General features: G+C 44.0%; 1 protein-coding gene across 4 annotated transcripts; it reads left to right on the top strand.

Annotated features, from left to right (window-relative positions):
- Nucleotides 1-30489: 30489 nt before the first annotated feature.
- Nucleotides 30490-108574, top strand: itgb6 (integrin subunit beta 6). 4 transcript variants are annotated; one of them, XM_033024139.1, is made up of 17 exons: nucleotides 30547-30680; nucleotides 32800-32883; nucleotides 33097-33176; nucleotides 36185-36389; nucleotides 37733-37979; nucleotides 47869-48034; nucleotides 50495-50656; nucleotides 66143-66238; nucleotides 71323-71412; nucleotides 77274-77408; nucleotides 79939-80353; nucleotides 85418-85640; nucleotides 87189-87286; nucleotides 92863-92982; nucleotides 97958-98124; nucleotides 98487-98596; nucleotides 108166-108574. In XM_033024139.1, exons 4-16 carry the CDS (start codon nucleotides 36353-36355, stop codon nucleotides 98580-98582), a joined length of 2052 nt encoding a protein of 683 aa, XP_032880030.1. In that variant the 5' UTR covers nucleotides 30547-30680; nucleotides 32800-32883; nucleotides 33097-33176; nucleotides 36185-36352; the 3' UTR covers nucleotides 98583-98596; nucleotides 108166-108574. The 4 variants fall into 4 exon arrangements, with proteins under 4 accessions (XP_032880027.1, XP_032880029.1, XP_032880028.1 ...); XM_033024136.1 differs by lacking the exon at nucleotides 32800-32883 and having other exon boundaries at nucleotides 30490-30680; XM_033024138.1 differs by lacking the exons at nucleotides 32800-32883; nucleotides 108166-108574 and adding an exon at nucleotides 106952-107724 and having other exon boundaries at nucleotides 30490-30680.
- Nucleotides 108575-120842: the final 12268 nt, after the last annotated feature.

Below are 120842 nucleotides of genomic sequence, written 5' to 3'. Positions count from 1 at the left end.
GTCTTTTTGTTTGTTAATGTCTACTTCATTAGAAGTGGATAGATGTCATCAGGATTTTATTTTTCTTCAAATTGCAATCTGCCTTAAATCTCTTGTTTCATTAGATGTTTTGAAGTGTTTTAAAGATATAATGATTTAGTCATAGAAAGTAGCTCAACAATGTCTTGCATTGTTAGATTTTTTGTAGCATTAAAATTTGATTCGTTGTGGATCACACCTTTTTTTATTGTAGATGATTTTAATTGTTTTTTTCTTAACTAAGTAGAAATGATAGGAAGAAAGGAGTGTTTTTTCTGAATTTAATGAAATTTTAAGGTGGTTGGGTTATAATATAGATGAGCTGAGAATTCTGCTATATAGAAAAAATAAAACCAATCCTTTGACTTTTCAGGTTAAATCGATGTTCTATTAGAGTAGACAGAGGGGTAAAAGTCGGTGGGCTTATCATGACAATTTTTATACTCCGCTTTAGCAAGTTTTGAGACTGCTAAAGCTTAAATGATTTATGATTTCTCACAAGGTAGTAGTGAGGTAGCAAATGATTTATTATTACAGCAAATAAAAAAGCTAAAGTAGAAAATAAATTGAGAGATGAGCAAAACTTTGGGTACTAGCTCTCTGATAATTTTTTTTGTTTTTAACTTGGCACTTTTAACATTACCAAAGAATTTTGAGCTAGCAACTCGACAAATGGAGAGGAAAAAAAATTCTCTCAGCTTAGAATTTCTTCAATTCTCTTTTTATGTTATTTTGTGCCGGACCAGTTCGATGTGCCTTTTTACATGCATTTACATTTAATTCTGTGTAAATGTAGGGACACAAAAAAAAGCATGAAGGAACGTTTTCATCCAAGCAGTGCCACACTTTATATATTTTTTATTTCCATTGTTGTCACTACATGTGCTAGATATAATAAGAATGATTTTGAAGCTATGAAATCTAAGAACTTATTGCAGCTTTATCTGGTTAGACTCTGTTTCATTAGACATTGTATCAAGTAAAGTTTGCCTTATTCACAACATGTATTTTAAAGCTAAACAGGTCATCCTCCAGTGACTGTGCATTTGGTCAGCTCTTGATCAGTTATCTACCTCAGGTTTTGTTTTTTGTTGTGCTTGGCCAAATCATTGGCCTGCCTGTCTCAATAGACCAAATCACTCTAGCTCAGGAGTTAGCAGTGAATGTTTTATGCTCATGTGTTTATTTTTCAGAATTATTGTAATATATTAAGTTCTCATCAGTGTATTTCATAGTTTCAAAATATTTGTTGCTTTCGAGATTTTTTTAAATTAGTTTTTAGATTCTCAACACATGTAATCTTTTTTTTAAAAAGCAAGATAATTGTGGTATTACCTGTAGAAACAAAGAACTGCAGATGCTTGTTAACACACAAAAGGACACAGAGTGCTGGAGTAACTCAGCGGGTCAGGCAGCATCTCTGGAGAACATGGATGGGTGACATTTTGGGTCGGGACCCTTCTTCAGGCTGACTGGGGGGGGGGGGGGAAGCTGGAAGAGAGGTGGGGGCAGAACAAAGTCTGGCAAGTGATAGGTCTGAAGAAGGGTTCTGACCCAAAACGTCACCTATCCATGTTCTCCAGAGATACTGCCTGACACACTGAATTACTCCAGCACTTTGTGCCCTTTGGTGGTGTTACCTGATTAGTGCTCCTTAAAGACTTTCTCTGGTGTGTACAAGTCTCAGCATATTGCAGCATTCCTGCCTACTTGGATGATAGCCAGAATCAGAGTTACAGATAATTGCCGGATTACTATGAATTGTTTAATTCCGAAATCTGAGAGGTCTATAACTGCGTGGAATTGGCTGCTTTTGGTATCTGACAAGTGCCAAACTTATTATCTGGATATGATTTGGAAAAAAAAACCTCTGTACATAAAGAAATAATCAGTTACTAAAGGCTCGCCTAGTAGACAACCATTAAATTATAAAGAAATTTAATTTATGAAGACCTTTTGTACAGATTGTTTGAAATTTTTCATAGAGATGTCTATATGATCAAGAGAGTTAATTTTTTATTTTTGTTTTACTCATGCCACAAACTTGCCAGTGGTTACTTATTTGTCCGGTTCCAAAAGACTCGTTCTGTAGCTTTGTTTCCTAAGTTGTTTAAGCCAAGAAAACATATTTGAACTGTAAATTAATTTTAGATGGTTCCTTAGTATTTCTGTGCATTTTCTTTTGGAAAACTTTTGAATAAAAAAAGACCAATTTAAAATAATTAATCTTACAGTTGTTTTAATCTGATTGCTTCACATTTTTCTTTATTGCGGGTTTGCCGTGGCATTTTGACTCAGCAGACAAACTTGGATGCAAGCTGAAACATTGTCTGACAAAGGAAATCTAAAATAATCGTGATGTCTTCATATCAAATCACGTTCATCTCTGGATCTCCTGTCACATGTTGACAAGATGTTTCAACAATGATAAATATCAATGTATAGATGGTCATTTACTCAACAAAAATCTTCCAGATGGATCATCTTCACAAATGGAATGAAAAGTCCAACATGATAAATGATTACCCGATACTTGTTAATCACCTGGGGTGGCAACACAATGGCGCAGCGGGTAGAGCAGCTGCCTCACAACGCCAGAGATCCATCCAGGTTCAATCCTGATCTCGGGTGCTGTCTGTGTGTAGAGTTTGCATGTTTCCCCTGCGACCAAGTGGGTTTCCTCCATGTGCTCCGGATTCCTATCACATCCAAAAGATGTGTGGGTTGTAGGTTTAATTGGCCCTCTTTAAAAAGCCCCAAGTGTGCAGGAAGTGGATGAGAAAGTGGGATAACATGAATGGATGAATGAACGAATGAGTTTATTGGCCAAGTGTGTACACATACAAGGAATTTGCCATGGTGCTCTGCTCGCAAGTAACAACACGACATACAATAAACAATTAAGAATAAAACATAAAACGTTAAAACATTAAGAATAAAAATTTCAGTGACTGGTGTACAAGGACGCCCAGGTCTCGCTGCACCTCCTCCTTACCTAGCCTAACCCCATTGAGATAATAATCTGCACCCTTGTTTTTGCCGCCAAAGTGGATAACCTCACATTTATCTATATTATACTGCATCTGCCACGCATCTGTCCACTCACTCAACCTGTCCAGGTCATCCTACAACCTCCTAACATCCTCTTCACAGTTCACACTGCCACCCAGCTTTGTGTCATCTGCAAACTTTCTAGTGTTGCTCCTAATTCCCTCTTCCAAAACATTAATATATATGGTAAACAGTTGCGGCCCCAACACCGAGCCTTGCGGTACTGCACTCGCCACTGCCTGCCATTCTGAAAAGGACCCGTTCACTCCTACTCTTTGCTTCCTGTCTGCCAACCAATTTTCCATCCATGTCAACACCCAACCCCCAATACCATGTGCTCTAATTTTAGTCACCAGTCTCCCGTGCGGGACCTTATCAAATGCTTTCTGAAAGTCTAGATACACTACATCCACTGGCACCCCTTCGTCCATTTTACTTGTCACATCCTCAAAAAATTCCAGAAGATTAGTCAAGCATGATTTGCCTTTCATAAATCCATGTTGACTTGGACTAATCCTTTTACTGCTATCCAAATGCCCCATTATTACCTCTTTAATAATTGACTCCAGCATTGACTTCCCACCACCGAAGTCAGGCTAACTGGTCTCAATTCCTTGTTTACTCTCTCGCTCCTTTCTTGAAAAGTGGGATAACATTAGCTATCCTCCAATCCACAGGAACTGATCCTGAATCTATTGAACATTGGAAAATGATCATCAAAGCGTCCACTATTTCTGGAGCCACCTCCCTGAGGACCCTGGGATGCAGACCATCAGGCCCAGGGGATTTATCATCCTTCAGTTCCATTAGCCTACCCAATACTATTTCTCGCCTAATGAAAATTTCTTTCAGTTCCTCTACCCCCTTAGATCCTCCGTCCTCCAGTACATCTGGGAGATTGTTTGTGTCTTCCTTAGTGAAGACAGATCCGAAGTACCTGTTCAACTCTTCTGCCATTTCCTTGTTACCCATAATAATTTCACCTGTGTCTGCCTTCAAGGGACCCACATTTGACTTTGCTACTCTTTTTCCTTTAACATATCTAAAGAAGCTTTTACTGTCCTTCTTTATATTCCTGGCCAGCTTCCCCTCGTACTTCATCTTTTCAGCCTGTATTGCCCGTTTTGTTTCCTTCTGTTGTCCTATGAAAGCTTCCCAATCCTCTGGCTTCCGGCTACTCTTTGCTGTGTTATACATCTTTTCTTTTAGTTTTATTCTATCCCTAACTTTTCCTGTCAGGCACGGAAATCGCTATCAAAATATGGACAGTAGGAACACAATTTTTTGGCGGCCGCGTGCGCATGCGCATGCGCACACTCAAAGTCAAAGTCAAAGTAGCCTTTATTGTCATTCAGACCTTGCGGTCTGAACGAAATTTCGTTGCCTTGCAGTCTTACATATAGTAAAAAATGACAAAAACACACAAAAAACACAAATTTACATCCACCACAGTGAGTTGAATACTCCTCACTGTGATGGAAGGCAAAAGTCTTAAGTGTCTCTTCCCTTCTTATTCTCCCTCTGCGCCGAGGCGATCCAGGCTTCGGATGTTGTGACCTCGCCGGGTGATGGTAAGTAATGTCAGTCCCGCGGCTGAATCCAAGCTCCGCGAACGGGCCGGTTCAACCTCGCGGCCCGGGGTGGTCGAAGCCGCCGAAGCTGCGGCCCTCCAGTCCAGAGGACACAGCTGTTGTCGCGGGAGCTCCGGAGAACAGGTCACCAACCTGGCAGCTCCCGACGATGTCGTCCACCGGGCCCGCGGCCGATCCTCCAAGGTCGGATCGCTGTTGCCGCTGCCTCTGCCCGCTCTGAGGTCTGGTGGCTGCTGCTGCTGCTGCTGCCCGCTCTGAGGTCTAGTGGCTGCTGCTGCTGCCGCTGCCCGCTCTGAGGTCGGGTCGCCACTGCTGCTGCCCGCTCCGAGGTCTGGTCGCTGCTGCCGCTGCCCGCTCTGAGGTCGGGTCGCCGCTGCTGCTGCCCGCTCCGAGGTCGGGTCGCCGCTGCTGCTGCCCGCTCCGAGGTCTGGTCGCTGCCCGCTCCGAGGTCGGGTCGCCGCTGCCGCAGCCGCTGCCCGCTCCGAGTTCGGGTCGCCACTGCCGCTGCCCGCTCCGGGATCGGGTCGCCGCTGCCCCAGCTCCGAGGCCGCCAGCTCTGCTATTAGGCCTCGGCGCAGGCGTAGACGGAGACGGGGGATACGACAAGAGAAGTCGCATCCCCCCGAAATAAGAAACCAAAAACATGCTTTCTCCCCCCCACCCACACACATACACAATAAACCAAAAATGAACTAAAACAACAAAAGAACAACACAAAAAAGAAAAGAAACAGACGGACTGCAGGCGAGCCGCAGCTGCTAAGGCAGCACCGCCATCTTGAATCACACACACGCGCACACTCACACGCTAAATGCAGCTCAACTCTGCCTGTCTCGCCGGGTTAACCTACAGCCCTGCCTGGACTGACGGGACACCAGCGCTGCTTCTCCGCGCTGGCCATATTTCCCGCAAGCCCAGGCAGATTAATCTGGCGGGACAGGCAGAGTTGAGCTGGGTTGAGCGCTGCTTCTCTGCGCTCACTGTGGGCCTGGGGGTACAGCTCCCGTCTGACTCCCGACCTCTCTGGTCACCCGTGGGGGGGGACACTCGGGTGTGGACGGGACAGCGCCGGAGACCCGGCTGGGATCGATCCTGGCTGCGGATGAGGCGCAGGTCTGTGCCGAGAGTGTTTTGGCACGTCTCCCTCCTCCAATCATCGCACTCTTTCCTCAGTACCCCCCCCCCCCACTCCTCCCTCCTCCAATGATCGCACTGAATCATGTCCCGCCTCCATTGCCTGCTGACCGACGTCTCTCGTCCAATCGGCGCCCTCGATCAGCGGTCCCATCTACAATGTCTCGTGGAAAGCGGAGATTTCACCGGGTTTTTAAATCCGGATGACAAAAACTTGGGTGGGATGTCCCCCACCTCTCAAAACAGAGGGGGGACGTGTCCCCCCTGGCCCCCCCGGATTTTCCACTCCTGGCCACGGTTGCCTCCTACTCCCCTTAGAACCTTTCTTCCTTTTTGGAATGAAATGATCCTGCATCTTCCGGATTATGCCCGGAAATTCCAGCCATTGCTGTTCCACCGTCACTCCTGCTAGGATCCATTTCCAGTCTACTTTGGCCAGCTCCTCTCTCATGCCTTCATTGTCCCCTTTGTTCAAGAAGATTCATGGCAACAAGTATGTTCACACCCTCTGACTGCAGGACCTTACTTGTTTTGTTCACTCTTTCAAGAATGTCATTCCAAAGAATTGTGGGAAAGATCGTTTCCAAGTTCTCCATATTCTCGCTCAATCCATCCGCCTCTCGCCTTGTGTTCACTTCCTGTTCAGTGTCAAGTGAGTTGAAGTGACGTTAACATATACGCTTTTACGTTATGTAGCGCGTGAAATACTTACACACACATGCACGTGTGGTTGCAGAGGTGACCGTGATACTAAATCAGAGGCGAATGCCAATGTCCACTTGTTATCATAAAAATTAACATTATCTTTAGTAAAACACATGCTAAATATGCATTTTCCAATAACAAATATTTATAGTTTAGTATAGTATAGTATTTATTTATTGACTGCAAGTCACAACATACATAGATTAGCATGGGGCCCCTATGCTCGTGGGGCCCCGGGCAACTGCCCAGCGTTCCCATGTGTTAAGACGGCCTTGATGACACACTGGTCATCCTGCGGAGTACCTTCAGCAACAGACTGGTTCCACCAAAATGCAGTACAGAAGCCACAGGAGATCCTTCTTCCCTGTGGCTATCAAACTCTACAACTGCCCCCCCTTCTGTCGTGGGGTCGACTGATTCCCCCCCCCCCCCCCCCCCCCCCCCACCAATCTTTGCACATCCCCAATCCTTTCCACTTGTCACTTTGATTTCATGTATCTTGGGTTTTATGACTGTTGGCAAACCAATTTCCTACCTGGGATAAATACAGTTCTATCCTATTGTATTGTATCCGCTTGCTCACCCGGCTGTTGTAGGGCCTCCCGCAGCTGTCAATGCCAACACCACCATCCGTGACCACCACAAACGTGTTGTCCGTCGCCTCCAGTTGCCACCCCTCAGCTTCCGTGCGCCGAGGTCACCGTGACCTGCTTTCCCAGACTGACTACAGAAATCTAGGGCGCTTTCCAAGGGCTTGGGAGACAAACTCACAGACGGTTCTCAGCCACCAACTTTCCCCGTTCACCTTCTTACAGAGGTGTACAAGATTCTGAGGGGAATTGATAAAATGCACAGAGTCTTTAACCCAGAGTAGGGGAATCAAGAACCAGAGGACATAGGTTTAAGGTGAGGTGGGAAAGATATAATAAGAACCCTCATGGGTAACTTAGGGATCGAGCTGCCGGAGGAGGGGCCATCAGGAACAGCACGGTACCGCAGCGGTAGAGTTGCTGCCTTACAGCACCGGAGACCTGGGTTCGATCCTGGCTATGTGTGCTGTCTGTACGGAGTTTGTACGTTCTCCCTGTGACCACGTGGGTTTTCGCCAGGTGCTCTGGTTTCCTCCCACACTCCAAAGAGGTGCGAGTTTGTAGGTTAATTGGCTTCTGTAAATTGTCCCTAGTGTGAAAGATAGTGCTAATGTACGGGGTGATCGCTGGTTGGCATGCAATATCTCTAAAGTCTAAAGGAGGTAGTTGAGGCATGTACTGTAACAACATTTAAAAGACATTTGGACAGGTACATGAACAGGAAAGGTTTAGAGGAATGTGGACCACACACAGGCAGGTGGGACTAGTATAGATGGGGGCATATTGGTCAGCATGGACAAGTTGGGCCGACGAGCCCGTTTCCACTCTGTATGACATTCAGGGAAATTATCAAGTGACTGATCAAAAAACGGAAAGATTTTACAGAGCAACATAAGGAAGGAGAGGCAGAAAAGGTTTGGAAGAGCTTTCCAGAACTTTGGACACAGACTTCTGAAAGTATACCCCCCATTGTACGGAATAATTACACCTGGAGAAGGTGCTGGAATTGGAGGAACACCAAGATCTTAAGAAGTTCTTGCTGGTGAAGATCAGTGCCGCCAAGCCAACGGGCTTTTAAGGCCAGGGTAAGACTGCACTCGAAAGAACTTTGAAACTATGTGGGTGCCAGAAACGTGGCGACTGTGTACTATCTCGGTGAAGGTTACTATTACACTACAACCGTTGCACTGTTGTACTTATTTATGAATGTGCTTATCTGCAGCATGATTCCACTGGATTATATGCAAAACAAAGAATGTTGCTTTACCTAGATACATGTGACAATAAAGTATCATCATTATCAAGGAGGCTGGGGAAGGTTGCACAAGGAACGAGGTTTGAGAGCAGTGGTGGGGTGATCAGGTGATATGAAAATGCCAGTGTCTATATTGGCATTAATTCACAAGCTTTATGGTTTTGCTGTAAATGCTCATTTTTGGCAGAAAGGGAAAGAAATTGTGAAGTCTCCATAATTCTTTACCCAAACCTAATTTTCCTTTATTTTAATAATTTCCTAATTTTATTCACCAAACTTGAAGGTGGCACAGTGGCAGTAGAGCCACTGCCTCACAGCGCCAGAAACCCGGGTATGATCCTGACCTCAGGTACCATCTCTGTGGAGTTTGCACATTTTCTTTCGGGTGCTCCGGTTTCCTCCAACATTCCAACGACATGCAGGTTTGTAGGTTAATTGGCCTCCGTAAATTGCCCCTAGTGTGTAGGGATAGTGGGATAACATAGAGCTAGTGTGAACGGGTGATCAATATTCGGCGTGGATATGATGGGTTGAAGGGCCTGTTTCCATACTGTACCTGAAAACTAAAGTTGACAATTAGTTAATGACTAGGTTTTACTATTTTAGTTTTGTTTATTACTGTCATGTGCACCAAGATACTGTGAAAAGCGTTTTGTTGTAACTTGTATTTTTTACTCCTAAGTTATGTTCATAAGTCATAGGTTCAGAATTAGGCCATTCGGCCCATTGAGCCTACTCCACCATTCAACCTTGGCTGTTCTATCTTTCCTTCTCAAACCCATTCTCCTGCCTTCTCCCCGTAACTCCTGACACCCCGGCAATGGAGCGGAGGTTGGTTTGTGTGATGGTCTGTGCTGCATCCACAACTCCCTGCTGTCTTGGGTAGAGCTGTTCCCAAACCATTCTGTGATGCATCCCTATAAAATGTTTTTTACAGCACATCTGCAGAGGTTAATGAGAGTTTTTGGGGACATGCTGAACTTCCTAAGCCATCCTAAGCCTTCTGAGGAAGTAGAGGTGTTGGTGTGCTTTCTTGCCCATTGCTTCGATGTGGACAAATTAATAGGAAACCAAGGGACAACCTTTTCACAAGAGATTGGTGGGTATATGGAACAAGCTGCCAGAGGAGGTAGTTGCGGCAGGTACTACAAGAGCATTTAAAAGACATAAATAGGAAACATTTAGAGGGATTTAGGTCAAACACGCACAGGTGGGACTTGTGTAGTTGAGGCATCTTGGTCAGCGTGGGCAAGTTGAACAAAAGGGCATGTTTCTGTGCAATATGACTCTAATGACTATCAAAAGACGAAGACTGTTTCCTCCCTCACATTTGGATTCCGTTTTTTCGGTATGGCATAACAAAGGTATACAATGTTTTCTTGATCTGTTTTCAGATGGTATTTTTAACAGCTTTACCAATTTAACATCATTGTATGGATTACCAGCAAATCATTTTTTTAGGTACTTCCAAGTTAGACACTTTGTTTCTAAATGTTTTTCTAATTTTCCCTCTTCACCTCCACGACAAATATGGGATAGTTTGTTTACTTTCAAGACACAACAAAGAGGAACTGCTTCAGAGATGTATAGCCGCATTCTGGATCTTTGCGATCAGTCCAACTCTAAAACAAGGGCTGCTTGTGAGGAAGAGCTGGGACTTCAACTTACTGAGGAGTGGGTGGGATAATGTTGTGGGTGGGCTATGTACTGTTACGTCTTGCGCTCGTCTTGCACTCATTCAGTTTAAGGTTGTACACAGGGTCCATTTTTCTAAATCAAGACTGTCTGGGATTTATCCAGAGGTGGAGGATAAATGTGATAGATGTTCGGACCCACACCCCCATCTGAGCCATATGTTTTTCCTTTGTCTGGCTACTTCAATATAATGTCTACCGTAATGGGAATACCTCTACAGTCCTGTCCATTGATTGCCATCTTTGGGCCCCCGGATGAGTCAGGTCAATTAAACCCTAAATTAATAATAAATTATTAATTTTACATCTTTAATAGCCAGACGTCGCCTACTCCTACAGTGGAAATCCCCTAACCCACCCTCTGTGTCACATGGCTCAAAGATGTCGCGTTTTTTCTTAAACTTGAGACAATTAAGTATACATTGAGGGGGTGTACTGATAATATTTTTCACAAATGGCAACCTTTTTTATCATACTTTACAGACTTGCAGGTTCTGCCAGACTAAGGGCTGGTTTGTTAAATTTTGTCATGTGTAGGTGCACTCTTCATTCTTAATTAGCCTGGGTGGGATGGGTGAGGTGTGTGACTGATGGTATGGTTGCATTATATATACATTTTTTTTAATATAATTTTTTTTAAATTATTTCTATTTATTTTATGTTTCTGTATATTTTTGTTTTTTTCTTTTGTGTATTATTTGAGTGTTTCTTATTAACATGTCTTTTTTCATTTTTGTGTTGATTTATTTAAAATTAAAATTAAAAAAAAATAAATAAAACGAAAAACAATAATAAAATTTTTGTTTAAAAAAAAAAAGACAAAGACTTCCTTGTTCCCTGAACTTTATCCATACATCATGTGCCAGTTTGCTTCCAAAACACATTCTTGGAACCTGCTAACGTTAAGATTTATTGAGTGGCATTGGGATCGATTTGGAGAAGATGAAAATCAGAGCAAAAATGAACAAGAAAACTGGGTTTCATGCATATTAGATGGAAATGATTACCCTGCATTGCCAACTTGTATCATATGTGATATAGTTATGAAAACCCACTTTTATATAATGAGGATATGCTTCCCACCACCAGAAACAATCAAGATTAGTCAAGCCCTTCTGGAGAAAGCCTGTGAAAAACTTGCAAAGTAAGTGTTCTAACTTTTTGATTTACCCCTGGCTAGTTTGGAGGTACTGTCAGTGGTTTCTGAGTTCATAAATTAATAAGTTATAGGAACAAAATTAGGCCATTTAGTCCATCAAGTTTACTCCACCATTCAATCGTGGCTGATCTATTTTTCCCTCTCGACCTCATTCTATTGCCTTCTCCCCATAACCCCTAACACCCATGCTAATCAAGAATCTGTTATTCCCCACTTTAAAAATATCCATTGATTGTCTCCACAGCCGCCTGTGCAATGGATTCCACAGATTCACCACCCTCTGATGAAATAAATTCTTCCTCGTCTTTCTAAAATTACATCTTTTATTCTGAGGTTATGGCCTCTGGTCCTAGACTCTCCCATTAGTGGAAACATCCTCTCCACATCCATATCTATGTTGGAACTTATTTCACTTCCACAAAGCAAACATCTTTTTGTAGGTAAGATAGACACAAAGTGCAGGAGTCACTCAGCGGGAGTCACTCCAGCACTTTGTGTCCACCTTTGGTATCAACCAGCACCTGCAGTTCTTTGTTTCTACTCATCTTTTTGTTGGTGTATGTAATAATTTCATAACTTAGCTGATCACGTGTTTTCTTGGCAAGCACGGGACACTGCACATCCAACACAAGCACTAATCTGAGCAATTGAGGAGGTGGTGATGGGTGGTATGCTATCCTCCCTAAAGTAGAAAAAACATGGAATGAGAAAAATGTTTCAATCACTGCGTTCTATTCTCTTGAATCAATCATTGACAATGTAAAGTCTAAGTGCATGGACATTGTGAATGCAACTAAGGAAACAACTTGTGGACAGTTAATTTCCATTATAGAGTCATAGACCTGATGTGGCACATAGTGGGTGGCACAGTGGCGCGGAGGTAGAGTTGCTGCCTTACGGCGCCAGAGACCCGGGTTCAATCCTGACTACGGGTGCTGTCTGTACAGAGTTTGTACGTCTCCCTGCGACTGTGTGGGTTTTCTCAAGGGTCTCCAGTTCATCCCACACTACAAAGACGTGCAGGTTTGAAGGTTAATTGGCTTCTGTCAATTGTCCCTAATGTGTCAGATAGAACTAGTGTATGGGTATTGCTGGTCGGTGCAGACTCTGGGCTGAAGGGCCTGTTTCCACGCTATACCTCTTAAGCTGAAACTAAAAGTCATAGAACATGGAAACAGGCCATTCAGCCCTACTTGTCCATGCCGACCAAGATGTCCCATCAAAGCTAGTCCCATTACAACTTACACAAATCTTTAAATTGATTTTCAATGTTGCAAATCAACGGCAAGATATTTACATGTGCCTGTATACATGCCATGTCCACTGATTCTACTTTGAAGATTACACTAGACCAAGTTCAGACCCGTTGGATGGTCTGCTCTGACAACGCAATATTCCACCACTCACCCATTCCCCCAACTCAACCTGTTCCCCCAACGCAATATTCCACCACTCACGCATAGCCCCCAACTGCACAGGCGTGGCTCATTTCCCCTCATACCCCAGCACGTCATCCTCTTCACCCTCCCTCTTCAATCCCTAGAGAGGGAGGGGGGATAGATTGGGAGGTAGGGAGGGGGTGGTAGAGAAGGAGGGAGGTAGAGAGGGGTGGGGTAGAGGGAGGGGGGTAGAGAGGGATGGGGAGGGGGTTGAGAGGGAGAGAGAGGGGGTAGAAATGGAGGGGGAGGGGGTAGAGAGGGAGAGGGAGGGGGAGGGGCTAGAGAGGGAGGGGAGGGGAGTAGAAAGGGAGGGTAGAGGGAGGGGGGGGGGTTGAGAGGGAGAGGGGCAGAGAGGGAGGGGGTAGAAAGGAAGGGGGATAGAGGGAGAGGGAGGGGGGTAGAGTGGGGGGAGGGTAGAGAGGGGGAGGGTAGAGAGGGAGAGGGAGGGGGTAGAAAGGGAGGGAGTGAGGGTAGATAGGGAGGGGGTAGAGAGGAGGTATAGAGGGAGGGGGCTGGAGAGGAAGTGTAGATGTGGCAACTACCCTCCCTACCCCCTCCTCTCCCTTAAACCCCCCACTCTCCCTCCTCACCTCCCCAGTGGCCCCATCGTCACGAGGCCTCACCGCTGCGGTCTCGATGTCTCGATAAAACGTTGTTTTAGCTATTTTTATAACGCTATAACGTGAAATATAGCATGACATGTGAAGGGAAGCAGCTTATTTTGTCGACAAGGTTTATGTGATTAATAATCTGTCAAAATGTAAGTGCTAGCGTGTAGCGTTTGGAGGAAGATACAATGAATACAGACAGACAGGCACACTCACACAAGATCAGACTTTTATAGGTGTAGAGATTCAGGGAACTTTGCAAAGAAGATATTGATTGAATACTAGACTAAGTGGAACCCGTTGTGTCCCAGCATCACACGGGAGGGCTGGTCCCCCAACGCAATATTCCACCTCTCCACGAATTCCAATATTGGTGGGCAGTGGGGTGGGGGCTTTCTGGAGCGCTAGTATGGGTGTTGTGGGCTGAAGGGACTGGTTTCCAGAGGGCTAGTATGGGCATTGTGGGCCAAATGGATTCTTGGGCTGGCAGCTCAGTTACTCAAGCCTGTTGTGCTGGCAGCTCACTCACTCACGGCTGGTGGGCTGGCAGTTGACTCACGGCTATTCCTTGAAATTCCATTTCAAGCAGGGTGCAAGGCCACCAAATTCAAGTGCAGTTTCATACCATTTCAAGCAGGGTGCAAGGCCACTAAAGACAGTGAGTCGTGATCTCTCCCTCCTCCATCTTGCAGAGACTGAGCTACGCCCACACGTGAGTTTTATAGTCTCCCCCTCCCATCAGAAGGGGCGTGGCCTTCATGGCGTGATTGACAGGAGAGAGAATCTCAACATTTTTTAAACACTAATAACTCTTTTATTTTTCATCGATGGGAAAACTCCTCAGCATCTGATGAGTGGAGGGGGACTCTGAGCAAGATGGCCAGAAATCACAGCCGTACGTGGTAGTGTTTTTTTTGTTTTTTTTAATTTTTATGAGAAGTAAGTACAATAATATGGTACCATAGGTACCTAGTATATATTGGCATGTTACAATTCATGTACAGCTTCTTATTATTTTTATTTTAACGATAAAAAGGGGACAGAGAAAGAATAGAAAAGAAATAGAAACGTGTGTGATATCAGAAAGTGAGAAAAGGAAAATGAGAAAAGAAAGAAAATGAAAAGAAAAGTAGCAGAGGTAGAAAGCAGAAGAATAAAGGAGAGATAGCTATTTGTTATTCTTGACCACCATTCACCCAGTCCTGAAACAGATCGTTTCTACGTTTGTATTGCACCGTATGCTTCCAAGAAATCGACAAATGGAGACCAAGTCCTTTGGAATTGGTCTACTTTGTCTGTTAGGAGGAATCGTATTTCTTCAAGATGTAGGGTTTCCAACATGTTTGAAATCCACATCTTAAGCGTTGGTATCGATGTATTTTTCCAAAATGTCAGTATACGTTTTTTTGCCATTATTAAACCATAATTAAACCATAATTGTTTTTTCTAAAAGAGACAGCTCCTCCCAACTATAACTTTTTTGATGTATGTAGATCTGGAAAAAGAGGTGGAGGGGTTGCTGCTATATTTTAAAATGTATTTCAGAGGAAACAGATGTCACTTGGTGATTTTCCATCATTCGAATACCTTTGTGCTGTATTGAAATGTTCCCCCAGAGTTCTCCTATTAATTATTTACAGGCCTCCTAAATATTATGCTAATTTTTTTGATGACTTTACAGAATTATTGTCTAGCATCTCCACTGACTTTGACTGTCTAGTTATAACTGGTGATTTTAATTTTCATACTGATGATTTGAATGACAAGGGTGCAAAAGAATGTTTTACTATTTTAGACACATTTGAACTGTCTCAACATGTGAAAGAGGCTACTCATAGTAAGGGGCACACCCTGGACTTGATTATCACAAAGGGTCTCATTGTTTCTGATATTTTCGTGACTGATCCTTCATTGTCTGACCACTTCTGTGTTTTCTTTAATATATCTTTTATTCCCGACATACAGACAAAATCAAATACTGTCAAAAAACGGTATATAAATGAACATTCTAATGTACTCTTTAAAAATGCCATCTCCTTCTTACCACCTCTAAACCCATGTTCTGCTGATGATCTTGTAGATAACTTTAACTCCAAAATTGTGAAAGTTATAGATGTCATTGCACCTGTTACGGTTAAAACGATTTCTGGTAAGCAAAAGGCACCCTGGAGAAAAGCTGCTTTTGTAACAGCCCAGAAAAGAGAATGCCGGAAAGCTGAGCGCATCTGGCGGAAAACAAAACTTCATATTCACCATGACATCTATAAAGAGAGCCTCCGTGTCTACAATTTAGACTTAAAAAGTGCTAGAGAAACATTTTTCTCCAATATCATTCACAACAACACTAATAAGGCAAAAACCCTATTTGCAACTGTTGACAGACTGACCAACCCCCCAACACAATTACCACCTGAACTCCATTCCACGCAGAAATGCAATGAGTTTGCATTATTTTATACAGATAAAATTGAAGGCATCAGACGTGCCATCAATATCACCGCTTCAAACACAAATGTTGGATCACCACCCTGTTTAGGCAAAGGTAACGTGGCAATGATGACATGCTTTAATGTCATAGACTCTAAAACTCTTGTGGAAACGGTGACACAACTAAGGCCATCCACCTGCTGCCTTGATGCTTTACCTACCAACTTCTTTAAGAATGTTTTTGACTGCCTAGCAATAGACATACTGCAAATAGTTAACAGCTCTCTTCAATCAGGCAATTTCCCAAAAGCCTTGAAAACTGCAGTTATTAAACCTCTTTTAAAAAAGCGGAGCCTAGATGCCTCTATTATTAACAACTATAGACCAATATCAAACCTATCTTTCATAAGTAAAATCATTGAGAAAGTTGTCCTCCAGCAACTTAATCACTTCCTGGCTTCAACTGGCTGCTACGACAACTTCCAGTCAGGATTTCGACCTCTTCATAGCACCGAGACCGCCCTTATTAAAGTTGTAAACGACATCCGTCTTAACACAGACTCTGGCAAAGTTTCAATATTAATGCTATTAGACCTCAGTGCTGCATTCGACACTGTTGATCACTCAATACTTTTGGACAGGTTGGGAAAATGGGTGGGGCTCTCAGGCACAGTCTTAAGTTGGTTCAGGTCATATCTACAAGATAGGAACTATTTTGTTTCCATTGGCGACTTTGTATCAGAACCAACCAACGTGTGAAGTCCCGCAAGGTTCGATCTTAGGGCCCTCTATTCAACATCTACATGCTCCCACTAGGGCAAATCATGCGAAATAATAATATTGACCACCACTGCTATGCCGATGACACTCAAATCTATGTAGCGCTATCACCAAATGACTATCGCCCCATAGATCTGCTGTGCCAGTGCATTGAGCAAGTCAAAGACTGGATGTGCCAAAATTTTCTCCAACTAAATAAGGACAAAACGGAGATAATTGTTTTTGGTGCTAAAAAAGAAAGGCTTAAAGTAACCCAACACCTTCACTCTCTGTTTCTGAAAACTTCAAACAAAGCCAGAAATCTTGGGGTCATTATGGATTCAGATTTAAATTTCGACAGTCACATCAAATCAGTAACAAAATCGGCCTACTATCACCTCAAAAACGTAGCAAGATTAAGAGGACTCATGTCAGCTCAAGACTTAGAAAAACTTGTACATGTCTTTATTATTAGTAGGCTAGATTATTGTAACGGTCTCCTTGCAGGTCTTCCGAAAAAAACTGTCAGGCAGCTACAGCTTGTTCAGCTTGTTTCTCTAGCACTTGTTGCTAGAGTTCTAACAAAGACCAAAAAATTTGAACACATTACACCAATTCTTAAATCCTTACATTGGCTCCCTGTATGTCAGAGAATTGATTTTAAAATCCTGCTGCTCACCTATAAATCACTACATGGTTTAGGGCCAAAGTATATCACTGACATGCTTCCACTATATAAGCCTTCTAGACCGCTAAGATCTTCTGAAACCAATCTGCTAGTGATTCCCAGAGTAAATACAAAACATGGGAAAGCAGGATTTAGTTACTATGCAACAAATAGCTGGAATAAACTTCCTGAAGATTTAAGACTTGCCTCAACTTTGACCACTTTTAAAACAAGACTGAAAACTTTTATGTTTACTTTAGCTTTCAGCTAAATCTTAACTACATTGCACTTTTAACTTTTGCACTTTTTATAATGCATTTTTAATTTTGCTTTTCTTTTCTTTTAGTTCTTCTATTTTATTTCATTTTATTGTTTCATTTTATTGTATGACATGTTTTTATGTGAAGCACTTTGAGTCTGCCTCGTGTATGAAATGTGCTATATAAATAAAGTTGCCTTGCCTTGCCTTGCCTAAAATCAATATAAAGCACAAACAGGAAGTGGTCAAGATTAGACTTTTAATTATATAGAAGGCAAAGCAACTTTAATTAGGCAAGGCAACTTTAATTAGGCAAGGCAATGTTGATTAGGCAAGGCAACTTTAATTAGACAAGGCAACTTTAATTAGGCAACACAGCTTTAGCATTTCCAAACCAAAGGCAACACAGCTTTAGCATTTCCAAACCAAAGGCAACACAGCTTTAGCATTTCCAAACCAAAGGCAACACAGCTTTAGCATTTCCAAACCATATTTTCAAACCACATTAAGGGCGCTGACAGGTCAGTAAAACCACTCACAGTTTAGGAGACATGTGTTCAGTGTTATTCACAGCTCAGACTGAGAGACGTGATCCTCTCGCTCCCCCATCTTGCAGAGACTGACTGAGGCACTCAACACTTCCGGGTTTTATAGTCCCTCCGGAAGGGGCGTGGCCTTCGGGAGAGAGAATCTCAACATTTTTAAAACACGAATAACTTTTATTTTTCATCAATGGGAAAAATCCTCCTGTCCTGCGCAGCGGAGGGGGACTCTGAGTAAGATGGCCAAAAATCACAGCAGTAAGTGGCAGCATTTTTTCTAAAATCAATATACAGAACAACAGGAAGTGGTCAAGATCAGACCTTTAGTAATATAAGATATAGAGTCAGCATGGAAACAGGCCCTTCAATCCAGCGGGTCATGCAGCATCTCTGGCGAACATGGATAGGTGACGTTTCAGGTCAGAACCATTCTTTTCATAGACACATAGAAAATAGGTGCAGGAGGAGGCCATTCGGCGATTTGAGCCAGCACCGCCATTCATTGTGATCATGGCTGATCGTCCCCAATCAATAACCCGTGCCTGCCTTCTCCCCATATCCCTTGATTCCACTAGCCCCTACTTTAGACTGGACTAAGTAGCCTTTAGACTGGACTACGTAGTTGAGACAAGTACAATAACAACATTTAAGAGACATTTGGACATGGATGGGAAGGTTTTAGAAGATTTTTAGATGGTCTATGGAATTGGATTATTTCTCATTGAAAATGTTTGCTTTCCCGACTTTAAACTTCTAAAATGTGTCCTAATTACTTTTTGCTCCTTGAGCATGAGTTTACAGTGTACACAAATTCAACGGGTCAATGATGCTTTTATTGTCACATGTATGAAGTGCAAATGCACAGTGACATTCTTTTTGTATAAACAATCCAATAGAGTTTCCCACACCTATGCACATCCCCGATTAGAAAATTGTACCAAAATATTCTATTCTGCTCGCATGCAAGAGGCGGCATGTTTTGGCGCCATTTTCAAAGTCCAGTCCGTGCTCTAGGTATTGTGAGCGGTGCCTGTTCCAGGCAAGCACCAGGTTGCTGCGGGCCTCCATCGCCTTCCCTTGGACAAGTGGGGCAACCGGTGAATGGATGACCCTCTCCTCATCTGTCCACCATTGTTACCCGGGTTGCCTCCCGCAGCCGACCTCGAGGATGCGGTGGACCAGACCCTGGTTCCCTCTCCTCTCCTATGGGCCTCGCTCCTCGCTGGTCACATCCGTCGTTGTCGCCGACTCCATCGTCTGGTCTTCGGGGCACGATCAGAGGCTGCGGTCTGTTGGGTTCTAGAATGGCACAGAATATGGCTGAGAGCCAGATAAACGAGGTACCAGTTTATGCTTTTTGTTGCCGTGTTATCGTGGTGTCTCTGCTCACTCAACAGTGGTCTGAGGTTAGTGAAGCAAAGGAAGTAGAGGCTTGGGGGGTGGACCTTCCATTGCGCGGAGTCATCGCTTCCCCAATCTTAAATGGAAGTTGAGGTGAAGTGCGTTCTCTTAAAGGAAGAAACTGAGAAGAGATGTACTGCAAGTGGACTTCAAGGGATAGAAAGTACTCAGGGAGTACTCAAAGACATGCAGGGTTGTAGGTTAATTGGCTTCTGTAAAATTTTCCTAATGTGTAGGATGCAAAAGTGGGATAACATAGAACTAGTGTACTGGTAATCGATGGTCAGTGTGGACTCAGTGGACCGAAGGGTCTATTTCCACGCTGTATTTCTGTATTAATGTATCTCCATCAAAAATAATGGACTCAGAGCTGAATGCAGCTGAAATCTGGGATTGATTAAACTGTGCTAATTCCACACAAGTGGAGGAAGCAGATACAACAGCGATGTTTAAAGAGCATTTGGAGAGGCAGGGAATGGAGGGATATGGATCATGTGCAGGCAGATGGGATTAGTTTAGTTTGACATCAGGTTCAGCACAGATGATGTGAGTTGAAGGGCCTGCACCAGTGCTGTACTGTCCTATGTTCTATACGAATAGGAATACTTTACTTTACTGTCACATGTAAGTAAGTAAGTAAGTTTTATTTATATAGCACGTTTTAAGTCAATTCGCATTGACACCAAAGTGCTTTACATAAATTAAATAATAAGTTTCCATACAAACCATAGAAAAAGGTTTAAAAAATGAATAAAATGGACACAACACATTATAGAGTTCAACACGAACGTCCCCCCACAGCAGAATCAAAAATTTCCACTGTGGGGAAAGGCACCAGAAAGTTAAGTCCTCTTCCTCTGTGAAACACCCGACTGTGGCTGTGACTGGGCACAGTGAGATTCTTTGCTTGCATACACAATGTATACAAATAGTGGCCACCTACGGCACTGACAAAGTTACAAAGCACGCCGGCTCCTCCATTTGTTGCCCACCCCCTACCTCCCACAACGGTCCCCCATTGTTCTTCACCTCACGGCGATCCTCCCACGCTCTCATTGACTGTCGACCGCCGAGGCCCCTTCGTCTCGGGGCTTCACCATTGCCATCGCTTCACCGCCGTCGAGGCATCACCGCTGTCGACGCCCCACTTCACGCCTCCGTGATGCCGACCCGGGCCCCGTCAGCCGCTCCGCTGACTCAGACTCCGACCCGCGTGAACTAGGTCCCTCACACTAGTATTAAACTCCATTCATGATCTGAGTTTGACCTCTTTGATCCCTCCAGGACATGGGAGCCAAGTTTAAAATATCTCATGGTGTAACCTGTAGAACCAGTAGCTACGGGCAGCACATTCCTTTCCAGTTTTGTAAGAATTGTGCACTAATTAGATTGAATTAAACTTAAGAACAAATTCTTCAAAGCAGCAGGAGTTTTATTACTCACTGCAGCAGCCATTTCTTATTACCTTTTTACATCAAATTGTTAATTTTAGTTGAAGTAACAACTTTAGTTCATAGTAAGCTGAACAACATAATATTTTTGGACAACTTCTCACTTTTATGTTGATAAAAGGCACCTGATCAGATTTCCAAGCAAATAACACTGATAAAAGTCAAACAAATTAAAAATTCATAAAGATAATTTGTATTTTTTACTTCATGTTCATGTCATAGATTCAGAATTAGGTCTTTCGGCCCATTGAGCCTACTCTGCCATTCCATCTTGGCTGATCTATCTTTCCTTCTCAAACCCTTCTCCTGCCTTCTCCGCATAACCCCTGACCCCTACTCATCAAAGGTGCATCCTTTTATTCTGAGGCGTAGCCCTCTGGTCCTCGACTCTCCCACTAGTAGAAACATCCTTTCCACATCCACTCTATCCAGGCCTTTCACTATTCGGTAATTTTCAATGAGGTCCCCTTATCTTTCTGAACTCTAGCGAGTACAGATCCAGAACTGTTAAAGGCTCATAATATGTTAACCCAGTCATCCCATGAATCATTCTCGTAAACCTCCTCTGGGCTCTTCCATGCATTTAGATTTTGTTTACTGCATTTGCTGCTCCCAAATACCTGGCAACTCTTATCTTGAACTATCTCAATAATTGCACGCAGTTGGCCGGGTCGAGGCTTGTCTAGGATATTTTCAGTGCAGAATGTGGTCATCAACTCTGGTTTAGGAATTCCACAACTCTAAATCTTCATGTTAGAAACATTTTACATGTAATCCTGTGTCTCTGATCTATTTGCCTATGTAATTAATCACTGCTCCTGTCTACCCTGTTTCATATTTTGTACAGTGGCATAGCGAGTATAGCTGCTGCCTCACAGCACCAGAGACTCGAGTTCGAATCTGACCTCAGCTGCTGTCTGTGTGGAGTTTGCATATTCACCCTGTGACCATATGGGTTTCCTCTGTATGCTCCGGTTTCCTTCCACATCCCTAAGAAATGCAGGTATGTAGGTTAATTGGCCCTTTGTAAATTGTCCCGAGTGTGGATTAGAAAGTGGGATAACATAGAACTAGTGTGAATGGGTGATCGATGGTTGGCATGGGCCAAAGGGCCTGTTTTCATGCTGTATCGCAAAACTAAACTAAAAGAAATATGCCCAGTGATAATAAGTGAACCACCCACTGCTCTGGTCGTGAGCATGTTGGTCTCTGACATCGTGTATTCGTAATCACTTTTGAAGCTACAATTCGCTGCCTTGGTTATTTTTAGCTATTATCTCTGGACGCACAGATCAGCTGCTCGTAACTTGTAGGTTTTATATCTGAATCTCCACGAAGGAGAACAGAACTGTAAAAAGAAGTGAAAGGGGAACATTTCAGTACTGTGGCAATCTGCTTACTTTAATCTCTAGCCTTTACTTCCAAATACTAAATAACTTCCTGTTTCAACTTTTAAGTTACCTTGCTGCATGGAGAAGGAACATAAAACAGGTTTACAGATTGTTATTTCAAGAAAGCTGGTGCAACCACAATCTGCACCTTTCACTGGTTCTCTGTGTTTCTCGAAGGTAAGAATCTAAGGTGGAAGATGTATGGAACATGGTGCCAGAGAAGGTTGTTGAAGCAGGTACTAAAACATAATTGAAAAGATGTTTGGACGTCTTTATGAAAAGGAAACGTTTCGGGTGATATGGGCCAAATGTGGGCAGGAGGGACAAGTGTTGATGGGGCATCTTGGTCTGCATGGGCAAGTTGTGCTGAAGGGCTTGTTTACGTGATACTCTCTGACTCTCTGAATATCTTTCCACTGAGAATTAAACTTTCCTTTGGGCGGTCGGTAGGTATTCAACGGTTTGCTACTATATAAGTGGCAGTAGAAATGGTCTCTGGATTTGGTCAAGGAGCCACAGAGAGAAGCTTGTCTCACAACTTCCTAACCTGGTTTCACTCATTGTGTTTTCAATCATTTCTGCTGCTCTCTTTTGTCCTTTTTACAATGCGGATAATGTTGTTGTGTTTAAGATAAAACCCAGACTATAGACATGATTGAATTTGGAGCCCATTATACCAACTGGGGAATCCTAGATCAAAGTATTAAGTAACTCTGGACTGAAATACATTCATCAGTGACCATGAAAAGACTAAATAGTCACCAAAACCCATTTGCCCTATCAAAGGAAACCCGCCATCTTTGTCCCATCTTACCCGAATGGATCTCCAGACACACCACGGAGGTTGGCTCTTAGATTTTGAGCTGTACAGTATGGAAACGGGTCCTACGTCCCACCTTAGCCATCCGACCAAGTTGGCAAACTGGGCTGGTGGCATTTGCCTGGAATTGGCCAATCGCTCTCTAATCTTTTCCTATCCTTATATCTGGCCAACAATCTATTAAAAGTCGTAATTGTATCCGCTTCAATAGCTTCCTCTGGGAGCGTGTTATAGATACGGACTAAACACTGACTGAAAAAGTTGCCCCCGAGGTCCTTTATGACTCGCTCCTCTCTAACCCAAAACCATAATATTAGACTTAAATTTTCTGTTCATCAATTAGAGATAGACAAGCAAAGGGCAAGATACAGAGTGCAGAATATAGTTCTCAGTGTTGTAGCGCACCAGTTCCATAGACAAAGTCCAATGTCCTCAATGGGGTAGAGGTGAATGGGACAGTACCCTGGCTGGTGTGTAGAAGCTACAATGGCAAGTTTACATTTAAATTCAAATATATATTACCAGAAAAGATAAGTTAGTTTAAATTTTAATTAAATATCTTCAGCAAACTCACAGAGACTAAAATAACAATTATTTTTATTTTTGGGATACAGTATAGAAACAGGCCCTTTGGCCCACTGTGTCCACACCAACCATCAATCACCTGTCCACACTAGTTCCATGTTATCCCACTTTCACATCCACTGCCTGCACACTAGGGGCAATTTACAGAGGGCCAATTAACCCACAAACCCACGCGCCTGTGGGATGTGGGAGGATACCGGAGCACCCAGAGGAAACCCACTTGGCCACAGGGGGAACGTGCATACTCCACACAGATAACACCTGAGATTAGGATCGTGAACCTTGGAGAAGTCACAATGTTTTTATTACTTTGGAGCCACTGAAAGGGATCAATGGTCTTATGGAAATCAGTCACAAAAGCTTCACAAACTGTGAGTTTGAAACAGAAATGGAAAATGGGCCAGATGCACGCAACACGTTGGGAACACGATGTGAGTGGAACAAGAAACAGAGCTGACCAACAAAAAGTGATGGATACACTGATGAAGGATATGCAGTCTGACTCCTACAACATGATCCTACAGTTGTGAAAAGTTTGGATGTTGGCATGTTGTGAGAGCACAGAAATAGGAGATGTCAGAGTCAGGAGAAGTGTCACAGTGCTGGTGGACAGGTGAGTGAGATCATTTAATGGGAGATTAAAGGAAGGAACAGTATTTGATATGCTGGAGTAAGGCAAAGAATGCAATTTGGGCAATTTCTTGTCTGCAGTTTCACATTGGTGCCAACACAATAACCTGGCTCACTGCAAAACCAAGGAACTGATTGTGGACTTTGGAAGGGGTAGAATGGGGACCTATTTATATCAACAGGTCGATGGTGGAAAGGGTCAATAGCTTCAAATTCCTGGGCGTGCATATTTCCAAAGATCTCTCCTGGTCCCAGAACACTGATGCAATCATAAAGAAAGCACATCAGCGCCTCTACTTCCTGAGAAGATTACGGAGAGTCGGTTTGTCAAGGAGGACTCTCTCGAACTTCTACAGGTGCACAGTAGAGAGCATGCTGACTGGTTGCATCATGGCTTGGTACGGCAACCTGAGCGTCCAGGCTGCAAAAAGCTGTAACCACTGCCCAGTCCATCATCGGCTCTGACCTCGCTACCATCGAGGGGATCTATTGCAGGCGCTGCCTCATAAAGGCTGCCAGCATCATCAAGGACCCACACCAGGGCCAGCTTTAGGAGGTGCGGGGCCCAATTGAGAACACTTTTGGTGAGCCCCAGGTTCCCAGCCAAGTTCTGTAGATTCATAGAAATATAATTAAAGTCTATTATAGACTTTATATCTCTATGGTAGAATGGAAAGTAATCAAAATGTGCGCTTAAAAAGTGCCTGCGACTTAATGGACCAAACTACATTTTAATATAAAATTGCATACATGTAAGCCTACAAGTAACAAACAAAATGTGTAGATCACCTCTGAAAAGTACATAGTTACAATACCACTTGTTTTAGTGACTGAAATAAAAAAAAAAGTAATTTAATTAAATAGATCCTGGAAAACCAATAACTATTGGTGAAAAACCAGTCCAGGCATTAAATTTTGGGCTTCAGCCCCATCCTACCCTTTGGGCTTCTACCCCATCCTAACTTAGTTGTGTGTGTTAGTTGGCTGTGCGTGATGTGTGTGTGTGTTAGTTGCCTGTGCGTTAGTGTTGGGGGGGAGGGGAGAGAAGGGAGGAGAAGGAGAGGAAGGGGGAGGGAGAAGGGAGAGGGTAGGAGGGAGAGAGAGAAGGGGGGGAATGGAGGGAGAGGAAGGAGAGAAGGAGAGAAGGAGGGGAAGGAGAGAGAGAAGGAGGGAAGGAGGGAAGGGAAAGAAGGATGGAGGGAGAGAGAAGGGAAGAAAAAGGAAGGAGGGGGGAAGGAGAAGAAGGGAGGGAAGAGCGGCGGCGGGAGCGAGATGCGGATCCGTGCGGCGGGTGTGAGCTGAGGCCGAGTTTGTAAACGTTGCTCCAACCCCGGCCCGGCCCTCCGGTTTGTTCACCGGTCTCCCTGGGGAGAGAGAGGGTGGAGCCGGGGCTGTGTGCGTGAAGCACGGCGACTGGAGCGGCGGGAGGCTGCCGGAGCGGGAACGACCCCCCTCTCCCCCTCCCCTTTCCATTCCCTCACACCCCCCTCCCAGTCTACCCCTTTCTTCTCCTTCCACCCCTCTACTCTCTCTCTGCCCCTCTCTTCCCCCTCCACCCGGGGTAGATCTACCCGAGCCGAGAGTACATTACTCTGGCACAGGGCCCCCTTACTCATGGGGCCCAATTAGGAGCAATCGGTCCAATCGGCTTAAGGCCGGCCCTGACCCACACCATCCTGGCCACACACTCATCTCTCCGCTGCCATCAGGTAGAAGGTACAGAAGCCTGAAATCTGCAACATCCAGGTTCAGGAACAGCTACTTCCCCACAGCCATCAGACTATTAAACACAACCTCAAACAAACTATGAACTATAACAGCCTATTGCACTTTATCTGTGTATTTATGTGTGTGTATATATATTCTCTGGTATATGGTCACACTGATCTGATCAGTATTTATGCCTAAAATATTCTGTTGTGCTGCAGCAAGCAAGAATTTAATTGTCCTATCTGGGACACATGACAATAAACTCTCTTGACTTGACGTTGGTGAAATAGAGTCATATAGCACTGAAATAGGTCCTCCGGCCCAACTTACCCATGCCGACAAAGATACCCCATCTACACTAGTCCCACCTGCGTGGATTAGATCCATATCCCTCTAAACCTTTCCTGTCCATGTACCTGTCCAAATATTTTACATGTAGAGTGTGAATGAATGTACAGAATGACACAATATTCTGGAGTAACTCAGCATACCAGGAGATTGATAGTGGCAGTCCGAAGAAGGGTTCCGGCCCAAAACATCACGTGTTCCTTTTCTCCAGAGATGCTGCCTGACCCGCTGAGTTACTTCAACATTTTGTGTCTATCTTCTGTATAAACCAGCATCTGCAGTTCCTTTCTACACATCCCTGGAGAACATTTCAGGGTCGGAACTCTTCTTCAGACATTTAAATGTTTAGATTTTTTTAGTTTGGAGATACAGCGAGGAAACAGGCCCTTCGGCCCATCAGGTCCGCGCCGATCAGCAATCCCCGCATATTAACACTCTCCTATATCCATTAGGGACAATTTTTTTTTTCATTTACCAAGCCAAATAACCTACATACCTGTACGTCTTTGGGGTGTGGGAGGAAACCGAAGATCTCGGAGAAAACTCATTCCAGTCACGGGGAGAAAGTACAAACTCCGCACAGACAACACCCACAGTCAGGATCGGACCCGAGTTTCTCTTAACTCTTTCCCCGTTCCCCTAAAACCTATGCCCTCTGGTTCTGGATTCCCCAAGGAATCTCTGTTCTTTGTCTCGTGTTTCCTCAACTGTGTCAGTGCTCCGCATGGACAAGTCTCCACTTGTGGCCACCGCCTGTCTCAACCTCCATGGAATGCCACCCAGAGGGGCGATTCCAGAGTGTTCTGAAGGCACAGGACGTCTCTCTCTCTGACGGTCTACATTCTGTACATTCATTCACACTCTACATGTAAACAGTCAGAGAGAGACGTCATGTGCCCTCAGTGCTCGCTGCACCCAGTAATAATGCCTTGCACGCGACAGACACACTTGGTTGGAATGGTGCTGCAAAGTTGAAACAAACTGATCAAGAATCAAGAGTGTTTTATTGTCATATGTCCCAAACAGAACAAGGAAATTCTTACTTGCAGCAGCGCAACAGAATATGTAAACATCATACTCGTAAGCAATATAATAAACAATATATAAATATATTAATGTATATATGTATATATATATGTGTGTGTGTGTGAGTATATATATATATATCCCACACACACACACACACATATATAAATACACCCACACACACATATATATATATATATATATATATATATATAATGTTTTCCGTATACATAGGTATACTGAACTTTTATGTATAGGTGTGTGTGTTTGAGTGTATATATATATATAAATAATCAGGCAGCATCTCTGGAGAAAAGGAACAGGTGATGTTTTGGATCGGAACCCTTCTTCGGTCTGCCGCTATCATTCTCTTGGTACGCTGAGTTATTTTTTGTGTCATGCTGAGTTATGTACAGTTACATACAGGCATTTTGTGTCTTTTCAACATTTAAAATATATTTGGACAGGTACATGGACAGGAAACGTTTAGAGCGATATGGGCCTCATGCACGCAGGTGTATACATATACATATATACCTACATGTGTATACACATACACACACATATATACACATGCATATACAATAGATGCAGGAGTAGGCCATTCGGCCCTTCGAGTCAGCACCGCCATTCACTATCATGGCTGATATAGATACACTAGGCATGTTACAAAACTTACCTTCAGCAGCGTGTGCGTGACTTTGGCGCCTTTGAGGGGGGGGGGCGGGGTTAAAATGCGTTTTTTCTCCTACCTGTCCTGGATATATTTTCTCGGAGTGCAAGCTTTTGCTGAAGAATTGTTCTAGGTATGTTGCAAAACTTACCTTCAGCGGCGCTGCAGTTCTGCCGCTGCCCGTGTGCGCGACTTTGGCGCCTTTGAGAGGGGGCGGGTTTAAAACGCGATTTTCTCTAGGCTGTTGAAATCGATGTTGTTCAGCTTACTTAGTTGCTGACAAAAAATCGCTGCGAAATTCGTTCGCTGCAGGTATTTTTAAACTAAATTGGGTTATTTAATTGTTAGAATAGATTAAAAATCATCCTCTAAAGCCGCGAACCCCGACAACGGGACGGATCTCATGTAGGGGACAACGCAAGGTAGGTTGTTTATTTTTACATTAAAAAGGGCTTCTTAAGATCCCTTTATACAAAATTGTATGTTGCGAGTAGCTGACTTGGGGGCCCATTCAACCCCGCACTGTTTTTCATGCCATATGGGCTTCTAATTCACTGCAATGGCAGCGTTCCAAACCACGCGTTCCACTTGCAAGCTGATTTAAATGGCCATTAATTTACAACAATTGAACACTAAATCCCTTCCATTTGGCCTATAAATTAATGTCAATGAGATTTAAAAATCATGTTTTATTGTGAATTCTTGTGTGAATGTTCTTTGGACACTTAGGCTATTTAAAAATGTTAATCTTTCCTTAAGAAATGGATAGATGTTTAGATCTAGTAATTGAATTTTGGCATTAGCTACAATTGGGTAACTGACTAATTATATGCTTTAATTTCAGGTCATCCAAGTAAGATTGTTTAATATTTGTTTCAGAATGCTTCAATCTATAATAACTGAAATTTTCTTTCAGTTCCCTTAATTTTTAATAAAGTTATGGCCATTTCACTGTCCTTGATCACAGCTTTTGTGTTAAGTCAATGGAAAATCAATAGGGAACAAGATGCTAATTTCCGAGTATGGAAATGGCCATAGCTTTTTTAATACTGAAGATATGAAAGTGAATTAGGTGTCAAATTAAACTTCTTTTTATGCTTTATCTGATGGGATAAATTGCAGACTTGATTTTTTAAATCTCAAAATTTTGTAACATTGCTAATTGTTCCGACGGCCGTTCTGTGAATTTTTTTTTTTAAATCGCCCGACAATTTCAGCATTGGAGTAATTTAAAAATCAGCTTCTAAAGCCGCTAACGCCGACAACGGGGACGGATTTCACGTACGGGACAGGTAAAGGAAAGCCGTTTATTTTACATATAAGCGTGCTTTTTAGGATGCCTTTAATCCACATTTTACGTTGCGAAACGGTGATTTAGGAACCATATGAACCGGCAGTATTTTTCCTGCCGATATGGGGTTTAAATTCACCGCAAACCGCAACGTTCCAAACGAGTGCGTTCCTCAAAAACCCACTCGCAAGATGATTTAAATGGCCATTAATTTATGGGAATTGAACACTAAATTCCTTCCATTTGGCCTATAAATTCATGACAATGAGATTTAAAAATCATGTTATATTGTGAATTCTTGTGTGAATGTTATTTGGACACTTAGGCTATTTTAAAATGTTAATCTTTTCTTAAGAAATGGATAGATGTTTAGATCTAGTAATTGAATTTTGTAATTAGCTACAATTGGGTAACTAACTAATTATATGCTTTAATTTCAGGTCATCCAAGTAAGATTGTTTCATATTTGTTTCAGAATGCTTCATTCTATAATAACAGAAAATTTCTTTCGGTTCTCTTAATTTTTAAGAAAGTTATGGGCTTTTGACTGTCATTGATCACAGCTTTTGTGTTAAGTCAATGGAAAAGCAATAGGGAACAAGATGCTAATTTCCAAGTATGAAAATGGCCATAACTTTTTTAATACTGAAGATATGAAAGTGAATTAAGTGTCAAATTAAACTTCTTTTTATGCTTTATCTGATGGGATAAATTGCAGACTTGTTTTTTAAAATCTTAAAATGTTGTAACATTGCTACATACACACACACATATATTTTTTATATATAGTAGATATATATATTTTTATATATACTGATTATTTCTGTTTTTCTTTCATACACATGCACTTTTTTTTCCACCCATACACATAAAACAATCAAACAAACAAACAATAATAGTGCAAAAAGACAAAACCACTGCCCCACGTCTATATATTTCCGAGCCTATTTGTAGTGTTTAACAGCTGTAGGTTAAGAGCTGCTCCTGAGCCTCAGCACGGTTTAAGGTGCCAGGGTCCCGCTTCCCATGTTATTGATACCAAGTGAGTTCCCCTGTCTATTGCAGGATGTGGGCGCCGACAACCCTTCTCTTCCCTTCTTTCCCCACGTCCAGATCTTTGTCCTCTCTCCACACCTGTCCTTACCATAAAAGGAGTCAGGAAGTGGTGTGGAGAGAGGAGAGGCTGTTGCACGCTGGCGGTGACTGTGGTGTCAGTCCCTCAGTCCCTCCCCCCCCCCAACCTTCACACAGGTAACTATACGCCTCCTCACTCGCACACACACACACTCTGGGAACACCTTTCCTACTCCTTGCTCTTGCTTGGAATTCTTTCTGTTTTCTTGTTTGTTTTCTGTGCCTCTTTATTATTTTATTTTCGATTCACACTCAAAGACATGACGGCGAGGCTGTTGACAATTCTCCTGCTTCTGCCCAATTCGCCGAGTCGCGCGGCAGGTGAGTTCAAGGCCATTGAAATCCTTCACTTGTTCCTTGGTCTCATGTTTACGCAGATTGAGAGCGAAGGCCAAACACGTTTAGTTTGACAATCTCAGGTATTTCTGCAAACGTGCCCTCAAACTCACTGCACTGCTGCAGGTGAAATCAAACCCTTTGGGTGTTGATAACGAAGCAAATCGCGCCATTCAATCCCATGCAGATAGTGTATCCCCACCTGTGCACTGTAGCTGGTTTAATGTCAGTGTTTTATTTGTGAATGTATTGTTATAATTAATCAAGTCTGAAGAAATGTCCCAACACAAAACGTCGCCTACCCACGTTCTCCAGGGATACTGCCTGACCCACGGAGTTACTAAAGTATTTGTGACTTTTTTTCTGTAAAACAAAAGTCAGAACCTTTTTGTTTTCCTTAGGGTGGAAATGTCAAATACTAGTGTGCGTAGCTTTTAAGCGTGGGGCTAAAGGGCCTGTCCCACTTACGTGTCCTTGGCACGCAAATTACGCGACCTCGTGGTCACGTTGAGGCGCACGGGCATCGTATGGCCGTGCGGGGCCGGTCCCATTGAGGAGCGCGGAGGGGTATGTAGTTGTGTGCGACATCGCGCGGGGCTCTGACATTTTTGTAGTGAACGAAATCTTCGCGCGCCAACGGCCTGTCGCGGAACTGGCAGCCAAAGTGGGACAGGCCCAAGACCCTGGCGTGACGCAACGTCTCACCTTCAGCAGAAGTAGGGGAACAACCGCCGAGCTCGGCCTGGGACCCACGGCCGTTGTGGTCCGGATCCGCCCCCACTTCTACTCCCAGAGCGGGGCCAAGAAAACTGAAGATAGACACAAAATGCTGGAGTAACTCAGCGGGACTGGCAGCATCTGTGGAGAGAAGGAATGAGTGACATTTCGGGTCAAGACCCTTTTCAGACTGAAGAAGAGTCTCGACATGAAACGTCACCATTGCTTCCCTCCAGAGATGCTGCCGGTCCCGCTGAGTTACTCCAGCTTTGTGTCCATCTTCAAATGACGTCACGTGCTCCAGATGGCTGTGCGTACGCATGTAATCGTGCCCGACCTTTGCGGGACCGTCTCGGCTCAACGCGACCATGAGGTAGCGTAATTTGCATGCCAAGGAATCGTAAGTGGGACAGGCCCTTAAGTTTAAAGAAGATGGACGGGCAAGTTTTTTTTACACAGAGGGTGGTGAGTGCCTGGAACGCACTGCCAGGGTTGGTGGTGAAGGCAGATACCTTAGTGGTTTTTAAGACACTTTTGGATAGGCACATGGATATGAATTATGCACAGGTAAATAAGCGGTGGTCTTGGCAGCATGTTCAACACCAACATTGTGGCTGAAGGGCTTGTTCTGTTCTATCATTTATGTAAACCAGCATCCGCAGTTCCTTGTCTCTTGGTTATAATTAATGTTCCTGATTTCCACATATGCATTTGATGGTAATTGCTGTAGAGGGAGAATAATTAGTAAAAGTAGTTGGTGTACAGAAGAAGATAAAAACTACAAAAATCTTCCTCTGTAAACAAACTACTTTAAAAAAAAATCTCTCTCTGTGCACCGACCACTTTTAAAATCATCTTCTTCTGGAAACTAACTCTCATATCCCTCCAACTCACCCCAGTCACTCCCTCTTCTCCTCTCTCTCCCCCTCTCCCCCATCAGGCAAGAGGTACAGAAGTGTGAAAATGCACACCTTCAGATTCAGAGACAGTTTCTTCCCAGCTGTTATCAGGCAAAGGAACCATCCTTTTACCAATTAGAGAGCAGTCGTGAGCTACTATCTACCTCATTGGAGACCTTCAAACTATCTTTAATTGGACTTGTTGCACTAATCATTATTCCCTTTTTCCTGTAACTGCACGCTGTGGACGGCTTGATTGTAAACATGTTTCGACTTTTCACTGACTGGATAGCACGCAACAAAAAAAGTTTTTCACTGTACCTCTGAACACATGACAATAAACAAAACTAAACTAAACTAAAAAAAATCTCCCTCTGTTCACCAACTCCTTTCAAAAAAATTATCTCCCTTTGTACACAAACGCCTTTAAAAAGTCATCTTTTTCTGCACACCAACTACTTAAAAAAGAATCATCTCCCACTTTACAGCTGCTATGAAGTGCTCTTGCAACAACCCGTCAGGCTATTGAATACTACAAACCAAACTGACTTGATGGCACAAGGAACTTTCAGGTTTGTTTCGTTTTTGCACAATATTGTTCTTGTTTTTAATTTATTTAACTGTTTTTATGTTTGCTTATTATATTGAGTACTGTGTTTACAAACCTGAATTCCATTGTAATGATGTTACTTTGCGGTACATATGGCAATAAAACACTCGTGACTCTCTTGATTCTTGAATAATGCAGACTGGGGTCAGTAATGCCAGCATTATTTTCTACACAGGTCCCTGTTCTTCTGGGAATGCAATCACTTGTGAAGAATGTCTGAGGCTTGGCCCACAGTGTGCTTGGTGTTTTCAAAAGGTAGGACAAATGTTTTTATAAAAACATTGCCACAGCCTTCAAAGGATTTTCTGGTTGCTGTAACAAAAGGTTTTGGGGCAATACATTGCGCGCTCCCCTTTCATGCTGGTGGTGAGGCAATCACAAGATTAATATTTAATCTAACACAACATTCACCTTCTTCTCGAAACTTGAGTGCTGTGATACAGTAATTGCTGCCAAATATTCTGCAATAAAAGTAAATGAATAATCTGCAGAGTAGTTGGAATCGAGAACCAGAGGGCACCGGGTTAAGGTGAGGGGGAGAAAGATTTTATGGCAATCTGAGGGGTTATTTTTTCACGCAAATTATGCTGGGTGTATGGAACGCGTTGCCAGAGGAGGTAGTTGAGTCGGGGACTAGCACAACGTTTAAAAAGCATTCAGATACATGGATAGGACAAGTTTAGAGGGATATGGGTCAAACGCAAGCAAGTGGGACGTATAGATGGAACATGTTGGTCAGCGTGGGAAGGTTGGGCTGTGTCCACGTTGTATGATTCTATGACTCTAATCCATATTACACGTGATGTAGATACACGGGATATGACAAAGCACTTGCTCATAACATGAGTCCCACAGCCAAGTTTAGTTTCGTTTAGAGATACAACATAGAAACAGGCCCTTCAGCCCACCGAGTCCGCATTGACCAACGATCATCCCATTCACTAGTTCCAACCTACACACTAAGGATTATTTACAGAAGCTAATTAACCTACAAACCTGCAAGCCTTTGGTTAAGAAGGAACTGCAGATGCTGGAAAGTCCACCTTTGTCTACCTGCAGGCCTTGGGGATGTGGGAGGAAACCTGAGCACCCGAGGAGAACCCACATGGTCACAGGGAGAAGGTCCAAACTCCTTACAGATTGCTCCTGAGGTCAGCATCAAACCCAGGTCTCTGGTGCAGTAATGCAGCAACTCTACCCCTGTACCACCTTGTAGAGTGTTTCATACAAACACCAGGGCAAGAACAACTAATCCACACTAAAATAAAGCTATACTTGTGTTTCAGTACATTAAAATACACTGACTCGAAATGTAATTTTAGGTCTAGTTTATTTTTTTAAATATTTATAAAACAGTTCTGATTTTACAAATTGGGAATGAAATGCACACTAGACATCTCAACAATATTGATTACAATTGGTGTTTCATTCAAAGCATTTACAGCGAATAATATTCAAGTTTATGTGTACAGATAGAATTAGTGGTAAAACTAATTTGAGGAAAAATGGCTAATAATTAAAAATGAAACGCATTGGAATAATATTGTATTCCTCATCAGGAGAATGTGGAGCAATGTTTTATAATACTAAACGTTTTTGTGAAGCAATATTGTGTTCCTAATCAGAATAAAGTCCAGCCATGTTTTAAAATATTAAGAGTATTTAGAAGTAATATCTTTCTAATCATTAGAAAGATTCCAAACATTGCCTTGAGGTGGCACAGTGGTACAGCTGGTAGAGCTGCTGAATCAGAGTGCCAGAGACATGGGGTCAATCCTGACTACGAGTGCCGTCAATATGTGGAGTTTGCACGTTCTCCATGTGACCGCGTGGGTTTCCTCCGGGTGCTCCGGTTTCCTCCCACATCCAAAGACGTACGGGTTCGTAGGTTAATTGGCTTCTGTAAGTTGCCGCTAGTGTGTAGACAATAGGTGCAGGAGTAGGCCATTCGGCCCTTCGAGCCAGCACCGCCATTCAATGTGATCATGGCTGGTCATCCACAATCAGTACCCTGTTCCTGCCTTCTCCCCATATCCCTTGACTCTGCTATCTTTAAGAGCTTTATCTGACTCTCTCTTGAAAGTATCCAGAGAACCGGCCTCCATCGCCCTCTGAGGCAGAGAATTCCACAGACTCACAACCCACTGTGTGAAAACGTTTTTCCTCATCTCTGTTCTAAATGGCTTACTCCTTATTCTTAAACTATGGCCCCTGGTTCTGGACTCCCCCAACATCAGGAACATGTTTCCTGGCTCTAGCGTGTCCAAACCCTTAATGATCTTATATGTTTCAATAAGATATCCTCTTATCCTTCTAAATTCCAGAGTATACAAGCCCAGCCGCTCCATTCTATCAACGTGACAGTCCCGCCATCCCGGGAATTAACCTTGTGAAACTACGCTGCAGTCCCTCAATAGCAAGAATATCCTTCCTCAAATCTGGAGACCGAAACTGCACACTATACTCCAGGTGTGGTCTCACTAGGGCCCTGTACAACTGCAGATGGACTTCTTTGCTCCTATAATCAACTCCTCTTGTTATGAAGGCCAACATGCCATTCGCTTTCTTCACTGCCTGCTGTACCTGTGTGCTTACTTTCAGTGACTGAAAGTAAGCATGCAGGTACAGGATATGACTGTGGGACAACATAGAAATAGGGTGAAGGGGTGATCATTGGTCGGCGTGGACTTGGTGGCCCGAAGGGCCAATTTCTATGCTGCATCTTTAAACTAAATATTAGAGACCATATTAGAAAATATTATTAGTATTGTGTTCCTAATCAAGACAATATACAATGATGATTAAAAAATCCTAAGAGCAGTAGAAAACAATATTGTGTTCCTAAATAAGTTAATGCATAGCCATGTTTAAAAATACTAATAGTATTTGAAAAGTAAATGCGATGATTTGGATTTTGAAATATATCTTTCTCCAGGTGACATTGTCATGGCCTATGGTGGTTTGGGGAATGGTATCTAGTTTAGTTTAGTTTATTGTCATGTGTACTGTGGTACAGTGAAAATATTTTTTTGTTGCGTGCTATACAGTCAGCGAAAAGACCATACATGATTACAATCGAGCTGTCCACAGTGTACATATACAGGATAAAGGGAATAAATGCTGCTGTTTGTGTAGAGGTTTAAAAGAGGGGAGCGAATGCAATGAGTGATTGCAGATCCACTTCTGGGACCAAGACACAGAAAGTCGTCTGGGTTGGGCACCATCTTACAATGCAGCCATGAAATGACGACTATTTATTTTAGGACTTCAGTGTGGATTTAAATTCTGGAGGAAGGTGCGACGTTGCCAGCGACCTCTTTCATCGAGGATGTTCCCTGGAATTTATCGAGTTCTCCATCAGCCACGTTCGTGTGATAAGGAACGAGACTTTAAGCTGGAGCAGGGAGACGGGGGACGAGGGAAGGGTCCAAATGTCTCCACAGAAACTTGTTCTGAATCTGCGTCCAGGTAAACTGTGTGAAGGGGAGCGTCGAGAATGAACAGTGGGCAGAACTTTAAATGGCAATATTGAAAGCACACTCCCCTGCCCCATTGTACCTTGCACCTTAACGGAACGAAACCTGAACGGAAACCTCTGGACTTGACTTGACTTATGACACAGAAGCCTCAATGTTGGGTTATAGGGCTTTAAAATACCACAAAATGTGTCAGAGCATCCTATTAAACAGATAGATCACACCACCACTCTACCCAAGCCGGGACTATCTCGTTAATACAGGCCGGGGCTCTGGAACTCTGGCCCGGCCAGAGCCAGCAGATCCGTTCCCATAGCCAACTTCCAGGGCCGACTTTACGGGCTGGTATCTCGGCTCCTCAGCAACCTAGGCGGAATGTTCCGGTACCATTGAACTCCTCTTGGAGGCCGTGTTTATTGTTGGTCCGGCTAAATGGATAATCCAGCAAGGCTCTGGAAACAAGGGTGATGGAAAGTCAGTGGTGGACTTGTATAACAAATAATTGGATGTAAATTGTCCCATAACCACTGGACTTGTGGGAAGAGGGAGAACTATTATGGGCCTATTTCACTAGGATAGTAAAACATAAATCAAATAGTTCTGGTTTTAATATATGAAAATATAATTGTCGGCCAGGTAATAGAGTTGTCGGTATATTGACCAATTCAGACTTGCCACAGTTGGTCTTTCGGATATGAACATTAAATACATCAACCATAATATTTACTTCCGGTTTTAATAGATGAAAATAGAATTGTCAGACGGGTAATAAAGCTATTAGTATATTGACCAATCAAACGTCCAACACCTGGTCTTTCCATAAGACATAGGAACAGAATGAGGCCATTCAGCCCATCGAGGCTGCTCCGCCATTCGATCATGGTTAATCTGTTTTCCCTCAAAACCCCATTCTCTGCCTTCTCTCTGTAACCTTATGCCCCTGTCCTACTTAGGAAACCTGAATGGAAACCTCTGGAGACTTTGTGCCCCACCCAAGGTTTCCGTGCGGTTCCCGGAGGTTGCAGGTGGTTGCCGGAGGTTGCAGGTAGTGAAAGCAGGCAGGGAGACTGACAAAAACCTCCGGGAACCGCACGGAAACCTTGGGTGAGGCGCAAAGTCTCCAGAGGTTTCCGTTCAGGTTTCCTAAGTGGGACAGGGGTTAGACACCCATACTAATCAAAAACCTATCACCCGTCGATTTAAAAACACCCAATGTCTTGGCCTCCACAGCCGTCTGTGGCAATGAATTCCACAGATATACCATCCTTTTGGATATCAAAGTTTAATATATCAACCATTATGTTTATTATGTGAAAATATAATTTTTTTTGTCAGGTAATCCAGTGACGTTTGCAGTGGATGTGCGCCAGGCTGAAGATTATCCCGTTGATCTTTACTACCTCATGGACCTTTCTGCCTCTATGATCGATGACTTGGCCAGAATTAAATTGCTGGGCTCCTCTCTGTCCAGAGAGATGGCCAAATTAACCAGCAACTTTAAACTTGGCTTTGGAGCGTTCGTAGACAAGCCCGTATCTCCTTTTATGAAAACAAATCCCGTTGACATAAACAACCCCTGCCGGTAAGCAATTGATTTTGTTATTAATGTCTGTGTAGAATCCCTGTCTGTAGCTGGAGATATTAAAATGTCAAGTGACGTTGCAAAGAATGCTGCATGATTAAGGTCAGCTGGTTCTCCTGTTCCCAAATAGTCCCGTTTTTACAGATCTGCATTTAAATCTGAAACAAACCCTACTGTTGATAGGGTGTTACAGTGGCGCAGCATTAGAGCTACTGTCTTACAGCGCCCAAGACCCGAGTTTGATCCTGACTATAGGTGCTGTCTGTACGGAGTTTATGCATTCTCCTTGTGTCTGCATGGGTTTTCTCTGGATGCACTGGTTTCCTCCCACGCTCCAAAGACGTGCAGATTAGCAGATTAATTGGCTTCTGTAAATTGTCCCAAGGGTGTAGGATAGGAATCGTTTGTGGGTGATCATTGGTCGGCACAGACTCAGTGGGCCAAAGAACTTGTTTCTATGCTGTATCTCTAAACTAAACAATGTTAAGCTACAGTAACTAACAAAGCGACTGTTGGAAAAAGTATCTCGTTTAACCTTACAATCACTGCTGAAACAATAGACACAAAGTGCCGGAGTAATTCAGTGGGTCAGGCAGCATCTCTGGAGAACAAGGATAGGTGACATTTCGGGTCGGGGCCCTTCATCAGCCTGGAATCATTAAAGTCACTGCTGTTAGTTTGAACATTCACAGGGAATAAGGGTCCCCTGTTTAGTTTAGTTTAGAAATACAGTGTGGCAACAGGCCCTTTGGCCCACCGAGTTTGAACTGACCATTGACCACCCTGTATACTAGCACTATCCTACACACTGGGGACAATTTACAGAAATTAATTTACCTACAAACCTGTATGTCTTTGGGATGTGGGAGAAACCCCAGGGGGCAGGAATTTAGATTTCTAGATCACTGGAATCTCTTCTGGGGCAGGGGTGACCTGTATAAAAGGGACGGGTTGCACATTAATTGGAGGGGAACCAACATTCTGGGAGGCAGGTTTGCTAGTGCTGCACAGGTGGGTTTAAACTGAACAGTGGGGGGGTGGTGTCAACAAGTATGCGTGCAGTTAACGGGAAAGAGAGTGCAGGAGAGGTCACGTTTAAACTAACAGGGCAGGGGGATGGGAACCAATGCAAGGATACAGTGGGCCATAAAAGGAGGACAGAACCAAAAGGTAGAAGAGAGATAAGAAAAACAAATCTGAAAGTTTTGCGCCTCAATGCGAGGAGCATTTCGTAATAAGGTGGATGAATTGAATGTGCAGTTATTAGTTAAGGAATGGGGTGGGAGATTGCATTTTTCACATGGTCCATTCTGTTTCGGGTAGACAGCAGGGCTCAGCGCTGCCCCTCCCCCCCCCCCCCCCATCTCCCTCGACCACCCCATTTCCCTCCTCCCTATTCCCCTCATCCTCCTCCCCTCACTCCCATTCCCTGCCCCAGCACCTACCCAGGTCGTAGAGCAGCGCCAGGGCCTGGAACTCGTAATCAACGAATGTAATCAACCTGGCGTGCACAAACAGAAGATCAAACAGAACAAGCTGTCTTACAACCTTAGGCTGTACACGACATACGCAAGAAGAAGAAGAAGTTAAGGAATATGATTTAGTTGGAATTACAGTGACGGGGCTCCAAGGTGACCAAGGCTGGGAGCTAAACATGCAGGGGCATTCAATACTAGACTAACCCTGTCACATGGGAGGCCTGGTCCCCCAACGCAACCCGTTCCCCCAACACAATATTCCACCACTCACACCTATCCCCCTCCCATCAAATCCACCCCTCCCTGTCCCCCTCTCCCTCTACTTCCCCCCATCTATCCCACGTTGCCTATCCCCCTGCACTCCAGCACCCCTCTACCCACTCCCTCCCTCTATTTCCTCCCTCATCACTCTATATCTCCCCCCCCTCCCTTCCTCATCGCTCTCCCTCCCTCATCCCCCTCTACCCTCTCTCCCTCCCTCTCTCCCTCCGTTTTCTCTCCCCACCCCTGTGCTGTGGGCCGGGCTGCGTTAGGGCCGCTCCTGATGTATGCGCCCGCGGGCAGGAGTCACTGGAGTGCTGCTACCAGCGGGTAGACAGCAGGGCTCAGCGCTGCCCCTTCCCCCCCCCCCCATCTCCCTCGACCACCCCATCTCCCTCCTCCCTATTTCCCTCATCCTCCTCCCCTCACTCCCATTCCCTGCCCCAGCACCTACCCAGGTCGTAGAGCAGCGCCAGGGCCTGGAACTCGGCCTGGTTCTCGTACTCGGCCCGGCCCTGGCTGTAGGCGGCCGAAGCACTCGCGGACCTGGGCCTCGACGGAGCCAGGCTCACTGGGGCGGGGTGAGGGTGGCGTGTGGCCGAGCTAGAGCTGCCCGCAGAGCAGGAAGCGGAGGCTGTGCTGCAAGTTGGCGGTGGCCGGGCGGCCCCTGAAGCGCTGGTACACCTTGATCCAGGCCCCGGGCTTGGGCACGACTCCAGCCCTCAGCTCGGCCACTGCCTGGGATCCAGTCCCAGACTCCAGGCCCGTCCTTGGTTCCAGCCCAGTCCCCAGGCTCGGCCCGCGGCTTCACCTTCCCCATCAGGTACTGCGCGGCCGCAGCTCTTCGGGCGGCGGCGCCACTCCTTCACCATGGTGACCTCTAGCCGATTGACAGCAGACGCGACCAATCAGTGTGGTGGTGGTGCCAGGATGGGGCGTTGCCGTCCAGATTGGTCTGCGTGGTGGTGACTGACAGCAATCTGTGCAAGCACGGTTTTTACGATTTTTAAACTTTAATAACTTTTACAATAGACTATCGATCAGAATGAAACTTGTTGCACTCACAGCACAGGAGAACGGTGAGTAAATTGGCGAAAATCATAGCGCTATCGGGTACTGTTTTTGCGCAAATAGAAAATCCACGCAAACCGGAAGAGCACAAGATCAGAATTTTAGTTTTATGTATAGATGTATTGATAGATAGTCATGTGACCGGCTGGTTGTGGTCAGGGTCTACGAAGTAGATAGATAGATAGATAGATAGATAGATAGATAGATAGATAGATAGATAGATAGATAGATAGATAGATTCAGGAAGGATAGACATAAATGGAGAGGAGGTGGGGTGGCATTGCTGGTTAAAGAGAATAATGCAACAGCAAGGAAAGACATTAGCTTGGATGCTGTAGAATCGATATGGGTAGAATTGCAAAATAGCCAAGGGCAGAAAACACTTGTTGGAGTTGAACAGACCGCCAAACAGCAGTAGGGAGGTTGGGGATAGCATCAAACTGGTAATTATGGATGCGTGTAGCAAAGGTACAGCAGTTATCATGGGTGACTTTAATCTACATATAGACTGGGCCAACCAAATTGGCAGCAGTGCTGAGGAGAAGGATTTCTTGGAATGTATACGGGATGGGTTTTTAAATCAATATGTAGAACAACCGACTAGAGGGCAGGTCGTCTTAGACTGGGTATTGTGTAATGAGGAAGGATTAGTTAGCGATCTTGTTGTGTAGAGCCCCTTGGGCAACAGTGATCATAATATGGTGGAATTCTGCATTAGGATGGAAAGTGACAGTTAATTCAGAGACTAGGGTCCTGAACTTAAAGAAAGGAGACTTTGAAGGTATGAGATGGGAAGTGGCTAGGATAGACTGGCAAATCTATATAACTAAAAGTCTCATCCTGATCACTTCCTGTCTGCGCTGTATATTGATTTTAGAAAAAAACGCTACCTTATATCGCTATGGTTTATGGCCATCTTACTCACAGTCCTCCTCCGCTGAGGAAGCCCCAAGGATTTTTCCAATAAAATAAACAAGTTATGAGTGTTTAAAAAATCTTGAGATCAGCTGATTGGTCCTCTCGCCTGTCAATCACCATGATGGAGGTAACGCCCCTTCCGGGGGGGGGGGGGGTGGCAGGACTATTAAACCCCGGATGCCTGGACGTGAGTCAGTCTGGAAGATCGCGAGGGAGAGTCCACAACTGTGATTCTAGCTGTGTATCAACTGAACTGTGAGTCTGCAATGTACTTGCAATAAATGATTTGTTAGCCCTTAATGACAATGCAATGAGTTGTTCAGCAATTTGGTGGCCTGCACACTGCTTGAAATTGAATTTTAAGCAATAGCTGTGAGTGAACTGCCAGCCCACCAGCCCTGAGTGACTGCCAGCCCACCAGCCCTGAGTGACTGCCAGCCCACCAGCCCTGAGTGACTGCCAGCCCACCAGCCCTGAGTGACTGCCAGCCCACCAGCCCTGAGTGACTGCCAGCCCACCAGCCCTGAATGACTGCCAGCCCACCAGCCTTGAGTGACTGCCAGCCCACCAGCCTTAAGTGACTGCCAGCCCACCAGCCCTGAGTGACTGAGCTACCAGTCCTGAGTGACTGGGCTGCCAGCCCACCAGGCCTGAGTGACTGGACTGCCAGCCCACCAGGCCGGAGTGACTGAGCTGCCAGCCCGCCAGGCCCGAGTGACTGGGCTGCCAGCCAGCCAGGCCCGAGTGACTGGGCTGCCAGCCCGCCAGGCCCGAGTGACTGGGCTGCCAGCCCGCCAGGCCCGAGTGACTGGGCTGCCAGCCCGCCAGGCCCAAGTGACTGGGCTGCCAGCCCGCCAGGCCCGAGTGACTGGGCTGCCAGCCCGCCAGGCCCGAGTGACTGAGCTGCCAGCCCGCCAGGCCCGAGTGACTGGGCTGCCAGCCCGCCAGGCCCGAGTGACTGAGCTGCCAGCGCACCAGGCCTGAGTGACTGAGCTGCCAGCCCAAGAATCCATTCGGCTCACAATGTCCATACTAGCCCTCTCGAAACCAGTCCCTTCGGCCCACAACACCCATACTAGCGATCCAGAAAGTCCCCCCACTGGCCACCAATATTGGAATTGGTGGAGAGATGGAATATTGCGTTGGGGGACTAGCCCTCCCATGTGAACATGGGACCCAACAGGTCCCACTTAGTCTAGTTATACTTAAAGGGCTGATGGTGGAGATGCAATGGCAAATATTTAAAGATCGCATGGATGAACTCCAAAAATTGTTCATCCCTGTCTGGCGAAAAAATAAAACGGGTGTGGCCGGTTCAACCGCGGCTAACAAGGGAAATCAAAGATAGTGTTAAATTCAAGGAAGAGGCATATAAATTGGCCAGAGAAAGCAAACCGGAGGGCTGGGAGAAATCTAGAACTCATCAGAGGAGGACAAAGGGGTTAATTAAGAGGGTGATAAAAGCTTGTGGGGAACATAAAAACTGGCTCTAAAAGCTTCTTTAGATATGTAAAAAGATTAGTGAAGACAAATGTAGGTTCCTTACAATCAGAGACAGGTGAACAGTTAAACGAGTACTTTGGTTCTGTCTTCATTAAGGAAGACAAACATTCTTACAGAGAGAGGAACTGAAGGGAATCCACATTAGTTAGGAAATGTTGTTAGGCAAACTGTTGCGACTAAATCCCCAGGGCCTGATGGTCTGCATCCCAGAGTACTCAAGGAGGTGGCCCGAGAAATTGTGGATGCATTGGTGATCATTTTCCTATGTTCTATTGACTCTGGATCAGTTCCTGTGGACTGGAGGGTAGTCAATGTAACTCCACTTTTTAAGAGAGGAGGGAGAGAGAAAACGGGGAATTATAGACCAGTTAGCCTCACATCGGTAGTGGGGAAGAGTTTAAGAAGGAACTGCAGATGCTGGAAAATCGAAGGTACACAAAAATGCTGGAGAAACTCAGCGGTTGCAGCAGCATCTAAGGAGCGAAGGAAATGGGACACGTTTCGGGCCGAAACCCTTCTTCAGATGCTGGAGTCGATTATTAAAGATGTTTTAGCAATGTATTTGGAAAGCAGTGACAGGATCAGTCAAAGTCAGCATGGATTTATGAAGGGGAATTCATGCTTGACTAATCTTTTGGAATTTTTTGAGGATGTAACAAGTAGAATGGATAAGGGAGAGCCAGTAGATGTGGTGTATCTGGACTTTCAAAAGGCCTTTGACAATATCCCACACAAGAGATTAGTATACAAAATAATGGTTTGGGGGTAGGGTATTGACATGGATAGAGAAGTGGTTGGCAGACAGGAAGCAAAGAGTAGGAAGTAACGGGGTCATTTTCAGAATGGCAGGCAGTGACTAGTGGGGTGCCGCAAGGCTTGGTGCTGGGACCCCAGTTATTTACAATATATATTAACGATTTAGATGAGGGAATTAAATGTGACATCTCCAAGTTTGCGGATAACACAAAGCTGGGTGGCAGTGTGAGCTGCGATGAGGATGCTATGAGGCTGCAGGGTGACTTGGATAGGTTGGGTGAGTGGGCAGATGCATGGCAGATGCAGTATAATGTGGATAAATGTGAGGTTATCCACTTTGATGGCAGAACAGGAAGGCAGATTATTATCTGAATGGTGTCAGATTAGGAAAAGGGGAGGTGCAACGAGACCTGGGTGTGCTTGTACATCAGTCACTGAAAGTAAGCATGCAGGTAAAGCAGGCAGTGAAGAAAGCTAATGGCATGTTGGCCTTCATTGCAAGAGGATTTGAGTTTTGGAGCAAGGAGGTCCTACTGCAGTTGTACAGGGCCCTGGTGAGACTGCACCTGGAGTATTGTGTGCCATTTTGGTCTCCTAATTTGAGGAAGGACATTATTGCTATTGAGGGATTGACATATAATGAAAGAATGGGTCGCCTGGGCTTGTATTCACTGGAATTTAGAAGGATGAGAGTGGATCTTATCGAAATGTATATAATTCTTAAAGGATTAGACAGGCTAGATGCAGGAAAAATGTTGCCAATTTTGATGGAGTCCAGAACCAGGGGTCACAGTTTAAGAATAAGGGTAGGCCATTTAGGACTGAGATGATAAAAAACATTTTCACCCAGAGTTGTGAATCTGTGGAATTCTCTGCCACAGAAGGCAGTGGAGGTCAATTCACTGAATGTTTTCAAGAGAGAGTTAGATTTAGCTCTTGGAGCTAACGAGATTAAGGGATATGGGGGGAAAAGCAGGAACAGGGTGCTGATTTTAGATGATCAGCCATGATCATATTGAATGGCTGTGCTGGCTCGAAGGGCTGAATGGCCTACTCCTGCACCTATTTTTCTATGTTTCTATGAAACCAGAGCTCCGGGAGAAAACCCACGCGGTCACAGGGAGAACGAGCAAACTCTGTACAGAGAGCACCCATAGTCAGGATTGAACCCGAGTCTCTGGCGCCGTGAAGAAGCAACTCTACTGCCGCGTTACAGTGCCGCCCAAAAAACAGGCCTGTTGTGATGCTGTAGCTCTAAACTAATCTAAATTTAATAGTACATCACGACCATGACACAAAACCTCCCGTTATTGTATAAATCCTGGGAATCTGCGCTTGATTTTCGGCAAATAACGTGGGGCATCCGATACGGAGCTTTTCACACTATTAGGAACTATCTATAATCTCTCTATATCTATAGAATAGGTTTAAAATTACACTTAGAAAATCCCTTGTATGTTCTGAATTCTGACTATATCTGATGAAAATGCCTAAATTAGTTAATTAATTAGTTTAGTTTTAGTTTTGTTTATTATTGTCACTTGTACCGAGGTACTGCAACAAGCTTTCTGCACTCCGTAAGTTGAAACAGACTGGCCGCCAACTTGAACGACTCACAAATAAATCATCTCTCATAGTCCACCATGAAGCCTACAAACTCCACCTCACTGCCTACAAAGACGCCCTCATTGCTGCAAAGTCTGCCTACCTCTCCACCATCTTCACCGACCCCTGCCAAAACCCCAGAACCCTCTTCTCCACAGTGGGCAACCTCCTCAAGCCTCGGACCAACACTCTCCCTACCTCTACTCCGGATCTCTGCAACTCATTTCTCCACTTTTTCGCTGATAAAATTAACATCATTTATCAATCTTTATCCCCTGTATCTGACCCCCCATCATCTACTCCAGCACCTGCCAAGGCCCCTCTTCTCCCCATCTCTACTGACCTCCCGACCCCTCCTCCACACTGCCTTCTCTCCGAGTTTGACCCGGTCACCCCTCCTGAAATCTCCAAACTCATCAGCTCTTCCAAACCCACTACCTGCTCCCTTGACCCCCTCCCCACTCCCCTGCTGAAGTCCTGCCTCCCCGTCCTCTGCCCCTACCTCACTAACCTCTTCAACTCCTCATTGTCCCATGGAATTGTCCCCTCCGCCTTCAAAACTGCTGCTGTCACCCCAATTTTAAAGAAACCTGGTCTGGATCCCTCCTCTCTCAACAACTACCGCCCAATCTCAAACCTCTCCTTTCTTTCAAAAACCCTGGAGCTTATCGTCACCTCACAACTTCAATCCCATCTCCATGCCAATAACCTATTCGAACCCCTCCAATCTGGTTTTCGCCCCCTCCACAGCACAGAAACTGCTCTCCTCAAAGTCCTCAATGACCTCCTCACCTCTGCTGACACCGGTTCCCTCAACATCCTCATCCTCCTCGACCTGAGTGCAGCCTTCGATACCGTGAGCCATAACATTCTGCTCACCAGACTCAAAGACCTCGGTATCGAAGGTACTGCACTCAGCTGGCTCCATTCCTACCTTTCCAACAGATCCCACTTCATCTCTCTCCATAACCACACCTCTGCTACAGCCACAGTCACTCAAGGCGTTCCCCAAGGCTCCGTACTCGGCCCCCTCCTCTTCATCATCTACATCCTCCCCCTTGGTCAGATACTCCGCCACTTCAACCTGGACTTCCACTGTTACGCCAATGACACTCAGATCTACCTCAGCACCAAATCCCCCCACAACCCCCCCCCCCCCCCCCCCCTCCAATATCAACTCCTGTTTGTCAGCTATAAAAACCTGGATGCAACATAACTTCCTCAAACTCAACAGCGATAAAACAGAATTCCTCCTCATAGGCTCCAAATCCACACTCAGCAAAATCAATAATCCCACTCTCACCATCGACGGCACCATTGTCTCCCCATCTCCCCAGGCCCGCAACCTTGGCGTGATCTTTGATTCCACCCTCTCCCTTGAGCCTCACATCTGCCATGTCATTAAAACCTCCTTCTTTCACCTCCGCAACATCGCCAAACTCAGACCCTCTCTCACACCCCCCGCTGCTGAAAGACTCATCCATGCCTTCATCTCCATTTTTTGGTTTGTTTTGTTTTTGTTTTTGTTTTTGTTTTTTGCCTTGCCTTGTAAAGCGACTTTGAGTCCCTGAAAAGCGCTATATAAATTCAATTTATTATTATTATTATTATGCCATCCATGCAAAAGGAAAGATTACAACCACTACTACAACTACTAGCTTACGACCCAGTGGTATGAACGTTGAATTCTCTAATTTTTGGTGACTTATCCAAAAACTCCACACCTCCCTCCTCTCTCTACTCCGCCCCCCCCCCCCCCCCCCCCTTTCCTCCATTAAAAATTAGTTAACGAGCTCCACAGTTTGCAACAATGTATCCTTCTTGGGATCACACCGTCCCTAGACAACAATCGACCATTCAAGGAACCACTCTGCCTGAGGTCGCCTATTGCCAGCCCTAATTTGACTTTTTTATCGCCCCTGCGTCCATTACCCCCCACACCCCTTCCACAATTTATCTGAAGAAGGATTCCAACCTGATAACCATCCCAATCCATGTTCTCCAGAGATTCTTTCCAGCCCGTTGAGATCCTGCAGCACTTTGTGTCTTCTTTTGTAAACCAGAAGGGTTTCGGCCCGAAACGTTGCCTATTTCCTTCGCTCCATAGATGCTGCTGCTCCCGCTGAGTTCCTCCAGCATTTTTGTGTACCTTCTGCAGTTCCTTGTTCCCAAATTATATCACTTGTCTCCAATATGCTCTTCTAACGTTAATGACATTCATATTGTTTCCCAACCGCTGTCACCGAGTTCAATTATGCTAGAAGACAATTATATGTACTGTGACTCTTTTAAAACAGGGATGCCGATGAGTACTGTTTACCTACATTCAGCTATAAACACATGCTGTCACTGACTGAAGACACCACAAAGTTTAACGAAGTTGTTAGAAATCAACAAATTTCAGCAAACCTGGATACTCCGGAAGGAGGATTTGACGCAATCTTGCAAGCATCTGTATGCAAGGTAAATTAGTTTTACAGTTGTACATGTGGTGCATAAAAGGAAAATTAATTTATGGAGATTCAAGCTTGTTTAATTGTCACATGTCCTGAAACTTAACGGGGGGAGGGGTTGACAAATTGGGAGTATAATGGAGTTGAAGGGGAAGTTCGGGGCCAATTGCGAGCGGTGCGAGGGGGGGCAAAGTGAATACAGAGGTCAAAGTGTTGTATATGAAAGTGCAAAGTATAAGAAATAAAGAGGACGAGCTTGAGGCTCAGTTAGAAATGGGCAAGTATGATATTGTGGGAATTACAGAGACATGGCTGCAAGAGGGCCAGGGCTGGGAACTGAATGTTCAAGGGTATACCTTCCATCGAAAAGACAGACAGATGGTCAGAGGGGGTGGGGTAGCTCTGTTGGTGAGGAATGGAATTCAGTCCCTTGCAAGGGGTGACATAGATAACAGGAGATGTGGAGTCAGTATGGATAGAACTAAGGAATTGTAAGGGTAAAAAGACCCTAATGGGAATTCTCTACAGGCCCCCAAACAGTAGCCTGGACATAGGATGCAAGTTGAATCAGGAGTTAAAATTGGCATGTAGTAAAAGTAATGCCGTGGATGTTATGGGGGATTTCAACATGCAGGTAGACTGGGAAAATCAGGTTGGTACTGGACCACAAGAAAGAGACTTTGTAGAGTGCCTTCGTGATGGATTCTTAGAGCAGCTTGTATTGGAGCCTACCAGGGAGAAGGCAATTCTGGATTTAGTGTGATGTAATGAACCGGATTTGATAAAGGAACTTGAGGTTAATGAGTCATTAGGAGGTAGTGACCATAATATGGTCAGGTTTAATCTACAATTGGAAAGGGATAAGGGTAAATTGGAGATGTCAGTGTTACAGTTGAATAAAGGGGACTATGGGGCCATGAGGGAGGAGCTGGCTAAAGTTGACTGGAAAGATACCCTAGCAGGGATGTCAGTGGAACTGTGAGGATGATGCTATGAGAATGCAAGGTGACTTGGACAGGTTGGGGGAGTGGGCAGATGCATGGCAGATAAAGTTTAATGTGGATAAATGTGAGATTATCCACTTTGGTAGCAAAAACAGGAAGGCAGATTACTATCTAAATGGCGTCGTTGGGAAAAGGGGAAGTACAATGGGATCTGGGGGTCCTTGTTTATCAGTCTATGAAAGTAAGCATGCAGGTACAGCAGGCAGTGAAGAAAGTGAATGGCATGTTGGCCTTTCTCACAAGAGGAGTCGAGTATAGGAGCAAAGAGGTCCTTCTGCAGTTGTACAGAGCCCTAGTGAGACCACACCTGGAGTATTGTGTGCAGTTTTGGTCCCCTAATTTGAGGAAGGACATTCTTGTTATTGAGGGAGTGCAGCGTAGGTTTACAAGGTTAATTGCCAGGATGGCGGGACTGTCATATGCTAAGAGAATGGAGCGGCTGGGCTTGTACACACTGGAGTTTAGAAGGATGAGAGGGGATCTTATTGAAACATATAAGATTGTTAAGGGTTTGGACATGCTAGAGGCAGGAAACATGTTCCCGATGTTGGGGGAGTCCAGAACCAGGGGCCACAGTTTAAGAATAAGGGGTAAGCCATTTAGAACGGAGACGAGGAAACACTTTTTCTTACAGACAGTTGTGAGTCTGTGGAATTCTCTGCCTCAAAGGGCGGTGGAGGCTGGTTCTCTGGATGCTTTCAAGAGAGCTAGATAGAGCTCTTAAAGATAGCGGAGTCAGGGGATATGGGGAGAAGGCAGGAACGGATTGGAGATGATCAGCCATGATCACATTGAATGGCGGTGCTAGCTCAAAGAGCTGAATGGCGTACTTCTGCACCTATTGTCTATTGTCTATTGTAACAATGAAATTAGTCATACAGCGTGCAAACAGGCCCTTTGGCCCAACTTGCCCACGCCAACTCACATGCCCCGTCTACACTAATTGTAAAGTGTCCCTTGTGTGTAGGATAGTGCTAGTGTGCGGGGTGATCACTGGTCGGTGCAGACTCTGTGGGTCAAAGGGCCTGTTTCCGCGCTGTGTCTCCAAAGAGTTGAACAGGTTCACGTGCACCAAGATACAATTAAATGCTTTTTGTTTGCATACTGCTCAGCAAAACTAGCACCATACATAAACACAAAACTGACACTTGTGTACTGTGTCGGTGAGGCCTACTGTATGATTTTACTGGGTTGTATGCAAAACAAAGCATTTCACTATACCTAGGTATAAGTGACAATAAAGTAGCACTGAATTAATCTCCCGGTTCGTACAGAATGTTCAAAGCCCGAAGTCCTCAGTGCAACAAGGCTTTGAACTCAGATGAAGTAACCATTATCAAACAGAGCTCAAATGGAATGTCCCACCAAGTCCTCCTACACTACCACCATTCTAAAACTAACACCAAAGTTCTAAATATTACTTGGTTATGACAGCCACGTTTATATTTTACAAATTTGTATTCTAGAAAAAGATTGGTTGGCGAAATGAATCCTTGCACCTGCTGGTATTTGTGAGTGATGCTGACACACATTTTGGGATGGACAGCAAGTTGGCTGGTATCGTTGTACCTCACGATGGGAAGTGTCACCTGGACAGTCAGAACACCTACGCCAAGGCGACAGCAATGGTAAATTAAAATTTTATTTTCCCAAAAAAAAAATTGTATTTAAATATCACTAATGTAGGAAAACAGACCGAGCTAACACCCATGCCTCCCCCACGCACTACAGTTGGTTTGAGGAGTGCATCTGACATCTTACTCTGCTCCTGGTCTAAGCATTGCCTTCCATAACTTTTCTGAGCTGCATACTATCTGTATCTTGCCCTCAATTTAAGCTCCATTTACTTTAATGCAGTAATTTCATTTTGGTTTAGGTTTGTATGCGGAGGTGCTTTCAGATTAACTAAAGGCAGTTTAATGTATTTATAATCATTTTTAATTGTTCTTTGGTTAGGGATTATTATTTTCACATATACTGAGGTACACTGAAAAACTTTGTTTTTCATGCTATCCAAACAGATCAGATAATGCTACACATAAAGACAATATAGTCAAGCGCGAGTACATTCTGTAGGTAGAGCAAAGGGGAAGATATAGAGTGCAGAATATAGTTCTCAGCATTGTAGCGCATCAGTCCCATAGACAAAGTCCAACGTCCGCAATGGGGTAGAGGTGAATCGGACAGTACCCTAGCTTATGGAAGGACTGTTCAGAAACCTGATAACTCGGCGGGCCGAAGGGTCTGTTTCCATGTTGTATCTCGCTTAAAAATAAAACATTCAGGCAAAGGCTGATAAGTGGCAAATAACATTTATAGCAGAGAGACAGCAGACATTGATTACCTACAACAAGATAAAATCTGACCACATCTGCTTAACATTCAATGAGATGCCAGCCCTCCCATCAACAACTTACTGTTTATCATTAGCCAGGAACTCAGGTCGATTCGCCACATAAATACCAAGTGCGGCAGGTCAGAAACTAGGTATCATGCTATAAATGCTCGCCTTTCCACTATCAACAAGGCAGAAGTGCGGAGTGCAGAATTTATAAACACTGAATATGAACAACACCAAAGAGCGGCAGGGTGGTGCAGCAGTCTTACAGCGCCAGGGACCCGGGTCAGATCCCGATTACAGGTATGTTCTCTCCGTAGCATGCGTGGGTTATCTCCGAGATCTTTGGTTTCCTCCCGCACTCCAAAGACGTATAGGTTTGTAGTTTAATTGGCTTGGTGTAAATGTAAAATTGTCCCTAGTGTGTGTAGGGTAGTGTTAATGTGCGGGGTTTGCTGGTCGGTGTGGACTCGATGGGCCAAAGGGCCAGTTTCCGCGCTGTAACTCTAAAGTTCAGGTACATAGTTCTCTGAAAGTGGTGTCACGGGTAGATAGGGTGGTCAAGAAGGTTTTTGGTACATTGACCTTCATCAGTCAGAGTATTGAGAATACAGTGGATGTTAGCATGTTATGTTACAGTCGTACAAGATATTGGTAGGGCTGCCATTGGAGTATTGTTTCAGTTTTGGACACTCTACTTTAGGAAGTTTGTCATCAAGCTCGACGGAGTGCAGAGAGGATTTTGGAGGATATTGCCAGGATTTGAGGGCCTTTAGAGCAAGGTCTAGATTCTAGTAAGTAAAAAAAAAAAACAGAGGTCTGCCATACCGCACAAATTGGACACAACACAATTAGGGAATATAATTTGTATTACGCAGGCTGATTGAGTTGCAACATGACTTTGACGGGGAACTAGAGAACAACTTAAAAGTTACCTTGGAAGTTGACAACCTTTTAAAAAGCTGTCTTGTATTGAAACAGATTAGTTGAAAAAACTGTTTCCATGCAACATCCCCACAATAATCATACACCACCTCTCTCTTAAGAACACAGTTGCTACTTTAACCAGTGAAATGAACAAGCAATTACTTCTATTGACACTTGTGGAATGACACTCTGTTAAGTAATGTACCATGCAGCCTGTAGTATTTTAAGCGTGCAGTCACAAAAATAAATTTATAGCTATTGAAAATATCTTTGTTTTTTTTTTTAAATCCTGGGGGAAAACTATCTTTCTTATTGTGAAGGTACACAAAATTGCTGGAGAAACTCAGCGGGTGCAGCAGCATCTATGGAGCGAAGGAGATAGGCAATGTTTCGTTCCGAAACCCTTCTTCAGACTGATAGGGGGTGGGGGGAGGCGGGGAGAAGAAAGGAACAAGGAGGAGGAGGGAGAGGTAGGAAGGGGAGGAGACAGCAAGGGTTAACAGAATTGTGAGAATTCAATGTTCATGCCACCAGGATGCAGAGTACCCAAGCAGAATATGAGGTGCTGTTCCTCCAATTTCCGGTGTTGCTCACTCTGGCCGTGGAGGAAGCCCAGGGCAGAGAGATCGGATACGGAATGGGAGGGGGTTGAAGTGCTGACGGCCAGAGTGAGCAACACCGGAAATTGGAGGAACAGCACCACATATTCCGCTTGGGTAGTCTGCATCCTGGTGGCATGAACATTGAATTCTCACAATTCTGTTAGCCCTTGCTGTCTCCTCCCCTTCCTACCTCTCCCTCAGCCCTCGGGCTCCTCCTCCTCCTTTTTCCTTTCTTCTCCCCGCCTCCCCCCACCCCCCATCAGTCTGAAGAAGGGTTTCGGCCCGAAACGTTGCCTATCTACTTCGCTCCATAGATGCTGCTGCACCTGCTGAGTTTCTCCAGCATTTTTGTGTACCTTCGATTTTCCAGCATCTGCAGATCCTTCTTTAACACTTTGTTATTGTGAGTCTGAAACGCTCTAGTCCCCAACCCACTTTCCCCCTCATTAACATTATTGTCTTCATAACTCAATTTTCTATAACAGGAGGTTATACACACAACAAAATCAATCAACACAAAGATTAAGTCATAGAAGGATAGTTCCTTCCTAGCTGTTATCAAGCAACTGAACAACCCTATCAACAACTATTTACCAGCTACTTCATCGGAGACCCTCGGACTACCTGTTATTGGACTTTATCTTGCACTAGACATTATCCCCTTTATCATGTATCCGTACACTTTGGACGGCTGTAATGTAATCGTATATAGTCTTTCCGCTGACTGGTTAGCACACAACAAAAGCTTTTCACAGTACCTCGGTACATGTGACAATAAACTAAACTAAACGACCAGTATAGATGTTGCTTGATTTGCTGGGCATTTTGAGCTTTAATTATTTTTGTTACAGCTTTTGAGGACATGGTACAATAAAGTAGATTTCTTATGGCAGTATGTATTGGTGCCAATTCCCTGTGGGCAAGTTTAAGTCTGATCAATAGCAGGCATTGTTTATTCACTATGGGGAGGAAAATCTATTCCATTGTCAAAGGTAACCCTGGCAGCATTTCTATTGCTGCAAATGTCTAAGAATCCATACTCGCATAACATTCAGCAATTCATTTTTCACCTGAATATTGTTTATTATTGTCATGTGTACCGAGGTACAGTGAATAGCTTTTGTTTGCGTGCTATCCAGTCAGAGAAAAGACTGTACATGATTACAATCAAGCCGTCCACATTGCACAGTTACAGGATAAAGTGTACAACATTCAGTGCAAGATATAACGTTGAGTCTTAATTTTGTTAAATTCCATTGAACAACATCTGCTGTTTCACCTTAACTGTAAACTATATTTTCTGAACCTGATCATTGGTTATTAAAGCTATGCTAAATCCCTCCCTTTAATCTACTCTCTTTAAATAGGCCCTTAAACATTCTCGGCATTCCTTGAATAATTTCTCCAAATCAGCCAAGGCTTATAGGTCTATAACGTTTTGTTCCCACACACATTTAGCAAGTTGGGAGTAATTTTTTGCTCAATTGCACTTTTCCAGCAGTGAAAAACCAGAGTAAAATGATCTGTAAGGTGGACTGGACATCTATTTCCACCATTGTCTTTATCATTCCCTTTCCCGCCATCATCTTTGGTAATATACGTGTTGCTTTTTTGAGATTAAAAATATCAGTTCCCTTCGTGAGGTGTGAATGTGTCCATGAGACCTGAAATTATGCCTGAGCAGTTCTCATGTCTATGTTTAGTTTTAGTGTAGAGATACAGGACAGGAACTGGCCAGTCAGCTCAAGTGAGTCCACTTCAACCATCAATCACCCGTTCACACTAGTTCTATGTAGCAACAAGGAACAGGAGATGTTGGTTTATACCAAAGACAGGGGGTCAATTAACCTACAAACTCACACATCTTTGGGACATGGGAGGAAACCGGAGCACCCGGAGGAATCTCACGCGGTCACAAGGAGAACATGCAAACACAGCATTGATAGGTGGTCAGGATCGAACCTGGATCTCTGGCTCTGTGAGGCAGCAGCTCCACTAGCTGCGCCACTGTGCAGCCCTATGTTGGTCTGGAATACAGTATCTGAAATGCGGTTGTGACAGAAATCATTACATTCACAATGTATCTGGTGAGCAAGTGATGAACCATTATCTACAAGGCTGTGGACTGGCACCTTGGAAGTGAAAGTGACCTAAATAACTGGTACGCTGATCCAGAAGATTAAGATGCGTGAGATCCATGCTGACTTGTTAGCTTGGATTCAGAACTCGCTTACCCATAGAAGACTAAGGTGGGGGTGGAAGGGTGCTATTTTGGCTGAAGGTCTGTGACCAGTGGTGTTCTACAAGGATCTGTGCTGGCACCTCTATTATTTGCAATATACAGTGCATTGAGAAAGTATTCAGACTCCTTCACATTTTCCACATTTTGTTACATTACAGCCTTATTCTAAAATTGGTTACAGTCGGTTTTTTTTATCATCAGTCTACGCACAATATCTCATAATATAAAAGCGAAAACAGGTGTTTAGTAATTATTGCAAAATAATTAAAAATAAATAACTGAAATATCACATTTACGTAAGTATTCAGACCATTTGCTGTGACACTCAAAATTGAGCTTTGGTGCATCGTGTTTCCATTGATTATCCTTGAGATGTTTCTACAACTTGATAGGAGTCTACAAGTGGTAAATTAAATTGATTGTACATGATTTGGAAAGGCACACACCTGTCTATATAAGGTCCCACCGTTGACAGTGCATGTCAGAGCAAAAAACAAGCCATGAAGACGAAGGAATTGTCTGTAGACCTCCGAGACAGGATTGTGTTGAGACACAGATCTGGGGAAAACATTTTTTGGAGCATTGCAGGTCCCGAAGAGCACAGTGCCTCCGTCATTCTTAAATAGAACTTTGAAACCACCAGGACTCTTCAAAGAGCCTGGCCAAACTGAGCAATCGGGGGAGAAGGGCCTTAGAAACATAGAAACATAGAAAATAGGTGCAGGAGTAGGCCATTCGGCCCTTCGAGCCTGCACCGCCATTCAATATGATCATGGCTGATCATCCAACTCAGTATCCTGTACCTGCCTTCTCTCCATACCCCCTGATCCCTTTAGCCACAAGGGCCACATCTAACTCCCTCTTAAATATAGCCAATGAACTGGCCTCAGCTACCTTCTGCGGGAGAGAATTCCAGAGATTCACCACTCTCTGTGTGAAAAAAGTTTTCCTCATCTCGGTCCTAAAGGATTTCCCCTTTATCCTTAAACTTAGTATAGAGACTTACTAACATATTCAGGGAGGTGACCAAGAACCCGATGGTCACTCTGACAGAGCTCCAGAGTTCCTCTGTGAAGATGGGAGAAACTTCCAGAAGGACAACTATATCTGCAGCATTCCACCAATCAGGCCTTTATTGTAGAGTGGCCAGACAGAAGCCACTCCTCAGTTAAAGGCACATGACAGCCCGCTTGGTGTTTGCCAAAAGGCACCTAAACAAGATTCCCTGGCCTGATGAAACCAAGATTGAACTCTTTGGCCTGAATGCCAAGTGTCACGTCTGGAGGAATCCAGGCACCACTCATCACCTGGCCAATACCATATCTACGGTGAAGCATTGTGGTGGCAGCATCATGCTGTAGGGATGTTTTTCAGCGGTAGGAACTGGGAGACCAGTCAGGATCAAGGTAAAGATGAACGGAGCAAAGTATACAGAGATCCTTGATGAAAACCTGCTCCAGAGCGTTCAGGACCTCGGACTGGGGCAGACGTTCACCTTCCAACAGGACAACGACCTAAAGCTCACGTCCAAGACAACACAAGAGTGGCTTTGTGACAAGTCTGTGAATGTCCGTAAGTGGCCCGTCCAGAGCCCAGACTTGAACCCGATCGAACATCTCTGGAGGGATCTGAAAATAGCTGTGCATCAACACTCCCCATCCAACCTGACAGAGCTTGAGAGGATCTGCAGAGAAGAATGGGATAAATTACCCAAATACAGGTGTGCCAAGCTTGTAGCATGATACCCAAGAAGACTTGAGGTTGTAATCACTGCCAAAGGTGCCTCAATAAAGTACTGAGTAAAGGGTCTGAATACTTATGTAAATGTGATATTTCAGTTATTTTTAATTATTTTGCAAACATTTCTAAACACCTGTTTTCACTTTTTTATTGTGGGCTATTGTGTGTAGATTGCTGATTTAAAAAAAAAAGAATTTAATCCATTTTAGAATAAGGCTGTAACGTAACAAAATGTGGAAAAAGTGAAGGGGTCTGAATACTTTCTGAATGCACTGTATATAAACGACTTGGACTTAAATACAGACAAGGAACTGTAGAAGCTGGTTTACCAAAAAATACACAAAGTGCTGGAGTAACTCAGCAGGTTAGGCAGCATCTCTCGTGAACATGGATAGATGACGTTTTAGGTCGGCTCCTTCAGACCCGAAATGTCTCCTATCCATGTTCTCCAGAGATGCTGCCTGACCTGCTGAGTTCAGGTAGTAACGTCCAGGTTTAGGAACCGCTTCTTCCCTACAGCCCAGCTATTAAACACTACAACCTCCAAAAGGCTCTGAACTACTCATACTCGCAGCATGGTCGACACAAGGTCGTAGGAGGTCTTTGTAACTCTCCTTTATGCTCGAGAGTAGTCCCCGTGTACTCGAGGCCTCAGCCCACGTCCCAAAGATGTGTGAAAAATGCCCACGAGTAAAAAAAAAAAGGTTGCCATGGAAAAAATCGATACTTTTTTTTTTTTTAAACTCGTAGGTTTAGTCGTGGTAGGTGTGTGTGTGTGTGTGTGTGTGTGTGTGTGTGTGTGTGTGTGTTCTATCTGGGACTTATGACAATAAAACACTCTTGACTTCAGCACATTCTGTCTTTTTGGATGTAAATGTAGATGGGTTGGTTTGTAAGTTGGCAGACAACACAAAAATTGGTGGAAATGCAGAGGGTGAGAAAGGCTAGAGGATATAGCTTTAAGGTGAGAGGGCAAAAGTTTAAAGGAGATGTGCTGGGCAAGTTTTTTTTTCTACACATAGCATAGTGGGATCCTCGTACTGGTTGTAACTAATATTTGGCCTTTGTTGACATAGTGGACCAGGCATCCTCTCTACTACTGTACATATCTCTGATCTGATGCTTCTTTTATTTAGCAGGGTAAACCTCATGAAAATTAATGGTTCTGTTTGGCCTAAGAGTATTACACATTTCACCTGCTTTAGAATTGTTTGATAAATGCTTTTCTAAATCAGCTCACAAACCTTGAACATTTGATTGGAACATAATTGACTTTGATCATTAGAACTTTCTGGAAGTATCCTTGACAGAGCCATGGAGTAATTCAACAGAATCAGGCCCTTCAGCCCAACGTCCATGCCTACCAACATGCCCCATCTACACTGGCCCCACCTGCCTGCGTTTGGCCAATAATCTTCTCTATCTTCAAGCTTAATGAATTTTAGCAGCATTTCTATTTGGATTTCAACACAAGGAAATATTGTTCGAACTCTTTCTTGGGTACATTTCAAGAGCAAACTTGTCGCTACCTTTAATAAATACAGACACTGACTCATTGAGAAATTATTACGCGCCACCTTGAACTCTTGACCTTGTCTTTAGTGACAATGTTCTGGTAGACATACGTGTGACTCAAAACAATTCACTGCTGTCACGGGGAGTCTGAAGAACTGTTGTCGAAAGTGGAAAAACATTATAGTGGCCTCTTCAACAAAAAACACAAAATGCTGGAGTAACGCAGGTCAAGCAGCATCTCTGGAGAGAATGGACAGGTGATTTTTCAGGTCGGGACCTTTTTTCAGAGTTGAGTTTAGTTTAATTTAATGTCACTTGTACCGAGGTACAGTGAAAAGCTTTTTGTTGCGTGCTATCCAGTCAGCGGAAAGACCAAAAATGATTACAACCAAGCCATCCACAGTGTACAGACACGGGATAAGGTAGTAACATATTGCACAAGATAAAGTCCAGTAGAGTCTGATTAAAGATAGTCCGAGTGTCTCCAATGATGGAGTCTGGGGAAGAAAGATGGATGAGAGGTGCGGCAGGACAAAGCCTGGCAGGTGATGGGAGGATACTGGTGGAGGGGGGGGGGGGTTTAATTGGCAGATGGGTGGACAAAAGCCAGAGATGAAAAGACAAAAGGAATGAGATAGGATAGAAGAGGCATAAATTGTGAAGCCAGGGGAAGGGATATAGATGGAGGGGGAGAAAGGGGGGGCACAGGATAGTGGGAGAAACAAGTCCATGTCTAGGTGGTCCTCAGGAAAGGTGACGGGGAGAAAACATGTAAAGGGTTGTTGTTTAGTCACCTAATATTGGAGAATTCAATGTTCGTGTTTAAAAAATAAATTTAAAAAATGACAGAAGTTGCTGCAGTAACTCAACGGGTCAGGCAACATCTCTGGAGAACATGGATAGGTATGGTGAACAAGGATCAGTCTGAAGAATTGTCTCGACACAAAATGGTGTCTATTCATGTTCTCCAGAGATGCTGCCTGATCCGCCGAGTTACTCCAGCATTTTGGCTATTTTCGAAAACCAGCCTCTGCAGTTCCTTGTTTCCACTCAATGACCAAGCCGTTGGTTTGCAAGTTATCCAAGTGGAAGTGTCTTCTACATTTGATTTCCAATTAACGAATAGACTTGGCATTTAACTAAAACATTTTACTGGAACTATACTCACCAGCAATCACTTTTTGTTCCCATCAATCATTTTTGTCAAATGTGTTGTGAATGAAGCAAAATGTTAGGAACTTATTTCTGAAGAAGCGACCCGACCCGAAACGTCACCCATCCTTTATCTCCAGAGATGTTGCCTGACCCGGTGAGTTACTCCGGCACTTTGTGACTATCTTTCGTATAAACCAACATCTGCAGTTCTTTGTTTCTACACTAAGGAATCATACTTGACTCGGTGAAGATCGCATCACCCATCGGTACCATTACTGAGATCAGACGTCCCTATCATCACCAGTCTTTGCACTTGCTTTAGCTCAGCTACTAAAGACCTCACACGTAACTTTCTAAGTAAGGATGATGCTCGGACTCGAGGACCTGAGCTATAGGGAGAGGTTGGGCAGGCAAGGACTTCATTCCTTGGAACGCAGCAGGATGAGGGATGATCTTATGGAGGTGTAAAATCATGAGGGGAATAGATAGGATGAATGCACAGTCTTATATCCAGAGTAGGGTAAATGGAAACCAGAGGACATAGCTTTAAGGTGAGAAGGGTAAAGATTGAATAGGAACCTGAGGGGTAACTTTTTTACACAAATGATGGTAGGTATGTGAATCAAACTGTCGAAGGAGGTAGTTGAGGCAGGTACTGTCACAATGTTTATGAAACATTTAGACAGGTACATGGATAACATAGGTTTAATGGAATAAGGGCCATATGCAGGTAGGTGGGATTAGTGTAGATGTGGCACATTGCTCAACATGGGCAAGTTGAGTCTTTTACCCAGAATAGGGGAATCAAGAATCAGAGGACATCTGAGTATAGAAGTTGGGAGGTCATGTTACAGTAGGACAAGACATTGGTGTGGCAACATTTAGAGTATTGTGCTCAGCTTTGGTCACCCTGTTATGGGAAAGATGTTGTTAAGCTTGAACGGGTGCAGAAAACATTTAAAAGATGTTGCCAAGGCTCGAGGGCCTGAATTTCCGGGAGAGCTTGGGCAGGCTCGGACCTGATTCCTTAGCGTGCAGGAGGCTGAGAGGTGATATTATAGAGGTGTCTAAGATCGCAAGGGGAATGGATAGGCTGAATGCACAATACCTTTTACCCAGAGTAATGGAATCAAGAGCCAGAGGACATGGGTTTAAGGTGAGAGGGGAAAGTTTTAATAGGATCGCGAGGGGCAACTTTTTCACCCAGAGAATGATGGGTGTATGGAATGAGCTGCCAGAGGAGGTTGCTGAGTTGGGTGGTATAACAGCATTTAAAATACATTTGGACAGTTACATGGACAAGAAAGGTTTACAGGATTGTAGCCCAAAAGCAGGCAAGTAGGACTAATGTAGGTCGCATCTCAGTAGCATCTTGGTCGATATGGACAAGTTGGGCCGAAAGGGCTGTTTCCGTGCTGTGTGACTCTATTAAAGTACTAATTCATTTCACGCCTATGAGGTCTGTATCATTTATAGAAAATAGGTACAGAAGTAGGCCATTCGGCCCTTCAAGCCAGCACTGCCATTCAATATGATCATGGCTGATCATCCAAAATCAGTACGTCCCCATATCCCTTGTTTCCCTTAACCCTAAGAGCTAAATCTAACTCTCTTGAAAACATCCAGTGAATTGGCCTCCATTGCCTTCTGTGGTAGAAAATTCCACAGATTCACAACTCTCTGGGTGACAAAGTTTTTCCTCATCTCAGTCCTAAATGGCCTACCCCTTATTGTTAAACTGTGGCCCCAGGTTCTGGACTCCCCCCAGCATTGGGAACATTTTACCTGCATCTAGCCTGTCCGATCCTCTATGAATTTTATATGTTTCTATAAGATCCCCGCCATCCTGAGAATTAACCTGGTGAACCTACGCTGCACTCCCTCAATAGCAATAATGCCCTTCCTCAAATTAGGAGACCAAAATTGCCCGCAATACTCCAGGTGCAGTCTGTACAATTGCAATAGGACCGCCTTGCTTCTAAACTCAAATACTATCGCATTGAAGACCAACATGCCATTTGCTTTCTTCACTGCCTGTTATACCTGTATGCTTAATTTCAGTGACTGGTGTACAAGGACACCCAGGTCTCGTTGCACCTCCCCTTCTCCTAATCTGACACCATTCAGATAATAATCTGCTTTCCTGTTATTGGCACCAAAGTGGATAACCTCACATTTATCCCCATTATACTGCATCTGCCATGCTTCTGTCCACTCACCCAACCTATCCAAGTCACACTGCAGCCTCATAGCATCCTCCTCGCAGCTCACACTGCCACCCAACTTTGTGTCATCCGCAAACTTAGAGATGTTACATTTGATTCCCTTGTCTAAATCGTTAATATATATTGTAAACAACTGTGGTCCCACCACCGAGCCTTGCGGCACCCCAATAGTCGCTGCCTGCCATTCTGAAAAGGACCCGTTAATTCCTACTCTTTGCTTCCTGTCTGCCAACCAATTCTCTAACCATGTCATTACCCTACCCCCAATAGGGCACAATGCCATGTGCTCTAATTTTACACACTAATCTCTTGTGTGGGACTTTGTCAAAGGCTTTTGTAAAACACCAGATACACCACATCCACTGGCTCTCCCTTATCCATTCTACTTGTTACATCTTCTTCAAAACATTCCAAATGATTAGTCAAGCATGATTTCTTCTTCATAAATCTTTCATCTTCATAAATCCATGTTTTGCTACATGCATCCCTAATTTCCTGCTTGATGCTATCCCCAAAGTCCCTACTGCTGTTTTCATAAGATGTAGGAGCAGAATTCGGCCATTCGGCCCATCAAGTCTACCCTGCTATTCAATCATGGCTAATCCCTCTCTCCCTCTCAACCCCATTCTCCTGCCTTCCTCCCGCAACCCCTGATACCTGTACTAATCATGAATCTATCAATCTCTGTGGTGGTGTCTATGCTTAGTGGTGAGGGTTGTTCTGCTCTGAAGGGTCCCTGAATTTTGTCTTTCTTCATTGTGTGCTGTTCTGGTCGGCCCATTCCAGGAAGGATGTGGAGGTTTAGGAGAGGATGCAAGAGGAGGTTTACCAGAATGTTGCCTGGATTAAAGGGTATTAGCGATGAGGAGAGGTTGGACAAGGATAGATTTCTCTGGAATGATAGAGGCTGAGAAGAAACCCAATGGGAGTTAAAAAACTTATGAGCGACATAGACAGTCAGAGGTTCCAGTGTGGAAATATCAAATATTAGAAGACATAGCTGTAAGGTCAGATGAGAACATTTAAAGAAGATGTACAGGGCAAGTTTTTTTCATAAAGAGTGGTGGGTGCCAGGAACGTGCTAGTAGGCATGGTGAGGAAAACAGATACAATAGTAGTGTTTTTCAAAGGGCCTGTCCCACTTTCACAACCTAATTCACAACCTTTTTTACTCGTGGACATTTTTCATCATGCTAGGAAAAACTCCCTGACCTACTTGATGGCACAAGTACCTATGACTAGCATCACGACCTGCTACGACCTACCTACGAGCTCTTGACGACCATTTATTTATTTATTTATTTATTTATTCCGAACAAGTAAAGACATTAAAGACATTAATAGTAACAAAATCGAAATTATCAAACAATTGGACATTACAATCAATATTTACAAAGCAATGAAAAGAACAAAAGCAAAGTTCCAATGTGTCTGTACAAGCTCGAAAAGGAGTGAGAAGAAGTATAACTTATTAAATCTCACCCCTTTTCCCCAACACTTCTACCATGTTTAAAAATCAATTAATTAATAATAATAATACTACCCTAGGCAATTTCCCATAATACCTACAGACATAGATATACATACAACTATTATGCACATACAAACTTCATATCTGAAGTACCCAAACATAAGTAAACAATAGTAAAGCAATAGATAAACATTAACCCCCACTTGTCAACCATCCCCTCCATCCCTGTACCCCTTGAAAATTATTTTTTTATATATCATTTTAAAATGATTCATGTTTGTGCATTGCTTTAATTCCCCGTTCAATTTATTCCACACTCCTACTCCACAAACCGAAATACAAAAGGGCTTTCTAGTCGTACTGACTCTTTGTTTCTTAAAGTTAAATATTCCTCTTAAATTGTAACCCCCTACACGCTCGTTAAATAATTTTTGAATGTTTCCAGGTAAATTTTTTTTTTTGGCCCTAAACATTATCTGAGCTGTTTTGAATGTAACCAAATCTTCTAATTTTAATAATTTTGACTCTAAAAATAATGGATTTGTATGACCCAGATACTTAGCATTATGGATAATACTAATTGCTCTTTTTTGCATCATGGTTAATGAGTGTATCGAATTTTTATAGTTATTACCCCAGACTTCTGCACAATAATTTAAGTAGGGTAAAATTAATGAACAATAAAGAATACGGAGTGATTTGTAATCCAGAGCTTGCTTGGCTTTGTATAATACAGATACTTTTTGACAATTTTAATTTTACATGTTTAATATGTGATTTCCAGCTTATTTTATCGTCAATTATAACCCCAAGAAATTTATTTTCATGCACTCTTTCAACTTCCACCCCATTTATCTTTATACTTACTAGTGTATTTATTCTACAATTACCAAATAACATTATTTTAGTTTTACTCAGATTTAATGAAATTTTATTCCTATCAAACCATATTTTCAATTTACCCATTTCTTTTATTATTTTATCCAATAGATGTTTTAAATTTTCCCCAGAACAAAAAATATTTGTATCATCTGCAAACAAAACCAGCCTCAAGACATTGGACACATTACAAATATCGTTTATGTACATGATAAATAATTTTGGGCCCAGCACTGACCCCTGTGGTACACCACACACAATGTCCAAGCATGTAGAATTATGACTACCCAGATTTACAAACTGTTGCCTGTTACTTAAGTAGCTTTTATGCTGCGAGTATGAGTCAAGGGAAAACTTGGCAGAGGTCGTGAAAGTGGGACAGGCCCTTAAGATAGACAGATGAGTTTGCAGAGACTGGAGGGAAATGGATTACATGCAATGGATTGGGCAGCTTAATGGTGCAGTGGTAAAGTGCTGCCTTACAGCACCAGGGACCCAGGCTCAATCTTGACCATGAGTGCTGTCTGTACAGAGCTTGCACGTTCTCCCTGTGACTGCGTGGGTTTTCTCCTGGTGCTCCTGTTTCCTCCCACTCTCCAAAGATGTAAAGGTTTGCAGGTTAATTGGCTTTGGTAATGATTGTAAATTGGCCCTGGTGTGTGGAGGATAGTTAGTGTACGGGGATCGCTGTTCGGCCTGGACTCGGTGGGCCAAGGGGACCGTTTCCGCGCTGTATCTCTAAACTAAACTAAACATACAGCATGGACATTATGGGCCTTTTCCTGTGCTGTAGTGTTTGATGTTCTTTCCTCCCTAACCTCGAGGTTATCCAGAATTCCTCTGTCCATGATCTGAAATGCACTGATTCCCAATTGTGCTTCCTGATCTTCAATATCTTTCTCATATCCTCCTCTATCTTACCTCACCCTACTTCTTTATTCTTCCGATTTGCAACTCTCGGAACCTTGTGCTCCTTCACTTCTGATCCTTCAAACACTACTGATTTTAATGGGGCAGCTTGGTCGGCATGGGCATGTTGGGCCGAAGGGCCAGTTTCCATGCTGTCTGACTATGGCTGGATGACTATGACTCTCCATTGGAATGTATATCCCATAATTTTATTTTCTTAATTTAATTATGTCCTACCTTTCCACTGAAATGCGTTCAGGCTTGTTCAGAGGATATTCCGTTGCTAGCATTTACCATTTCCAATGTTACACATCAATATGTTCAGACAAAAATGCTGGAGAAACTCAGCGGGTGAGGCAGCATCTATGGAGCGAAGGAAACAGAAGAAAGGTCTTGACCCGAAACGTCGCCTGTTTCCTTCGCTCCATAGTTGCTGCCTCACCCGCTGAGTTTCTCCAACATTTTTGTCTACCTTCAATTTTCCAGCATCTGCAGTTCCTTCTTAAACATCAATATGTTTAGTTTAGAGATACAGAGTCGAAACATGCCCCTCGGCCCCACGAGTCCACGCCGACCAGCCATCCCCATACACTAGTTCTATCCTACACACTAGGGACAATTTATAGATACAATTAACCCATAAACCCGCCTTTGGAGTGTAGGAGGAAACCGGAGCACCTGGAGGAAACTCGTACGGACCCAAGAAGAACATGCAAACTCTGTACAGACATACCTAGAGTCAGGATCGAACCCGGGTCTCTGGTGCTGTGAGACAGCAGCCATGTGTACGTCTGGAATACACTGTTTGAAATGTGGGTGAGGCAGAAACCATCATTACACTACACATTCAGGGCAATTTACAGAGACCAATCAACCAACAAACCCTCATGTGTTTGGGATGTGGGAAGAAACCCACGCGGTCACAGGGAGAACGTGTAAACTCCACACAGACGTCAGGATCCAACCCGCGGTGAGGCAGCAGGTCTACTGTGCTGACCAAGGGAACAGTACAGTCTTCCTCTGCTCATTATTTAGTATGTCTGTGCATTATTCATCGGAATCAAAAGCACGGTGAATGATTTAATCTTGCATTTCCTCTCTGTGGTTTCAGGAATATCCTACCCTTGGGCAGCTCACAGAAAAACTTGTGGAAAATGATATCCTGTTGATTTTTGCCGTGACCAAGAGTCAGCTGAGCACATACAAGGTAATTTTGTTCTCTGGTGTAACTGAAAATAATTTCAACAGTTTCTGTCCTTCTCACAAGATCCAGAAATACTTCTTTCTTGCTTGGATCAAGAACACACCTCCTTTATCTCGTGTAGGAAGGAACTGCAGATGCTGGTTTGTATCGAAGAGGGACTCAAATTGCTGGAGTAACTCAGTGGGGGCAGGCAGCATCTCAGGGGAACATGGATAGGCATTGTCTCGGGTCGGGACCCTTCTTCAGTCTAAGAGAGAGTCATAAAGTGATAGAGCCACACATCTAGGGGCATGGAGTCAGACAGCATGGAAACAGGCCCTTTGGCCCAACATGTCCATGCTGACCAAGATACCCCATTTAAGACAGGCCCATTTCCCCACATTTAGTGCATATCCTTCTGAACCTTTCCTATCCATGTGCATATCCAAGTATGTTTAAATATTGTTATTGTACCTGCCCTAGCTACCTTCTCTTGCAGCTTGTTCCATATACCCACCACCCTTAAAAACATTTCTTTATTTATTTATATAGCACATTTTTAGTCAACTTGCGTTGACCCCAAAGTGCTTCACATAATTACATCCACACACACAGGCAAAGGTGGGTGAAGTGTCTTGCCCAAGGACACACACAGGCAAAGGTGGGTGAAGTGTCTTGCCCAAGGACACAACGACAGTATGCACTCCAAGCAGGATTCGAACCAGCTACCTTCCGGTTGCCAGCCGAACACTTAGCCCATTGTGCCATCTGTCGTCCTTAGAGTGAAACATGTGTCCCTCATCATAAACCTACATCCTCTGGTTCTTGATTCCACTAATCTGGATAATTCAATGTTACTTCCTTTTCTTGTGCCTATCTGATGCCATCACTCCCTGTATTCCTCTTTTCTACATTGCTATGCAGGGCTGAGGGTATAGACTACAGAAATGACTATGGAACTCACAGTGGAATCGCTCAGACAAATCCATTGCTGTGCTTCCCTGTCTTGCATTTCCCCGCCCATTGACATCAAAGTGTGGTTTGCCACAAGTGATCTCTCAGATGACCATTTGTTCATTGTTAGCGTAAACATTATCTCGTGGAAGTTTAAAGCTGCACATTCCGACATATCCATACACACCCCATATTCATCCTTGTATTTCGACAAAATTATTCATGGCCAGACATCAAAGCAGGTATTTCACCAATGTTTATGGTAGGGTATTGGAATCCCTGTAATTTCTTTAATTTTGAAAAATAAATTGTAGCATAAACTTAGTTTAGTTTATTGCCACGTGCACTGAGGTACAGCGAAAAGCTTTTGTTGCGTGCTCACCAGTCAGTGGAAAGATGATACATGATTACAATTGAGCCATTCTTAATGTACAGATACAAGATAAAGGGAATCATGTTTAGTGCAAGATAAAGTCCAGTAAAGTCTGATTAAAGATGGGCCGAGGGTCTCCAATGAGGTAATTGTAGCTCAGGACCACTCTGTAGTGGTTGGTTCAGTTGCCTAATAACAGCTGGGAAGAAACTGTCCCTGAATGTGGAGATGTGCCAAGGTTTCACACCTCTGTAGCTCTTGCCTGATCGGAGAGGGGAGAAGAGGGAGTGACCGGGGTGAGACGGGTCCTTGATTTTGCTGGTGGCCTTGCTGGCAGCGTGAAGTGTAGATGGAGTCAATGGAAGGGAGGTTGGTTGTGTGATGGTTTGGGCTGCGTCCACAATTCTCTGCAATTTCTTGCAGTCTTGGATGGAGCTTTTCCCGAACCACAAAGTGATGCATCCCGAAAAAAATGCTTTCTGTGGCACATCTGTCGAAGACTTTATAGTTATTATGATACAATTTCCTGGATCTGTTCCTGAGAAGATGGAGTTGCCTGCATGCTGTAAGATTTGTAAAATTAGTTAAGATTGAGTATATAATCTGTAAGGATACACATGAAAAAGTTGAGGCCAGGGAATTATACGTCCCTTGGTCCAGACTCAATAAAAGACTAAAGACTACTGGACAACATGGATAAGCGATGTTTCGGGTCAGGGCACTTATTCAGACCACTGGAGAACACGACTTTCAGGTCGGAGCACTTCTTCAGACAGAGGTGCTGCCTGACTCGGTCTGAAGAAGGGTCTCGACACAAAACATCACCTATTCCTTGGCTCCATAGATGCTAGCTCACCTGCTGAGTTTCTCCAACATTTTTGTCTGCCTTCAGCATCTGCAGTTCTTTCTTAAACACCGAGTTACTCCAGAACTTTGTGTTCTCATTGCTATTGATTCTAATTAACCTTTATTTTATGGATCGTAAAAGACAAATCATGGAATTTTAGCGTTCATTTGTTTAAGGTGGGTTATTACTCACCAAAGTTCTGCATGCCTTCATTTTAGTGCATGTTATTGGTGAGTCATTTCAATTGGAATCGAGACACAAAAAAAGTCTGGTCACCACCCCATAGGAAGCAGGTAATTGCAGTGGTCAGAGTACGGAGATGACAAAGTACAGAGATTTACCAGAATGTTGTCTAGGATGCAATGTTTCGCTCTTCTCAAACAGAGATGAGTAATATCTGAGGGCACAGGCTAAAAGTAAGGGGTAAGAGGGTTAGACGCCAGAACTCTTGTATACTGCCTGGGTGAGGTCTGCTGTATGATTTTACTGGATTGTATGCAAAAACAAAGAATTTGACTGCACCTAGATACATGTGACAATAAAGTATAATTGAATCATTGAGAAAAAAAATTCACCTATAGTGGTTGTAATAGTTTTAGTTTAACAATTCAGCATGGAAGCAGGTCCTTCGGCCCATCGAGTCCACGTCAACCATCGATCACCCATTCACACCAGTTCTATGTTATCCCTGCATTCTGTCTCTACCCTCCTCCCCCACCCTTGTAAATACGCTCTTCTAAAGCTTACTGCCCTAGTCTAGTTCAGTAAAAAACACTGACTCAAGCACTGGACCAACTAAACTTTATTTTTAGTTTGAACAGCAAATTCCCCTACATGATACCTAAACCACCGCGGGTTCGATCCTTGTCTTTGCCTGGCCAAGGCCTTCAGCTTCGTGCAAGCAGACGCACTCCAAAAGGTTACGCAGTCCCAAGTGCTCCTCCAGAAGATCGACATCGATCTAAGGTGGGGCTTCCTTTTATAGGTCCGCGAACCTTGAGAGGCCGAACAACATAGGGGTGGTCTCTTTACAGTCCAATCAAACATATTAATTACATCAATACATTATTGACAGTTTCCCAAACCAATTACAGAGTCTTCCATACAATGTTTCTGGCAGAAGCTTCTGGAAGGAAACTAACTAACTGAATAATGCAACATTTAACGTGGAACTCAAAACAATCCTGCCAGGGCTTAACACTTTGGCCAATCAACAAACAACAGGGTAACCGTCTTGCAACATTATTTACATTATTTACAATTCCTTTGCAGCAATCCAATCGTAGCAATGCATTTAAGTTTATTTACAGAGTTTTAATACATATTATCAATTAAGAGGAAATGAGGAGAACACCTGGATCTTTCACCATCCTGAATATCAATCTGAGCCTCAGACTGGTCGGCGCCATCCACAGCCTGTAAATTTCCACTGACAAAGGTTAAGCAATTCTGGCAAATGCAGGGATTCTCCATTTTATAGTGTTTTTAATTTGGTCAATATTAACGCCCTAGTTATCCTACTAGTTCAACTATTTACATCCCTGTATCTCTTTGTTATCACCTTTTCCCGAGCCAACAATGGGCCATTATGGGCTCCACCCTTCCTGTTGTCAGCCCTGATTTGCCCGGACATTTTCTTCCTCTAGTTCCTCCACACTACTTTCAGTCTGAAGAAGGGTTTCGACCCGAAACGTCTCATGTTCTTTTTCTCCGGAGATGCTGCCTGACCCGCTGAGTTGCTCCATCACTTTGTGTCTATCTTTGGTATAAACCAGCATCTGCAGTTCCTTCCTATACAGTAATGCATATGCATACAGATCTGTTAAAAGTTACATTCTCACAATCGTTCAAACCATGTCTTGATTAAATTAAATCTATTGTATTCATTAGGGAATGAAAAAGTAGTTTCAAATCATCCTCAACCTTATTAATCTATTATAGGCTTTGTCCCGCCCCCACCTCTCTTCCAGCTCCCCCACCTACAATCAGTCTGAAGAAGGGTCCTGACTCAAAATGTCACTTGTCCATTCCCTCCACAGATGCTGCCTAACCCATTGAGTTACTCCAGCACTTTATGCTTTTTTAACTTTCTAAATTGTATATTTCTCCACCTTAACAACCCGGAGAAAATCATGGGGTGTTTTTAAGCAAAATTCTTGTTGCCATTTTCACTTTAGTATTAATGTTGCTTTGATCAACATTTTTATTATATCTGAACAGAATTAATACCAGAGCATTTCCGCCTTTTCCGAGTGATTTCAATGGACTTGTAAACCACGAACCATTTAAAGCTTGCAGAGTTATACTTATTGGAATGCATTCATACATTAATGTTTATTGGAACAACACCTGAAGTTTAATGACAGCAGTAAATCTGAAAGTGAGCAGTTTGAAGATTCAGATAAATTTCTATCATGGTTCAAACAAAAGGAAATATAGAACCCTTTTGGGCGGCACAGCGGTAGAGGTGCTGCCTTAGCACCAGGAACCCAGGTTTGAACCTGACTATGGGCGCTGTCTGTACAGAGTTTGTACATTCTCCCTGTGACAGCGTGGGTTTTCCCCGAGTGCTCCAGTTTCCTCACACACTCCTAAGACGTGCAGGTTTGAAGTTTAATTGACTTCTGTAAAATTGTAAATCGTCCCTCGTGTGTAGGATAGATCTATTTATGGGGTGATCGATTGTCGGCATGGACTCGGTGGGCCAAAGGGCCGGTTTCAACTCTGTTTGGTAAACATCTAAAGTCTAAACCCATCAGTTTCCCTGAGAAAGATTAAGTTGACCATTCTCTTAGAAAGTCTAAACTTTCGTCTTTATGATTATTTTTTGGAAATTTCTGGCTATTTTTTAAATAATGGCTTGTGTTCCTGACTGGTCAACATTGTCTTTTACCATTTAAAATTGATTCTAACATGCTTGTTGTTTCCTTGTAGAATTATGCACAATTTATACCTGGCGCCACTGTGGAGGTTCTTGCAAGTGATTCTGGGAATATCCTTCAGTTGATTATAAACGCATATAAGGTGAATAGCTCTATTTTCAACAGGTCCCATACAAGTCAAATGTTCACTGAAAACATTTATTTCTTAGTTAATTAATTTCTTCACAGACATGGGGATTAAGGTAGACTGTCAAACCTTGTCCCCAGGGTAGAAATGTCAAAGACTGGAGGGCATTGCTTTAAGGGGACAAAGTTGAAAAAAAAACGATAGATAGAGCAAAGAGTGCAGAATATTGTTCTCAGCATTTTAGTGCATCAGTTCCATAGACAAAGTCTAATGTCCACAATGGGTTAGAGGTCAATCAGACAGTACCCTAGCTTATGGAAGGATCATTCAGAAGCCTGATAACACAGGGAAGAAGTTGTTCCTGAGTCTGGTGGTGCGCGCTTTCAAGCTTCTGTGACTTCTGCCGGATGGGAGCAGGGAAGAGGGAAGAATGGACAACGGTTAGACCAATGTTTTCTAAATTCTTGTTATTATTTCCTTGCTTATTTTCCATTTTTAAAGCACAGCCAGCATAAACGTGTGTGTTCTCTGCAGGAAATGCTATCTTGCCTGTTGTACTTGTCCAGTGTTTTTCTCCTTTTGCTTTGCGGTAAGCAGAACTTTGGCAGAGACCTCACTGGAATTGTGGTGTGTGATAAAACAGATGCTGTAAATTGCATAATCTGTTTTTTTACTAAACGGTTTGAAAACTTCAAAATTCAGATGTATTTAAGCAAACTGTTGCGATTGCAATTGCATTTTTCATAGTGCACCAAAGAACAAAGTGAAAGGTGCAGCAGGGATTTAGCTGCTTTGCTTGGCAGGTAGCAATGATAATTTGATGGTATAAAACTAGTTGCCAGTTTGCTGCTGTGTGCGTAGTTTAGTTTAGTTTTGACATGCAGCACGGAAACAGACCCTTCGGCTCACCGAGTCCCCGCCAACCAGCGATCACCCTTTAAACTCGTTCCATCCTACACAGCAGAGACAATATGCTGAGGCCAATTAACCCACAAAGCCGCACATTTTGGGGATGTGGGAGGAAACTGGAAACCCAGCTTTCGGTTGCCAAATAGACAATGGCTATTCAGTGCATTCCAAGCTTAAGTGATAGGACTATGTGCAAAATGTTGAAGTTTGCTTCAAAGCTATGGAAAAAGAACCTGTGAAAATCTATATAGCCTTTCCTAAATCTTTTCTTTTTGCCATAATATTTTGCCTAGTTTTCACAAGCTTCTGGCTGGAGCCGCATTTGGAGTGTCATTTGCAGTTCCTGTCGCCCCATTACAGGATGAATGCGGAGGCTTTGGAAATGGTGTAGGAGAGGTTTACCAGAATGATGTCTGGATTAGAGGGTGCTAGCTATAAGGAAAGTTTGGATTGTTTTCTCTGGAATGCTGGACGTTGTGGGAAGACCTGATTGAAGTTTATAAAATTATGAGAGACAATAAACAATAGGTGCAGGAGTAGGCCATTCGGCCCTTCGAGCCAGCACCGCCATTCAATGTGATCATGGGTGATCATCCCCAATCAGTACCCCGTTCCTGCCTTCACCTCATATCCCCTGACTCCGCTATCTTTGAGAGCCCTATCCAGCTCTCTCTTGAAAGTATCCAGAGAACCGGCCTCCACCGCCTTCTGAGGCAGAGAATTCCACAGACTCACAACTCGTGTTTCCTCGTCTCCGTTCTAAATGGCCTACCCCTTATTCTTAAACTGTGGACCCTGGTTCTGGACTCTCCCAACATCGGGAACATGTTTCCTGCCTCTAGCGTGTCCAAACCCTTAACAATCTTATATGTTTCAATAAGATACCCTCTCATCCTTCTAAACTCCAGAGTGTACAAGCCCAGCCGCTCCATTCTCTCAGCATATGACAGTCCCGCCATCCCGGGAATTAACCTTGTAAACCTATGCTGCACTCCCTCAATAGCATGAATGTCCTTCCTCAAATTAGGGGACCAAAACTGCACACAATACTGCAGGTGTGGTCTCACTAGGGCTCTGTACAACTGCAGAAGGACCTCTTTGCTCCTATACTCAACTCCTCTTGTTATAAAGGCTAACATGCCATTCGCTTTCTTCACTGCCTGCTGTACCTGCATGCTTACTTTCATAGACTGATAAACAAGGACCCCCAGATCCCGTTGTACTTCCCCTTTTCCCAACTTGACGCCATTTAGATAGTAATCTGCCTTCCTGTTTTTGCTACCTAAATGGATAACCTCATATTTATCCACATTAAACTTTATCTGCCATGCATCTGCCCATTCCCCCAACCTGTCCAAATCGCCCTGTATTCTCATAGCATCCCCCTCACAGTTCACACTGCTTTGTGTCATCTGCAAATTTGCTAATGTTACTTTGAATCCCTTCATCCAAATCATTGATGTACATTGAAAAAAATAGCTGCGGTCCCAGCATCGAGCCTTGAGGTACCCCACTAATCACTGCCTGCCATTCTGAAAGGGACCCATTAATCCCTACTCTTTGTTTCCTGTCTGCCAACCAATTTTCTATCCATGTCAGCACTCTACCCCCAATACCATGTGCCCTACTTTTGCCCACTAATCTCCTATGTGGGACCTTATCAAATGCTTTCTGAAAGTCCAGGTACTCTACATCCACTGACTCTCCCTTGTCCATTTTCCTAGTTACATCCTCAAAAAATTCCAGAAGTTTAATCAAGCATGATTTCCCTTTCGTAAATCCATGCTGACTCGGACCGATCCTGTTACTGCTACCCAAATGTGCAGCTATTTCATCTTTTATAATTGACTCCAGCACCTTCCCCACCACCGATGCCAGGCTAACTGGACTATAATTCCCTGTTTTCTCTCTCCCGCCTTTCTTAAAAAGTGGGATAACATTAGCTACCCTCCAATCCACAGGAACTGATCCTAAGTCTATAGAACATTGGAAAATTATCACCAATGCATCAACAAAGATTAAAGATGATGTGCAGGGCAAATCTTTTGCATAGGTGGGTGCCTTGAACATGTGGCAATTGAGGCAGATATACGATAGTGGCGTTTAAGAGGCTTTTAGATGGACGCATGGATAGACAAGGAATGGAGGGATATGGATATGAGCAGGCTGAAGAGCTTAGTTTAGCTTGGCTTCGTATTCAGCATGGACATTGTGGGCTGAAGGGCCTGTTTCCATGTTGTGCAGCTCTATAAACAATGAACATCCTGATGAATCCTGGAGCTTCCCAGCTCATGATTGCCCCAAGTGGAGAAGGAACATATGAGATTGTGTTGAGATCTTGGATTGGGAGTTTATGGATACTTTGGTGTGACCATAACTGCTGTAATGTGTGCAATCCTAGTCATATCACCTTAAAAATGATTTGCATCTTAGAGGCAGTGTGTGTATTCGCTTGGAATATCTCGCAGGTGAGGGCAGTAAGATTGCTCTATGAGTGGGACCTGATGTGTTGTGGTTCTTTGCTGCACTGTGACTCTGTTGTACATCAGTCACAGCACATAGACAGCAAGATACAACTTGGAAACATGCCTTTCGGCCCACCAAGTTCATACTGACTATCGATCAACCAATCGCACCAGTTTTATGTTATCTGGTGGCACAGCGGTAAAGTTGCTTCCTTCCAGCGGCAGAGATCCAGGTTCGATCATGACTATTGTAGGGAGTTTGTACGTTCTCCTTGTGACCGCGTGGGTTTTCTCCGGGTGCTCCAGTTTCCTCCCACACTCCAAAGACGTATAGGTTTGGAGATTAATTGGGGGTTTTTATTGTAAATTGTGCCTAGTGTGCAGGAAAGTGCTAGTGTATTGGGTGATTGCTAGTTGATGCAGATTCAGTGGGTCGAAGGTTAAATAATAAAATTAAAATAAATAATAAAATAAAAATAAAATAAAATAAAGGGCCTGTTTCAACACTATCTCTAAGTAAAGCAAATCTACAGCCCACATGCCCATGCCGAACATGATCCATATCCTTCCATTCCCTGCATATCCATGCCTCAATCTAAAAGCCTCTTAAACGCCACTATCATATCTGCCTCCACCACCACCCCTGGCAGCACATTTCAGGCACCCACAACCTGTGTAAAAAACAACTTGCTCCACTCATCTCCTTTATCAAAAGCCTTATTCTCAAAAGTTTGAATACCTGTTGAAACGTGAATTAAGCAGTAGACTCTCTCTTTATTTGCCAACTTAAAGTTGACTGGGCTTTCTTTGTGAGCTCATTTACCACAGGCAAGTTTAGAGAGAGACCTGGCCTTGACAAAATTGCTTCCAGGTGCCTGTTCATGTCATAACACTTTGGCTGGTCGTGTTGCGTAGGCAAACAAGTCACATAATCTAGAAAGAAAGGATTATCCTTTTGATACGTTCCTGAGGCTTCCTTAATGATCTGATTCGTAATCTGCAGGTACAAATGCGACGGGTTTGTGCAAGTCTTGTTTTGCATTTGGAACTAGCAGGTTTGGAGAATTAATTATTCAATGCAAACATGTTTGCGGGTTCTGCATACCAAAGGTATCTGATGATAACGTGGTCTCCATTGAAATAATTGCAGATATGTAACGTGTCCCGATAATGTTCCATGTTGGATAGAGGTGTCGCACATTTTTTTAACAAATTTATTAGATATGAGCTTTTTTTGTAAATATAAAAGAGGGTTAAATTATCTTCTCTTTATCTGAATTCGAAGGGTATATTTTAATTAAAGTCAGGGCCCTACTTGGAATTTGGTAGGCTAACCAAACAAGAATTCATGGGTCATGACTCTCATCAGTAATGGGAAGGATTAATGAAGGTTCTGTTTTATTGATATGTAACAAAAAGGATCTGCAGATGCTGGTTTTGTACCAAAGATAGCCACAAGATCAATCAATCAATCAACCTTTATTGTCATCTTGCAAAGCAACAGTTGTACAGTGCAAAATGAGAAGACGTTTCCCAGAGAATACCGGAGCATCGCACATGAAACTTAAAACATTTCACACATAATAGCAATAAAAACAATCCAGCCCCAACTCAACGGGTCAGGCAGCATTTCTGGAGAACATGTAGAGGTGACGTTTTGAGTCTGGACCCTCTCGCCTTAAAGCTATGCCCTCTAGTCTTTGACAGCTTTCTCACGGTCTGCAATTCCACCGATTTTGGTGGTGTCCGCAAACTTACAAGCCAACAAATCTACATTTTTGTCCAAAAATCAATTATCTCTGCACTGGTTCTATGCTATCCCACTGAGGAGAAACTAGCTTTATCTTCCAACGGTGGAAATGTCAAATACTAGAGGGTATAGCATTAAGGTGAGAGGGGCAAATGTTAACGGAGATTAAAGGACAAGTTTTTGTTTAACACAAAAAGTCTGGAAAGCGCTGGGAGAGTAGATACAGTAGTGGTGTTTCAAGGCACATGGGTATGGAGGGATGTTGATCACGTGCAGGTAGAGATTTGTTTAACTTGGCATGACCGGGTGATTGAGGGTCAGCGTGGACTCGGTGGCCCAAAGGGCCCGTTTTCATGCTGTATCTTTCAATAAAAGAAGTTGAGGCAGGTACTAAACAACATTGAACAGACAGTTGGACAGGTACATGGATAGGAAAGGTTTAGTGGGAGATAGGGCAAATGGGAACTAGCGTAGATGGGGCTTCTTGGTCAGCATGTGACAAGTTGGGCCGAAGGGTCTGTTTCCATGCTGAGTGAATCTATGACAAACATTGCAGATTGAAGAATTCAGCAGTACATTGCTAAAAGTAAATGAGTGGACTTGCTTCATAAAAACAAACATCAATCAATCTTATTTTTGTTGACTCAAAGTGCCGCTCTTTCAATGTCAAATGTGGAAGGAAATGGGCATGAACAGAGCAAATGCCCCCCTTGTACTGTAAGATACCTTGATTTTTGTTTTTACCCCATCAGGAGCTACGATCTGAAGTGGAACTGGAAGTGACAGGAGAGAGTGAGGAGGTACAGTTTTTCTTCACCGCTATCTGCCAGGGTGGCACAGTCTTTCCTGGAGAGAAGAAATGCTCTCATCTCAAGATTGGAGAGAAGGTACAGTTCTTCTATTTCATTAATATTTTAATTGTCGCATTTTTAAACGCGTCTGTAGAGAGACCTACTATCACAGGTAATATTGCAAAGTTTAAGCAGGTACCGTCGCAATGTTTAAGAAACATGGTACATGGATTGGGGAGGTTTCGAGGGATATGGGCCAAAAGCAGGCTGGTGGGACAAGTTGGCCGGTTTGGGCAAGTTTGGTCAAAGGGCCTGTTTCCACGATGACTCTATGTATAGCACGGAAATAGGCCCTCCGGCCCAACGAGTCCACGCCGACCATCGATCACCCATTCAAAGTAGTTCTATGTTATCCCACTTTTCATCCACTCTCCACACACTAAGGACAATGTACAGCCAATTAACCTACAAATCTGCATGTCTCTGGGATGTGGGAGGAAACCGGAGCAACCAGAGTGACTCTTGTCACAGGGAGTATGTGCAAACTCCACACAGACAGCACCCGAGTTCAAGATCGAACCAGGGTCTCTGGGGTTGAACATCATGTAAAAAAAAACACTTTAAAAAGTGGTGCTGTTCTTCTAGTTTGTATGTGGGAGGTCACTACAAATTAAAACAAGACTCAAAGTGCTGGAGCAATACAGTGGGTCAGGCAGAATCTCTGGAGAACATAAATAGGTAACATTTTGGATTTCGACCCTTCTTCAGACGGTGTATTTTTGTTGTTTTTGTTTTAAACCAGCATCTGCAGATCCTTGTGTCTCCATCTCTTAATGTCATAGATTTGATTTTAAAGTATGTTTTATTTAGTACTGCAACACTCTTACCATTGTCTTCAATATTACTACATGAAGGCACAGTCTTTTATGAATGGGAGGCACAGTGACACAGCTATTAGAGCTGTTACCTCACAGCGCCAGAGACCTCGGGTGCTGTTTGTGTGGAGTTTGAACATTCTCCCTGTGACTGCGTGGAATTCTTCCGGGTGCTCCGGTTTCCTCCCAAATGCCAAAGCCAAAGCCAAGCGGGTTTGAAGATATGTTGGCCCCCTGTAAATTGCCCCTAGTGTGTAGGGAGTGGATGTGAAAGTAGGATAACATCGAACTAGTGTGAAAGGGTGATTGACAGTCAGCATGGATGGTTGGCTGAAGGGCCTGTTCCCATGCTATATCGCTGAACTAAAACAAAAAATGCACAGGAACTTTTACCCTTGGTAGGAGAATCTTAGAGAAGAGGACATAGGATTAATGTGAGGGGGAAAAGATTTAATATAAACCTGAAGGGGTAACCTTTTCACTCAGAGGCTGGTGGGTGTATGGAAGGAGCTGCCCGAGGAGATACTGTAGTTGAGGCAAGTACTATAACATCATTTAAAGACATTTGGACTGGTTCATGGATAGGAAAGGTTTGGGACAAATGCAGGCAAGTTAAACTAGTGTAGATGGGACATGTTGGGCGGTGTGGGCAAGTTTGGCTGAACTTTGTTTCCGTGCTGTGTGAATCTATGAGAAACATTGTCATAGAGAAGAATTGACCGGTACATTGCTAAATGTACATGAGAGGACTTGTTTTATAAAAACAAGTAGTACTCAAAGTTGTTTTGTTTACTCAAAGTGCTGCTCTATCATTTCTGCCAAAGAAATTAAGATTTTTACTGACAATGAAATCATTACAACCATATAATAACCCTGTTGAAAGAATAATAGTGAGAACATGTGGTTGTCTGCATTGCTTCCATTAACAAGGGCCGCAATACCGGAAAGGTTTTATAATTCATGGCGTGCCAGCATAAATGATGTGATATCAATAAAACCACATCCCCATCATTTGTTTTTACAACCATGACTTATTTATGAATGATAAAATATCCCTTCAGACATTCGTATATACAGAGAGACACAATGAACTGCAGATGCCAGATTCTGGAGCAAAACACAAAATGCTGAAGAAACTCAGCGGGTCAGGCAGCATCTGTGAAGGACATGCGCAAACGTCCACAGATGTTGCCTGACCCGCGGTGTTACTCCAGCAGTTTGTGTCACATTTTTATATCTTTCCCCGCCCAAACTTAATGTTAATCTAATAAAAAAGAACTGCAGATGCTGCTTTATACTAAAGATAGACACAAAATGCAGGAGTAACTCAGCAGGTCAGGCAGCATCTCTGGAGAAAAGGAATAGGTGACGTTACGGGTCGGGACCCTGCTTCAGTCTCCTTCACTTCAGATGTCTCAAGAAGATTCTCGACTTGAAATAAATAAAAGTTAATGTCCAGATTCACAGTATGTCTCATTTTCTAACCAAATCAATCTTCATTCTATCAACTCCAATTTCTGCTAAATATGAGGAAAAATCTCCAAATTCAGTCTGAAGAAGGGTCTCGACCCAAAACGTCACTATCCATGTTCTCCAGAGATGCTGCCTGACCTGCTAAATAACTCCAGCACTGTGTCTTTTTTTGTGTATTAACCAGCATCTGAAGTTCTTTGTTTCTACAGGTAATACCACAAATATCTTGCTCTTTTCAAAAGTAAAGATGTTAATCTAATTTTGTTTTATTGAACTAGGTTTCTTTCAATGTGACCGTTGAGCTGACTGAATGTCTGAAGGAACCCAAGCATATTGTGATTAAGCCGGTAGGATTCAGAGACGCTCTGGAGATTGAGGTGCATTCTGCCTGTAACTGCGGTTGCCAAATCAATGCAGAGCTGAACAGCTCAAGGTGCTATGGCAACGGCACACTTCAGTGTGGAGTGTGTGTTTGCAACCCTGGCCAATTTGGGCCTCACTGCGAGTGTGCAGAGGAAGACATCAAAGTTGGCAGCTGTAAGCATCATGCAGGCAACGTCTCCTGCAGTGGGCGTGGTGACTGTTACTGTGGGCAGTGTGCCTGCCACCCATCCGAGTTTGGCCAGGTATACGGATCCTACTGCGAATGTGATGACTTCTCCTGCATGCGGTTTAAAGGGCTTCTCTGTGGAGGTACGTCAATGCTAGTCAGTTTGTTATCCATGCATTACCTTTCAATGAGTCATACAGCATGGAAACAGGCCCTTTGGCTCAACTTGCCAATGACGGTCGACATGCTCATCTACATTAGTCCCACCTGCCTGCGTTTGGCCCATATCTCTCTAAACCTGCCCTATCCATGTACCTGTCTAATTGTTTCTTAAATGTTGCGATAATACCTGCCTCAACTACCCTCTCTTGCAGCTCGCTCCATACAGCCACCACCCTTTGTGTGAAAACATTACCCCTCAGATTCCTATTAAATCTATCCCCCTTCACCTTAAACCTATGTTCTCAGGTCCCCGATTCATCTACTGGGCAAAAGTATGCACCTTCCCGATCTATTCATAGAGTCCGAGAGTGATAATGTTGGGATAGTTCCTGCCTCAGCTACTTCCTCTGGCAGCTTGTTCCATACCCCCCTGGAAAAAGGTACCCCTCAGATTCCTGTTAAATCTTTTCCCTTTCACCTTAAACCTATGTCCTCTTGTCCTCAATTTGCCCCCTCTGGGCAAGGGACTCTTTGCATCTACCCAATCTATTCCTCTCATGATTTGATACACCTCTATAAGATCACCCCTCATCCTCCTGCAGTCGAAGCAATAGAGACCCAGTCTACTCAACCTCTCCCAATAGCTCAGACCCTCTAATCCTGGCAACTTCCTCGTAAATCTTCGCTGTACCTTTTCCAGCTTGACAACATCTTTCCTATAACATGGTGCCCAGAACTGAACACAATACTCTAAATTTGGCCTTACCAACGTCTTATACAATTGCAACATGACCTCCCAACTTCTATGCTCAATACTCTAACTGATGAAGGCCAATAAGCCAAATGGCTTATTGACTACCCTATCTGGCTGCAACTCCACCTTCAAGGAATCATGCACCTTCACCCCTAGATCCATCTGCTCTGCAACACTCCCCAGAGCCCTACCATTCACTGTGTAGGTCCTGCCCTTGTTAGACTTCCCACCATGCAACACCTCACATCTTTCTGTATTCCTCTCATGATTTTATACACCTCTATAAGATCACCTCTCATCCTCCTGCTCTACAAGGAATAGAGTCCCAGGCTACTCAACCACTCCCTATAGTTCAGACCCTCGAATCCTGGCACATCCCCATAAAATTCTCCCCTTTCTTTAGACTTTAGAGAAACAATGTGGAAACAGGCCCTCAGCCCAGCGATTCTGTGCTGACCAGCAACGAGCACTAGCACTATCCTACAAACTAGGAAAAATGTACACTTTACGCAAGCCAATTAACCTACAAACCTGTGCGCCTTTGGAGTGTGGGAGGAAACCAGAGCACTCATGGAAAACCCACGTGGTCACATGGAGAACGTACAAACTCTGTACAGACAGCACCCATAGTTAGGACAGAACCCGGGTCTCTGGCACTGTAAGGCTCCACCGTGCTGCCCGAGGATATAGATGCAAGGAACTGCAGATGTTGGTTTACAAAGAAAGACACAAAGCGCTAGTATAATGGCATGGTGTAAATGGGTCAGGCAATATCTCTGGAGAATATGGGTAGGTGATATTTCGGGTCAGGATCCTTCTACAAACTGAATTTGGAGATGTTTTACTGATTTCTCAGAATATACTTTTCAGAAATTGGAATTGATAGAATTAAGTAACTACAGATGCTGGTTCACACGAATGATAGACACAAAATGCTGGTGTAACTCAGCGAGTCAGGCAGCATCTCTGGAGAAAAGGAATAGATGATGTTTTGGGTCGAAACCCTTCTTCAAATCATCTATTCCTTTTCTCCAGAGATGCTGCCTGACCCGCTGAGTTACTCCAGCATTTGTGGCTAGCTTTGATAGAATTAAGATACACCTGGATATTAAATGAGACATACTGTGAATCTGGCCATTAACCTTTATTTCTGAATTCTGGACGTGCACTCCTGTTATGCAGCGCTCCAAGTCAGTTAATTCTTAAAAATTCTGCAACATCTCCACGCAGGGTTTTTTATTTTTTATTTGGAAATAACCCAACACATTTGAAAATCTAGACTAAAAGTTATATTGTGCTGCATTCCATGCAAACATTCTTTCAGCTAAAGTTTCCTTCTGTTCATCTCCAATTACACTCAGGATTTTGTTGAATGGCACAATCATTTTATTGTTTTTATGGAATTCCCACAAGAAAAAATCCTGATTTTAAAATTACATTTTGTTTTGCTGTTGCAAATCTTTTCTGATGCAACTCCTTAAATCAGAAATAAATAAACTTGCTTTTAATACAATCCTAAATTAGCCCCAGGACATTCCAAGACACTTTGTGGCCTGTTCATTACTATTGAGGTCTTATAGCTACTTTTGTTTAACAAATTTAGGAACCGAATTACCATTTCAACAAACGTAATCAACGCGGGGCAGCGCGGTGGTGCAGCGGTAGAGTTGCTGCCTTACTGCGCTAGGGACCAGGGTTCGATCCTGACTATGGGTGCTGTGGGTAGATACGTTCTCACCATGACCGCGTGGGTTTTCTCTGGGTGCTCCGGTTTCCCCCCACACTCCAAAAACGTACAGTTTATGGGTTAATTGGCTTCATTAAAATTGTATATTGTTCCTAGTGTGTAGGGTAGTGTTAGTGTACGGGAGGGGGGGTCACTGGACAGTGCGGACGTGGTGCACCAAAGGGTCTGTTTCCGTGGTATATCTCTGAAGTATAAAGTCTAAACTCTGTATTCAGCAAATAGTTATTTATGAATGTGAGGAATTTGCTTCAGAAGTGAAAGTGCAATAGACCTAGACCTAGAAAATAGGTGCAAGAGGAGGCCATTCGGCCCTTCGAGCCAGCACCGCTATTCATTGTGATCATGGCTGATCGTCCTCAATCAATAACCCGTGCCTGCCTTCTCCCCATATCCCTTGATTCCACTGTCCCCTAGAGCTCTATCTAACTCTCTCTTAAATCCATCCAGTGGCTTGGCCTCCACTGCCCTCTGTGGCAGGGAATTCCACAAATTCATGACTCTCTGGGTGAAAAAGCTTTTTCTCACCTCAGCCTTAAATGGCTTCCCCTTTATTCTAAGACTGTGGCCCCTGGTTCTGGACTCGCCCAACATTGAGAAAAAATTTCCTGCATCTAGCTTGTCCAGTCCTTTTATAATTTTATATGTTTCTATAAGATACCCCCTCATCCTTCTAAACTCCAGTGAATACAAGCCTAGTCTTTTCAATCATTCCTCATATGGCAGTCCCGCCATCCCAGGGATCAATCTCGTGAACCTACGCTGCACTGCCTCAATCATAACGGTGAACGAATCAAGATGTTGACTGTATTCTGCTGCTGGATCTTCATTCCTTGAATAATTAAGCTGAGGGTAGATTTTATGAAAAAAATAATATGTCATCCAGAAAGGTGGCAAGATTAAATGTTATGGAATATTTTCATGGACTAAGTACGTGATCAACTCCCTCCATAATTACACATGGAGTCAGATATTAAGTTATTGCTTATTTGACAGCAAAGGCATCCTGACAATGTGCGTTACTTGGAAATTAGATAATAAATCGAGGAATTGGCAGAGAACAACACTGTGGCAAAAAATTGCTGAATCAAATCTGTCATATCACATTTTCCAAGTGAAACTGCAGATCCTGGCAATAAGAACAGAAAATAAATCGGAAATATTTGACATTAGGCGACAGCTTTGGATTGGGAAAACTGAGAAAACATGAACTGTCTGAATCAGAGTGTGGGAACAAGGAAATTCAGATGCTGGTTTACGCAAAAGGACCCAAAGTGCTGGCGTGACTCAGCGGGTCAGGCAACATCTCTGGAGAACATGGGTAGGTGATGTTTTGGGTCGGGAGCTTTCTTTGTCTGAGGATGGGTCCTGACCTGAAACATCACCTATCCATGTTTTCCAGAGATGCTGCCTGACCCACAGAGTCACTCCAGCACTTTGTGTTCTTTTGTGTAAACCAGCATCTGCAGTTCCTTGTGACTTCAAACTTTAAATGTTATTGACCATTGAAATGTTTTATCCTTCTTCAAAGCTGTCGTATTTGATTTGGATCATTGACCCATCCACCCATCCACTAACCAACCCCTCAGCTGTATCAACCTATCACTCGCCAGGCCTTGCTCACCTTGCACCTCCTTTCCACCTTTCTCCCCCTCCCTACCACAATTAGCCTGAGGTAGGGTTCTTACCCGAAACGTTGCCTACCTATGTTCTGAACCTGTGGATTTCAGACGGTGGTGGAGGCCAAGACATTCGGTATATGTAAGGCAGAGATTGATAGGTTTTTGATTAGGAGGAGCATCAAAGGTGATTGAGAGAAACAGGATAATGGAGTTGAGGTGGAAAAAATAGATCAGCCGTGATTGAATGGCAGGGTAGACTTGATGGGCTGAATTGCTTAATTCTGCTCCTTTGTCTTATGGTCTGGTCTTATGGACAATAAAAACCCTTTCACCTGTATCCACCTAAAACTTCCCACCTCTTTTCCTGTTTTTACCCCCCCCCCCCCCCCCCCCCCACCTCACTACAATCAGTCTGAAGGACAGTCCTGACCCAAAATGTCACCAATCCATGTTCTCCAGAGAGGTAAGGGTGGCACAGTGGCGCAGTGATTGAGTTGCTGCCTTACAGCGCCAGAGACCCGTGTTCGATTCTGACTACAGGTGCTGTCTCTACGGAGTTTGTACGTTCTCTCTGTGACTGCCTGGGTTTTCTCCGGGTGTTCCGGCTTCCTCCCACTCTCCAAAGACGTGCAGGTTTGTATGTTATTTGTTTTCTGTAAAATTGTCCCTAATGTGTAGGATGGTGTGAGTGTACAAGGTGATCGCTCGTCGGCACGGACTCGGTGGGCCGAAGGGCCTGTTTCCACGCTGTATCTCTAAAGTCAAAAGTATAAAGATGCTGCCCCACCTGCTGAGTTAATCCAGCACTTTGTTCTTTTCTTTGTAAACCAGCATAGTTCCTAACGGCATGCGTGGTTTGCCACGGAAGTTGGGAGTGACACTGGATTTCATGGTAGATTTGGATTATTCCTTTATCTTCCACCAGGGCACGGATCGTGTGACTGCGGGGACTGCCGCTGTGACCAGGGATGGACGGGGGAATACTGCAACTGCACGACTCACACAGACGCATGCATCTCTGAAGATGGAACCCTCTGCAGTGGCCACGGGGAATGCACTTGTGGAAAATGTACCTGCACTCATCCGGGGGCCTCCGGAGATAGATGTGAAAAATGTCCCACTTGCTGTGACCCCTGCATTTCAAAACGGTAATCTGCACAACACCATCCACTTAGTCATCTCCAAACACTCTTTTACTAAATCATTCCTTCTGTTTTCCAAAAGAACCAAATTTGGACTGCTTTTTTAGAGTTTAGCAAACACAGGCTATAGAACTGAATTCAACATGATCCTGCAAAATTTTTAAGGATTAACTTTGGAGCACTGCATTACAGGAATGCACGTCCAGAATTAAAGAATAAAGCTTAATGGCCAGATTCACAGTTTGTCTCTTTTTTAACAAAATCAATCTTCATTCTGTCAAAGATAGACACTAAGTGCTGGTGTATCTCAGCGGGTCAGGCAGCAGCTCTGGAGAAAAAGGATGGGTGACGTTTTGGGTCGGAACTGTTCTTCATACCCTTCAGCCCACAATGTCCATGCTGAACATGATGCCAAAATAAACCATCTCCTCTGCCTGCATGTGATCTCTATCCCGCCACTGCCTGCGTTTTCACCTTAAATGCCACTGTTGTATCTGCATCCATCACCAACTCTTATCTGCCTGAACATAATCTGTATCCCTCCATTCCCTGCAAATCACAATTGCCCTTTCAAAAGCCTTTTAACACCCACGGTTGTGTCTGCCTCCACCACCAAGTTAAATTAATCTCCTCTGCCTACACGTGATTCATATGCCTCCATTCCCTGCATATCCATGTGCCTTAAACACCACTATCGTATCTTCCTCCACCACCACCCCCAGCAGTGCGTTCCTGGCACCCATCATTCTCCGTGTTAAAAAAACACTTGCCCGCACATCCCCATTAAACTTTGCCACTCACTCCTTAAAGCTATGTCCTCTAGCCTTTGACATTTGGACAAGTGGGGTTCCTCCGGGTGCTCTGGTTTACTCCCACATTCCAAAGACATTTGTGTTTGTAGGTTAATTGGCTCTCTGTAAATTGCCCTTAGTGTGTAGGGTGTGGATGAGAAAGTGAGTTAACATAGATCTAGTGTGAAAGGGTGATCGATGGTCAGCGTGGACTCGGTGGGCGGAAGGGTCTGTTTCCATGCTGTACCTCAAACTAAACTAAACTAAACTAACCAATCTGTTCCATAATGTCAGACAGGCATCAAAGTCAAAGTCAATTTTATTCGTCACATTGCATCAACTGCGTAAATGTGTCTTTATTAAAATTTCCCCAGACATTTTGACTGATTTGAATTCACCTTCCATTTGCCTTGGAATTAAATCTTAAGAAACACAAGTATTTAAAATTTTTAATGAAATGTAAAAAAGCTTAAAAGTTATCAGTTTTAGTTTAGTTGAGAGATACAGCATGGCAATGGGACGTTCAGCGCGCCAAGTCCACACCAACCATTGATCACCCATTCACACTAGTTCTATGTTATCCCACTTTATCATCCACTCCCTACACACTAGGAGATATTTACAGAAAACAACTAATCTACAAACCTGCATGTCTTAGGGATATGGGAAGAAACTGGAGCACTCGGAGGAAACCCACGCGGTCACTGGGAGAACGTGCAAACTCCACACAGACATTGATCTACGTGATCATTTTGTTTTGCAGGAGCTGTGTTGAATGTCACCTGTCTCAGGCTGATGGATCAGTAGAGGATTGCCAAGAAAAATGCCTGACAGCTGATTCCGTTGTCAATCAAACTACAGGTAGTAAATACTATTTCTTAATCATTTGCTGAAGGACTAAACCAAATGTGAAAATATGTAAAAGATCATAATAATTTAAGGAGCGGCACAGTGGGGAAGTGGTAGAGTTTTTGCCTTACAGTGCCAGAGACTCGGGTTTGATCCTGACTATGTTTGTATGTTCTCCTATGACCGCGTGGGCTTTCTCCGGGTGCTCTGATTTCCTCCCACACTCCAGGCTTGTAGGTTAATTGCTTTGTGTAAATTGTTAAATTGTCCCTAGTATGTAGTATTGTGCTACTGTACGGGGTGGTCGCTGGTCGACGCGGACTCAATGGGTCCACGGGCCTGTTTCTGCACTGAATCTTTAAAGTATAAAGTAGAGTCTAAAGTGAAGTCTAAAGATTATCTGACAGAGACCTGGTCTATTTGTGTGAATAGAGATTGCGGGGTTGTAGATAAGAATTGGATCAGTTGCATAATTTAAACTAATTCTGTTTTAAGTATTTGAGAATGCCTGCATTTGATTCTGGCATCTCTAACATATTTAAACACTTATAATTTAATTATTTGATAGGTTTTTAACCTGTGGCATTGGAGACGCAAAACAACATTTAAAAGACAACGAAAAAGTGCTGGAGTAACTCAGCAGATCAGGCAGCATCTCTGGAGAACGTGGATAGGTGACATTTCAGACTGATTGTAGGGGGAAGGGGAAGAAAGCTGGAAGAGAGGAGGAGGAGGGGGGGGGGAAGAAAAGGAGGCAGTGGGGAGGCTGTTAGAGGTTACCTAAAATTCTCCACAGATGCTGCCTGGCCCACTGAGTTACTCCAGCCCTTTTGTCTTTTTTTGTAAACCAGCATCCCCAGTTCCTCATTTCAACACTTAAAAGATATTTAGACAGGTATATGAACAGGAAAGTTTTAGACAGATACGGGCCAACACAGACAAGTGGGACTAGTGCAGATGGGGCCATTTGGTTGGCTTGGGCAAGTTGGGCCGAAGGGCCTGTTTCTGTGCTGTTTGTCTCTATAACTCCATGAATCTAACCCTAAGAACTGTGGCAAATGCAAGATTGGTGGCCTGGGAATGTTTTGGGCAGCTTTTGCTCTGCCCTGCCCCTCACATTGATTATTCAACTCCTCCCCTTTCAGGTTGCTGCCATCTAGAGGTAAGAGTGTTTAATTGTCATATGTGCCGACAATGGAACAATGAAATTCTTACTTGCTGCCTGCAAACACAATACTCATAGATAGCATATCATAAACAAAACAATTAATAGATTAATAAACACAATACTAATGTAAAAGTTTAGTTTATTGTCACGTGCACCAAGGTACAGTGAAAAGCTTTTGTTGGTGCTATCCAGTCAGCAAAAAGACTATACATGATTACAATGTCCACAGTGTACAGATACAGAATAAGTGGAATAATGTTTACTGCAAAATAAATTCCAGTAAAGTCCAATTAAAGATAGTTCAAGGGTCTCCAATAATGTAGATAGTCTCAGGACCACTCTCCAGTTGGTGATAGGATGGTTCAAATGCCTGATAACAGCTGGGAAGAAACTGCCCCTGAATCTGGATGTGTGTGTTTTCACACTTCTGTATCTAGCCTGATGAGAGAAGGAGTGTATCCAAGACAGTCCAAAGTTCGTAGATGAAGTTAATATTTTGTACTGTTGCTGGAAAGAAGACCCTATCTCCCTATCTCCCTATCTCTCTATCTCTGTATCTCCCTCTCCCCTGATTCTCAGTCTGAGGAAGGGTCTTGACCTGTAACGCCACCCATTCCTTCTATCCAGAGATGCTGCCTGTTCCGCTGAGTTACTCCAGCATTTTGTGTCTATCTTCAGTAAACCAGCATCTGCAGTTCCTTCCAACACATTGCTGGGAAGTAAAGGGTCTGTCCCACTTGGGCGTCATTTGCTTGTCATTTATGCGACATAATTTACGCTTCATGATGCACGATGCGCGCGTCGTGATGCGCGCAGGGTGCGTGGTGACGTAGGCAGTGACGCGCGGTCGTGCACGGCACCCCAGGATTTTGGGATGTACAAAATCTTCGCGCGCCAGGCGTGACTGTACTGGGCTTTACCTTACCTATATTCCCTTAATCTTGTAACTGTACACTGTGGACGGCTCGATTGTAATCATGTATAGTTTTTCCGCTGACTGGATAGCACACAGCAAAAAGCTTTTCACCGTTCCTCGGTACACATGACAATAAACTGAACTGAACTAAACTAAACATCTGTCTGTACATGATCCATATCTCTCTATTCCCTGCATATCCATGTGTCTAACCAAAAGCCTTATAAATGCCATTTGTGTATCTGCCTCTACTACCACCCAGGCAGCACATTCCAGGCACCACCACCCTCTGTGTAAAAAAATTATTGCTCCGTTCATCTCATTGAAACTATGCCCCTCTTGCCTTAAAGATGTGCCCTTTAGTATTTGACATTTTTACCCTCGGAGGAAGAAAAAGTCCTGATTGTCTACCCTAGCTATGCCTCTCATAATTGTACACACTTCTATCAGATCTCATCTCAACCTCCGATATTCCAGAGAAAACAATCCAAGTTTGTTCAAACTCTCTTTGTAGCTACAGGGAAACCCTCTAATCCAGGCATTATTGTGGCAAACCTCTTCTTTGACATTTCCACCTTGGGAGAAAGGTTGTGACTGTTTGGTATCTGGCTGATAATATTCTGTTGACTATGGTCACTTGTTGATTTAATTAATTTAGTCATTTTTCATTGTTTTTGTTTCTTTCATTTATAAAAAAAACTTTAAAGAGCCTTAATAGGTTTTGGTGTTTAACAAAAAAAATGTTTTTAGAAGCTTCTGGATGGCACAAACAGAGGGCCAGGTGGATTATCTTGCCCAGAATTGTCACTAGGGTCTTTACTTGCACTGACTTACTGAACCCAGACGCAGGGAACTGATCTCCCTGGGTCTCTGTACCATGGAGGCAGACACCGACTAGACTTTGAGCTGTGTAGGGCAAAGACAGAGTCAAAAAGTCATACAGCACAGAAACAGGCCCTTCTGCTCAACCTGTCTACGCTATCTACGCTCGCATTTGCCCCATCTCCCTTCCTGTCCATGTGTCTTTTAAATGCTGTTATAGTACCTGCTTCAACTACCTTCTGTGGCAGCATGTTACACCCACCACCCTGCCCGTTTAATATTCAACGACATATAAAAACTATTAAAATGAAGTAAATAACTTTAAAAGTGCTAAAAGGTATGTAAAAAATACATTTTAAATTAAATAGAAACGCAAGGAACTACATACACAGGGATCTTGAGTAAAACACAAGTGCAGGAGGAACTCAGCAGGGTGACACGGTGGCACAGCGGTAGAGTTGCTGCTTTATAACGCCAGTGACCCTGGGTTGATTGTGACTACAGATGCTGTCTGTGTGGAGTTTGTACGTTCCCCTTGTGACTGCGCGGGTTTATAGGTTGATTGGCTTCAGCAAGTTGTAAAATTGTCCCTATTATGTGTAGGTTAGTGTACAGGGTCATTTCTGGTCGGCTCGAACCGTGTCCACGCTGTATCTCTAAAGTCTAAAGGTCAGGCAGCATCTTTGGAGTCGGAAGAAGGGTCCCGACTGAAACATCACCCATCCACTTTCTGTAGAGATACTGCCTGACCCACTGCGTTACTTCAGCACTTTATAGAAACAATGAACTGCAGGTGCTGGTTAATACACAAAAAGGCACAAAGTACTAGAGCAACTCGGACAGCACCTCTGGAGAGCATGGATAGATGACTTTTCTTAAGTTCTCCACAGATGCTGCCTGACCTGCTGTGTACTCCATCACTTTGTGCCTTTTTGTTTTGTAAACCAGTCTCTGAGGTTCCTTGTGTTTTCTTTGTGATGAATGGATCTCAGTTGGGTTCGATTTTTTTTGAACGATACTGTAATGTCACATGTAAATAATACAGTGAAATTCTTTGTTTTGCATACAATACACAAGTATGCAAAGAGTCACCACGTATAGGGCACCAACAAAGTGACAAAAGTATCCATTGCAGTCCCAATGGTTCTTCCTTCTCGTGCCAGGTCCCGCATTGTGTAGGAGGGGACTGCAACTGCTGGTTTAAACCTTTGTTCCCACTGTGACCCCCATAGCCAGATCCCTCCTTGTTCTCAGCGGCCTAGTTCTCTTGGCACCCCCACCCCCCCAACACCGGATCGCCCTTTGTTTGGCACCTCCACCGCCCCCCAACACCGGATCGCCCTTTGTTCTCGGCGGCCCGTCCTCGACCGACCAACTACCAACACTCATGCGGGCGACAGATCTCCGACATCCGTCCTCTCTCTGCGATGTCTCTCTTTGACCAGCGGGTCCACTCCAGCACGGCAGCGCAGCACTTTCCGAGAGCTCCTTCTGCAGCAAATTGACCCAAGATCCGAATTCCACAATAACAGCTCCCATTTCAGGATTCTGTGGGAATGTTGCTGATTTCCCTCAGAACTGCTACTCACCGCCTACTATTGTTGCATAATATTTTGACAGAAGCCTTGGCTTTCTCAGCTGCTGGCAATTCTTTTGTAGGGCCAACTAATCCCTGACCTCCACAGGAGATGGAGCCAGCTTTAGATCTCCCTCAGCAATCATACTTGGGCATCTCAAACTCATCTGGCACATCCTCTGTGAGATCACAACGATCTCTGGGCGTTTAACTTCAGCTTTAGTTTATTTTAGAGATAAAGCATGGAAACAGCTCTATTCAAATCAGCCCCATATGTCCTTCGAGGAATTTTGAGATATTCAAATTTACACAGCTGCTATCTGACTGTCATTATTGAAAATATACTTTAGTTTGTGGGTTGAAGAGCCTGTTCCTCTGCTGTACTGTTCTATGTGGATGCAAGGAACTGCAGATGCAGGTTTACAAAAAGCAAAGTGCTGGATTAACTCAGCGGGTCAGGAAGCATCTGCCCATGAAGTTTCTTCTGTAAAAATGAACAAATATTAGCACTCCTGCATCAAAAGGAAATATGGAACTTGTTATTTAAAACAATGGATAGCTAAAATTCCAAGTAAATTATATAGAATCAGTATAATTTTGTTTTTGTGGCCCTTCAAAGCTTTAAGTAAAATGATAGGCATTTTAAATATGACTATGATAGTCATATTAAATTTTTTCAAATGTTCTACTGATCATATCTCTCAATATACTGAGTTTATTTGAAAGGTTTCAATATCTGTTTGGTTGCATCGTTAACTGTAGCATAATATCTGCATATTTATTGTAAGAATGGACATTGGAAATGTTTTGCAACATGGGAAATATAGACTCGAGTACAGTATGTGATGTATGTTAAAAGACTCTGCTCAATTATATGGGATGTGTACTGAAGAAAGTTGGCTCATGCCTTTGTTGGCTCATGCTTTTAGACCACCCATGGAGTTTCTAAAATGAACAGAACTGAGAATGTTTTCTCATAAACCATTTGAGTGGAAAATGACGATTTTACCAGTAAAAAAATGCAGCCAATTAAGGGAGTGTTCAGGGTGATTTCACTCATTTTTAATAATGTATTTGAATCGTGACTGTATTTTCTCGAACCATAGATTTTGACGAAAGCCAGTCCACCTACTGTTCTTTGAAAAGTACCAACGACTGCACCATGTCTTTCCGTTTAATTAAGCATGAACATGGAGGATCGCTTCTATTTGACCTCGAACAAACTGGTGAGTTTGACATTGCATAACTTTTTAGATACAGTAAATAAAAGGCACAATGTTCTAATTTGTGCAGGACAGATTGTTGGTGATATTTACCCCTTGAACTTGAAGCTCTTAACCATTTCCACTTCAACTCCATTGATGCTGATTTGGGCATTCATGAAGTCATTCTTGTGCTACTTGCAGAGTTCAAACACTTCTTCAAATGTCTTTTTACCAAATAGGTCTGAGCCAACATGTTTTTTATTAACCAGTATGTCTTATGAAAGACATTAAGAACGAGCTGCCAAAGGAAGCAGTTAAGGCAGACTCTATAACAACATTTTTTTTTCATTAATATTTTTATTAGAAGCAGTGGACAGTAGTATAAACCGCGGCATATGACAAAATACATTTATTGTACATCTTCCATTTTAATTTTGACAAAAATGAAATCGAAAGAGAGAGAAAGAGCAAGAAAGAGAGAGAGTGAAAGAACTAGTGAATGTGTAAACCCCTAAACTACCAAAGAGTGTAGTCAAAGAGTAAGTAAAAACTTAAGAAAAAGATAAGAAGACAAAAACGAAAAATAATATTTAAAAAAAGACCAAAACGTGTTGATATTACCTGCTTCATTTCTCACCACTCCCCTCACCCTGTCTGTAAATCGGTTTAATTCCGAAGTTGTGATGCACCATACTATACTTGTAATTAATTAATAAAAGGAGACCATATCTTTGAAAATTGCTCTGATTTTCCTGCTAAGACGAGTCTCATAGCTTCAAGATGTAGCGTCTCAGACATGCTTGTGATCTACATTTTAAGAGTTGGGGTAGATGCATTTTACCAAAATTTAAGGCGTTCTAAGATTTTGAGTGGGACGCAGAGTAGAGAGATTTGGCGGTAGCTTGCTGGTAGTTTTTCGTCTTTGCCAGGTTTTGGTATAGCAATGACTTTTGCTGTCCGCCATATCTTTGGGATGGAGTTAGTCTGTATGGCCCTAGTGTAGAGTTGGGTCAGCCAGGTTAGAGCTCGGGGGCCCAGGTGTTTCATGAACTCTGGAGAGATGTTATCATAACCTGCTGCCTTTCCACATTTCAGGCCCTGCAGGACCTTCTCCAGTTCAGCCACCTCGAAGGGCTCAGGGTTTCTTTCCTTTCCAGGTGTTCGTCGAAGCGTCCTTAGCTCTGTTGCGACAGCTCTTCTGGTGGACTTGTCTTGGGGTGCTTTTGCAATATTCAGTAGGTGGGATGCAACCTGGTTGGGTGTGACAGAAGGTCGGCTTTGGGTAGGGGGTTTCTGTGCAGCTCCTAGGCGGCGGATGAGGCTCCAGCATTTTCTGCTAGAGTGGGTGAAGTTTAGTTCTGCTACTGTCTCCTCCCATTTCCTTTGCCGAGCTGAAGATAGTGATTCAATGAGATGTTCTGCTATCTCAGGGTCCCCTGATGTTTTGTAGGTTTGTAGGAGGGCAGCGCTTTCTCCATCCAGGCATGGGACGTAGAGGGGACGGTAGCCTCTTGGAATTGTTTTGTGGGCAGCTTTATAGATGGCGCTGCAGAAACGGTTGTATGCTTCATCTACAGTGATGGTGTGGAGTGGGATGGTAACAACACTCTGGCCTAGAGTTTCACTGTATTTCTTCCAGTTGGCTTTGCGGAAATTCCAGCGCATCTTTCTTGGACTGTTTATGACTGGGAGGTGTAGGCCGATGTGTATGAGTGAGGGGCGGTGTTGACTGTGGGGGAAATCTTCCAGGATGAGGGTCTGTGCAGGGTAAGGGGTTCCATTCAAAGAGCTGACCCAGCACAGGTCAGGAGAGTAGTCCTTGTTCCACCTGGCAGAGTGGAATGTTCCTCTTTGTTTTGGGTCGTGTATGAGAGCAATGTCATTTCTGGATGCCCAGTCTGAAAGTGCCTCCCCATCATGATCCGCTGCTGGGTAACCCCAGTCAGGGTGGTGGCTGTTAAAGTCTCCCACATAGATGGCAGGGTGGGGAAGGGTGGGTAGGACTTGCAGATCCCAGTTGGCACTTGGTGGCTTGTACACATTGACAATGTGGAAACCACCAATAGTTATGGTATCCGAGAAACTTGCTATGGTCAGGTGACTTGCTTCAGCTATCTCGGAGCGCACATAGGTGGCACGTCCATGTTTGGCATGGGGAGCGTAGCAAAGAAGATCAAAGCCATTGATGGTGTAACGGCCCGCTTCCTCTGTGCCAACATGAGTCTCTTGGAGACAGATGACGTCAATGGAGTGTTGGTGGACGAGGACTTCGATGAGGCGTCGCTTGGCTGCAGAGAGGCCTTCAACATTCAGTTGTAGTATTCGGAGAGCAGGTCCAACTGCTAGGTGCTCTTGAGGCTGGTCATTGTTGCTGCTTTCGGCTTTGGGATAATGACTAGGATTCTTTGACTTGGCTCTCAGGCGTCGTCTTGTAGAATTTAGTCTGCTGGGAGGATCATTGGCTTCCCCAGGCGAGCCTGGGTACTGACGGGGGGCGCGACGAGAACGCTGATCCATTGTCCCCAAAAGGCCTCCACCTAAAACTCACCAAAGCACTCCCTGCCTGGGCATCAGAAACCATCAAATCTCTGCTCTCCAACCACAGGTTCAGAGTTCACCTTGGACAGAACAAGAGTGCATGGAGAATGCAGAAGAATGGGCTCCCGCAAGGGTCAGTTTTAGCCCCAACCTTGTTCAACCTTTACACAAATGACCTACCCACCACCAAATCCCGCAAATTCATCTATGCAGATGACATCTGTTTGGCCTTCCAAGCACCAGATTTTGGTACATTGGAACAGGTGCTCAATGAAGACCTTGCTAAACTGGACGAGTACTGCAAAACCTGGCGCCTAAAACCAAGCCCAGCAAAAACGGTCTCCAGTGTGTTCCACCTCCATAATGCAGAAGCCACAAGAGAACCAAACATCTATCTGAGCAGGACCAAACTGAAGTATGCCCCCACTCCAACCTACCTCGGAGTGACCCTTGACAGGACCCTATCCTTCAAGGAACATCTTAAAAGAACAGCAGCTAAGGTGAAGTCCAGAAACAATCTCCTCAGTAAGCTTGCTGGCTCAAAGTGGGGGGCAGCAGCCCCCACACTGCGCATTTCAGCACTAGCCCTTGCATTTTCTTCAGCCGAATATTGTGCCCCTGTTTGGTCCAGGTCATCCCACACACACCATGTGGATACCCAATTGAACTCAACAATGAGGATCATCACAGGAACAATCCGCTCAACACCACTCCCCTGGCTCCCTGTCCTATCCAACATAGCCCCTCCACACATCCGGCGAGTAGTCCTCACTCAAAGGATGCTCCAAAAGACCAAAAACTCCCCTCATCTGCCAATTCACATGGACATCTTCAACCCACCCACTGCTCGACTTCCATCTAGACGACCAATTTGGAAGAACCCACCACCAGCTGATTTCACCATCCAATCAGCTTGGAAAAGGGAATGGGAGTCCAAGGACGTCCCAAATAAACATCTGGTGTCAGACCCCACCCTGGCACCAATCTCCCAAGGAAGCAGTGGACGACGCTGAATAGATTCAGGACTGGACATGGCCCCTGCTTGGCCAGCCTTCACAAATGGGGCAGCAGTCCAACCCCATGGTGTGCTTGTGGAGAGCAGCAAACAATGCAACACATCATTGAAGCATGCCCTCAACAAAGACTCAAAGGAGGACTTGTCACCCTTCATACAGCAGATCAAGAGGCAACTGCTTGGCTAAAGGACTTTGCATTTGCTAAATAAAATACCAAAATTTAAGTATACGTTTTTTTTGCCATTATCAAGCCGTAGTTAAGGAAACGTCTTTGAAATATTGATAGCTCAGAGCAGGCTCCTGCTATTCTGAAAATAATCAATTCTGTATGGGGGTCCAGTTTTGTTTTTAATAATTTTGAGAACATTTCAAAGATTCCTTTCCAAAATGTATGGAGTTTTATGCAAGAGGCAAAGGAGTGTGTTATAGTTGCTTCTTGAGAGAGACATTTGTCACAGATAGGAGATACATTTGGAAAAATCTTATTCAGTTTAGTTTTTGAGTAATATAGACTGTGTAGTATTTTAAATTGGATTAGAGTATGTCTAACATTAATCGAACAATTATGTATATATAGAAGATATTTTTCCCATCTGTCTTTGGAGATTTTTAGGCTTAATTCCACTTCCCATTCTCTTCTAATTGCGTCTGACGATGGAATTTCTATATTTAGAAGAATATTGTACAAGTATGATATTAGATTATTTAACCCATTAATCCCTACTCTTTGTTTCCTGTCTGCCAACCACTTCTCTATCCATGTCAGCACTCTACCCCCAATACCATGTGCCCTAATTTTGCCTACTAATCTCCTATGTGGGACCTTATCAAATGCTTCCTGAAAGTCCAGGTACACTACATCCACTGGCTCTCCCTTGTCCATTTTCCAAGTTGCATCTTCGAAAAATTCCAGAAGATTAGTCAAGCATGATTTCCCCTTCGTAAATCCATGCTGACTTGGACCGATCCTGTTACTGCTATCCAAATGTTCAGCTATTTCATCTTTTATAATTGACTCCAGCATCTTCCCCACCACCGATGTCAGGCTAACTGGTCTATAATTCCCTGTTTTCTCTCTCCTGCCTTTCTTAAAAAGTGGGATAACATTAGCTACCCTCCAATCTACAGGAACTGATCCCGAGTCAAAAGAACATTGGAAATTTATCACCAATGCATCCACGATTTCTAATATTTAATGATATTGAATTGCATTTATTCCCAGGTTGTGAAGAAAGAATGTGTCATGTTTAACAAAGGACAAATCTGGTTGGCTGTGGAGCTGAAAACATAGTGAAAGTTAATGCAACCTGATATCATAATCCTTCAACAATATGCTCTGTTAAATGATATGTTTCACCACAGTCTCATCTGTTATTAACTATTTTTAGTGTAACTCCATTTTAACAGCAGCCATGTGCTAAAGTGTTGTGTTTTTTTTGCAGACTGTCCCTTGCCACCAAATGTTTTTATGATAGTCTTGGGAATTTCTTTGGCTATCTTTGTTGTTGGATTGGTTGTTCTCAGTATCTGGAAGATGCTTATATCCATTCATGACCGCAAGGAAGTAGCCAAATTTGAAGCGGAACAAGCAAAAGCTAAATGGCAAACAGTATGTATACAAATTTAAATAATTGGTATTGCCAAACATTTCTGTTTTTAATACAATAATATATTTAAAAGTCTACTCAGTGAATTCCATGCATTTTTTGTTGATTTCATAGACCTATAATAGACAATTTAGAAATTTACCATTTAGCTAATTTGAGAAGAATATTCATAAATTGCAGATCTTATATCTAATTGTTAATATTGCTGGTATGATTTTAAAGTAATTTGAAATGGCTATAGAACTATAGATTGACCTTAAACTTACCTTGGATAAAGTAGTTCAGAATTGTTTAACCTTACCATGCAGAACATTATAAATGTTTCGAATACTTTTTTTACCAAATATCAATGTTTTATTTGCAGAGCACAAATCCACTTTACAGGGGCTCAATTTCCACATTTAAAAACGTGACGTACAAGAATCACGAAAAAAAGGGATTCGCAACCTTTGGGTATTGATTTATTGGACAATAGTAAGTTCTGCAAAAAGGCCAAATGTGGGTTTGTATTATTTGCGTTTCTTGAATAAATGCTTTGTTTTTTTTGTCTACACACAATGTGTACGGATCACAGCAGCTTGTACTGTATATATTTTGAAGATTTTAATTATATTTTGAACTGCTTGTGATGATCTAGGTGTGAAATCTGGAGGGTGACAATTCATTGGGTAATAACAGATTTTCATAGATTCATAGACACATAGACAATAGGTGCATGAGTAGGGCATTCGGCCCTTCGAGCCAGCACCGCCATTCAATGTGATCATGGCTGATCATCCCCAATCAATAACCCGTGCCTGCCTTCTCCCCATATCCCTTGTTTCCGCTAGCCCTAAGAGCTCTATCTAACTCTCTTTTAAATGCATCCAGTAAATCGGCCTCCACTGCCTTCTGTGGCAGAGAATTCTACAAATTCACAACTCTCTGTGTGGAAAAAGTTTTTCCTCATCTCAGTTCTAAATGGCCTACCCCTTATTCTTAAACTATGCCCCCGGTTCTGGACTCCCCCAACATCGGGAACATCTAGCGTGCCCAATCCCTTAATAATTTTATATGTTTCTATAAGATACCCTCTCATCCTTCTAAATTCCAGTGAATTCAAGCCCAGTTGCTCCATTCTATTATCATATGACAGTCCCACCATTCCGGGAATTAACCTCATGAACCTATGCTGCACTCCTTCAATTGCAAGAATGTCCTTCCTCAAAGTAGGATCCCAAAACTGCACCCAATACTCCAGAATCATAGTCATTCAGCATGGAAACAGGCCCTTCGGCCCAACTTACCTATGTCGCCCATCATGTCCCACCTGTACTAGTCCCATCTGCTTGCATTTGGAAACATAGAAAATAGGTGCAGGAGGAGGCCATTCGGTCCTTCGAGCCAGCACTGCCATTCATTGTGATCATGGCTGATCGTCCCCAATCAATATCCCGTGCCTGCCTTCTCCCCATATCCCTTGATTCCACTAGTCCCCAGAGCTCCATCTAACTCTCTCTTAAATCCACCTAGTGATTTGGTCTCCACTGCCCTCTGTGGCAGGGAATTCCATAAATTCACAACTCTCTGGGTGAAAAAGTTTTTTCTCACCTCAGTCCTTAATGGCCTCCCCTTTATTCTAAGACTGTGGCCCCTGGTTCTTGATTCGCCCAACATTGGGAACATTTTTCCTGCATCTAGCTTGTCCAGGTTTCTATAAGATATCCCCTCATCCTTCTAAACTCCAGTGAATACAAGCCTAGTCTTTTCAATCTTTCCTCATATGACAGTCCCACCATCCCAGGGATCAATCTCATGAACCTACGTTGCACTGACTCAATCACAAGGATGTCCTTACTCTAATTAGGAGACCAAAACTTACCAGAGCCCTATACAATTGCAGAAGAACCTCTTTACTCCTATACTGAAATCCTCTTGTTATGAAGGCCAACATTCCATTGGCTTTCTTCACTGCCTGCTGTACCTGCACGCCAACTTTTAGTGACTGGTGTACAAGGACATCCAGGTCTCGCTGCACCTCCCCCTTACCTAACCTAACCCCATTGAGGTAATAATCTGCCCCCTTGTTTTTGCCGCCAAAGTGGATAACCTCACATTTATCTATATTATACTGCATCTGCCACGCATCTGCCCACTCACTCAACCTGTCCAGGTCACCCTGCAACCTCCTAACATCCTCTTCACAGTTCACACCGCCACCCAGCTTTGGGTCATCTGCAAACTTGCTAGTGTTGCACCTAATTCCCTCTTCTATATCATTAATATATATGGTAAACAGTTGCGGCCCCAACACCGAGTCTTGCAGCACTCCACTCGCCACTGCCTGCCATTCTGAAAAGGACCCGTTCACTCCTACTCTTTGCTTCCTGTCTGCCAGCCAATTTTCTATCCATGTCAACACCCTACCCCCAATACCATGTGCTCTAATTTTAGTCACCAGTCTCCCGTGCGGGACCTTATCAAAGGCATTCTGAGTCTAGATACACTACATCCACTGGCTCCCCTTCATCCATTTTACTTGTCGCATCCTCAAAAAATTCCAGAAGATTAGTCAAGCATGATTTCCCTTTCATAAATCCATGTTGACTTGGACTAATCCTTTTACTGATATCCAAATGCCCCATTATTACCTCTTTAGTAAAAAGTAAAAACTCGGAAGATTGAGGGGGGATCTTATAGAAACTTACAAAATTCTTAAGGGGTTGGACAGGCTAGATGCAGGAAGATTGTTTCCGATGTTGGGGAAGTCCAAAACAAGGGGTCACAGTTTAAGGATAAAGGGGAAATCCTTTAGGACCGGGATGAGAAAAACATTTTTCACACAGAGAGTGGTAAATCTCTGGAACTCTCTGCCACAGAAGGTAGTTGAGGCCAGTTCATTGGCTATATTTAAGAGGGGGTTAGATGTGGCCCTTGTGGCTAAAGGGATCAGGGGGTATGGAGAGAAGGCAGGTACAGGATACTGAGTTGGATGATCAGCCATGATCATATTGAATGGCGGTGCAGGCTCGAAGGGCCGAATGGCCTACTCCTCCACCAATTTTCTATGTTTCTATGTTAATAATTGACTCCAGCATCTTTCCCACCACTGAAGTCAGGCTAACTGGTCTGTAATCCCCGTTTTTTCTCTCGCTCCTTTCTTGAAAAGTGGGATAACATTAGCTATCCTCCAATCCACAGGAACTGATCCTGTAACTATTGAACATTGGAAAATGATCATCAATGCGTCCACTATTTCTAGAGCCACCTCCCTGAGGACCCTGGGATGCAGACCATCCGGCCCAGGGGATTTATCATCCTTCAGTTCCATTAGCCTACCCAATACTATTTCTCGCCTAATGAAAATTTATTTCAGTTCCTCTACCCCCTTAGATCCTCTGTCCTCCAGTACATCTGGGAGATTGTTTGTGTCTTCCTTAGTGAAGACAGATCCGAAGTATCTGTTCAACTCTTCTGCCATTTCCTTGTTACCCATAATAATTTCACCTGTGTCTGCCTTCAAGGGACCCACATTTGACTTTGCTACTCTTTTTCCCTTAACATATCTAAAGAAGCTTTTACTGTCCTTCTTTATATTCCTGGCCAGCTTCCCCTCGTACTTCATCTTTTCAGCCCCTATTGCCCGTTTTGTTTCCTTCTGTTGTCCTATGAAAGTTTCCCAATCCTCTGGCTTCCAGCTACTCTTTGCTGTGTTATACATCTTTTCTTTTAGTTTTATTCTATCCCTAACTTCTCTTGTCAGCCACGGTTGCCTCCTACTCCCCTTAGAATCTTTCTTCCTTTTTGGAATGAAATGATCCTGCATCTTCCGGATTATGCCCGGAAATTCCTGCCATTGCTGTTCCACCGACATTCCTGATAGGATCCCTTTCCAGTCTACCTTGGCCAGCTCCCCTCTCATGCCTTCATAGTCCCCTTTGTTCAACTGCATCACAGCCACTTCCGATTTAACCTTCTCCTTCTCAAGTTGCAGATTAAAACTAATCATATTATGATCACTACCTCCAAGCGGTTCCTTTACCTCGAGTCCTCTTAGCAAATCTGGTTCATTAGATAACACTAAATCCAGAATTGCCTTTTCTCTGGTCGGCTCCATTACAAGCTGCTCTAAGAATCCATCTCGGAAGCACTCTACAAACTCTCTTTCTTGGGGTCCTGAACCAACCTGATTTTCCCAGTCTACCTGCATATTGAAATCCCCCATCACCACAGTGGCACTACCTTTGTTACATGCCAGTTTTAACTCCTGCTGCAACTTGCACCCTACATCCGGGCTACTATTGGGGGGGGGGGGGGGGGGGGGGTATAGATAACACCAATTAGTGTCTTCTTGCCTTTACAATTCCTCAACTCAATCCACAGTTGAGGCCCGTATCCCTCTAAATCTATCCTATCGATGTACCTGCCCAAATGTTTTTTAAACGTCGCAATAGTACCAGCCTCAACTACCTCCGCCAGCAGCTTGTTTCATACACCCACCACCCTTTGTGTGGGGAAAAGCCCTTCTGATTCCCATTAAATTTTCCCCCTCTCATCTTAAACCTATGCCCTCTGGTTCCCGATTCCCCACCTCTGGGCAAAATACTATGTGTGTCAACCTGATCTATACCGCTCATGATTTTGTACACCTCTATAAGATCACCTCTTATCCTCCTGCTCTCCAAGGAATAAAGTCCCGACCTCTCCCTATAGCTCAGGCCCTCGAGTCCTAGCTGATTGTACTCGGCACCTTAGCACTCAGTTGGAAAATAATTTATATACATTTGTAATGTCAAAAAAAATGTTTTACCCTATCTGCTGCATGGAGCTGCTGCCTCATTGTGCTGGAGACCCAGGTTCGGGTGGGTTTCCTCCGGGTGCTCCGATTTCCTCCCGCATCCCAAAGGCATGTGGGTTTGCGGATTAATGAGCCTCTGTAAAATTACCCCTTGTGTGCAGGGTGAGGTTGAGAAAGTGGGATAACATAACACAAGTGCTAGTGATTGATGGTCGGCATGGACTCGGTGGGCCGAAGGGCCTGTTCTTGTGCTGTATATTTCAATAAATGTAGTCATGTGAAATACATCACATCCCTCTCTCGCATTGCACCTCTTTTTCTCTGCACTTTCTGCTGGTGTGAATGGGTGATGGTTGGCATGGATTCGATGGGCCAAAGGGCCTGTTTCTATTCAGTATCTCTAACACTAAATTTCACATACAGATATGCTGTGAAAATTGTACTGCAAGATATCTTGAATGTGCAGCTGCTACTCAAAATATCACATTCCAGCTTTGAAGAAATGCTCCGTGTTCCACCCTTATTGCTCTAAGAAACGTAGGCAGCCCTCTTGTTAGCATTAACCATGTGATATCTTCATGGATACATGCGGCCATTAACCTGTTTCAGGTAATCTGTTAAAAGGGAATAGAGTCATACAGCCTCATAAACTCATAAGCCCTTTAAACCTGTCCTATCCATGTACCTGTCATTGATAAAAATACATCTATTGATGCTCCTGAACACATCATCAGTGATGTAACCTGGGGTCATTGGTTCTTTCGGGTCTTTCAACATCAGACACCCTCACCCAGGCGACCCAGCCGTGGTTGATCAGACCACGACGTGTTCAGATGGCATTCACTCCTCCCCATGGACCTCCTCTCCTGATCCAGATCCAAATGTCAAAATGTATCTTAAACGTTATGATAGTACCAGATGCAACGACCTCCTTCGGCGGCCCATTCCATGTACCCATCACCCTTTGTGTAAAAAAAAAATAATAAATTAAAAAAAAAGTTGCCCCTCGGGTTCCTATTAAATCTTTCCACCCTCACCTTAAACCTATGTGCTCCGGTTCTTGATTCCCCTACTCTGGGCAAGAGACTCTGTGCAGGAGTCTGGGCAGGAAGCAGTTCTTCCACTCGATGACTGGGCAAAGGTTAGATCTGTACTGCAAACGTAACTGAATTGACATTTTGACAATCTTTTGCAGTGAGCAACCTCACCTTTGCTAAAGTGCCTTCATATTGTATTTTCCGCAGACTACAGATTCTAATGTATATTATACAAAGGTACACAAAATTGCTGGAGAAACTCAGCGGGTGCAGCAGCATCTATGGAGCGAAGAAAATAGGCGACGTTTCGGGCCGAAACCCTTCTTCAGACTGATGGGGGGTGGGGGGGAGAAGGAAGGAAAAGGGGGAGGAGGGGGAGGAGCCCGAGGGCGGGCGGATGGGAGGGTGGGAGGAGACAGCTAGAGGGTTAAGGAAGGGGAGGAGACAGCAAGGGCTAGTAAAATTGGGAGAATTCAATGTTAATGCCATCCGGACGCAAGGTCCCCAGGCGGAATATGAGGTGCTGTTCCTCCAATTTCCGCTGTTGCTCACTCTGGCAATGGAGGAGATCCAGGACAGAGAGGTCGGATTGGGAATGGGAGGGGGAGTTGAAGTGCTGAGCCACCGGGAGGTCAGGTTGGTTATTGCGGACTGAGCGGAGGTGTTCGGCGAAACGATCGCCCAACCTCCGCTTAGTCTCCCCGATGTAAATCAGCTGACATCTAGAGCAGCGGATGCAGTAGATGAGGTTGGAGGAGATACAGGTGAACCTTTGTCACACCTGGACCGACTGCTTGGGTCCTTGAATGGAGTCGAGGGGGGAGGTGAAGGGACAGGTGTTGCATTTCTTGCGGTTGCAACGGAAAGTGCCCGGGGAGGGGGTGGTGCGGGAGGGAAGGGAAGAATTGACGAGGGAGTTGCGGAGGGAGCGGTCTTTGCGGAAGGCAGACATGGGGGGAGATGGGAAGATGTGGCGAGTGGTGGGGTCAAGTTGGAGGTGGCGGAAATGGCGGAGGATTATGTGTTGTATTTGCCGGCTGGTGGGGTGAAAGGTGAGGACCAGAGGGACTCTGCCCTTGTTGCGAGTGCGGGGATGGGGAGAGAGAGCAGTGTTACGGGGTATGGATGAGACCCTGGTGCGAGCCTCATCTATGGTGGCGGAGGGGAATCCCCGTTCCCTGAAGAACGAGGACATTTCCGATGCCCTGGTATGGAATGTCTCATCCTGGGAACAGATGCGGCGTAGGCAAATGCTGCTTTACTAACAACACCTGTCCTTTTACCTCCTCCCTCAACTCCATCCAGGGACCCCGACAGGTCCTTTCAGGTTAGACAAAGGTCCACATGTACCTCCACTAACCTCATCTACTGCATCCGATGTCCCTGATGTGGGCTGCTGTACATCGGCAACCTCAACTTTGCTTAGCTTTTTCATGCGCTTTTGCATTGTGACTACTTCCAGCCTTCGAAAGAACATATTTCAATAACTATATATTTTCCTAAAAAAATTGTAACATTTGTGTTGGCTCATCTCATCCAACTTGATGTCCTATGTGCACTCGTATACAGTAGGAAACTAGGCAACGTAAGGAACATTCCGGGCAAAAAATCAGAGTTCGTTTTTTTTGCTATTTAACCTACTAGTCAAATTCATGCTGACTATAACGAAAAGGCGGAACACATTTACTTTATTGAAGTTGAACATTTCTGTAACCGTTTCAAAGCCACTATGGACCTTGAGGTTTCACATGCTATCTAATCAGATTAGATAATAAGTTCATAAATTCTTAAGTGATAGGGGTAGAATTAGACCATTCTGCCCATCAAGCCTACTCTGCCATTCAATTACGGCTGATCTCTCTCCTTCCTAACCCCATTCTCCTACCTTCTCCCCGTAACCTCTGACACCCGTACTAATCAAGAATCTATCTATCTCTGCCTTAAATACTGTATATCCCCTGACTTTGCTTCCACAGCCTTCTGTGGCAAATAATTTCACAGATTGGATAATACTGCACATAAATACAATCATGTCAAAGTCAAGTACAATAGGTGGAGCAAAGGGGAAGATACAGTTCCAGAGACAAGTCCAATGTCCGCAATGGAGTAGAGAGTGGCACAGTGACGCAGCAGTAGACTTGCTGCCATTACAGAGCCAGACACCAAGGTTCGATCCTGAGTAAGGGTGCCATCAGTACGTAGTTTGGATGTTCCCCTTGTGATCGCGTGGGTTTTCTCCGGGTGCTCTGGTTTCTTCCCACACTCCTAAGATGTACAGGTTTGTAGGTTAATTGGCTGCTGTAAATTGTAAATTGTCCCTAGTGTGTAAGATAGTGTTAGTGTACGGGGTGAACGCTGGTTGGCGCACAATTGATGGGCCGAAGGGCCTGTTTCCGCGCTGTATCTCTAAAGTAAACAAAAGATGAATCAGACAGTCGCCTAGCTTACATATAATATGCTTATTAAAATTGTTTGCATAATAATCAGTGACTCATACACAAAATTTAAATTAATTTTCTTGTATGCAGTTGTTATGTTTGATTGTGTTGGAAGGAACTGCAAATGCTGGTTTACACCGAAGATAGACTTAAAATGCTGGAGTAACTCAGCAGGGCAGACAGCATCTCTTAAGAGAAGGGATGGGTGACGTTTCAGGTCAAGACCCTTCAGTCTGAAGAAGGGTCTCGACCTGAAACGTAACTCATTCCTTCTCTCCTGTTGTGTAAGCTGTTGTGTAACTCTAACATTTTGTGTTTATGTTCTGTTTGATACCAGTTCACTATCAGGCTTTGTCCTGCCCCCACCACGCTCTTCCAACTTTCTCTCCTCTATTACAATCACTGAAGAGGGATCACGACCCAGAATATCATGTCCTCCAGAGATGCTGCTTGACCTGCTGAGCTACTCCAGCATTTTGTGGGGGGGTTTTCCGTAAACCAGCATCTGCTCATCCTTGTATCTCTCTCTTGAGGTGAATGTTTACTTTGCTATCGGTCCAATTCATGTTTTCTCCAGCATACCCCTCTGCCACATTGCGAACGTTGGACTTCGTCTATGGAACTGATGCACCACAATGCTGAGAACTATATTCTGCACTCTGTATCTTCCCCTTTGCTCCACCAAGCTCCAAGAGTTTGACGGGTTTATTTTTACTGCTGGAGTACAATGTTGGCAACTCTAAAGCAGCAGAATGCTTCAACGTTGGAGGAGCTGGGCTGTTGATGGACGTAAAGGATTTATGGCACTTCTTGGAAGAAGAGCTTGGGAGTTTTCTTGGGACCAATCTTTATCCATGCAAAGCATACAAGTTCCTCACTGCACCTCGGTACATGTGACAACAATGAACCTAAATCTAATCTAATGAGACAAACCAAATATGTTCTCGACATGAAGGATTAATTTGTATTGTTCTGAATGTACATGAAGCGTTTTGGTCTGACAAATTCTGCCGATCTAGTGTATATCATGGCATCTATCCATAGCAATACAACGCATTCTTCAGACAGACTACAGCCCACAACGGGATTACATTTCTAACTCCCACATGTTACAGTCATGTGCTTATACCACAAAAATGCTTAGCATTGCACTAGTACAGTCTCTAATAGCAAAAAAAAGTTTTGATATGTTCTTCTCGATGCTAGGATTATAATTCTGAATTAGTAACCTCCATTGAGAATAATTAAACTCTACTGTTTAGACTTTGGAGATACAACACCCGTACACTAGTTCTATCCTACGCACTGGGACAATTTACAATATTTTGCCAAAGCCGATTAACCTACAAACCTGTACCTCTTTAGATTGTGGGAGGAAACCGGAGTACCCGTAAAAACACCCACGCAGTTACAGGGAGAACGTACAAACTCCGTACAGACAGCACCCGTAATCAAGTTCGAACCCGGTCTCTGGCGCTGTAAGGCAACAACTCTACCGCTGTGCCACTGTGCCACTCTATAATATGATGTTTGGAGTTCCATAAACTTCAGAAATTGGTTGAAAGATGCAGCTTCCAAACAGGCCCTTCAGCCCATTGAGTCCATGCCTACCATCGATCACCCATTCACACGTGTTCTAAGTCATCCCACTTTCATATTGACTCTCTGCATAGTTGGGGTAAGCAATGTTTCTTAGTTTAGTTTAGAGATACAGTATTGAAACTGACCCGGAGTCCACGCTAACCATTAATCACCCGATCACACTTGTTCTATGTTGTCCACTCCATACAGAGGCCAACTAACCTACTAATCCACATGTCCTTGGGATGTGTGTGGAAACAGGAGCACTTGGAGAAAACCCATGTGGTCACAGGGAGAATGTGCAACACCACACAGACAACACCCGAGGTCAGGATCACACCCGGCTCTCTGGCGCTGTGAGACCGCAACTCTTCCTGCTGCGCTACTGTGCTGTACATTTATTGCTTTATGTGTATGAGCATTTACATTTCATCTTTTTGTATATTTTATCATGAAGAAGTAATTAGTACAATACTGTTTTGTGCAGTTTCTTATAAAGGCTGGACCTTAAGAATGGCCAAATATGTAAGATATAGACGTCTTTGAAAGATGCACTTCATGCTGTTAAACAAATGTTTTTAGTTGTCTGGAAATAAAATTCTGTCCTATCCATAAATCATTTTAACCTTTTCCTTCAATATATTGCTGAAATGTTGACAGCTTTGGCAACACACATTGCCCACCTGTGTTTACAGTGAAGGTATACAACTCGTCTAAATTGGAACGAGAATCAGTGTAGCACAGACTGGTTTTTTTTTTTTTTTTTTTATTATGAAACTACTTTTATTCAAAAAATAAACATAAACATAGAGTATTAACACAATCAAAGACTGCCTATGCTGACAGTTTACAAGCAAATGATCGTCAAATTAATAACATCAACGTCAACTGGACCCACGAAATGGCCGTTGAAGGTCGAGTGTTCCATTTATCAACAAAACACTCGACCTTCAACGGCGACCAGTATTCATGGAAAGCCTCCAAAGTCCCCATGGACACCACGTGTTCCCTCTTAACACTTAAACAAAATTATCAAATTAAAATATTAACATTCTTATCGATAATATATTCAACCTCCTGTGGTGACCAGCGTTCACAGAAGGCCTCCACAGTCCCCATGGACACCGCGTGTTCCTTTTCTAGGGACACGCGAGCTCGGACGTAACCCCGGAAAAGGGGCAGGCAGGCGACCGGTGTGCGGCCATCGACTGCCCGCTGCCTGGACCCGCGAATGGCCATCTTGGCCAGGCCCAGGAGCAGACCGACAGGGAGACCCACTCCTCCCTCCCAACCTTCCCCCCTCTGCACCGGTTAGGTTACAGACTGGTTAGGAGCAGTAGTTTGGAACAGAATATAGACATGAGGAACTGTAGATGCTGGACTCTTGCATAGAACACAAAGTACTGGAGTAACATCAGCGGGTCAGGCAACACCCTGGAGAACATGGATAAATGACATTTCAGTGACCTGCAATGCTGCATGACCCGCATGGGCAGAAATCCTGGGGGGGGGGGGGGAGAAGGGGGAGAAGGGGCGGACAAGTCCCTCCCATGTTTTGAGAGGTGGGGGACAATCCCCCCTCCCCCCCCCCATGTTTTGTAATCTGGATTTTGAAATTTGGTGAAAAAAAACCTATTAAAATCTCCGCTTTCCGCAAGACAGTAGGGGTGTCACTATTAAGCGCTTGTTAAATGTCTCTATTAACATCGTATTAACACGATGTGTCACCAATTGTGTTTTGACCTTCAAGTGTTATTGAAGGTGTTCACGGAGAATATCTTAAAGCTGTTTGATGCGGGTACAATTACCATTTGAACTAATTGGATGTATTCGTGGATGGGCAAGATTTAAACGGGTATCGGATTTAAACGGGTCAGGTCATTAAGGGCTCCGGTCGAACGGGTTTCCTGGCTGGTTTTCAGGTAAGTCCCTCATTCACAGTCACGTTATTTAGTATGTTTTTCCCACCTCTCTCTCCCCCCCCCCCCCCCCCTCCCCTCCCCTCCAAGGGTGGTTCTTCTGTTTGCCTTTATTTGCTTCAGTTTTATTTGTTTTAGTGTTATTTATCACATTGTATCTTTTGAAAGATTCAAGCACTACAAAATGAATGCAATCTCAACTTTAAAGTCTGTGTTAACTAAACTAACTAACTAGGTTTGAGCAGAATTAGGCTGCACGGCTGTGAGTGGACAGGTGCTGTCGCAAGGGGTTGGGAACGCATCCTGATGGGGCAATTATTATGGAGGATGTTTTGTCACCCATCCTTACTGATTGTGGTCTATGGGTCAAGAAGTCATAGACTCTGCATATACCCAATCTCCCAGTTACAGGGAGAACATACAAATTCCGTACAGACAGCACCCATGGACAGGATCAAACCCGAGTCTCTGGCGCTGTGAAGGCAGCAGCACTCCCGCTGCACCACCGTGCCGCCCCAGTTGGCATCTGCAAACTCCCCGCAGACCTCAGCAGGATGGAGAGAACTTTCACTGGCACTCCCAGTTTTCAGTCCGGGAAGTCTAGCTACTAAGCCTGGACCAGATTAAACCTGGCACCAAGACTGCAGCTCCACTGAAACAAATAGGGAGGAATGGCAGCCAGAAAAACAGTGGTAGACTCTTAAACTAACTGAATCAAATCAAATAAAATGTATTTAATCGATTTAAAGTATGTAGGAGTGGTTTTAATTTATTTTTTTGAATATCTTCTTTATTTCTGTCATAATTCAGAGTCCGCTGTTCTGTTAGTTTTTAAATAGTTATGAATAGACAGGATGAACCCACAAGTTAAAATTCTGAGGAGCAAGGTCAACTCTAATGGTGTTCGACAGGAACTTGCTCGAGTTGATTGAAGGAGGTTGTTTGTGGGCAAAGTATCGCTTGGAACGTGGGATGCTTGCCTACACAGTGGTGCAGCGGTAGAGTTGATGCCTTACAGCACCAGAGACCCGGGTTCGATCCTGACTACGGGTGCTGTCTTAACCGAGTTTGTACATTCTCTCTGTGACCACATGAGTTTTCTCCAGATGCTCTGGTTTCCTCCCACATTCCAAAGACGTGCAGGTTTGAGGGTTAATTGGCTTTTGTAAAATTGTTCCTTCTGTGTAGTAGTGACGGGGTGATCGCTGGTCATGTTGTAGTCTCGGCAGACCGATGGGCCTGTTTCCACACTAAGAGTAAACTAAACTAAACTAAAGTCTAGTATTTAACCATCATAATACCCTGCCCACATTACTGTACAGGGTATATTGTAGGCCACGTTGCAAGAATCCACTAGATATAATTTTGCATCAGGACATTTCCTGGAAGATTCCTGTGGTATGTTTGGTTTGAGTTTGAGTTTAAGTTTAAGTTTAGTTTATTGTCACGTGTACCAAGGTACAGTGAAAAGCTTTTGTTGCGTGTTATCTAGTCAGTGGAAAGGCTATACATGATTACAATCGAATCATTCACCGTGTACAGATACATGTTAAAGGGAATAACATAAATAATGTTTCATGCAAGATAAAGTCCAATAAAGTCTGATCAAAGATAGTCTGAGGTTCTCCAATAAGATAGTTAGTAGTTCATGACCACTCTCTAGTTGGCAATCTGACCGACATCCACTATAAGCCCACTGACTCCCATGGCTATCTGGACTACACTTCTTCCCACCCTGCTTCCTGTACGGACTCCATCCCCTACTCCCAATTCCTCCGTCTACGCCACATCTGCTCCCAGGATGAGGCGTTCCACACCAGGGCATCTGAAATGTCCTCATTCTTCAGGGAACGGGGGTTCCCCTCCTCCACCATAGATGAGGCTCGCACCAGGGTCTCTTCCATACCCCGCAACACTGCTCTCTCTCCCCACCCCTGCACTCGCAACAAGGGCAGAGTCCCCCTAGTCCTCACCTTTCACCCCACCAGCCGTCACATACAACAAGTAATCCTCCGTCAGTTTCGCCACCTGCAACGTGGCCCCACCACTCGCCACATCTTCCCATCTCCCTCCATGTCTGCCTTCCGCAAAGACCGCTCCCTCCGCAAATCCCTTGTAAATTCTTCCCTTCCTTCCCGTACCACCCCCTCCCCGGGCACTTTCCGTTGCCACCGCAAGAAATGCAACACCTGTCCCTTTACCTCCCCCCTCGACTCCATTCAAGGACCCAAGCAGTCGTTCCAGGTGCGACAGAGGTTCACCTGTATCTCCTCCAACCTCATCTACTGCATCCGCTGCTCTAGATGTCAGCTGATCTACATCGGTGAGACTAAGCGGAGGTTGGGCGATCGTTTCGCCGAACACCTCCGCTCGGTCCGCAAGAACCTACCTGACCTCCCGGTGGCTCAGCACTTCAACTCCCCCTCCCATTCCCCGTCCGACCTCTCTGTCCTGGGTCTCCTCCATGGCCAGAGTGAGCAACACCGGAAATTGGAGGAACAGCACCTCATATTCCGCTTGGGGAGTCTGCATCCTGCGGGCATGAACATTGTATTCTCCCAATTTTGTTAGCCCTTGCTGTCTCCTCCCCTTCCTCAGCCCTCAGGCTGTCTCCTCCCATCCCTCAGCCCTCGGGCTCCTCCTCCTCCTTTTTCCTTCCTTCTCCCCTCCACCGCCTATCAATCTGAAGAAGGGTTTCGGTCCGAAACGTTACCTATTTCCTTCGCTCCATAGATGCTGCTGCACCCACTGAGTTTCTCCAGCATTTTTGTGTACCTTCTAGTTGGCAATCGTTTGGTTCAGTTGCCTGATAATAGCTGGGAAGAAACTGTCTCTGACTCTGGAGGTGTGCGTTTTCACACTTCTGTACCTCTTGCCTGATGGGAGAGGGGAGAAGAGGGTAGTCTGGGATGATACTTGTTCTTGATTATGCTGCTGGCCTTGCCGAGGCAGCATGAGGTGTAAATGGAGTCAACAGAAGGGAGGCTGGTTTGTGTGATGGTCTGAGCCACAACTCTCTGCAATTTCCTGCTGTCTTGGACGGAGCTGTAACCAGACCATGCTGTGAAGCATCCCTATAAAACGCTTACTGGGATGCATTTGATAATAGGAGTGATCGAACTATAAATTTCTGATCTGAACTGATATGTTTGCTGTATTTGCTAGACCAAATGTTTCAAAGTGTCCTTGTGGGCTGAAACAATAATTCTACCATCAATGCTAAATCCGTAACAGCAATCTAACACACTAGGGACAATTTACAATTTTTACCAAAGCCAATCAACCTACAAACCTGTACGTCTTTGGAGGGTGGGAGGAAACTGGAGCACCCAGAGAAAACCCATGCAGTCACAGGGAGAACATACAAACTCTCCCTGTGTACGGGCAGCACCCGTAGTCAGTATCTGGCGCTGTAACGCAGCAACTCTATCGCTGCGCCACCGTGCCGCCCTAAATGACCTGAATATATTATGCAAAGTAAGGGATGCAACAAGGTGAGCACACTATTGATTTGTTAATGTAGTCCCATTGTAAAGACGTATGAGTTGTCTTAAGGAAGGTTGTTGGAAAAATATTAGGTTGCAGGGAAGCCAATTCTTCAAGTTATTTTCTTTTGCAGAAATGTCCAGATGGAACGATTTTAAGTTGCTTAATATTTTCTTCCATCAGCTTACAGAAGAAGAATGTTCAAAATGTTCAAAATAACATTACGTTTTTATAGCTTTGGAAAACATCGAGGGAAAAAATGCCAAAGTAAATATCTTTTGCCAGACAAGTTAGTTGCATTGACACTAAAGAATTAATTCATTATTTGGTGGATGTATGCTAAATGCACGCGAGTGACAACATTATGGATAATTTGATCATATGCCAAGTGAGACTGGCCTGTTGCCCTCATCCCCTGCCCAACATTACCATCCAGGTCCATATTTACGTGGCCAGATGCAAGATGTTATGTCTGCAGCATAGTTAAGGCCCTCTGCCACAACATGTCTTTGGTGATCTTTGACAGGATAAAAGTGAGTGTAGGCTTTGCTAGATATCAAAGTTTGCAGATAAAACCAGAACTTGAAATTGAAGTAATTTAAAAAATCGAGTTGGTCCTGCTTCAGCAAAATCTACTATTATAGGGAGTCTAGGTCCAGAGGATGAGGGGTCCCCTCATTGAAACTGACTGAATCGTGAAAGGCCTGGATAGAGTTCATGTGGAGAGAATGTTTCCACTAGTGGGAGAGTCTTGGACCAGAGGCCTCAGAATCAAAGGACATACCATTAGAAAGGAGATGAGGAGGAATTTATTTAACCAGAGAGTGATGAACTTGTGGAATTAATTGTCACAGATGGCCATGGAGGTCATGTCAATGGGTATTTTTAAAGCGGAGATTGACAGATTCTTGTTTAGTAAGGTTGTCAGGGGTTATGGGTAGAAGGCAGGAGAATGGGTTGAGAAAAAAAGATAGATCAGCCATGATTGAATAGCAGAGTAGACTTGATGGGCTGAATGGTTTAATTCTGCTCCTATGACTTACTGTAGAGATACAGCGCGGAAACAGGCCATTCGGCCCACCGAGTCCACACCGACCAGCTAGCACCACACCCCCGTACACTTGCACTATCCTACACACACACCAGGGTCAATTTTACAATTTTTTTCCAAAGCCAATCAACCTATAAACCTGTCTTTGGAGTGCAGGAGGAAACTAGAGCACCCGGAGAAAACCCATGCAGTCACATGGAGAATGTACAAACTCTATATACACACAGCAACCATAGTCAGGAACCAACCTGGGTCTCTGGCTCTGTAAGGCAGCAACTCTATGCTGCACCACCTTGCAGCCCTATTCTTACAATCTTGTACTTAGGTGTGTGTGTGTGTGCTTAGGTACAGTAAGGTTTTACTGAACTCTATGTAAAAAAAAAACAAATTTCACTGTACCTAGGTACATGTGACAATAAAATACATTAAACCATTGAACATATGTAAATGATTCAAGACAATGAAATAAAATGATTTCATTTATTAATGCACTTCCCACTTTATCTATATAATTTTTGTTGTAGGATCCCTTTGAAATTCATTGGGCCTCTGTTTCTGTAGAACACTGAGCCAATGCAGAATCGGAGAGGCAATCATTCAATGTAGCTTTAGGTTTATAATTGTCACATATAACGAAGTGCATGGATGCTACCCATGCAGATCAGACATCCCCTACATAAATCCAATCAAGTGTAACTCAAGCATAATAGGTAGAATGAAGGGAAAGATACGTAGTGCAGAATATAGTTCTCAGCATTGTCGCACATCAGTTCCATGGATAAGGTTACAATGGACAAAGCAAAGGTGAGTGCTAGAGAAGTCTTGCAAAACTGAGTTATGTTTCTGGATTACATATAAATGTTTAGTTTGGAGATGCATCATGGAAATAGGCCATTCAGACCATTAAGTCCACGATTATCATCGATCACCCGTTCACTCGAGTTTTATGTTATCCACTTTCTCATCCACTCCTTACACACTATGGTCAATTTACCGAGGCCAATTAACCAACAAACCAGGACGTCTTTGGGATGTGGGAGGAAACCAGAGCACCTCAAGGAAATCCATGTGGTCACAGGGGAGAAACTCCACACAGACAGTACCCAAGGTCAGGATTGAACTTGGGTCACCAGCGCTATGAGGCAGCAGCTCTGCCCTTGTGCCACTGTGCCACCCATTGACAAGGTAAACTGGAGCATGAGTAAGAGGCTTTTAGATAGGCACATGGATATGCAGGGATTGAAGGGATATGAATCATGTTCAAGTAGAGGAGATTAATTTAATGGTGCCATGTTCGGCATGGACATTATGGGTGAAAGGTCTGTTCCTGCGCTGTACTGCTCTAAGTTCTATGATATCATAAGGAGCACGCCAACTTTGTAGTCATGTCGCAGCCAGAGAGATGTCAAGTATGTCATTGGGATCTGGGACCTGAGTTGGATGGAGAGTGTTGCACAGAGCAGCGGCTTGTTATAGATATTTAAGTCAGCTCACTTCTGCAGTGAGGAAGAGATCGTGTTCCATGTGTATATGGAGTGTGAGAGGTTGCAGCATCTGTATGTGTCTGAAGGGACTGCTCATCAAGTTTTGGCTACACTTCAGCCTCACGCTCCTGATATTTGGTCATCCAGTATGGAGGGGGGATGGTCGGGAGGGAGGGTGGGGTCCCCCTGTCATTTTGCTCCTGGGCCTGGCCAAGACGGCCATTCACGGGTCCAGGCAGCGGGTAGTCAAGGAATGTGCCCGAGTCGACTGCCTGCACCTCTTCCGGGCCTAAGTCCTTACCAGCGTGTCCCTGGAGAGGGAACATGCAGTCCACAGGAACGCTGGAGGCCTTCCGTGAACGTTGGTCGCTGCAGGGGGTCAAGTGTGTCATGGATAAGAATGATAATGTTGTAACCTGATGATTGATTTATTGATGTTTGCAAACTAGGTTTAAGGTGAGGGGGGAAAGATTTAATAGGAACCTGAGGGGTAACGTTTTACACAAAGGGCGGTGGGTGTATGGAATGAGCTGCCGGAGGAGGTAGTTGAAGCGGGTAATATCGCAATGTTTAAGAAACATTTAGACAGGTTCGTGGATAGGAAAGGTTTAGAGGGATATGCGTCAAACGCAGTCAGGTAGGGCTAGTGTAGATGGGGCAGGTTAGTCGGTGAGGGCAATTTGGGCCGAAGAGCCTATTTCCATGCCAAATTACACAATAAACTGCTAGGTAGTTTTGATCTTTCCAGTACTTTGTAACTGGGCATAATGGTGGCACTGTGGTAGAGTTGCTGCCTTACAGTGCCAGAGACCTAGATTCGATCCTCACTATGGGTGATGTCTGTACAGAGTTTGTATATTCTCCCTGTGATCGCCTAGGTTTTCTCCGGGTGCTCCAGTTTGCTCTCACATTCCAAAGGCATGAAGGCTTGTAGGTTAATTTAGTTTAGTTAACTTTAGAGATACAGTGGGGAAACAGGTCCTTCAGCCCACTGTGTCCGTGCCGACCAGTGGTCCCCGCACACTACCACTATCCTACATACACTCGGGACAATTTACAATTTTACCATGCCAATTAGCCCACAAACCTGTATGTTCATTGGCTTTGGTAAAATTGTAAATTGTCCCAAGTGTGTAGGATAGTGTCAGTGTATGGGGTGATCGCTGGTCGGCGTGGACAGTGGGCCGATGGGCCTGTTTCCGCACTGTTTCTCTAAAGTAAACAGACACTAAACTAAACTAAACTGTATTTATTGGAATCTCCTTATCAAAATCAGGATCTGCGAGGATATGACTAGGAAGAGATTTGGAACATTGATTACCGCCTGGTTAATATTAACTGAAACAATAGCTGGGGAGGTTTATGGCCCTGTAAGCCATCTCATTGTAAACATCCCACTGTGATCTGTCCCAGGGACAGAACGAACAAATGGGAATGTTTTGGGAACTGACATCTTGAGAAATGGGCAATCTGATACATTGCAAAGCACAAACAAACACTCTGTTAATTAATGAAGCAAATGGCTGCAGTAATTGTGGAATGGAGTCAGGAGGAATTTGAAATGAAAGTCACATATACTGGTGTGGCTGTGGATCGGAATTACAGCTGTGTAAACGGCAATAAAACACAAAGCAATGCCTGGAAGGTATGTGAGGAGATGTATTTTGAGTTGATCTGCAACAGCAACTCTAGAGAGTAAACACTCAAGAAGAAGACACAAGGAACTGCAGATGCTGGTTTACAAAAAAAGACACAAAGAGGTGGAGTAACTCACAGTGGCAGGCAGCATCTTTGGAGAGGGATAAGATTTAACAGGAACCTGACAGGTAACTTTTTCACACACAGGATGACTTTGATTTTTTTAATTAATATTTTATTTTTCCTAAACTTCCTGGGATTGTCGCATTTCTCCCTTGAAGGGCAACAACACCACTAGGAATAATTTACCAAACTTTGGCTCACAAGCAGAGTGACACAAGAGGCACACTTGGTAGAGCCGCTGCCTCACAGCGCTAGAGAACCGGGTTCGATCCCGACCTCGGGTGCTGCCTGTGCGTGGAGTTTGCACATTCTCGCCTGTGGGATCTCATGGGTTTCCTCCCACATCCAACAAACGTGAGGGTTTGTAGGTTAATTAGCCCTCTGTAAATTGCTCTCTAGTGTGTAGGGAGTAGATAACATAGAACTAGTGTGAATGGGTGATCGATAGTTGGAGTAGACACAGTGGGCCAAAGGGCCTGTTTTCAGGCTATATCTTTCAGTCAATCAAAAAACTTCATGAAGACGAAGTATCTCCAGCTCTGACGTATTCACTGGTCCTTTTAACCAATAATAGTTAGTCCATCAACAGCCTAGCAGCTCTGAAAATATATCTGATTACTTCCCTCTGTTCATCTCTCCCTTCAAAAGATCTTCCTTTCATGTACCGTAGGTTGTCATCATTATAAGCCCCTGTCGCTTTGCATCTCACAAACTTTTCATAGTGTGTTGGGACCACTTTATATTGGAGGAAATTGTTTAGTTTAGAGATAAAGCATGGAAACAGGCCCTTAGGATTCACACCGACCATCGATCACCCATTCACACTAGTGTTATGTTATCCCATTTGCTCATCCACTCCCTACACATTTTACAGAAGCCAATTAACCTACAAAACCCGCACTTCTTTCGGATGTGGGAGGAAACTGGAGCACCCGAAGGAAACCCACATGGTCACAGGGAGAAGGTGCAAACTTCACACAGACAACACCCGTGGTCAGGATTGAAACCAGGTCTCTGGTGCTGTGAGTCAGTAGCTCCACCCGCTGCGCCACTGTGCCGTCCCTAGTTTGAGTTATTGACTCAAAGGTAAGAAGGCAACACTGGAGAACAAAAATAAAACAGAAAATGTAAATAAATACTAAACAGATCTTCTCATGGACTGCGGGTGGGATCTGTTCCGCTGCACAGATGTTGTAGAATATTCCCAGCACATTCTGTTTTATTTTAGGCTGTGTCGCTGCACTTTATCATGGGAACTTCGAGCTGTGCTGTACATCGCAGGAGGCCTCGCGGTCAGTTTAACTTGGAAACAAGGAACTGCAGATGCTGGGTTATTAAAAGGAAAGACACCAAGTGCTGGAGTAACTGAGCGGGTCAGGCAGCATCTCTGGAGAACGTGGATAGGTGACATTTCGGGTCGGGACCATTCTTCAGACTGATTGTGGTGGAGGTGAGGGAGAGGACTGTTAAAGAAGAGGGGCAGGACAAAGCCTGGCAAATGATGGGTGGATACATAGATACACGGACAATAGATGCAGGAGTAGACCATTCGACCCTTCAATCCAGCACCGCCATTCAATGTGATCATGGCTGATCATCCACAATCCTGCCTTCTCCCCATACCCTTTGATTCCGCTAGCCCTAAGAGCTCTATCTAAATGTTGAATGCATCTAGTGAATCGGCCTCCACTGCCTTCAGAGGCAGAGAATTCCACAAATTCACAACTCTCTGTGTGAAAACGTTCTGTCTAATTCAGTTCTAAATAACCCCCCCCCCCCACCAATCTACATTAAATAGTCCCCCTGAACTACACTCTCTACTCCCTGAAATACACTACGCCCCCTGAACAACACACATTGCCCCCTGAATTACATTCTATGCCCCCTGACACTCTATGCCTCATTCTTAAACTGTGGCCCCTGGTTCTGGATACGGGTGAGAGGGGGGTTATAATAGGCAGATGGATGGACATAGGCCAGAGACAAAAAGACAAGAGGTATCAAGGAAGGATGGAAGAGTTGCGAATTGTGAAGCCAGAGGAAGGAATGTATGCAGAAGGGGAGGGGGAAGGGGGAAAATGGGTATGTCGTGGGGTACAGTGAAGACGGGGGGGCAATGTGTGTAGTTCAGGGGGCAATGTGTGTAGTTCAGGGGGGCTATTTAATGTAGATTCGGGGGGGATGGATAGGATGGGTAGATGCAAGGATGGATAGATGCAAGCAACATGTAAACATATAAACGTCTAGCATCTCTTCCATGCACACAATGCATGAAGCCAATGAAATGAGACAACTGTCACACCAAAGATAGACACAAAATGCTGGAGTGACTCAGTGGGACAGGCAGCATCTCTGGAGAAACGGAATGAATGAATGAATAAGTTTATTGGCCAAGTATTCACATAAAAGGAATTTGCCTTGGTGCTCCGCCCACAAGTGACAACATGAAATACAGTGACAGTTAAGAATGATACATAAACCATTAAATATTAATAATAAAACATTATTGATTAAACATGTGAATTAAATAAAATACCAGAGCAAAGGGTGGCTACAGATTTTTGGTTATTGAGTAGAGCTACTACTCGTGGGAAAAAAAGCTGTTTTTATGTCTGGCTGTGGCAGCTTTGACAGTCCGGAGTCGTCTTCCAGAGGGAAGTGATTCAAAGAGTTTGTGGCCAGGGTGAGAGGGGTCAGAGATGATCTTACCCGCTCGCTTCCTGGCCCTTGCAGTGTACTGTTCGTCAATGGAGGGAAGGTTGCAGCCAATAACCTTTTCAGCTGATCGGATGATTCGCTGCAGCCTCCGGGTATCGTGCTTGGTGGCTGAGCCAATCCAGACCATGATGGAGAAGGTGAGAACAGACTCTACGATGTCCGTGTAGGATTGGACCATCATTGCCTGTGGCAGATTGTGCTTCCTCAGCTGCCGTAGGAAGTACATCCTCTGTTGTACCTTTTCGACTGTGGAGTCGATGGTAGCCCCCCACTTAAGGTCCTTGGAGATGATGTTTCCCAGGAACTTAAAAGACTCCACAGATGTAACTGTGGTGTTGTTGATGGTGAGTGGGGTGAGGGGAGCGTGAGCTCTCCTAAAGTCTACAATCAATTCCACTGTCTTAAGAGCATTGAGCTCCAGTTTGTTGCGATGACACCAGGACACCAGCTGTGACACTTCCTGTCTGT

The sequence above is a fragment of the Amblyraja radiata genome, chromosome 7 (genome assembly GCF_010909765.2).
Source record: "Amblyraja radiata isolate CabotCenter1 chromosome 7, sAmbRad1.1.pri, whole genome shotgun sequence".
In the NCBI taxonomy this organism is placed as follows: Eukaryota; Metazoa; Chordata; class Chondrichthyes; order Rajiformes; family Rajidae; genus Amblyraja; species Amblyraja radiata.
The sequence above is the reverse complement of the archived record's forward strand: the minus strand, read 5'-3'. Positions and strand labels throughout refer to the sequence as shown.

Coding starts and splice junctions, on each gene's coding strand:
- itgb6 (XM_033024136.1), top strand. CDS start 30,620: ATGACGGCGAGGCTGTTGACAATTCTCCTGCTTCTGCCCAATTCGCCG. Junction 50,657..66,142: donor ACGCCAAGGCGACAGCAATG/GTAAATTAAAAT, acceptor CTGTGGTTTCAG/GAATATCCTACCCTTGGGCA. Junction 71,413..77,273: donor TGATTATAAACGCATATAAG/GTGAATAGCTCT, acceptor TTACCCCATCAG/GAGCTACGATCTGAAGTGGA.